Source organism: Lycium barbarum, chromosome 10 (genome assembly GCF_019175385.1).
Source record: "Lycium barbarum isolate Lr01 chromosome 10, ASM1917538v2, whole genome shotgun sequence".
NCBI lineage: Eukaryota > Viridiplantae > Streptophyta > Magnoliopsida > Solanales > Solanaceae > Lycium > Lycium barbarum.
This window is the reverse complement of record NC_083346.1, coordinates 23,976,474-24,120,652: the sequence shown is the minus strand read 5'-3', so window position 1 is coordinate 24,120,652 and position 144,179 is coordinate 23,976,474. Positions and strand designations below refer to the sequence as shown.

Below are 144,179 nucleotides of genomic sequence, written 5' to 3'. Positions count from 1 at the left end.
AAGTAGAATCGCTACTATTTTTGGTCCTAATGGGATAAGTTCCGTTCTTATAACTTTTTATTACTTATATGTAGGGAAAGTAAGTGGAGTATATCTCCTTTATAATAATTATATAGGCATCAAAAGAGTTTATCAAATTTGCAGTTTTTAGTCCATTGAAGCTCATAATCAACTATATTCCACTTTCCAAAACCAACTTATCTCAAATCGGTCCAAATATAATTCCTCTTTTTATCACTTTAAATTTGGGCTTTTGGCGCCAAAAAGCTTTGTTCTTTTTTCTGAAAATTGTCTTATGTCCAAGCAAGTTATAAAAGGGTCCAATTTACTCAGTGAAAGTTCTGATGTCTTATTTTCCATTTTTATCGATCTTAATTCTGCAAATATGTCTTGCGTCCAAATCATTTTAAGGTTCAATTTCTAGTCCAATTCTCGTCACGGCCCAAAGGACAAAAACAGTTTATAAAAAATGGTTCAAAGTGGGCTTACGGCCCAAAACTAATTTAATCCTTTATTCATTCCATTTCCAGATTTCACAAAGGGACGAAAGGCCCAAAAATACAACTTAGTTCCATTTTCATAAATCATTTAGGCTTAACCACATACCCAAACCAGTTTTAGACTTGAAGAAACTTATAGAAAGTTAAGTACCGATTTCATGCATGTGTTAGAGTTTAAGCGAATTTAAAAATCATTTAAGCGACTTCCTAATAATGCTAACGTATTTCCTAAGTTCTAAGCATATAAAGGGTTTCAATATTTATAAGTATCTTTACATATACAAGTGAGTACATCAAATAAAATACATCAAATAAATATGAAAAGTAAAGAGAAGTTTAGGCTGGTGGGCCTACCTAAGCCCACCAGTTGTCTATTTTCAACCATAGGTGGGCTTTCAAAATATTAGCTTCCCTTATTTCTCTTCGGACTCGATTAAGCAAAAATAGTTGGGCCTCAGGCCCAACAGATTTCAAACGGAAGGAAATGGCCCAAGTGGCCTCGGTATTTTTTACATGCAACACAAAGGGGAAAAAGGAAGGTAATGGATTAGAGAGGCACCTAGAACTTAAGCACTTATTTAATATAAACTAATTATACATGTATGGTAATCGTCTAAGTAGACAGGAAAGAAGAAACACACACACATTCAAAAGAGATACTCAGCCCAGATATCAACACAAAAGGAAATCTAACAAGGCAGGCCCAGTTTTGCAGTAATTAACAGAAAATGTGACCCAAAAACCTCAAACCATGAAAGAAGAGCCAACATATCAAACAGAAAAGGAACCAAGCCTAAATTGTATTATTATGATGCACAAGCTATAATTCAGAACAAACATGTCAAACTTGAAGATTATTTCTAATCTTTTACACATGCAGGATTCCCTCAGCAGACTAAAAAGACACAAAGTAAACTATTATGGACAAATTTTTAAGAAATCTCATGTCACGAAGAGTATGAAACCGTTAATGGGTTGACAGATCTAATGCACACTAACACATATCCAACATGGTGTTAGATAGACAAAGGACATACACACAACTTGCAAACTATGTCAAAATAGGCAAACTTCATGGTCAGGCCCCTGCATGCGAATCCAAAATTCACTACCAAAATTCACTACAGCTTTCCAAACACATAACCATCATACTAGTAACATGTGATAATACCATCAGAGTTAAAAGAAACGTTCATAGGCTTAAAACAGACTCAAACAGAAAAGTAATGTTGCACAGGAGTACTCTTTCAGTAAATAAAGATATTTGGTCAAGTGCAGAAAAGATACATTATATTCAATTTAGATAATTGATCTTATCATAGCATATTTTGTCACAGCATGGACATATATCTATATCTATATATATATATATATATATAGAGATATATTAAACTTCAGATCTAGAGTCTTAAAATCCAAGTTGGAACATGCTATCAGACCATCACATAACTACTTAACCATTTTTTTTTTTATCTAAATAATGCATAAAAGCACCTAACATGACATCAAACAAAGTCTAGATTGGTTGGGTCTCTTTTTTAAACTAAACTATTGAGCTTACATAATCTTTCCACAGTTAAACATGCAATATATAACTATCAGCCACTATAAGTTTAAATCAAATCTCAAATCAGACAAGGATTTCCTTTTAATCATGTTGTATTACATCAGGTTAAACTAAACTAGAATAGACCTCTTATTAGTCACTGATGACTCATAGTCCATTTAGCTAATACGAATCCAACTAATCATGGACATATGAACATATCAACTAGCTGATGCACTAATATACTAAACATAAACATTTAAGTAGATTATACAAGCTTATTTAGAGCATAAGACTAAGCTTAAGCCAGAAGGATAGTATCTAAACATGGCTTTAAAACTGAGTTAACACCAAAACAAGATTTAGTCCAACATGATAAGGACTCAACTATCAACTAAAAGCAGAGTAAATCAAAACTAACTAGAGGAACTGAGACAGGAAGCTAACACATATAAATATGGCAAAATAGGATTTAAACATGGACAATATGTCTAAACTAGTAACTAATGACCATAACTAAGCAAGAATAACCATTAACACATATAAACATAACTTAAACTAGCAATTAACACCACTATACTAACAATTTAGCATACATAAGCAGCTAGAAAATAAAATGCAAAAATATCTAAAAAGGAAAGAAGATTACCTTTTATGAGTGCAACCAACGTCGAGATTGGATTTGAAGAATCCTTTCTTCTCCACCCAAACTCAACCACACACAGGGAAAACAATTAAAATTTTAAACTTTAACTAAATCGAATAATTAAAGTTCTCAAAAATAGAAACCCTAGGTAATTCGATTTTTTGAGTATATTTCTGATATTTCAGTATGCTCAAAGCTTATGTAATATTGTAAATTGGATAGAACCCTAAAATCTCAAAACCCTGGCTCATTTTTTATATGGGAGTTTTATAATTTGAGAATTGCATCTCTCAATACCACATCCAATGGCTGAGAATCGATCATACAAGCAAATAAAGGGTCGGATTTGACTAAGAATTGGTCAATCCGTGGGGTTTTTCATGAACCAATAAAAATCGTGGATTCAAACGAATACAACAAAACCCATTAAGGTTTCTTAGTCTTATAACTGTTGAAAATAGCAGAAAAGCAAAGAAAGGCAGGATTAATAAATCGTTTGGTTGTGATATGGTGGAGAGAAGAGGCAAAGCATTAAATGCTTGCCTCAAATGGTTGAACCGCCTCTGTAAGAGGTACTCGTACACTGCAGGTTTGCCAAAAACAGCCGATGATGATGAGAGAGAGTGGGTAGAGCCACAACAGCTAGGGTTACCACTATGGAAACCCTCTTTTTCCCTTTAGGGGTCGTTTGGTGTTGAAGAAAAAAAATGAAAAGGAAAGAGGGTTTAACCCCTTTAACGTTCAGTTTGGCCGAATCAGGTCCTTATTAGACCAGATCGGGCCAATTGTTTAAGGAAAAGAGGGGGTGATATATATATATATGCGCCTTATGTATGCATGATATACATGTATACACTTGTATATCCTAGTATACGTACGTATATATATAGGCAAAGCTTAAAACTATTTAAATAAATGACCATAATTAATGGAAGTTAATTAATTTAAACTCCTTAATTATGACTTAACACAATTAACCAACTACCTCAAACTAAAGACACGGGTAATTATGCAATTTGCAATTATGATCTTAATTGAACTTAAACCATGGATTTGGTTTTTTCAATTATAGCCGTATTTAGTTAAATCAAACAATTAAAGACTAATTTTGCAGTAATGACCTCAATTGACATAAGCCATGAAATCGGCTATTTCAATTAAGGCCAGAATTCACATAATAAGCAATTTATGAATATAGCCACAATTAAACACTTGATTAATTATGATTAACTCCAAAAAATTGCACAAGTACAAATTGGACATGCAAAAATTAAGATTTGAGAAGTAAGATGACTAACTTATCTAATAAATCAGATTCCTTGAATTAAAAGGAGTAAAAATGCTTGCTAAATGAACTTTCAATAATTTTAACAATTAACTAAATAATTGCTTGGATTATTTACTGATTGAATTTTGCAAATGCTTTGTATTAGTTATAAAAAAGTATGTGGATTGTTTTAGAATGATTTATAGTATTATTAAGGTTATTTTTCCAGATGAAAATGGCAAAATATTAGCGAAACAATTATATAAAATCAGTTTGACTTATAAAAAGCGCATATTTAACTCCGTCTAATATCCAAGGACTCCGAATTAAAATAAATTATCAGACGTCAAAAATTAGGTGTCAATAGGTATTCCTTGACTCGCCACTATGACACGATGTGTATTATTTATTTTCTATGTGAACTATGAAGTTTAGAGCTCTCAAGTGTAGTGATTCCATGTCTTGAGCCTACGAATCCCCTAAGAAAAGTTATGTGACTATAATCAGTTGTTACTCGAGTGTATTACTTCTCGAAGTCAAGTCGCAATGAAAATAGAGTTCCCCCATAGGTGGGACTATATTAGTAGTCTATAGAGTACGATTCCAAAACATAATTCGAGAGGTGCTCCAATTTGTGTATTTGACAGTTTCATGTACTTCCTATTTGATGCTGCCCTGATGACACGAGTTTCATATGTCTAATAGCAGTCTCTTGTTCCTTTCAGTAGGTACGAACAGGCCATAATGACACCTCAAAAGAGTTTTCATGGCATGACGATGTTTACTTGACGATCGGATAAGAATCTTATATGTTTGATAGTTGTGGTATGTTCTAACGACCATTAGTAAAAGTGGCATGGAGAGTTATTTATTGGAAAATTTCTAGTTAATAACGAGATAAGAACCTTACTTGTGTGATAGTCTATAAAGTACGACTAAAGGGATTATAGACCAATGGCTAAGATGAATAATGCTTAGGATGAATTGTATGATGATTCTCAAGTGACAATTGGAAGTTATAAATCTATGGCTAAGGTATGGTATTTGATAGTTATGGGCTATAGGCATGGGACTATAGCACATTACTTAAGATAAACGATATCCCACGACTAATGTTTGAGTGACCATTATAGGATGTGGAATATAAAGTTTGATTGGGTTGTAGAGAGCCCTTATAGGACAAGTCATGTGAATATAAATAGGTATGATTCCTCAAGAGAGTACAAAGGCCTTAAGAGGCTAGAGCGCAGATTTGAAGTACCAGTCGAGTATTATAAACGCAAAAGTATGTCCGTTCTTATTGTATCCCTCGACATGAAGTCGAGTCATTTGTCTCCTCTCCTATATGAGTTCCATAAGATAAAGACTGTAAGCCTTTCACTCGTATTTAGTTGTGTCCGTTATGTGATGTCATTTGTATCGTATCAAGTTCCCATTTTCCTATGCACATAACCTTGGTTAGTATGAATGTTAGTTGTCGTCACATAAGTAATCCATGGACCATGAGAGATTTGAGTGCTATTAAACCAATCCGCATTTGAATGAACTTATTATAGTCGTAAGTGACGACTATTTGTCCGTCTTCCTTGGCATGGATCCTTAGTACTTTTCCTCCCTTATAAACCAAGAGCGGTTAAAGGCTGTCACGACCCAATTTCACTAAGTCCCGCGGGCACCTACCTTTTCATCTCGGTAAGCGAATCATTATCCTAACAATCATAAAAACATGAATAAATAAATAAGCGAAAGAAGATAGAATAACGTAAGTCTTATGATAATGATATAAGAAAATGCGGAAGTAATGAAATACATCCTAGTATCTGGTCTAGTCATACAAGAGCATCTAACTAAATACTACAAGTCTGAATAATAGTAATACATCATTGTCTCAAAATCATGTCACGGACGGAAATAAAGACACAATAAAAGAAGAGTCTTCAAGGTGACGAACGTCCTCGTGCTCACCCTCTAAGACTCATAACATCAATCCTCGTCTACTATCAGCCACGAGGAGTAGAGGTCGATCTCACCTGGAACTCTGCAATCATAAATGAATGCAGCAAGGGCAAGTCAATATAAACAATAAGTACTGGTAGGTATCATAGGCCGACTAAGACTAGCTAACGTATATATAAATAACAAAGCAAGATAAACACATAAACCAACAAGTACAAGTTAACACGAATTTGTATCCAAAGTACAAGTCATCACCTATGTTATAGTATCTAAACCCAACTATGCCAAGTCTTAGTATAATCAATCTGAATCAGTCTATCATAATAGTGTCACAACAAGCCATCAGAATCAAAGGTACAATGCCATGCAACAGATGTATATATGATGAATGTAATGCATATGCATAGTACATATGTACTCAGACTATGGAACATCACATCTCGGCGGCACAACCAATGGGGGACCTGCGAAGTCCATGTACCACTCTCACAATCCCGACAAAGACCTCGGGTATCGGACACTCAATTGTTCCCAGCAACTAACCTCGAGCAACGTACACTCAGTCCTCTCAGATAAATGACCTCGGATCATGGACTTTCAGTTTTCTTTTACGCTCTTCGACAGAAACCTCAGAGGCTACACTCCCTCACTTCCATCGTCAATACCGTAACCAGGCAATATCAATGAATCATGGAAATGAGTATGAATACGATGCAATGTAATATCAAAGTATCAATTCAATCCAAACAGTACCACCCAAGGCACATAAGTAGTATCAATAATAACATAATAAGCCACAATGAAATCCCAATCTCGTCTCAATATCGAATCAAGTAAAGTACCGCAATATATTAGTCATGATATAACACTAGTAACAATTTCCCAATGTCTCAACGTGGCAATGAGCCAATAAATAAGTAGAACAAGATAAGTAGGTCAACACAATGAGGTGGCTAGTCCTCAAATGATACAACAAGGCCCAACCTAAGACAATATCCAACACAATTTCATACTCGAAGGTTTACATGCATTCTCCGATAATATCATCTAAACATACGCTTCTCTAATCGAAGTCTCACCATAAGGTAAACCATAACCTACCTGGAGAGTCGAACAGCAAGGTCTCCAAATCAAACCTTAGTCTTCCCCTTCCGTTGAGCCTCAAGATAGTGAAAGTCTAAACATATCCGAATCATGAAATTATAATCAAGAAGAACATCATTCAAGCCTTACTTATATTCAAGACCCAAATCCCAATATATGGAATAGGGTTCATGAACTAGAAAGATAGAAATAAGAATCTGCAGGTCCCAACATGAAATTAAAGTTCTAGATGATCAATTCCCATCAATAATAAGCTAGGAGAACTAACAAAATACTTAAATTTGGATTCTAGGCAAAACCCCCAAATTTGGGTATAAACCCTAACTTTCAATCCCATAAATTAGCCACTAATTAGGAAGGAATCATGAAACAATAAATTCTAATTATCAATTCTATGCTTAATGAAGCTAACCCAAACAATAAATCAAGATTTAAAAGCCTAGAATGAAGAACCCATTGAATCCGCTTTTAATCATCAAACTCTTAAAGAAGTAGCATAATAATGGATTCCTAAGGTGATAATGTAATTATGGAATGGAAAGGAAAGTGAAGGGACTTACCACAATGATTTTCCCCCAAGAATCACCTTGAAATGCTCCCACTAACTCAGTTTTTCGAATAGTAATGAATGGGGAACTTAGGGCTTTTAACACTCATTTAATGAATCTATCTGCCCGACTCGCTTCTGCGACAACGATACCATAGCGGTGATACCGCTTTAGCGCCCCCTCAGACCGTTGTGGTGGTCAACTAGTGACTACACTAGGCCGCTTTTGCAGCGTGGCCACTGCTATAGCGGTGCCGCCATTGCGGTCCTAGTGCCGCCACAGCAGGCATCGGACACCAGAAATCCCCAAGTTTCACAATCTCAACCCGAAATTTTGACTATCATCCGAGGCCATCTGCTCACATACCATATATGCAGACGTACATAAAAACACTCTAGAAACGCACTCGTCGCCTCAGAATTTCCAACGGAGGTCTCGTTGACCGAGTCAAGCCCCGGTACCTCAAATCCAACTTCCCAACCCAAGTACCAAAAGGCGGCGAACGTCCTCGTGCTCACACTGTAAGACTCATAACAACAATCCTCATCTACTATCAGCCACGAGGAGTAGAGTTCGATCCCACCTGGAACCCTGCATTCATAAAAGAATGCAGTAAGGATAGGTCAGTACAAACAACAAGTACTGGTAGGATCATAGGCTGACTAAGACTAGCTAACGTATATAAAGATAACAAAGTAAGATAAACACATAAACCAACAAGTACAAGTTAACACGAATCTATATCCAAAGTACAAGTCATCACCTATGTTATAACATCTAAACCCAACTGTGCCAAGTCTCAGTATAATCAATCTGAATCAGTATATCACAATAGTGTCACAACAAGGCATCAGATTGAAAGGTACAATGCAATGCAACAGATGTATATACGATGAATGCAATGCATATGCACCGTACAAATGTACTCCGACGATGGAACATCACATCTCGGCAGCGCAACCCATAAGGAACCCGTGAAGTCTATGTACCACTCTCACGATCCCTGCAAAGACCTCGGGCATCAGACACTCAATTGTTCCCGACAAGAAATCACGGGCAACGTACACTCAGTCCCTTCGGTAAATGACCTCGGATCACGAACTTTCATCTATCTTTTATGCTTTCCGGCAAAAACCTCAGAGGCTACACTCCCTCACTTCCATCATCAGTACAATAACAAGGAAATATCAATGAATCATGGAAATGAGTATGAATACGATGCAATGTAATATCAAAGTATCAATTTAATCCAAACAGTACCACCCAGGGCACACAAGTAGTATCAATAACAAGGATATATAATAAGCCACAATGAAATCCCAATCTCATCTCAATACCGAATTAATTGAAGTACCGCAACATCATACTCATGATATAATACTAGTCATAATTTTCCAATGTCTCAACGTGGCAATGAGCCAATAAATAAGTAGAACAAGATAAGTAGATCAGCACAAAGGGGTGGCTAGCCCCCAAATCATATAACAAGGCCCAACCTAAGTCAATATCCAACCTAACTTCATACTCGAAGGTTTATATGCATTCTCTAACAATATCATCTAAACATACGCTCTGCTAATCGAAGTCTCACCATAAGGTAAATCATAACCTACCTGGAGAGCCGAACAACAAGGTCTCCAAATCAAACATTAGTCTTCCCCTTCCATTGAGCCTCGAGATAGTGAAAGTCTAAACATATCTGAATCATGAAATTATAATCAAGAAGAACATCATTCAAGCCTTACTTATATTCAAGACTCAAATCCCAATAGATGGAATAGGGTTCATGAACTAGAAAGATGGAAATAGGAATCTATAGGTCTCAACCTGAAATTAAAGTTCTAGATGATCAATTCCCATCAATAATAAGCTAGGAGAAACAACAAAATACTTAAATTTGGATTCTAGGCTGAACCCCCAAATTTGCGTACGAACCCTAACTTCCAATCCCATAAATTAGCCACTAATTAGGAAGGAATCATGCAACAATAGATTCTAATCATCAATTCGATGCTTAATGAAGCTAACCCAAACAATAAATCAAGATTTAAAAGCCTAGAATGAAGAACCCATTGAACCCTCTTTTAATCATCAAACTCTTAAAGAACTAGCACAATAATGGATTCCTAAGGTGATAATGTAATCATGGAATGGAAAGGAATGTGAAGGGACTTGCCACAATGATTTTCCCCCAAGAATTGCCTTGAAATGCTCCCACTAACTCAGTTTTTGGAATAGTAATGAATAAGGAACTTAGGGTTTTTAACACTCATTTAATGAATCTATTTGCTCGATAACCGCTCCTGCGACAATGATAGTGCTGTGGCGGTACGGCTTTAGCGTCCCCTCAGACCGCTGCGGTGGTCAACAAGTGACTACACTGGGCCACTTTTACGGTATGGCTACCGATATAACGGTGCCGCCATTGTGGTGCTGGTGCCGCCACAATGGGCACCAGACACCAGAAATCCCTAAGTTTCAAGATCTCAATCCAAAATCCCACTATCACCCGAGGCCATCTGCTCACATACCATATATGTAAACATACATAAAAAAACACTACGAACACGCTCGTGGCCTCAGAATTTCCAACGGAGGTCTCGTTGACCGAGTCAACCCCCGATACCTCAAATCCAAGTTCCCAATCCAAGTCTCAAAATGCACCCGAGTGCATTGGGAGCCAAACCAAATATGCGTACAAGTTCTAAAAGACCATCCGGACCTCTCGAAATTGATGGATTTTCGAAAAGAAGTGTGTTTGCCCAAAAGTTAACTTTGTGTCAACTCTTTTTCGCTTTAGGCCCAAATTTTCCAAAAGTCGCCCAAATCATATCCAAACACCTCGAGAAGTATATCAACGGTCTCCTCGGGTCAAGTGTGATCTAAACAAGCTTGGTGAAGGGTCAAAAGTACTGAAAGGACTATAACGACCAAATGGGTCATTACATTAGATACTAATTAAACTATCGCTCGTCCTCGATTGACGAAGGGAAAAGAACGGAAAAGTACCTGAATCAGCAAAAAACTGAGGATATTGGCTGCGTACGTCGGACTCAGTCTCCCAAGTGGCCTCCTCAACAGGATGATGCTTCCATTGTACTTTCACAGAAGCTATCTCCTTAGACCTCAACTTTCGAACCTACCTATCTAAAATCGCAATATACTCCTTCTCATAAGTCAAATTCTCATCAGGCAACATCGAGTCCCAACGAACAATATAAGTTCCATCGACATGATATTTCTTCAGCATAGACACATGAAAAACTAGATGAACGCCTGCCAAACCAAGTGGCAAGTCCAACTCATAAACAACATCGACTACGCGATCAAGGATCTCAAATGGCCCAATATACCTCGGACTCAACTTACCTCTCTTCCCAATTCTCACAACACCCTTCATGGGTGAAATATTCAATAAAACTTAATCACCAACGGCGAACTCTAAATCTCAGACATTCCGGTCTGCATACATCTTCTGTCGACCTTGAGCTGCCAAAAGCTTAGCCTGAATGACCCTCACATTCTCCAGAGACTCTCTCAATAGATAAGTACCCTAAGGTCGAACCTCAAATGCATCAAACCAACCAACCGGAGGTCTACATCTCCTACCATACAAAGCCTCAAAAGTTGCCATGTCGATACTCGAGTGATAACTGTGGTTATATACAAACTTTGCCAATGGAAAGTACTGATCCCAATGACTACCAAAGTTTATAACGCAAGCCCTCCACATATCCTCGGACACCTGAATGGTCCGCTCGGACCGTCCATCTGTTTGGGGGTGGAAAGTTGGGCTAAGATCCACTCGGGTACCCAAATCATCATGAAAAGATCTCCAAAACTGGAAAGTGAAGATAGTACCCCGATCAGATATGATAGAAACGGGAATCCCATACAATATCATAATATCACAAATGTACAACTTGGCTAACTTCTTCGCACAATAAGAAACCTGAACCGGAATGAAATGAGCGAACTTAGTCAACCGATCAACTATCACCCAAATCAATTCAAACTTACCTAAGGTCTTCGGAAGACCCACAAAGAAATCCATGGCAATCCTCTCCTACTTCCACTCGGGAATGGGCATCCTCTGAAGTACACCACCTGGTCACTGGTGCTCATACTTAACTTACTAAAAATTCCCACACTTAGCCACAAAATCGGCTATATCCCTCCACAAAATCGGCTATATCCCTCTTGATATAATGTCACTAGTAATGCTGCCTCAAGTCCCGATACATCTTGGTCGCTCTCGGATAAATGGAATAGCGAGAGCTATGGGCCTCAGTCAAAATCAAATGAATCAAGTCACCAACACGAGGAACACACACGCGCCCCTTAATCCTCAAAGTACCCTCAGAATCAATCATGGCCTCCCTAGCCTTACCCCTCAGGACCCTATCTCGAATCTTGCTCAATTGAGCATTTTCAAACTAATGAGTCCTGATCTGATCTAATAAGGATGATCTCGCCTCCACACAAGCTAAAACTTTGTATGTGCTGAAATATCAAGACGAACAAAATTGTTGGCTACAGTCTGAGCCTCCATGGCCAACGGATGCTCGAAAACAACTTAACGGGCTAAACTCCCCATACTCTTGGACTTGCAACTCAAGGCATCAAACACAACATTGGCTTTTCCTGGATGATAAAGAATAGAGATGTCATAGTCCTTCAGGAGCTCCATCCATCAGCGCTGCCTGGAATTAAGATCTCTCTAGGTAAACACATGTTGCAGGCTATGGTAATAGGTGAAAACCTCACAATAGACAGCATACAAGTAATGCCTCTAGATTTTCAAAGGGAAGACCACAGTTAACAACTCCAAATCATAGGTAGGGTAATTCTTCATATGGATCTTCAACTGACGGGAAGCATAGGCTATGACTCTACCCTTCTGCATCAACACAACACTCAAACCCACACGGTATGCATCACAGTAGACTGAGAAGTCCTTACTCTTCATGGGTAATGCTAGAATCGGGGTTGAAGTCAAAACAGTCTTGAGCTTTTGAAAGCTCTCCTCACAATCATTGAACCACCGTCCTTCTGGGTCAATCTGGTAACCGACGAAGTATCATATTTGGCACAAATATCTATGTTTAAGTGTCACTTTACCTCTCATTCTTAAGACTTTAATCACTAATTATATGTTGAAATCATTGTATTTGCGCTTATGTTGGTATATTTTGTGTAATCAGGTGTAACGAGGACAAACGATGGAAAACCGAAAACTTTTGGATTGACTTTAGGACAAAGGAAGATTACATGAGTTTCGAAGTTGATAGAGACAATTTGAGGCACCAAATGTGCTAGCCCAGCGACGCGGGGTTCCATTCATGTGTTGGCCCCGCAACGGAAAAGTCCAGCTTTAGAATATGGATGATTTTGTGCCAAGCCCGCATCAACACAATTTGTAACAAAAACCACTAAAGACCCCATGTTGGACCCGCGACGAGCGACCAACATGGGAACGCCCAGTTTCAGCGGAGTTAAACTAGGATTAGGACCCTTTTATTTTGATTTTAACCTTAAACTATAAATATATGTTTTATTTGTTATTAATGACGTGCTGGGATTATACCAAGACTTGTAAGTAGTCATTTTTACATTTTCTCTTATTCTCTTCAACCCTAGTTTCTTCATGAATTCTTATTCTTCATCTAGAATCATGAGTACCTAAACTTCTTAATTATGGGGTTTTTGCGAAAGATAAGAAGATAGGTAGAAGTGTCAGAAGATCAACTAGATTGTCGAAAGCCATGACCTTGGAACTCTCCATCATCGGATAAACCTCACAATCTTCTTCATAATTGTCTCAGTCATAAAAACACCCACACTCAATTATTTACTTTCAGTTTTAGTTTAGTCACAACAAAACACCTTGATTGTTACTTTCTTGAATAGTTTCATTTGAATTTGAATTAGTTTAACTGTAGAATCTAAGTCTCTGTTGGATCGATATCTGGACTTAAAAGTTCTATATTACTTGTACGACCACGTATACTTGCGTGTGCGTTTGGGAGCAACAATTTTTTGGCGCCGTTGCCGGGGACTTACAAAGATTTACTGTTTTTCTAATTTGAGTTTGTTTCTCTATTCAAGTCTTTACAATTTTCGTTGGCCTACTTATGTCACTTCAGGTTTCTTTGGTTTATGCCAAGCACTAGAAGTTCAAGAAAATCGTTAGTTGAGCTTGATCCCGAAAGCAAAAGAACTTTATACAGACAGAGAAAAACAGCTGAGGAAGAAGCAAGACTTGCTCTTGAAGTGGCAGAAAGGGAAAGAAATAGAAATGGGGATGAACAGGGTGTAAAAGATACTGCGAGGGCATAAGAACAACAAATTCTTTTGTCCAGTTATGCTAGACCTAGTCAAGCAACTATTGCTAAGGCTATTGTCAGGCCTGACATTATTGGAAATTTTGAGCTGAAAGAAGGAACAGTGCGGCTGGTGCAGCATACATGCCAGTATATGGGTAAGTCTAGTGAAAACCCGCATAAGCACTTGATGCAATTCGTGGAGTTAAGCGAGAATTTCTAATGTAGAGATGTTCCTGATGATTATGTGAAACTGTCCTTATTTGTGTTCTCATTGATTGGTGAAGCGAGGGAATGATTGACAAATCTGCCTGCGGGTTCTATCACTTCTTGGAAGGTATTATCGAATAAATTCATCAACAGGTTTTTCTAACCCAAGAAAACAAAGGAGCTACGAGGGAGAATTGCTAACTTCACTTAGAGAGACTTTGAATCTCTGACACACGTTTGAGAAAGGTATAAGGGCTATTTGCGAGATTTCCCACATCACATGCATCCAAAAGAGATCATTGGAAACTATTTTATAGAAAGACTTAAGCATGAATCAAGGGCCTTGTTGAATGCTTCAGCTCAAGGGCAGATCTTAAACAAAACATATGAGGAGATGGAAGCTATCCTTGAGTTAATGTCCGAAGGTGCTTATGAGTATCAAGCGATGAGCCGGGGGTTACCACAGAATGTTGTTGGGGTTCTTCAAGTAGATGATGTTGCAGCTATTCAGGCTGATATAAGTACTATTACTAATGTGATGTTGAGGGCGTTTCCTCAAGCTCAGCAGATCCAGCCAGTTCAACATATTTAGCAAGCAGTGTGCGCAAGTTGTGGTGAGCCTCATCATTATTCTAATTGCCCATTGAATCCAGAATATGTCTATTATGTGGGGCAGCAGAGCCATGGTGTCGGAAATCATGGGAACTATTATGGAAAAAATTATAATCCTCCATTCGGGAAGAAGGACTTCCACAAGCCACACAATTATCAACAACCCCAGGCTCAGCCAGCTAGCAATTTGGAAGAGATGATGAAGCAGCTTATAACTCAAACACAAGTAATGCAACAACAGAATCAGAAAATTCAGAGTGAGATGCAGAAATCTATTCATAAACTTGAGCGTCAAATGGGGCAGATGGATATTGAATGTCAGACCACAGGGTGCTCTTCCTAGTGATACTGACAAGAATCCAAAGGAGTGCAAGGAAGTAACCTTGAGGAATGGCAGAGAACTTAAAGAAGTGCCTCCGAAAAAAAAGAACATAGCAGAAGCAGAACTCATCCCTGCTAAGCGAGCTGCGCCAAAGTAGACAGTCGCAGAGCAACCCATAGAGGAAGTAGTTCAACCACCCCCTCCCTTTCTGCAGCGACTTCAGAAATAGAAAGCAGATTCAGTTTGTAAGAAATTTCTTGAACTTTTAAAACAGGTACACATCAACATTCCTTTGGTGGAGCTTTTGCAAGAAGTTCCAAAATATGCTAAGTATCAAAGATGTGGTTGCAAACAAAAGGCGTTGGACAGAGTTTGAGACTATTGCACTTACTGAGGAGTGCAATTCTAGAGCGAGGAGTAAAATTCCTCCAAAGTTGAAAGATCCGAGTAGCTTCACGATTTCGATTACTATTGGAAACATTGAAGTTGGACTAGCATTGTGTGAATTGGGTACTAGTATTAATCTGATGCCTACTTCCGTGTTACGAACATTGAGTTTGGGTCAGCGTAGGCCAATGACTATTACTTTGTAGCTGGTTGATCGATCTCTTGCGTATCCTGATGGTATTATCGAGGATGTTCTTGTGAAGGTAGGCCCATTTATTCTGCCAGTTGATTTTTTTATACTTGATTATGAGGCAGATAAGAGTGTTGCTCTTATTATGGGAAGAGGATTCTTGGCTACTGTTGATGCTGTGATCCGAGTTAGAGATGGGAAGATGTACATGACAGTTGATAGACAAGAGTTGACTTTTGACATGTTTAAAGCTACCAAACTTCCAGCCCATTATGAGGAGTTGAAAATTATTACCGTGGTGGAGCCTGAGCTCACTAATGCAGAGTTAGAACACTTTCTAGCTTCACGAGATCCCTTGGAGACAGCTTTAGTGTATGGGGAAGACTTGATGATCGATGCAGAATTCGAGGAGTGTCTTAGCATCCTTGACACATCATGTGCTTATTTGCGAGCAAACACTCCATTTGAGGATTTAGACAGACCAGAGTCGAGGAAGAAGCCGAAGCCATCTATCGAAGAAGCTCCAGTTCTTGCGTTGAAGCCATTACCTCCTCATCTTCGCTACACCTTCTTAGGTAGTGGAGATACATTACCTATGATTTTCTTTGCTTATTTGACTGATGTGCAGGTTGAACGTGTATTACAAGTGCTAATAGATCGAATTCGAGCCCTTAGGTGGTCGATAGCTAATATTCGGGGTATTAGTAGTTCATTTTGCATGGAAAAAATATTATTAGAGGAAGACAACAAGCCTAGTATTAAGTGCCAGAGATGACTGAACCCCATTATGAAGGAGGTGGTGAAGAAAGAAGTAATCAAGTGGCTTGACAACTGCATTATTTATCCCATCTCTGACAGCAAATGGGTAAGTCCTGTACAATGTGTCCCGAAGAAAGGGGGCATGACTGTGGTAGAGAACGAGAAAAATAAATTGGTGCCTCAACGAACTGTTACTAGTTCGAGGATATGTATTGACTATCGCAAGTTGAAATACGCCACTAGAAAATATCACTTCCCGTTGCCCTTCATGGATCAAATGCTCGATAGATTGGCTGGGCACAATTATTATTTCTTTCTGGATGGTTATTCAGGCTACAACCAGATCATGATAGCACTAGAGGATCAAGAGAAGACCACATTCACGTGTCCATATGGCACGTTTACATTCCGGAAGATGCCTTTCGGTTTGTGCAATGCTCCAGGTACCTTCCAACACTGCATGATTGCTATTTTCACCGATATGGTGGAAACCTATGTGAAGGTATTTATGGATGACTTCTCTATTTTTGCAGACTCCTTTGAAGATTGCTTGAACTATCTTGATAACGTTTTAGCTCGTTGTGAAGAAACGAACTTGGTACCTAACTGGGAAAAATGCCATTTCATGGTTCGAGAGGGCATTGTTCTTGGGAAAAACATATCGATCAAGGGAATAGAAGTTGAAAAGGCAAAAATTGAAGCGATTAAAAAATTGCCGCCACCCGTTTCAGTTCAGAGGGTGCGCGGTTTTCTTAGGCATGCAAGCTTTTATTGACGATTTATCAAAGATTTCTGTAAAGTTACTAATCCGATGTGCAAGCTGTTAGAAAAAAATGTGAATTTTGTGTTCAATGAAGCTTTCCTGACGGCTTTTGATGATTTGAAGAAGAGGTTATTGTCTGATCCTATTATTATCGCACCCGATTGGTCTCTCCCTTTTATTTTGATGTGCGATGCGGGTGACTTTGCTGTGGGAGATGTCCTTGGACAGAAGAGGGACAAGCAATTTCATCTGATATACTATGCCAGCAAGACTATTGATACAACCCATATGAACTATACTGTCACAGAGAAGGAGTTATTGGCGGTGGTCTACGCCTTTGACAAGTTCTGATCATATTTTGTAGGCACAAAGGTAATTGTCTATACTGATCACACTGCAGTTCGATATTTGTTTGCGAAGAAGGATGCAAAGACAAGACTTATTAATTGCCTGTTGCTGCTGCAAGAGTTTGACAATGAGATTATTGACCGAAATGGCACAGAAAATCAAGTATCAGACCACTTATCAAGATTGGAAGATTGGGAATATGTAGATAAAGCAGTGGTGATTAAGGAGACTTTTCCTGATGAATAACTTTTTGCTCTTCAGTCAGCTGAGGTTTCATGGTATGCATACATTATGAACTTTATAATGAGTCAGATTTACCCCCCCGATTTTGATCCTGAGAAGAAGAAGCAGATTTTGCATGATAGTCATTTCTATGTATGGGATGAGCCTTATCTCTACAGGGTTGGCACAGATCAGCTGATTAGAGGGTGTGTCCAGAGGAAGAGGCCCCCGTGATTCTTGAGAAGTGTCACTCGTCACCCTATGGTAGACATCACGCTAGTGACAGAACAATTGTGAAGGTACTTCAGTCCGGGTTCTATTGGCCTACTTTGTTCAAAGATGCTAATGAATTTGTGAGAGCCTGCGATAGCTACCAAAGAATCAGAAATATCTCCAAGCATCATGAAATGCCTTTGATGGTCATCTTGGAGATTGAACTATTTTACGTGTGGGGTATCGACTTCATGGGTCGCTTCATACTGTCCAAGGGTTACGATGAATAAGTACATATTGATTGTTGTAGACTATGTCTCGAAGTGGGTGAAAGCCATTGCACTTCCCACCAATGATACTAGTGTGGTGGCAAGATTTCTGAATAAGAACATTTTTACAAGGTTTGGAACCCCTCGAGCCATCATCAGCAATCATGGTACGCACTTTTGCAATTGGATTTTTGATAAATTATTGCTCAAGTATAGGGGTGAAACACAAGGTAGCGACAGCTTATCATCCTCAATGAGTGGTCAAGTGGAGGTATCGAATCGAGAAATTAAGAGAATTTTGGAGAAGATTGTGAGCGTGAGTAGGAAAGATTAGTCGCTGAAACTCGATGATGCTCTGTGGGCATACAGAACTGCCTACAAAAATCCTATTGGCACTCTCCTGATAAGGTCATCTTTTGGTAAGGATGTCATCCACCGGTTGAGCTCGAGCATAGAGTGTAATGGGCAATAAAGAAGCTAAATTTTGACATGGTTCAAGCTGGAAAAAAGAGATTGTTGCAGCTGCACTAGTTGGATGAATTTTGCTATCATGCTTATGAGAACACAAAAATGTACAAGGAGCGAACTAAGAGATTGCACGATAAGCTCAACCAACCTCGTGAGTTTGAGCTTGGGCAGTTAGCGCTGCTGTATAATTCTCGTCTGAAGATATTTGGTAGGAAGTTGAAGAGTAAGTGGTTTGGGTCGTTCGAGGTAGTTCGTGTGACTGCACATGGAGCGGTTGAGCTAAAGAAGCCCAACTCGGATGAAACATTCTTGGCGAATGGGCAGAGAGTGAAACATTATTACGGGGAGGCTACTGAATATGCAAGGACCTCCATTTATCTAGAAGTGGCTTGAGTAAAGCCTGTGTCGTGCCCCAATGTTAAATCAAGATCTTTTCGGGAGGCAACCTGTGATTGTAAAAGTAGCATAAATAAAAAGAACAAAAACATGAAAAAATGAGAAAAATACAAAAAGCGTCGTGCCACGACCTTAACTAAGGCACTGGTTGGGAGGCAACCTAACATTTTTACAAGTTATATGTCACTCTTGTTCATGTTGCGGGACAAGGGAAGGAGGAGGACCACAAAATTTACGAGAAAAAAAGTCAAAAAATTATTCCAGGCAAAATGGCTAACACCAAAGGGAAAGGAAAATTGACTGCCTCCTCCACCTCTCGAGGCATGAAGAGGGCTAGAGCTAAAACCTCGAAAGCAAAAAAGTCTATGAAGTCAACTTCAGGGGGAAAGCAGCCAGGTGCACTTATTCCTCGACCTTCACTTGGGAGACCTGCGCCGGATCTAATACCGACGACAGAGGGTTAGTACTCTGAATTCAAACCCGCATTCGAGTACATATATGAGCGGGCTATAAACCCATCCACTCTGGAGCGCAGGTTCCAAAATGTTTACAACAAGCTTGTGGAGATGAGGTGGGTAAAAGTCTTTGAATCACCAGGGTCGTGCAACATTGATCTAGTACTTTAATTTTATGCTAACATCCGGTTCCCCCGAGACGTACATAGCCAAAAAGTGTTTACTTGAGGGGAGAGGGGGTGCCGATCTCAGCAACCACATTGTGTGCACATCTTGGGGTCCCTATTATCCCACCGAGACATTAGAGGAGTTCATCAAACGGCCTGACTACAAGGCCATCCATGAGACATTGTTTGGTACTAATTTAAGAGCTTCGTGGGACCATTATGCGGGAAAGTATAGGCGACACAAGTTCTTAAGGATGAGCAATTTCTGCCAAGAAGCCAGGGTTTGGCTGCGTCTTTTGAACTACCGCATCTTGCCATTGGAGCACTATTCTAAAGTGCAAAAATAGAGAGTGTGCATTGTTTTCTTCTTGATGATAAGACATCCCCCGTCAACATAGGGCACTTGATGATGCAAGAGATGAAAAAAGTGCGTGAGAGTATACCTCCGAGACTGAGTTTCGGAAACACCCTCACACTACACATACTTTGCCTTAATGAGAACTTGCAAAGGCCACATGATAGGGTCTTAGGAGCACCATGTGAGGTACTTGACATTTCAAATGCCAAAGCACCCGAGCTCAGTAAGAAACAGAAGCTCAGTCCATCCGAAGAGAGAGCGGGCTAGTCTACCTTGTTGGCCTTGCTATGCAAGATGGCTATTTGCGCAAGTGAGAAATATGATGTGGATTTTTTGGGGCGTTTTCTGAGGTCCCACACACTTCATACTCTTGGGCTCTTGTTGGTGAGGAGTCTAGGCTGCCGACCGATGAGGATGTGAACTCATTGGACTTGATAGAGGCCGACATCGCCGCTGGTGAGGAGATGGAGTCGCAAATGGCAGAGGAAGAGAATGAGGAATATGTTGAGATGGAAGCCGAGCTTAAGGACGGGGAGGATGATGATTTTGATGATGATGACTGGGCCCTAGTAGGCCCCAGGAAGTATTTCGTACCTTACTTGCTTTTAATTTTCAGCCTATATGAACTGAGGGCATTGCATGATTTTAAGTGTGGGGTGGGAAATATGTCCTTGGTTTCGTAACAACATTTTGAGGTTGCGGATGATGACTAGTAGATGCCTTAGGATTTTAGGATTTTTTTCAATTTAGTTTGAGTCTTAGTATCGAAAAAAAAAATAGAAAACTGGAAAAAGTTGGAAAATTTCAAAAAGATTTTTACTTTCCTTGTTTTTCTTTGATAACTTCTTAAGTCCATCATTAGTTGGCATTCATCATGCACCCCTTTTGGTTTTCTTATGGTCTCGGTTCTTTCCTGAGGGGGGCCTTTGAACTGGGCGTAGTTAGATTTTTCTTCTAAGTCATAGAAAGGGCTTTTCCTGATGACGGGTGGATGACAACCTGCTTGAAGGAAAATTAGTTCTTAGGTTGGGAACATTCAAATGCTAGGTGCGCGGGTTAGGCAACATATTGGCACATGAGTGATTCTTGATTTTAAATTGAAAGCATGCCTTGAAATTGCATCAGTTTTCTCAAAGCACCTGAAAATTGGATTTGTTTGAATCATGCATGACCCACTTGACATTGTTGATGTATTGTTGTTTGATTTGAGGGACAACTGGATCCCTCTTGCATTGATTGTGTGCCATGTGTGTGTAAGGTTTTGCTATTGTATCCATGCTTGGTATTGACATCTAGAACTTGCCTCGAGTGCTCGTGAAGCGAAATGAAGTTTGAGTGAACCTAGGAAGTGATAGAGGCATTTCTTTGATTATTCACTAAAAATGCTAAATTGGTCATCCAACCAATGTGTAAAGATGACCCTAGTTAGCCCTTTTGAGCCTCTAGCCTTTGCTTTGATAACAGTCAATTAACCCGTACCTCTTCGTTCTACTTAGCTTGATTTTTTTATCCAAAATACCCCATGAGCACTTTAATGATCCAAATATGTAATGGGAGTTGGGATGTGAATAAAAAGGGGGATTGGTTGTTGATTTAAATCTAGGAAGTCTATGGGAACACTAAATAAGAAAAACAAACTCACTTGTTAGTTGGGGATGCTTAAAGAAAAGAAAAGATAAGAGCATTTAAAAAACAGTTCCCTTCTAACTTGTGTGATAATAAAGAATGGTGCATAAAATGGAAAAGAAGAAAAAGGATGAATTGGGAGAAGTTGAATGTTGGTTGATGGTTGGTTTTTGGCTAGTGAAGGAATTGTGCAAAATAATAATGTGTATATGTATTAAAGTGCTTAGGGAGGTTAGCCACTATTACTCAAATATTTCCTACCCATCCCTTAGCCTACATTACAACCCTCTAAGTCCTACTTGATTCTAGGTTCATCATACTTAGATTAGTAGAGCGGTTACACTACGGGAAAGCCTATGGTATGTCTTATTGAGCTTGGGATATTCTTTGTGAGAGTGAGCGGATTTGTAGATTCTACGTCCATTAATATAAAGATATATGTGATTCATGTGAGATATGGACAACTCTCTTTCGGTGAGGGCACATAGTTGGCAATAGAGTAGTGATCTCTGGAAATATTTGCTTAATATGTTTAAAGTGGTGTCGATTTAGTCAAGTGTCCTAAAAGTGAGGTGTTTTGAGATAGTGGTGGTATGTACTAAATATGAGAGTTTTTGATCTTTGGGCATGACTTTCTAAAATATTGGCTCATTGTTTGGTTTTGAATTTTTATTTTTTTGTGAATTCGCCATTTTAGCCGAAACCCATTGTAGACATGTTTGATTGACTGGGCATGAATTGTAGTTTGGTGTTAATCAAGGTTTGCTCGAGGGAGAGCAAAGTCTAAGTTGGGGGTGGTGATATTTGGCATAAATATCTATGTTTAAGTGTCACTTTACCTCTCGTTCTCAAGACTTTAATCGCTAATTATATGTTGAAATCATTGTATTTGCGCTTATGTTGGTATATATTGTGTAATTAGGTGTAACGAGGACAAACGATGGAAAACCGGGAAAATTTGGTTTGATTTTGGGACAAAGGAACCTTACATGAGGTTCGGAGTTGATAGAGACAATTTGAAGCAGCGAATGTGCTAGCCCCGCGTCGTGGGGTGCCATTAATGTTTTGGCCCAGCATCTGGGGGACATGATGGAAAAGACCAGCTTCAGAATATGGACGGTTTCGTGCCAAGCTACTGTCATGGGCTCAACACAATTTGGAACCAAAACCACTGAAACCCTGTGCTGGACCCGCGACGCGCGGCCAACACGGGAAGGCCCAGTTTCAGTCGAGTTAAACTAGGATTAACACCCTGATTTTGACCCTAAACTATAAATAGATGTTTTATTTGTTATTAATGACGTGCTGGGATTATTCCGAGACTTGGAAGCCGTCATCTTTACTTTCTCTCTCTAGAATTATTTTATTTTCTTCTTTTCAACCCTAGTTTCTTCATGAATTCTTGTTCTTCATCTAGAATCATGAGTAGCTAAACTTTTTAATTCTAGGGTTGTGGGGAAAGATAAGATTGGTAAAAGTGTTAGAAGATCAACTGGATTGTCGAAAGCCATGACCCTGAAACTCTCCATCATCTGATAAACCTTACAATCTTCGTCATAACTGTCTCAATTACAAAAACACCCACACTCAATTATTTACTTTCAGTTTTAGTTTAGTCACAACAAAACACCTTGATTGTTACTTCCTTGAATAGTTTCATTCAAATTTGAATTAGTTTAACAATAGAATCAAAGTCTCTGTGGGATCGATATTTGGACTTAAAAGTTCTATATTACTTGTACGACCACGTATACTTGCGTGTGCGTTTGGGAGCAACAAAGAAATAGAAGCAAAACCCCTCACAAATCAGCAGTAGTAACTGGCCGGCCCCATAAAACTACGGATCTCGGTCACAGTAGTGGGCCTCGACCAATCCCTCACAGCCTCAATCTTCTGAGGATCAACCATGATGCCGTCCTTAGACACAACGGGGCCCAAGAACACCACAGACTCCAACCAAAACTCGCATTTTGAAAATTTAGCAAACAAACTATTCTTCTTCAACAACCCAACTTCAATGCGAAGATGGCTCTAATGTTCCTTTCTACTCTTGGAATACACCAAGATATCATCAATAAACATACTCACAAAGGAGTCAAGGAATGCCTAAAGATGCCCTTCATCAAATTCATGAATGCATCCGGGGAATTGGTAAGCCCAAATGGCATCACCAGAAATTCATAATGCTATATCTTGTCTAAAAGTTGTCTTCGGAATATCCTCAACCATGATCTTCAGCTGGTGGTAGCCTGAACACAAGTTAATCTTCGAGAACACTGAAACACCCTGTAGCTGGTTAAATAAATCATCAACACGAGGCATAGGACACTTGTTCCGAATAGTAACTTTGTTCAACTGGTGATAATGAATGCACATCCTCATAGATCCATCTTTGATGCATATCCTCTTAGATCCATCTTTCTTCTTCACAAACAACACAGGAGCACCCCAAGGGGAGACACTGGTCTAATGAACCCCTTGCTCAACAAATCCTGTAACTGCTCCTTAAGCTTTCTCACTTCGGCGGGTGCCATCTGATATGGAGGAATATAAATAAGACGGGTGCCCGGATCCAAGTCACTACAAAAATCAATATCGCGATCAGGTGGCATACCCGACAGATCGGACGAGAATACCTCCGTGAACTCGCTCACAATAGGGATGGACTCAAGGGGTGGAGATGCAACAGTAGTGTCACGCACATGAGCTAGATAAGCTAAATACCCCTTGTTGACCAATTTCTTGTCCTGAAGAAAGGAAATAATCTTCTTCGGAGCGGGGCTAGGAGTACCCCTTCACTCAAGTCTAAGAATGCCCGGCATGGCTAAAGTGACTATCTCGGCATGACAGTCTAAGATCGCATGATAAGGAGAAAGCCAGGTCCTACCCAAAATAATATCAAAATCCACCATATCAAGGATCAAGTCTACCCACGCGTCATAACCCATTCAAGTAACCAAGCACGACCGATAGACTCGATCAACCATAACAGAATCTCCGACTGGAGTAAACACATGAATAGGTACTGTAATGCTATCACAAGTCAAGTCCCAACCAATAACATGATATGCAGACACCTACAAATAAGTGGATCCAGGATCAAATAATACAAATGCTGCTCTATGTCGGACAGAAACGGTACCTCCAATGACAGTATCTGAGGCCTCCACCTCGGGTCTGCCTGAGAAAGAATAATACTTAGCCCCACCATGACCAGATTGTGATCCACCTCACAAACTCTGGGACCCACCTCTATCGGCCTGGGACTCACCCCTAATACTGCGGCCTAACTTAGCGCCGCCTCTCGACGAAGCACCACCTCGGCTACCTTAAGCTGCCGAGGTCCTCTGGGGCTGACAACCCTACTTGGATATGGACACTCTCGAGCATAATGAACAAGTGCTCCACACATAAAACAAGCCTAAGAAGGCAGAGACTGATACACCAAAACTGAAGACCCAGCTGGAACAACTCTGTCTGCTGGTCGAGAGAACAAGCTCTTTGCCTAGATGGCTACTAGAGGAAGCCTGCAAAGCTGAATGCATAGGGCGGCTGGAATAGGGCTGATACCGCCTAGAAGACTATCCGGCACCCCTCGAGCTGGAACCACCATAACCCCCAAACTGTCGCTGCCTCTTCTTACTAACCCCTCCAAATTTGCGGGCCTCCGCTGGCCTTAGCGGCCTGGACTAAGAAGCACGCTCAACAATGGACTGGAAGGAAGCACCCATGGCCTCAATATGAAGGCATGGAATCTGAAGAGCATTAGAGAGCCCACCATAAAATCATCTAATCTTGTTGGCTCAATAGGAATCAGGGGTCCTGAATAACATGCTAAATACAAATAGCGAGTCACATAAGCATCCACGGACTCATCTCTACGGGTCCCTCTCAAAGCCCGAGGCACATACTTCTCAAGGAAGGCTCGATAAAATTGTATCCAAGTAAGTGGAGGAGAACCCCCTGGTCTACAAGAAATGTAGTACCTCCACTAGTTCTTTGAGTCTCCGCGAAACTGGTATGATACATAATCGACCCGGTGGGTCTCAACAATCCCCATCCTGTGCAACAACTTATGCATGTCCAATATAAACTCATATGCATCCTCTCCAGAAGTGCCAACAAATCTCAGCGGCTCCATCTTCGTGAATCCCCCTACTAGTTCCTGATCAGTCAAGGTCATAATAGGGCATGCCATGGGTATAAGATCATCTCTCGGAGCGGGCACTGCATCAATAGGTGGAGCTACAACCGCAGCAAGATGCGCTGCACGGGTATGCCTCTGCTCGGGGGTCTGCACGCTACTTCTAGTCTGTGATCCTCCACCCGGAGAATTAACACCAGCGGCAGCCTGCTGGGAGTCCAAGTGAATTAAAACACACACAATAGTATCTTGCATCATTTGCTCTGAAGTGGCCTCGGGTGTGTCCGCGCTGGAGTCACATCATCCTCGACGGCCTAGTCTCGAACCTGCTGAACCTCTGGCTGTGGAGACGGAGATCTCTCACGCTGCTGCCCTACCACAGGAGTCCTGACCCTGATTGGGGCGGCACCGCGTCCTCTAGCTATCACTCGTCCCCTGGTGCCAGTCGTAGCTACAAGCTTTGGCACCTGCTCTCAGGCTATCGTAGCTCGAGTCCTCACCATCTCTGAGATATGAGATAAGAGTCATATACTAATTCGGTCGTTCCAGATACCAATTAGAATAAAGTAGAATGAAAGAATGAAAGCAGGTTAAGTTTTCTAAATGTCCCATAGCCTCTCGCAAATAAGTACGGAGTTTATCGTACCGATCCATGGGACTCTACTAGACACGCTTTGGTAATATAGACCGGGTAACCTAGGGCTCTGTTATCAACTTGTCACGACCCAATATCACTAAGTCGCACTGGCACCTGCCTTTCCCACCTCGACAAGTGAACCCTTATCCCAACAATCATAAAAACATGAATAAATAAATAAATAAGCGAGAGAAGATAGAATAACGTAAGTCTTACCATAATAATATAAAAAAATGCAGAAATAATGAAATACACCCCAATATCTGGTCTGGTCATACAAGAGCGTCTAACTAAATATTATAAGTCTGAATAATAGTAATACATCATTGTCTCAAAATCATGTCTTGGACGGAAATAAAGACACAATAAAAGAAGAGTCTTCAAGGTGACGAACGTCCTCGTGCTCACCCTCTAAGACTCATAACATCAATCCTCGTCTACTATCAGCCACGAGGAGTAGAGGTCGATCTCACCTGGAACTCTGCAATCATAAATGAATGCAGCAAGGGCAAGTCAATATAAACAATAAGTACTGGTAGGTATCATAGGCCGACTAAGACTAGCTAACGTATATATAAATAACAAAGCAAGATAAACACATAAACCAACAAGTACAAGTTAACACGAATTTGTATCCAAAGTACAAGTCATCACCTATGTTATAGTATCTAAACCCAACTGTGCCAAGTCTTAGTATAATCAATCTGAACCAGTCTATCATGATAGTGTCACAACAAGCCATCAGAATCAAAGGTACAATGCCATGCAACAGATGTATATATGATGAATGTAATGCATATGCATAGTACATATGTACTCAGACTATGGAACATCACATCTCGGCGGCACAACCCATGGGGGACCTGCGAAGTCCATGTACCACTCCCACAATCCCGACAAAGACCTCGGGCATCGGACACTCAATTGTTCCCAGCAACTAACCTCGAGCAACGTACACTCAGTCCTCTCAGATAAATGACCTCGGATCATGGACTTTCAGTTTTCTTTTACGCTCTTCGACAGAAACCTCAGAGGCTACACTCCCTCACTTCCATCATCAATACTGTAACCAGGCAATATCAATGAATCATGGAAATGAGTATGAATACGATGCAATGTAATATCAAAGTATCAATTCAATCCAAACAGTACCACCCAAGGCACATAAGTAGTATCAATAATAACATTATAAGCCACAATGAAATCCCAATCTCGTCTCAATATCGAATCAAGTAAAGTATCGCAATATATTAGTCATGATATATGTTATACCCCATTTTAACCGGGTTGAAGCGAAGTACAACATATTGGTGATTCCTATTTGTTTTATTTTTAGGAGTCGCCACCTAATTGATTTTAAGGTGAATTAGGGCACCTAATTACTAACTAAGGTAAAGTTAAAACTAAACCTCCGTTAATAATCTGCTTAACCAATGTGATTCTGGGTAAGGGTTCTATATTAGCCTAAAGGGAAGGGGTTAGGCATCCTCTAGAATCCGTTAACTACGGTTGTCCGGCCAAACTTAGGCTAATTAATTAATGCTAAAGATTTAAGAAAAATAGCTTTGAGAAAAAAATATCAACTTATAACTTACGAAATTCAAAAATATTATTATATGAATGATGCACCCTATATGGTGAAAATAAGTACTAAGTGTTCAGAGCGGTAATTCTAAATGATAAAATCTACCCATTCTAATCCTATGTGAATCATAAGTGACACACGTTCTTTCAAACCATAGACAAATCCAACATACAGATAAATTAGCAATCACAAAAAAAACAAAGGGGCGAAATAAAATGAATGATGAGGAAAGAGGAGAAGAGAAAAACGATAAGGATGTCATAGACAGCCTCAAGCGATTAGAGATTTCACTTGTTTCTCGCCGAGTGTTGTGATTAAAGAGTATGGGACGCATCGAATCCATGCATGGGTATAGCAATAGCGTCGAGTCTCATTTCGAGACTACATTGTGAGAGAGTCCTGAATTAAGACTCCATTTGCTCCCAAAGTGTACATGCAAAAGAAAGAGGAGATAAAGAATGAGTATTAAAAAAAACACAAGAGTTCTAACAAGATGCTTGCTTGCTTAAACATCGTACTTTGGTTTATGTTTTACAAGCAGTTTAAAAATGACTAGTAAAGCCAAGCTTCAAAACAGTCACTAACTCTTTAATTTGAAATCTAGGAATTTATTTCTTGCTCAAAGAACTTGTCGAGTCCCATTGTTTCAAAGATAACATAAACAGCTAAGATCCACACGAAAGGCTTAACAAAACAATAGCTAGCAATCAGGAAAGCCCAGCAATCCTCTTTCTCAGACGCATAACCAATAAACCGAAGATACATGCCAAGTAAGGGACAAGCAAGACATTAAGAGATAGCACAGAACAACTTCTGGAAATCTGATTCCCTTTAAACATACAACATTAGTTTTTTCACTCTTACAAATCATACTTTTACTCATCTCGGATGAAGAAACAATGGTGGGACGAGACCCTTTATAAATAAAGAATTTGTTCATATAGGCTTAAGCTGAAACATGCAATTAAAGGAGGTTTAAACCAGGCAAACATACAATCATGCTTAATTATAAAATAGCTCATCTTATAAGGCTTCCATGGATTAAGCTAACTTAGGCAGGCTAGATGATTCAAATACTGAGCAAAATAGAAAGGGTCTTTCTCTTTCGACCGCGATCACAGTTTCAGCGAACAAATCAAAGTAGGGTATATCATCTTCATTAAAAGAGATCAAGCTAAACATGATACAATTCCTCAACAAATGAAACAAAGAGATTTACACTGGCATAGCAACTAGTCGGCTAACCATACAAAACATCCAGCGATGAATAAGAACCAAGACATTCAAACATACATAGCTAAATAAGATCAATCTATTTAAGAGTCAAATATCAGGGGCTTAGACCATGTTAAACTAAATTAACATGTCAAGCAGACTTAATCATCCTACATAAGAACATTATTAACCTGATTAGCATGTTTAGTGACTAGGTGAATTCTTTCCCATAATCCTATTCCTTTTAACTAAATCGAACTGAACACGATTATGATTCGCACACAGAACCCAACTGTCCTAACACGTATACAAGTACTGAATACACAAATCCATAGAGGCAGTAAAATAAACCAACGCAGGATAAACACACCTAAAATAAAATAAAAAGACGCGAAAGGGAAAGGAGAATCACCTGCTTCGGGTGCAGCGAAATGGGTGCGAGGTCTCCGATTCACACTCGAAACAACTACAACCTCCGAGTTTGCGTATACGGAACTCGAACAGTGACAGGCAAAATAAGAAATGCAAAAATGAAGCCACGCTTCGAAAAACGACTGGTTTTTGACTCGATGTTCAGAAAATAAAGCTGATGAACTTAGTTCTTGGGGGGGGGGGGGGAGGTTTCCAAATCGAAAAAAATCCTCCTCGAAAAAATGGATTTGAAGCAAATATTTATAGGGGGTAGAAACGGCTAGGGTTTCGTTTGTGACGAAGAGAGAGAGGAGCGTGGGGACAAAGGGAAGTGGGGGACAGAAGTGTGGGGAGCAGGGGAAGGTGGAGATGACAGGTGAGGGAGATGGAGGAGAGAAGGAGAAAGAGAAAGAGAGAGGAGGGAGATGAAGGAGGTGCGGCTGTTGGAGAATGAAAGAACCCTAGGGTTCTTTTGTTTCAACTGACCCGGGTCGGTTCAAATAATGTGTTGGGTTGGGCTAAAAATATATGGGCTGGGGTATTTAAAATGTGGGCTAATAGATTTGGTTTAGTGAATTAAAAAGGATGGGCTGATTGAATTAAAATGTGGCTAGGTAAATTAAAAATGTGGGTTGATTTATGAATTGGTCCAAAAATAGTATGGGTTGATTGGATTACTACATTTAAATAAAAGACCTATTTAAATAACTTGTGTTAAAATATTATTTAAAATACAATATGCAATTATTAGTGCTCAGATAAAAAATGGTGTTGTAATAGCCGTGCAATAATATTTCGAAAATCCACAGTAAATAAACATTATTATTTAATTATGCAAAGATAAATGCGATGCGTGTGCGTAAGTTGGTAAAATGCCGAAAATGATAAAAATTGTGAATTATAATAATAATAATAATAATAATAATAATAATAATAATAATAATAATAATAATAATAATAATAATAATAATAATAATGGCTAGTAACTGTAATAGAATAATGAAACGCCGGTTTGATGAGAGGCTAGTAATTATAGTAAAATATAATATATATATTTTTTTATTTTCCAAAAATATTAGAAGCGCAAATAGGTATTTCGGGGAACAGGCGGGACAAAATTGGGTGTCAACAACTTGTCCTTCTTTGCCCGGTAATGATGAAAGAAGTTGTCGGGCAAAGACGTTGACTTAGTAGCCTATTTTGTCCCGGCTAAAGGATTATGGAGGTCTAAGGGTAAAGAAAATTACGGCCGAACTCTGGTCTCTGAATCGCCTACATATCTCGGGCTGCACGAGAATCAGGACGCGTGTAGTTCTGGAATATCTGCGACACTTATGACTGGCAAATCACGATTGGTGCGAATCTTTGCAAAATATTGTCCCAGTGTCGAATTATGATGACACTGGGTATTGTGACAAAAATCTGAAAATTGACTTTGCTGGAACGCGAACGGGATATTTGGGATTGGAGCCGAGTGTTCGAGGTAGATCTTTGATCCTTGTCGGGAAGTCTGCTTATCCTTCCTGACGTATTGCCCCAGTTCGCTGCCGAAGAAATAGTTCCACGTTGCGCTAAAGCTCCTGCGAAACTTTAAGCTAGATAAAGATAGTCCGTAACAAATAAATATTGAACTAAAGCGATGCAAGTACGGTGCAATGCGGCTGCGAGCACACGCAGGGGCATTTGAAAATAATAATAAAACAGGGCAGGTGCGATGCGATGTCTTATGCAGAAATTTTCCAAAGGGCGGTGCGCAGCCTTATGCAGAAACTACAAAGGGCGGTGCGCAGCCCATGCAACATGAGAGGCGGTGCATAGCCTTATGCAGAAAATTTAAAGGGCGGTGCATTGGCCAGGCAGTATATGAAAGAATTGCAAAGGGCGGTGCGCATCCCATGCATTATATGAAAGGCGGTGCCCAGACTTATGCGAAAATTTTAAAGGGCGGTGCATGACCCAAGTAATATATGAAAGCGATGCAAAGGGCGGTGCGCAGCCTTATGCGGAAATTTAAAAGGGCGGTGCATGGCCCAGGCAATATATGAAAGTGATGCAAAGGGCGGTGCGCAGCCCATGCATCATATGAAAGGCGGTGCACAGCCTTATGCAGAAATTTAAAAGGGCGGTGCATGGCCCAGACAATATATGAAAGCGATGCAAAAGGCGGTGCGCAGCCCATGCATCATATGAAAGGCGGTGCACAGCCTTATGCGGAAATTTAAAAAGGGCGGTGCATGGCCCAGGCAATATATGAAAGCGATGCAAAGGGCGATGCGCAGCCTTATGCGGAAATTTAGAAGGGCGGTGCACAGCTTTGTGCGAAAATTTTAAAGGGCGGTGCATGGCCCAAGCAATATATGAAAGCGATGCAAAGGGCAGTGCGCAACCCATGCATCATATGAAAGGCGGTGCACAACCTTATGCAGAAATTACAAAGGGCGGTGCGCAGCCCATGCAACATGAAAGGCGGTGCACAGCCTTATGCAGAAAATTTAAAGGGCGGTGCATGACCCAAGAAATATATGAAAGCGATGCAAAGGGCGGTGCGCAGCCTTATGCATCATATGAAAGGCGGTGCGCAGCCTTATGCGAAAATTTTAAAGGGCGGTGCATGGCCCAAGCAATATATGAAAGCGATGCAAAGGGCGGTGCGCAGCCTTATGCATCATATGAAAGGCGGTGCGCAGCCTTAACTGTCCTATTAAAGGCGGACGAGCCTATAATGTCCAATTAAAGGCGGACAAGCCTAAATGACCAATTAAAGGCGGACTAGCCTATAATGTTCTATTAAAGGCGGACTAGCCTATAATGTCCAATTAAAGGCGGACTAGCCTATAATGTCCTATTAAAGGCGGACTAGCCTATAATGTCCAATTAAAGGCGGACGGACCTAAATGCGGTGCTTTTGCGAACAATGATGTTGTGCCTTTGCAGGGCATTTGAAAGTGATAATGTAATGCAGATGCGGTGCGATGCGGCTGCGCATACATAGGGGCATTTGAAAATAATAAAGCAATGCGAGTGCGGTGCAATGCGGGCAATGATGCAGTGCTTTCGTAGGGTATTTAGTGCATGTGCAGTTCTTTGATTCGCGTTGACTTTGAAGATCTGGCTCTTGACGCTTCATGCTCCCAACTTTGTCCGGACTTGAAAACTCTGCCTATTTCTGAGTCTTGGCTAACTGGGACTGGGACGCACTGTGAAACAAAGCGAGCGTCCTTTTCCCAAGTTTCCTTTTGCCTGATGATTCTGTTGGCCATATACTCCTTCATGTTTCTCGATGTCGCTTGCGATGATGCCCTTAAAAATTTGTCCCAGTTTTGGCATATAAGGATATTGAGCTTTTGCAAACGACGAATCCCACTGAGGGAATCGGATCGAGCGTAGTTCATGTTACAAAGCAGAATAAAATTGAGGTAGAGGACGGTGCTCGGCCTTATGCAAAAGCATCAAGAGGGCGGTGGTAAGCCCATGCGACAGATAGAAGGCGGTGCTCAGCCTTATGCATAAACGTCAAGAGGCACTGCTTGGCCCATGCAACATATAAAAGGCGGCGCTCAGCCTTTTGCAGAAATTCCAAAGGGGCGGTGCACAGCCCATGCAACATATAAAAGGCAGTGCTCAGCCTTAAATGTCCTATTAAAGGCGGACGAGCCTAAATGTCCAATTAAAGGCGGACGAGCCTATAACGTCCTATTAAAGGCGGACGAGCCTAAAGTGTCCTATTAAAGGCGGACTAGCCTAAATGCAGTGCTTGATTTATGATTACTAGAATTAGTGCGGAGCGAAGAGCTTTTGCGATGCTTGATTTATATGCGGTGAGACGAGTTTTGACGCAGTGCGTAATTTACAGCAACAAATATTCATGATGCAATGCTGAAGACTTGGGGACCTTCCACCCTGCCAAAAGTTCCTGCACTCAAAGAAATTTGTGAGTTTCAAATTTAATTAATATTAAGTTGGCTTTGCCCTTTGCTTTATCCGAATCTTGTAATGGTCGTCTTGATACTGTGCGACATCCTTCAAGAATAGCTAAAATATGTCCCTGCGTTACTCAAAGAAAACTTGTCAGTGTAAAATAAAATGGTTGCCTTGCAATGAACACTGGAGCTTTGGCATTGAATCTGCATTTCTCGTGGTGATGGCATTGCAACAATCTGGCGACGCTAATAATTTGCTCGGGATTTACATTCATGCTTTTATCGAATAATGATAGGCCTTTTGCAAAGCTGCCCCAGTGTTGTTTTATGGGAAAACGGTTTTTTTTTCACTATATTAAGACCGTGTCCGAAAATGGACTGCCTACTTATCCCGAAGGAATCAGGTCAAAAGTAGTTCAAACTACAAAGCTTTAGCCAAAATTACAAGAAGGAAAGTTGATCATGAGGCAAGTGGGTGGAGAATGCTAGTCACAGTAGATCCTTTCAATCATCTTACTTAGTTCCACGCTTCCTTTTCAAATGTCTCGGTACCAATTTTGATGGATCACCGGTAACAATAATTGCATTTTCAACTGGAGGGCCATCATTGTTGCACAATTTAATTTGTTGCACGCTTATCTTATCCTTTTCGATCATGTTCTGGATTTTATGCTTAAGTGCTGGGCAATTTTCTGTGTCATGACCTGGAATATTAGAGTGGTAAGCACAACTCTTGGACCAATCAAAATCTGGCGGTAGGCTTTTAGGGATCCATCCTTTCTTTGGCTTCAGGAGTCCCTTAGCTTTCATTCTCTCAAATATGCTGGTTAATGACTCTTCAAACGGGGTAAAAGTGCGAACTTTTACGTGCTCTGACTGTCGTAAGCTAGATTGTGCTTTCTTGGGTTGATATTGAAAGCCTCGTTGATGAAGAGATATATGATCACGCGAAACTTGATAGTTCTGTCGCGATTGCGGTTGATATGTAGACCTGACAGCTGAGTCGTTTCCTCTGTTTTTGTCTTGCAAGTTGTTGAATGTCTCAGCTTGAAAAGTTGCTTGTACTGATGAAGTGTCAACAATTCTCCCTGCTCGAATGCCCGCTTCTACTTGCTTTCCAATTTGAATTAGATCAGAAAAGTCACGTAACCGTGCACATAACAACTTTTCATAATATATGCCCTTTTGCATCTGGATGAAAGTTGAAATCAACTCATTCTCGGGCAATAGAGGGCGTATTTTTGAAACTTCCAATCTCCATCTGATGGCATATTCCTAAAAAGACTCATGTGGCATTCTTTCTACCTCAAGCATATCATAAAGATTTGGACTAACCCCGATGTTAAATTTGAAATGTTCTACAAAGTCGCGGGCCATGTCCTCCCATGTGTACCATTTGCGAAAGTCTTGTTCTGTGTACCAATCTAATGCTAACCCTGATAGGCTCTGAATGAACAATTTCATTCGTATGGATTCATCTTGTCCAATTCCCATTAATCTGCTACAATAGTCCTTCAAGTGCGTAACAGGATTTCCTCTGCCATTGAAGGTGTTGAATTTTGGCACTTTGAATCCTGGCGGCAACTCAACATTTGGAAGCATGCACAAGCTTTCATATCTTAAGCTTTGGACATTTCCTGCCCGCATCTCTTCTTCGACAATTCTCCTTAAATTGTGGAGCTCTATATCCGAGTCATCCCAATTGATTGCATTCGTTTCATTTCTCAATCTCTTGTATGGGCATACCGCTAGCTTATTTTGCTGGTTTTCTGTGAAGGGTGCTGCAAGTGCAGGCTTTTGAACATTAGGCATCAGCGTGACTTGCAAAGCTTCTGGTTCAATAGAGTATCTTGGTGGTATATATGTAGGAGCTGGGTGAGGAGAAATAGTGAAGAAAATGTTTTGGGTTGAGCTGGAAGCTGAACTTGTGTTAGGAAGAAGGCTAAAGGTACTTCCCAAATTGACCAACACGCTTCTTTATACCACATTCTTCTCGTTATCCTCATTTTGCGCTTGCACCAATCCCACACCGACGTTGGATGATTCAAATCTTTTTGCCATTGTATCTTGTCCTTAACGCAGATTCGCAGCCAACGCAATGTTCAATGCTAGGCAACCTCTAAAGAATTAAAACTAAACAAGTAGAAAATAAATTCAAATACTTCTCTTAGCATCAAGTAATCGCAAATAAATTCAAGAGCGAGCATATTACAAATAAATTCCAGTAAATCACTTAGCAAGTAAGCGAGCAAATGACTTACAAAGTTTATAAGACAAACATTAATGGCACGTCCTAATATGCAGGGACCTCTTTATGCCAGAGGTAGGCCTAAACGCCAAATATTCGAGATTATGATAGAGTGATCCAAGCCATTTAATTGAGACACACTTGAGTTTGGGAATAAAAGAGGCCAAATTCTATTGAATAAAAGCGAGTACTTCAAATAAACCAAAATACATCAAAGATAGCATAATATAAAAACAATCAAGAACTTGGCCTAAAATTTGCATTTGATCACTTTGGCAGCTGAGCTGCAGATGTTTGAATTGAGCGCACATCTCGTGAGTGACAACCATGGTCCTTAAGCGAGGATGTCTTATCCAAATTTTCTTCTTATGACGACATCCAAACGTAATAAACACTCTCAATCCAAGCAAAACTTAATTAAATTAGAATCCTAATAGAAAATCTCCATACGTAAACCAAAAGAAGAAAAGATCGTGAAATCAAATCTTATATAAGTTTGTCTCTCTCCTGCTACTACACATACAAATATCAAAGAAAACTAGATGGTTCAAAGCATCATTTGATTCCCCAGTTAGCACCAAACGACTTTATCCTTAAGGAAACCAGTTGGTATCCTTTTCCTCCTTAGTTCTACAAAATACAGCCTTTAGCAGTTGCAACCTAAATTAAACAAAACTTTGCTGAAATAACAAGCCAAGGAATGTTCCCAGGAAAAGAGAAGTGCATTTATTCAACTGTGGGCATATCGCACGATACATTTCACGTTGTTTGGTATTCTTATCATAAACCTATGTCGTCGTGCAAGGACGCGTGCTTGTTTGCCGAGGGTCTATTGATAAAGAAACTTATTTTTAGAAGTGTCAATACTTCAATCACTTTAGCAACCCACAATGCAGTAAGTATTTTTTTTCGGCCGGCAGAAACAAAGGCGAAAGACATCATAAAAAACACTCAGTACATGCCAAAACATAAGGAGTACCAATAAGTTGGTAATTATTATGCCTTTAAGTGTGTGGTAATAATAAATAAAATTATGATGCCAACGCATGCTAAGATTCTATGTTGGAGAAAGTTTAAGAATTTTTTTTTTTTCTTGTGCAATACCATTTGAGAAAACCTATTTAATATGTATTCATTGAACTTCAAAGTACACTAACTTCTGAAAAGTCAAGAACACGACCATGAATGAAGGATCTCTGAGCATATTTTGCAGCATAAAAACTGAAACTTTTGAGCACAGCAATTTCAAGAATCCCATGCCAATATCAATCTAAACCAATCAACACATAAAAACATTGAATCTTTTTTGGGACCCATTACACCAAACAAGATTTCAAACAACCCCACCTTTATCTTCAACTTAAAACTTAACCAGAATAAACACCACCCCACCCCATTAAGTGTAGAAATCTGCTTTTTTAAAGAACATAGCAGCAGCAACTGCTTTGCTTTCGTCAAGTGTAGCAATTTTCAGCAAAGAAACAATCATTAGTTGACCCAATGTGGCACCAGTATCTTAAAGCCATATGTTGCAGCAACCAGCAAACAAGTAGCAGTACTAGTTTAACTAAAATAAAATACGCCTATGATGCAACATCATCTAGAAGTCCCAAAGTGCGGCATCTCAAAAGCAGCGACAACTTTGCCCTAATTATAGTAGACTCATTGCCAATACATCCACCAATAGCAGGGGAAATCCTTCTTAGTGCAGCAACCACTGGATCAAAATACAACAACAGCAAACCAATCTCAGGACCAACCTTAACTTCCCCAAATGCAGCCAACATGTAATAGCAAACAACCCTTAAAATAAAGTAATAACTTAAGCCAAGATGAGTGGCTCAGCAGCAATAAGACAGCTCAAACGACAAAGTCCCATGCAATAGTAGGGATATCAAAACATGCAGTAGAACTTAACTCAAGAGTGCATCATCTGCCTGCCTGAAAATAGATCAGATGCAACACTTATTTACCTTGGCGATGATGCATCAGACTACAACATCTAGCTCAAATTCAGTAGCAAAATATATCTTAAAAAGAAACATCATCAGATTCTGAGAGAAAACAGCAACAAACAGCAGCCTCAACTCAAAGGTGTATTGGCATTTATATGCCTTACCTATTTCTCAGAGAACCATGGCAGCAGGAGTTGCCTCAAGGGATACAAGATTCATTTGAGTTTTGAGATATCCTCTCAAGTCATGCAAAGAATAAGAAGGAGAGTATCAAGAGGTAAAAGGATTCTTTTTTTTTTTTTATGAGATAAATCAAATGAGAACTTCACTAATTGTCACAACCTTGTTTAAACTTGGGAAATAGTTATGGTGACCAAAGAATCAAGTTCAAAGTCATCAAAATAGTTCATAATACAGACCAAAATTCTCCAGAAGTTGTGAACTAGGAGAGGGCAAGGATAAATTCTTTAGAGCATAGACATCTGGGAGTTTTATTGTTACAAGAACTTAATAGCCAATTTATGATGTGATTACCAGAAAGTAGGGATTTCCACTAAAGTCTGAACATAAGGTGCACTAAAATGTATTTAGAGACTGGCCATCCAACATCAATATTAAGCAGTAAACTTGAAAGACAAGACAGCTGAGGGTGGGGGGTTACCACCATCCGTATTTTCGATGTCGTACAAGATCAAAAGTTCTCTAGAACCTTAGGCTTGGCAGGCTATCGGAGGAGGCTAAACCGCACCCAAACCTTGCTTTGACCTTACAGTTCTATTCACACAGTCAACCTATATAATGACAAGTTAACACAGTGTACCAAACATACTGATCCTACTTAACTCAGGGTGAATCACTAAACCACAATCCTTTGAAACCATTCATGCCACCAAAAAAAAGCCTTATATATCAAACTGCAGTTGTTTTGAAAAGTTGAATGCAAAACTTCCTTTGCACAACAATAGTGACTGGTTCTTTTCGAAAAATAAACAAGTGACTTCAATCATTGGCATAAAAAAAGGTTTGGGAAAGGTGGCAGCCTTACACAAGTGCCATTAGTCCTCCTACTTCTTAAGCTCATCAGGAAATGACTTAAAGACAGGTTGAATCATAAAAGAGGGACATAACCAATCTCTACAAATACTTTTAAAAAATTGAATATTTTTAGATATGTCCTATTAGAAAGACTGCTTTTGACTCCCCTTTTAAAATCATTTAACCAAAACTCTGATGTAATTACCAACAAGGGGAAACACCACTTAGGACATTTGATAGGAAATCATACAAGACAAAAACCACTACTTCCCAAAACAGGATGGTGTTTAATAAACCTTGAAGCCTCTACTGTTTTCAGAGGTCAAATTTCAACTGTCCAACCAATACAATTAGCAATGATAATCAATCAAACCATTTACAACCCATGGATAAATAAGCTTAATCACAGTAAAGTTTGAAAAAATTTCCTGGGAACTTGTTTAGACAAGAGAGAGATGCCTTCAAGGGAATAACGACTAAGCTTAACACTTCAGCTATTGACAGAAAACACACAACAAGCACATATCTTGATGTATCTATTGTCACTTTCTAGGATAAACAAGGCAAGGAAGGTGAACTTATTCATCTAAAACTGAGGACCTCATTCTTTATCTCTTTAGAGTAATTGATTAAGCAATAGGAAGAAACTCGAATTGAACACCTGTACTGTATTAACACTTTGCACTTGGGAACTAACAGGAAGAGTTAGTCATGAAGAATACTGAACTAAGAAGATAGCCCCACTGTTTACAACATATTTAGTTTGGCCTATGTTCAGTTCAAAGGTTTAAAAGGAGACTGATTCCAATCGAGGGAAAAGATTTTTATGCTCAACTGTAGTTGCTTGGAAAGAAGAGAACCTTCAACTTCAGGAAATAACTGCTTCATTAACTATCCGGGAAAATATTTTAATTAAGCAGAATCAAAATTATCTACTGAAAACCAACAATCCAACAGTAGGCTGTCAAACATAGTCAACATATATCTCTTCAGAACAACCACCTCTCAAAACAACAGAACAGAATTTCACTATATGAGTTTAGAATCACACATATGCATATTAGGATGGCAAGATTTCCAGATACACTTCACAGAATATTTTAAACCTTTGAAGCCTAAAGCAGCACCTAATAGCACAGGAAAGAATACTTGTATACAAACAATATATGAAGAGGAACCAACTCATAATAGCAGACCTGCTAAAGCCATGTTCAAATAACTATTCCTGAGGTTAAAACATAGACAGATATGTAATTCAAGATTGACTCTACCTTAAACCATTATAGGACCGATCACAAGAAAAAGAATCAAATACCAATCCTATCTAACCTGTTATATTTTAAATGGGAATCCTAACCAAAATTAAGTAACTAATTAGCCCCCTAGGTCCATACTTAGTTGTTATCTTTAGTTAGAAGAGAGTGAGACTGACTATAATTCTACGGCAGAATAGCAAGGGACAGGCTTTAAGGTCATGCAACTCAGCTCAAACAGAAGCAAACCAGGGTAACTTATTCTTTAAAACTTTCATTCCTTACTAACATATGAACTGCCTCATTTTCCTTAACAACACACAAGCAATCAAGTACAGGAAAAGAGATAAATATGACTCATTAAGTAGGAACATGATCATGCAAGGCTCAAATTCAAATCCCTTCTGTTTTTTTTTTTCTCTAAGGAAGACTGAAATCACATTCACCTTCCTTTACCTTTTCCTTTATTAATGAATCAAAGAGGAAACTGTAATCACACTTATTCATAACACAGTGTTGGACTACCTTGAGATATTTGTCAATGCTATGTGTGCAAAGGCTAAGAATAAGGAAACTTAGGGGGTTACTACCTTCATATTTTCGATGCCGCGCAAGATCAAAAAGTTTCTAGAACCCCAAGCATGGCAGGCTATCGAAAAAGGCTTAACCAATCCCATAAGTGTTCCTCGACTATCATTTATGCTCTCAGATATAACACAATAGCAATTCTGAATAGCAACAGAATTCTTAGCAGCAATTTTTCATAATCAGCCAGTAGTTTATCAAACAGTGATCAAGGGTATTGGGATGGAGCAGACTTTAAGAGCATTTGAGCATAACAACCACCATTTTCACTCAGATTCCAGCTAAGCAACAAGTTCATCAAGTATAGCAATAACTCAATTGTGCAGCAATGGTATTGTCCAGAAGGCAACAAAAATGCAACAGTAGAGCAAAACAATGATGGCTTGATTTCACCAGTTTGTCTCAAGTTTAGCATTTCAAATCAGCAGGATGCATTCTGGGCAAAGGCACAAGCATTCATCAAACAAAATCCTATTCATTTTGACTTAATCATGTATACAAGCACACCTCAGACCAATCTGCCCTTTCCATCTTAAACTGATCCTGAGGTTTGTCTTTATTTTCTCCCCTCTTTATAATGTGTAAGCAGTTAGGCAGAGGAAAAACAAATTAAGACAGATCATACATGCCCAAGGTAGAAATAAGGAATCATGAGATTGTGCAAGAAAAGGGGCTACTTGACTGGTGTAGAAGCTAAAGCATAACTCTTGTTTATTTATACCAGCCGGACTTTAATCTCAGAATTCAAAATAGCCCCATAAATGTCGCAGAATGCTAGCAACTAAACTAGGGTCATTTTAGTCAAGAAGTTAGTCCAAACAGAACATCCTTATTCTTTAGCATACACACTAAAGGGAAGAAGAAAGACAGAGGCTTAGATTAGGTGCACATGGGCATATTTCCAAGTTTTGAACTAACATATAGTGACTTTATGGCCTAAGGATCTATGCTTGCCCTCAAAATGGTTTGAGATCAATACTTCAACTATTTTGAAACAAGCTTAACAGATTAAGAAACCCGGATAACTTGTTAACAGATGGAGAAACTGAAGCGTAACCGAGCTTTCTCATGCCTAACTATGAAAGAGAGAAAGGGAAGTATATTCAAAGGGAATCTATGCAGGCAATTTAGGCAATTTATCACTGATTTAAACATATATGGGCAGTTAGGTATCTCAATTCTTAGGGGGATAGTCCTGAAAACATTAATTAATTTCAACTTGCCAAGCTAGCTTCAAAATGCAGGTCTTTAGAATCTCACATCACAACTAGGTGTCCAGCATTTCATAAGACCTTAACATTCAACAAAGGATTTTGGCAAGAAAATTAAACACAGAAATACTCTCAGGTGGGGGAGCTTGAAACAAAACTATCAGTTAACCTACAGTGCATTTGACCAGGAATTATAATTGAACTACTTACCTACAAACCAATATTCAACAAAGTCACTTATAAGATCAAAGCATGAGTGAATCATAAATAACTTATGCTACTTATTGATAAATAAGATCAACATCATATGCCACTGCAAAGTGTAGGATGCATAAACTAACAGATCTGGCAAAAATAAGTTCAACTTTGAAAGGGGTTGTGAAAAACCATCCTACAAAACGAAATGATTCCCAAACTCGACATGTCGTGGATAGGCTTGGATCTTTCTATCATTATCACGTTACACACGATATGCTTGTTCGGTCGTTGGGTTATGAAACCCGTCGACAATTTGGTAAGTTTCCTAATTGTGGAGTCGATACCAAGGACCGACCCACCTGAGGCTTATGCATGCATGACTTAAATAGAATTGGTGGCATAGCTCTATCTTAAGTTTTTCTAGGATTTGGCTTACTAGACGCAAGGTTCCCGAGCGGACTACTCGAGTGAGAAGGCTACGCGGTCCCCGTTACTCGGGCACCCCGCGCATACGCCAACTCTCCTAAAATTTGGATTCTACGAAGAAAAAAAATTTGCGGGTGCGCAAAACACACCTCGCGTGTACGTGTGATAATGTGAGTTTTCCAGAAGCGGAGGAAATATGAACGGAATGCCAATTTAAGGAAAGCGGTAACATATTATTACATAGAAAATTTCACATAATAAAGCAATCACTTAGAAGAACATAAAAGAAAAACAAATGAAGCAACAATAAAAGCAAAAATAAAGAAAAACAACCAAACATCCGACAAATTAATTATTAACCTAAGTTGTTATGGTCAAGAACCTAAAATAGTCCCCAGCAGAGTCGCCAAGCTGTTATACCCCATTTTAACCGGGTTGAAGCGGAGTACAACATATTGGTGATTCCTATTTGTTTTATTTTTAGGAGTCGCCACCTAATTTATTTTAAGGTGAATTAGGGCACCTAATTACTAACTAAGGTAAAGTTAAAACTAAACCTCCGTTAATAATCTGCTTAACCAATGTGATTCTGGGTAAGGGTTCTATATTATCCTAAAGGGAAGGGGTTAGGCATCCTCTAGAATCCGTTAACTACGGTTGTCCGGCCAAACTTAGGCTAATTAATTAATGCTAAAGATTTAAGAAAAATAGCTTTGAGAAAAAAAGATCAACTTATAACTTACGAAATTCAAAAATATTATTATATGAATGATGCACCCTATATGGTGAAAATAAGTACTAAGTGTTCAGAGCGGTAATTCTAAATGATAAAATCTACCCATTCTAATCCTATGTGAATCATAAGTGACACACGTTCTTTCAAACCATAGACAAATCCAACATACAGATAAATTAGCAATCACAAAAAAAAAACAAAGGGGCGAAATAAAATGAATGATGAGGAAAGAGGAGAAGAGAAAAACGATAAGGATGTCATAGACAGCCTCAAGCGATTAGAGATTTCACTTGTTTCTCGCCGAGTGTTGTGATTAAAGAGTATGGGACGCATCGAATCCATGCATGGGTATAGCAATAGCGTCGAGTCTCATTTCGAGACTACATTGTGAGAGAGTCCTGAATTAAGACTCCATTTGCTCCCAAAGTGTACATGCAAAAGAAAGAGGCGATAAAGAATGAGTATTAAAAAAAACACAAGAGTTCTAACAAGATGCTTGCTTGCTTAAACATCGTACTTTGGTTTATGTTTTACAAGCAGTCTAAAAATGACTAGTAAAGCCAAGCTTCAAAACAATCACTAACTCTTTAATTTGAAATCTAGGAATTTATTTCTTGCTCAAAGAACTTGTCGAGTCCCATTGTTTCAAAGATAACATAAGCAGCTAAGAGCCACACGAAAGGCTTAACAAAGCAATAGCTAGCAATCAGGAAAGCCCAGCAATCCTCTTTCTCAGACGCATAACCAATAAACCGAAGATACATGCCAAGTAAGGGACAAGCAAGACATTAAGAGATAGCACAGAACAACTTCTGGAAATCTGATTCCCTTTAAACATACAACATTAGTTTTTTCACTCTTACAAATCATACTTTTACTCATCTCGGATGAAGAAACAATGGTGGGACGAGACCCTTTATAAATAAAGAATTTGTTCATATAGGCTTAAGCTGAAACATGCAATTAAAGGAGGTTTAAACCAGGCAAACATACAATCATGCTTAATTATAAAATAGCTCATCTTATAAGGCTTCCATGGATTAAGCTAACTTAGGCAGGCTAGATGATTCAAATACTGAGCAAAATAGAAAGGGTCTTTCTCTTTCGACCGCGATCACAGTTTCAGCGAACAAATCAAAGTAGGGTATATCATCTTCATTAAAAGAGATCAAGCTAAACATGATACAATTCCTCAACAAATGAAACAAAGAGATTTACACTGGCATAGCAACTAGTCGGCTAACCATACAAAACATCCAGCGATGAATAAGAACCAAGACATTCAAACATGCATAGCTAAATAAGATCAATCTATTTAAGAGTCAAATATCAGGGGCTTAGACCATGTTAAACTAAATTAACATGTCAAGCAGACTTAATCATCCTACATAAGAACATTATTAACCTGATTAGCATGTTTAGTGACTAGGTGAATTCTTTCCCATAATCCTATTCCTTTTAACTAAATCGAACTGAACACGATTATGATTCGCACACAGAACCCAACTGTCCTAACACGTATACAAGTACTGAATACACAAATCCATAGAGGCAGTAAAATAAACCAACGCAGGATAAACACACCTAAAATAAAATAAAAAGACGCGAAAGGGAAAGGAGAATCACCTGCTTCGGGTGCAGCGAAATGGGTGCGAGGTCTCCGATTCACACTCGAAACAACTACAACCTCCGAGTTTGCGTATACGGAACTCGAACAGTGACAGTAAAAATAAGAAATGCAAAAATGAAGCCACGCTTCGAAAAATGACTGGTTTTTGACTCGATGTTCAGAAAATAAAGCTGATGAACTTAGTTCTTGGGGGGGGGGGGGGGGGGAGGTTTCCAAATCGAAAAAAATTCTCCTCCAAAAAATGGATTTGAAGCAAATATTTATAGGGGGTAGAAACGGCTAGGGTTTCGTTTGTGACGAAGAGAGAGAGGAGCGGGGGGACAAAGGGAAGTGGGGGACAGAAGTGTGGGGAGCAGGGGAAGGTGGAGATGACAGGTGAGGGAGATGGAGGAGAGAAGGAGAAAGAGAAAGAGAGAGGAGGGAGATGAAGGAGGTGCGGCTGTTGGAGAATGAAAGAACCCTACGGTTCTTTTGTTTCAACTGACCCGGGTCGGATCATTGGGATGGACCGGGTCGGTTCAAATAATGTGTTGGGTTGGGCTAAAAATATATGGGCTGGGGTATTTAAAATGTGGGCTAATCGATTTGGGCTAGTGAATTAAAAAGGATGGGCTGATTGAATTAAAATGTGGCTAGGTAAATTAAAAATGTGGGTTGATTTATGAATTGGTCCAAAAATAGAATAGGTTGATTGGATTACTACATTTAAATAAAAGACCTATTTAAATAACTTGTGTTAAAATATTATTTAAAATAAAATATGCAATTATTAGTGCTCAGATAAAAAATGGCGCTGTAATAGCCGTGCAATAATATTTCGAAAATCCACAGTAAATAAACATTATTATTTAATTATGCAAAGATAAATGCGATGCGTGTGCGTAAGTTGGTAAAATGCCGAAAATGATAAAAATTGTGAATTATAATAATAATAATAATAATAATAATAATAATAATAATAATAATAATAATAATAATAATAATGGCTAGTAACTGTAATAGAATAATGAAACGCCGGTTTGATGAGAGGCTAGTAATTATAGTAAAATATAATATATATATTTTTTTATTTTCCAAAAATATTAGAAGCGCAAATAGGTATTTCGGGGAACAGGCGGGACAAAATTGGGTGTCAACAATATAACACTAGTAACAATTTCCCAATGTCTCAACGTGGCAATGAGCCAATAAATAAGTAGAACAAGATAAGTAGGTCAACACAATGAGGTGGCTAGTCCTCAAATGATACAACAAGGCCCAACCTAAGACAATATCCAACACAATTTCATACTCGAAGGTTTACATGCATTCTCCGATAATATCATCTAAACATACGCTTCGCTAATCGAAGTCTCACCATAAGGTAAACCATAACCTACCTGGAGAGTCGAACAGCAAGGTCTCCAAATCAAACCTTAGTCTTCCTCTTCCGTTGAGCCTCAAGATAGTGAAAGTCTAAACATATCTGAATCATGAAATTATAATCAAGAAGAACATCATTCAAGCCTTACTTATATTCAAGACCCAAATCCCAATATATGGAATAGGGTTCACGAACTAGAAAGATAGAAATAAGAATCTGTAGGTCTCAACATGAAATTAAAGTTCTAGATGATCAATTCCCATCAATATTAAGCTAGGAGAACTAACAAAATACTTAAATTTGGATTCTAGGCAAAACCCCCAAATTTGGGTATGAACCCTAACTTTCAATCCCATAAATTAGCCACTAATTAGGAAGGAATCATGCAACAATAGATTCTAATCATCAATTCTATGCTTAATGAAGCTAACCCAAACAATAAATCAAGATTTAAATGCCTAGAATGAAGAACCCATTGAATCCGCTTTTAATCATCAAACTCTTAAAGAAGTAGCATAATAATGGATTCCTAAGGTGATAATGTAATTATGGAATGGAAAGGAAAGTGAAGGGACTTACCACAATGATTTTCCCCCAAGAATCACCTTGAAATGCTCCCACTAACTCAGTTTTTGGAATAGTAATGAATGGGGAACTTAGGGCTTTTAATACTCATTTAATGAATCTATCTGCCCGACTCGCTTCTGCGACAACGATTCCATAGCGGTGATACCGCTTTAGCGTCCCCTCAGACCGTTGTGGTGGTCAACTAGTGACTACACTAGGCCGCTTTTGCAGCGTGGCCACTGCTATAGCGGTGCCGCCATTGCGGTCCTAGTGCCGCCACAGCAGGCACCAGACACCAGAAATCCCCAAGTTTCACAATCTCAACCCGAAATTTTGACTATCATCCGAGGCCATCTGCTCACATACCATATATGCAGACATATATAAAAACACGCTAGAAACACACTCGTCGCCTCAGAATTTCCAACGGAGGTCTCGTTGACCGAGTCAAGCCCCGATACCTCAAATCCAACTTCCCAACTCAAGTCCCAAAATGCACCCGAGTGCATTGGGAACCGAACCAAATATACGTACAAGTTCTAAAAGACCATCTGAATATCTCGGAATCGATGGATTTCTGAAAAAGATCCATTTGCCCAAAGGTCAATTGTGAGTCAACTTTTTTTCGCTTTAGACCCAAATTTTCCAAAAGTCGCCCAAATCATATCCAAACACCCCGGGAAGCGTGTCAACGGTCCCCTTGAGTCAAATGTGAGCTAAAAAAGCTCAGGAAGGGTCAAAAGTACTGAAAGGACTATAACGACCAAACGGGTCGTTACAAATGCAAGTTGTCATTAGAGCTCCATTCATGTACTCGATAGTTGTCCAGTTTATGCAGTTGGTCTAAATCACGATTTGCTGGTTGGTATTTAATCGTATATACTTGGGTGATTCTTGAGAGTATTCAGATTCCTTAATTGTATCGTTTGCAAGTTACAATATTGTCTGAATAATTGAATCATTTGTAAGACTTCCCCCAGATTACTATGTGGACTAAGTATGTAGTTGTCGTACAGAGTATGTGGCCTACAGAGGCTTATTTGCTAGCCCACAGCAGCTTATTTGTTGGCCTATCGAGGCTTATTTAATGGCCTATCGAGGCTTATTTGACGGTCCACACCGACTTATTTGCTGGCCTACAGAGGCTTATTTGATGGCCTATCAAGGCTTATTTGACGGCCTACAACGGCTTATTTGCTGGCTATAGCAGGTCGATATTTTTCGATTCGTATTTGCACTTGCGTCATTTAAAAAGGAAAGTGTCCCGGGGAAGTATGGTTGTCAATCGTACCGGAAAAAAGGAAAAAATATACTTCTACGTGGATGGTGCTCTAAATGGACTTTATTTTAGAGTCGCCACCTAATTTTTAGGAAATTAGGAAAACCAGTTCGAAAAGGTTCATTCAAATCGGTTAAATTTTAAAAGAATCTTAATCTAACCAAAGTTCGGGTAAGGGTTCTGGTGATCCCCCAAGGAAGGGTTTAGGCACCCGGTATTAAGGATCCGTAAAATACGATTGACCTACGGGTTCTAATAGTATGCCTTTGTAGATATAAATTGTTTGTGATAAAAAACTGCTTTTGTTTATATTTATGCAAAGCAAGATGTCATTTATGCATAAATACTCACTTTTTGAAGAAATAAAAATGGTAGAGTTTTGCGCAAAATTGGGCGTTTTGGATTTCGGATTAGAACAATTAAGTTAAAACCCGAAGGCGTTAACCTAAGTAGAACACTACGTAAGCCCACCCGAGTTTAGAAAAAAAAAATAGTTTAAAGTTTTATAAAAAAAAAAAAAATCACTTTTTGACATACTATTACTATCCATATTTTAACCATATTTTATATTTTTTTGATTTTTATCCTTTTAGTCCAAGTTAATCCAAAAAATAGTTTAAGTCCAATTTTGTCCAAGATGTCCATATGCACGGTCCACAATCATTTTTGTCTCTAGTTCCGTAAAATTAATCAAGTCCATTATTTTGTCCCAAAAATCATTTTTATATGCTAATAATTGTAAAAATCAGTTTCATATGTAGAAAACAGTTTTTTGGCAACTCTAATACATGACAATCTTTAAGGGTTCCAATAAATCACATTTAATCAATTTTGACAAATAAATAGTAACGAGATAGGGAGTTGGGCCGACCAAACCCAACAGAAAAATGCATAAGTAAATATTTTCGCTCCAAATTATGCTCCAATGCCTTAGTCCTTCCATGATAGGGGTTAACTCAGTCTAGAAATTTTAGTGGGCCTCGAAAGACCCACCAACAAATTTGGGAGGTTACAAAAGATAGGTGTACAAAACATTAGTAATAGGCCTAGGTCAATTATCTAATTTACAAAGCCAGAATGAATTACAATGCTTTTAAGCCTAGCCCATAATTATCATACTTATAAATAAAAGGACAATTTATGCAAAAGGCTCAATAGTTGCTATGAATTAGTAACAAACTCACACGAACTAAGTTTTGTTTTTTTTTTTTTTTTTTTTTTTTTTTTTGGAGTAAGTTTTATAACTAGAAAATGTTAAATTTGACATTACATAATTTTAGCACAGAATTAAACATATCAGTTTTTGCTAAATAATATCTGACCCCCCCCCCCCCCCCCCCCCCCCAAAAAAAAAAAAAAAACATAACCCGTGTCTTGGCAGAATTAATATAACTTAACAGATTTAAGGATTTATTCCATAATTAAAACAAGTTATTGCATTCCATTTAATAAGGACACCAATTAATAATCCCTATAAATAAGCAAAAAGACAAATGCAGAGAGGATAACTTCCTTATATAGTTCATCAAAAAAATTCCAATATATATACACACACAAGTATACAAACAATCTATGTTCAGAAAAAAATGTACGCATCTTTTTAAAAATATAAAAAAATATATTAGATGTATGCTAAATTAGTAACCGTGTATTTTATGTATATATATATAAAAAATATATGACATGTTTTTTATATCCCAGGTATATATATTGCTATAATTAAATTTTAAGGTGGTGAATATATCACAAACAATTTGAAAGGACTAGACTCTATTGTGAATACTATTAATTTTGCGGATACTCACTTAATCATGTAATTATCATACTTACAAATAATATTTAATAAATCATACTAAACCTACCACCGCTATGTCAAAATTCTAACTTAAGCTACTCTTTTTCTTATTTGTTTTATCAATTTAACTAACCTAAAATCACTTAACATTGTCTAAATCAAACTTCTAATTTATTTTCATTTTTCAAATAGTAATAAATCCATGGGATACTCACTTAATCATGTAAATAAAGTTAGGCTAGCAAATAATCCTTTTCAACTACACAAACATCATAAATAACATATAATCATAACTAAATGAAATAAAGGATGGAATAAGAGGTTACCTTTTGATGGGGCAACCTAAAGATCAAAAGGAGGGATTGAGTCCACCAAATTTAAGCACCAACACTTCACAAATCTTTGAAAACCCCTTTGTCTTTTTAATTTTTTTGGATGATATCCGTATTCTTCTATGTATATATATCTATTGTATTTATATTTTGTGTATTTTTAGTAAGAGTGTGTATAGGCTACTAAGTTTTTGCATATATAAATCAAACCTTAGTTTTTTTTTTTTTTTGCTAATTTTCGAACTCCCTTTCTTTGTTTTCTTTTTTCCTCTCTTGTGTGTGGTTTCAATAATGGGTTTTTAGGTGGTGAAAATGGTGAAGGTAAAAAAAAATGGAGTAAAAGAAGGTGGTGATATGTTTTTTTATTGCTATGAGTCCCTCCTTTCTTTTTTCTCATCCGTGACCATTTTCTAGGAAGATGATGATGAATATTTTTTGTTTTCTATTGTGTGGTCCCTATCCCCCAAAATAGAAAGATAAAATTTTCCCCTTTTTTCTCTCTCAAAAAAACGTGACCTCCTCCATTTTTACTGTTCATCCCTTCTATTTGTAGGCAAGCCAATTTAGAATTCTATGGACAAAAATAGGTCATGTGGCCATAGCTTTTCCCCCCAAAATCCTTATTCATATTTTCAAAAATCATCCAACTAAGCATTTAGAATTCTATGGACAAAAATAGGTCACTTGGCCGTACTTTTCCTCCCAAGAAGATCTTATCCAAATAGTACCAACAAAGGTATAAATGAATAAAATCTCCTCCTTATTTTTTATATAAATATAGCATAGTTTTTATATAGTTTTAGGTTAATTAGTCTGCTACGCCCCTTGTAAAATAATATTTTGATGAAATAAAAATCAAAATACGTCGTTTTAAAACACGAGCTTCAAAACGAGCCCAATATTGATATACTTCCGAGTAATATTTAAAAATGTGAAAAATGCAGTAAAAAATGAGCCGTAATTCATACGTCGTTATAATTAACAATTTTCCCCTAGTTAGACGGAGCAGGATATGTATCTTCTTTTTAAATCATGTTTGTGAAAGTAAATAACTCGTATTTTCTTGTAATCGTTAATTTTTATGGAATAATAATTATACGTCAAATTTTGCAATTTTCTCGGGATTTTTAATTTTTTTTTAAGGGCATCCTTATTCCGTCTTGGACTCGGAAAATTTAAAAATTAAAATACGCGTTTTATGAGGTGAAAATTAGGTGTCAACACTGGCCTATAGAGGCTTATTTGATGGCCTACCGAGGCTTATTTGACGGCCCACAACGGCTTATTTTCTGCACAAAGGCTTATTTGATGGTCTACCGAGGCCTATTTGTAGGATAGATATTTGCCGTACTTATACATGATAGATCTCGTTGTGACTCGACAGAATGCTTGTTATGCTCGCATACGATTTATGTATTCTAAAGAAAGGTAAAGAATTAAGTTAAGGAACGGTAATCAAAGTATATGATCCCAAGTGAACAATAAATGGTCCCAGAACGTCGCTCCACATAGCGATCCAAAGATATCATCAGAAAGACAGAAGTACAGTAAGGTTCAGTAAGTGTTCCTATATATGTTTTAGAGCTTTCAGTTATATCTACTTGATTACACTTCAGTTGTCTCCTTTATGAGCTTCAGTTTATAATGTATGTTTCGTGTCTGCCTTATGTACTCGGTACAATCTTTCTGCACTGATACCCCTTAGTCGGGGATGCCGCATTTGTTATGTGTCACATTGCATGTTCAGATATACGGGATGACAGTCATCCTCTCTAGACATTGCAGATACTCAGCGAAGGTATTGTAGGCTCCATTTTCATCTAGTCCTGAGTCAGATCTTGTGATTTCAGTAATATTAGAGACTTTGAGTAACTCGGGGCCCTGTCCCCGGCATTTATATCATTTTTTCAGTAATAAGTATTTGTAGAGGCTTCATAGACAGTTGTATTATTTAGTCTTCTCGGTTATGTCATACAATTGTGCAAGTTCATAATAGTTGCGTATAGAGGATAGTCAATCCCATGCGGGTTTAGGGCGTGACAATAACATTATGCTTATCATGATAGGAACCTCAAAGTAGTCATGACACATAATTAAGCACGTACAACAAGTATTTCAACAAGCACCCTACATTCCGTAGAGCATTAATAACTCCAATACCCGCATATATTTGGAAATATATGCGGGTAATATACACAAAACAAAATTAATTTGGAAACGTTCTCTCATTGAGGTCAAAACCTTAATGTGCCTCGGGCCAAAGAAGTCTTAACCTTTATGAATCACCTTTCTTCGCTCGAAATAACCTTGATCTATTAAGAAAATACTCTACAAGGTTAGACTAATCCACTGATACTAATTTTGCAATTTTATACTAGGTCGGGTCAAAGTTAACTCCAAAAAATAAAATTTGAGCCTCGTGGTCAAACCTTAAATTTTATTATATTTTTGTATTACCCATAACTCCACGAGTCTAAATTTATCATGAGATATCAATTCCGAGTTTAATTCAATGTTCAAATATCTAGTTTATCCTATATTAACTCTCGTGCAATCCCCCAAATTCTATATTCAAATTCATGATTTAGGATTAATCTAACATAGATTCATGTATAATTACTAGAAATCAATCTAGAATTGCTACCTTGGTGTTATATGATGTTTCCTCTTCGGTTCACTTTCCAATCCATAACTTAGTTCTCCCCAAAATTGAGTTAGAATGTTACAAAAATCTTGAAAAGAGCCGCTTTATACCGCAACACCTTTTGCAATTGCAGAGGCCAGCCTCACGATTATGAAGAGCCCTTAATCTGGCTATTTCCGCAATTGCAATAGCCACGTCGCAATTGCAGTGTCGCAATTGCGAGGGTATTATCCTGATCGGCAAACAGAAACTACATGTTTTTAGCTATCTTCCGCCTCATATTTAGATATCTTTTCTTGTGTTTAAATATATTTCGTTCACTTTAAGCTTAATATTTGTGTTTCATTGTGTAGGGAACGAATTAGTTAAAAGATGAGAATTGGAAACTAACAATGATGAAAATGGACTTTGAAGTTTGAGTAAAAGTCCAAGTCATGAAGTGGGATCGAGTCTAGAAGCCGAAAATCAAGTGCACATGCAAAATATATGAAATAGGAAAAATAGGACAAAAGTATGTGGACACGCCACTAGGCCACGCACCACAACAATGCATTGTCAGAAAACCTGTATAGTTAACTCTATAAGTTTTGATTTGGCACCTCGTGCTACACACCGCACTTGGTCTCTGATAAAAGAGTTACCAGTGCAATTTTGGGTATTCGAATTTACTTGGTTTGTTAAGGGTGTTTTTTTCTAAGGGCTTCCCTACTCGGTATAAATGTGACTTAAACACGTTTTTGATGGGGGAATTCACTGGAGAAGGATCGAGAGACGGCTAGAGGATGCGTGTCGTGGAAATTCATTGAGTTTTTCTTTATTTTATCTCATCTTGTAGTTTATGTTATTAATAATTAGAGATTTGTATGCCATGAACATGTGTGGCAAGCTATTATATGTCGACGATCAAATTGAAAATTTGCTTCTCCTGATTGCATAATTTCCATCATGGTGTCCAAAAGTCCTTAGTTTGCTTCTCGTATGAGAATGAACATGTTTATCAATAATCCTCTCAAGAAACTCATCAAACTCCTTTGAAAGATCCTTGAGCTTGCGGCTGAGTCCACTATTAGAAAAATGGCCTATAGCGAAGGGAAACATGGTCCCTAAAAGTGGGTTTTCTGGTCCCTAAAGATCATGAACGACCAGAAAAAGCTGGTCGCCACCTGTCGCTCTCCACCTCTAAAAGTCATCAACGACGAGAAAAATAAGCTGATCCTTAAAGAGTAATAGCGACCATCGACAATCTGGTCAGTAAAACACTTTTAGAGACCTTATTTTCAGTCCCTAATAGATGAAGTTAAGTCTTAGTAACTGGTCCTTAAAGCTTAGCGACCGGCTACCATGTAGTCCCTAAAAGTACTTTAGGGACTAAAATACTGGTCCCTAAAGATACTTATGACCTGGGTCTCTGTCCAACATTATTTCTGCAAATCATATTCAATTTGCAACTAAAAACTAGATCACAAAAGGATAATATAATGATGATCCTGCTTTCATACACATATAATTAATTACAAAAAAAAAAAAAAAGACAAGATTTGCATTAGTTGGCATCTTACAACCACAATATAAGCTATAGTAACAATATTGTGTACATGTTCCCTTAGTAGAAAATGTATGAAGCTAACATTCCTAGCCTATAATATAGAGTTTGTCAACTTGCTTCTTGAAACAAATTGATAGTCAACCAGCTGTATGTCCTCAAAAACTTGCTTCTTGTAAACTCCAGTATTCAAAACCTGTAACAAGTACGTAGTAAAAAAACATCCTTTAGAAAAAACTATAAAATCAACTAGACAATTGGTTAAATAATTTTCTATAACTTTACTCTAGTAATGTTTTGACCATTAGTTAATTCCCCCAAAAGCAATCCAGATGGATCTAGTGTATGAATACAATTCAGAGATAAATAAAACATGAGGCATACTCCATGTTAGATTCCAAATATCACACTGTACAATTATTTTATAAAAAAAAAATCATTTTCATATGTCATACCGAACATACCCTGTTCAAATGCACGAACTAAAACGACGATTCAATTATGTTCTGCACTTGTAAAACATATTAAAAGCTAAAACGACAAGTCAATATGAAAGCAAGAATGAGAAATGGAAATCTATGTAAAAACCTGTATTAACAGTACACTTCTGAAAGTCTTAAGAAAATAATGCAAATAACAGACAAAAAGAAAACAGTGATCTTCATACATGGAGCTTGAAACCCTATAGAGATTTTTATTTTCATAGCAGAAAGCCTAATAAACGAACTAGAGTAATTGACTTTAGTTTGAAATACGGTTACATCCTTCCTTGTTCTATTCTAAATGATTGTAGATAATGTTGCTAAATTCCTTATGTAAGATTGAACTTAAACGGGCTTAAATTGACGATATGGACATGAAAAATTCATTTGATGGACTCTTAACTTGCTTGAGGTTGCCAACTATATAATTTTAAACAGTTTGATGATCAGCAAAGAAAGAAATAGCAAAAGATAAGATTGTGATTAAATGTTTTTCCTATTCCTAAACTTTGCTGATGTGCCAATATATGCTGGGAAGGAAAAACCAGTTTATTGGCAAATGAAAGAAATGGAAGCTACTGTGATCAACCTAGCCAGTAAATATCCTGCTGGTGTTATTTTTAATATCACCCCTCAGGAATATTCTATAACATTAGTTTTTTAAGACCAAAGATTAGTTGCTGTACACATAATTTCATCAACATTGGGATTACAGATAAAAAATCAGACACGCAAAAATATTAAACATTTACAAAGTTGTGAAACATCAGCAGCAACACCCAAATTAAGAAAGAACAAGAAGACAAAAACACCAAAAACCCAGAAATTAAAGCTGAAACTAAGCTCGAAGAACGAAAATTGACAACAACTAATAATGTTGCTGCTCATAACCAGCAAATCAACAATCACCAAAAAGCATAAATTCCCCAAATGATACATATGAACATACACTAACTAGGTATATTATGTCAAACCTGAAAACTTTCGGTGGAAAAAATATTCTTTACCAACCATTCTCATTGTTTCTTGTCTACCCCCATCGTCAAATTCTTAAGAGCGTCTTGGATTGGCTTACCCTTCACATACTTTGCATCAATTTTCCTCTGCTTTTGTTCCAAAATTCTTTCATCCATCCCAAGATATGATCGCGATTAATATCCTTGTCATCACTCTCAAATTTATCCTGCAATAAATAAAACTTAGGTTGAACTCTAGTATGCAATTAAATTCCACAAAAAATGAAACAGTGGCTTCTAGAGTTAGGTTGAACTCCTGTAAGAATGTGGCTTTTAGAGTTAAGCAAAGAAAAGAAGAAAAAGAAAATCAGAGTACTAAAATGAAGCATTACACACAAAAAGAAAAAAATAGAAACAGATAAACTCAACCTTCTGTATAACAGTGACAAGAATCATAACTGGCAATGTATAAGTTGATGAACAAAAATAACACTTTCTGCTAAACCCCCAAATGACGTATTTCTCAATAGCCTGTGCAACTTTAATCAGAAGTAGTATACAGAGCAATATAGCAAGAAGCTGCTACAATATTTTCATACACATCAACAGAGGTTATAATATAGCAATAAACTTTCTCCCAAATTGTTTTTTTCATTAAATGAGTCAGTAGGTTACATTCATGTACTTCTCATTTTGTTTCTTGAGAGTCTAGGAAAAGATTCAGAAGGAATTTTGTACTACAGTGTGATGTTTCTCATATATATATATATATATGTCTCTCACTCCTTGAGATATGTTTACCATTTTCTCAGTAAATGGCACTGTCTTAGATGCTTGTACTAAGCAACTGAATGAGCTGTCACACTGATTATCAAGTTTCATTTTTTAATAACCCTTTTTCTTATTTAACTAAAGCTTTTATTCTGACAATGAATTCATTTTAATGTATCATTCTCAACATTGTTAACTCAAGTAACCATTAAAGACCATCCACATCTTCCAGGGAAACATGCTTCTATTGATAGGAGTTAAACCCAAAATTGACAAGTACACTCTAATTTCTCTTCTAGTATCCTTGTGTGTTCTGTTAAGCAGTATACATAATCATACACAAAATTACAGTAGCAGCAACAGATAAGAGAAGAAGAGAAAAGAAGAATAGAAAGTAAAAAATCTGCAGTAGCAGCACCAGATAAGAAAAGACAAAAGAAAAAAAAACTATAATTATAGTAGCAGTGATTTCAGATCAGAGAAAACAAGAAGAGAAAGTAAAAAAGAAACTGCAACAGTGATAGCGATAGCAGAAAAGAGAAAAGAACAGAACAAGAAAGAAGACATAACTATACCTGAAGAAGATAAATCAGTTGCAACACGCAAAACCTAGACCAAAGAAGAGAGCAATGAAACAGATAAGAAACTTACATCTTTTTCATTTTAAAGTGTACTTTTTTTTGTGAAAATAAATTAAGAGCATGCTTCAGTTGCTTCTTGCTTCATCTACACTTCACGTTTTAAGCGATCGAAGCAACAAGTGCTTTAAATAACACTGGAAATGTGAAGTAGTGCAAAAAGAGAAGTAAATAGGGAGTTTTAGCGATGCAAAAACAACTTTTCAGCTTTCCCCATATAAACAACCTCATGATAGGAGTACATAATTCTTTTTGGCTAGATTTTTTCCTAACAGCAGTAGCTGAAAAACTGAACGATAAGAACTTCAAATACATGAAGAATGTAAATGTGTGTACGGAAAATCTTAATCTTTAACTATTGGTATGTCTTTCAGAAAGAACCTTAAGCTTTAATTTGCATAAACCAGATTTTATTTTCAGCTTTTCTTCAATTTGCTTGAAGAAACAGGTTTACTATGCCCTTAACTAGAAGTTCCACTGAAATTTCAATCAAAGCTAAACATGCTGGCTGCTATCTACGTAAACTATTTTCAACAAGAAAAGCAAAGTTTTAAGAAATTATGTATAACATCCATATTCTCTTTGAATAGTCCAATGAGAATGTACTCTATAATGCTCATACATAAATATCATAAACAAAATAAGAAGAAAAAAGATAGTTTGTTAAGAATATATTCATGAAGTGAAAAGGGGGGGACAGAAATGTTGCCAAATATTACAAACGCACAACAACATATTTATCGTTCTAATTTCACTACAAAATATTATTTCCTTTTAACTTCATGAGAAGTCAATTTGTCTTTGTATTTCTCTAGAAAGAAATAAATCCAACCATCATCCTTCATAAAATCAAGTTTGTAATAATATTTATCAAGCACTTTGTTGCCTACCAAAATACTGCTAAAAAGGTCTAGAAAGACGAAGGACTACCTAAGCAAGAAAAAGCTTAATCTGAAGTTTCTACAGTAAAGGAAATAACCTAATGGGTCAAAAAAAAATTCAATCAATTCATAAGAAAAATCAGAACAGATAAAACCTCACAGTAAATTAGACCCACAATATTTCCTTATTCCTTCAGCCAAGTCTCCAGAAGACTTTTCAATGAAAACCAACAGAAAAACCCCACAATAAACCCTGTAATATGTCCTCAATCGTTGTCGTCCAACCCATTACTCCCACTTTAAGCCCTCACACAACGACAATCAATATTCCAAGCAAACAAAGAAACCCAATCGCAGAACCTTGGGTTAGAAAGAAAGAAGTGAAGGAAGATTCCTTTTTTTCATCCAAAAAAGAAATTTGAGCAAGAAGGGAATCTGGTTTGAGCGAGAATAAATCAGACAAATTAAATGAGCAAGAAGAGAATCTAGGTGTTTAGCCGCAGACCGACGATCACATTCTAAGCAATTTGGGATTTTAGGGTTTTGGCGCTAGAGACAGAGGGAAAGTTTTAGAGCTTATATCAATTAGCGCCTTTAGTCCCTGAAATTTCATTATTAGCGACCGGGCTTTTGGTTTATGCAGTACCACATTAAATCCGATCCCTTCGTTACTTGGAAAATAAAAAATAATCTCATCCCTATAACTATACCATTAGGGACCATATTTCAGACCCGTCGCTAAGTCTTGATCTCTAATAACCTTTTTTCTTGTAGTGGTCCCTAGAGATCAGTAAAACCAAGAAAGGGGGAAAATCTCCTAAGTTGGTGTTGCTGCTAAATGCACAACATCTTGAACTACAACTTTGAATCCCCTCCTGCTTAAGTCCTCATCCATGTACTTCTTTGCAAAAACTATTAAGCAAGTCAAGTTAGCATTCAAGGACGTAAACTTCCACTAAGGTCAACAGCTACACAGTCATGAGCTTCTCTTTTAAGTGATTCAATCACAAGTTCAACTTCTTGCTTTCTCATGGATTGGAATGAATTTGTTTTATGACTATTCAAGAGAGCATAGTGCACAATTTGCCCATGTTACGACGATACGCACCATATTTTGCAAATATCAATTTTTTCCGGCCATAAGCCAAATACTGAGATGCCTCATGATGAGGCCTACTAGCAAATATGTTATCATATATCTTGAGGACCTTTTTGACTGCATCAGCAGACGAGGCAACGATTTCAGGTACTAGCCCCAGTAGCATATATTGTAAAAATGAATGTGATATCTCAAAAAAGAAGTGTGCAAATTTATTCCTACTAAAATAATGTCTACATTCATTTCTTATATATTTAATTTTTTGTTAATGAGATTAATTATAATATTATAATAATATATTTAAAACAATTTCTAAGGTCTCAATATATTTTTGTAGCAGACCATTATTACTCTCAACATTCAGTAGCTTTGGAAAAACGTATTTGACTGAGCCTTAATGACAGCTATATTAAAGCAATTTAAATGGTCATCATGACATTCAATATGGTAAAGTTGTTAATTGCTAGCAGATTTTAACGTTATTTTTGGCTATCAAAGAAGGCTTGAATCATTTTTCTTCATCACTATATATGTACTATCTTGTGTGTTCAAAGAGAAGTTCTTCTTCTAATTTCGTATTGCTAGATTTTCTTTAAGATAAATTTTTGTTAGATTTTGACTCCTAGTTTTATATTAAAAGAGCTTGTTGAATTCTGGGGATACACCCATACTGCGTTAAAATCCTTAAGGACAGTGTCTTTGACATGCTTTAAGCTTTGAAGAATTCCATACAAGTGTTAGATTAAATATTTTCAGTAAGATTTCCAATAATTTTTAGGATATTTATTTCCCAATGATTTTATGGAGAATAAAAATTACAATGTGAATCAAAGGGAAGAGAAGAGAAAACAGTAGTAGCAGACATAGATGGAATGGAACTTTACTTGTTGGACTGTCAGATATAGAGTCCGTGGCACGTGTTGTTATGCCAAAGTTCTATTCGAGCGAGTTGCACAGGAGACACGACTTTGTTTTTTCGTCGTGTGGGAAAAGAGATATGCATGTACAAGGGAAGAGCCATTGGATTCGTGAATGAATCTCGAATCCTTGTTGGAATACAATGGTTGACGAAGTAACACATTTTTACTTATGTTAATGAGGTATGTAACAATATCATAATCTCTATGATTTAATAAAATAATTATTACTCCCTCCGTTTCAATTTATGTGAACTCATTTGACTGGACACCGAGTTTAAGAAAGTAGAGAAGACTTTTAAACTTGTGGTGTTAATAAGTCACATATATTTTGTGTGGCTATAAATCATTGCATAAAGGTAAATTGTTTCCAAATATAGAAAGAGGTCATTCTTTTTTGCAAGGACTAATAAGGAAATAGGTTCATATAAATTGAAACAGAGGGAACATTATTTTGGTATATGGCAAAATATGCCATCGTACTCCGGTGTATGGCAAAATATGCCATCGTACTCCTCAATGTAGAAGAAAATTAGCAGAAATGACAATTCCGCTAAGTAAAGTAAATTTAACTAAGCGGGTGATATAATTATGTTATGCTAATGTTAGATTTTAAAGTTTCATCTGACCAAATGATTGGCTTTCATATAATAGTTACAAAACGTTGGTGTATTGTCTGTTATGATGACTATGAAATTGTCATTTGTCTTAAATGAGTTTTAATCATTTCATTCATTAAAATCATTGAAGTCATGTTAGATGTGAACAATGCCTTTTTTACATGGGGATCTTGATGAGGAAGTGTACATAAAGCTACCTCCTGGTTACTCCCCTCCTGCTTCTTCCTCTGTTCCTTTGGCTTGTCAGTTGCAAAAGTCTCTTTATGGCTTGAGACAGGCTTCTAGACAATGGTATGCCAAGCTATCTCAAGCTCTCTCTTCTAGGGGTTATTCTCACTCTCTGAATGATTACTCATTGTTTACAAGAGGGTTCGAGTCTTCTTTGGTGATTCTAGCTGTTTATGTGGATGATATAATCCTCACTGGCACTGATTTCTCTGAAATATCTGCTCTGAAATCATTTCTCCACAATCAGTTCAAGATTAAGGATCTAGGGTTTCTGAATTATTTCTTGGGTATTGAGGTGTTATATTCTACCTCAGGTGTCCTGCTTCACCAAAAGAAATTCATCCATGATCTTCTTGAGACTTTTGACTGCAGTAATGTTTCCCCTGTTCTGTGTCCACTTGAGCAGAATGTCAAGTTGAAACTTAACGAGGGTGAACCATGTCCCAAGCCTGAAAAGTACAGATCTTTAGTTGGGAAGTTGAGCTTTCTTACACATACCGGACCTTATATTTGTTTGTTGTGCAACACCTTAGTCAGTTTATGCAGTTTCCTTGTTTGCCCCATATGAAAGCTGCTTTGCACTTATTGAGATACTTAAAGGGTACTACTGAACATGGCATTTTCTTCAACTCCAGCCCTGATTTCTCTGTGACTTCCTTTTGTGATAGCGATTGGGCTACCTGTTTTGACACTAGGAGATCAGTTTATGGTTTTTGTGTTATGCTTGGTGGTTGTCTCGTTGCTTGGAAGTCCAAGAAGCAACCCATTGTTTCCTTATCTTCAGCAGAGGCTGAGTACAGGGCTATGAGCAAAGTCGTGGCAGAAGTTACCTGGTTGTCTAGGCCGTTATCTGATTTTGGTATTTCTTGTCCTTCTATTCCAGTTTATTGTGATAATCAGGATGCCATTCATATTGCTCACAATCCAGTGTTCCATTTGCAAATTAAACACATAGAATTGGATTGTCATTTTATACGGACAAAGCTGGTTGATAGGCTTATTCACTTACTCCACACTTCTAGTTCCACTCAATTGGCTGATATTTTTACTAAGGGGCTTGGTGGTACTGCTCATCATGGATTTCTTCCCAAGTCGGGGGTTTTGTCACCCTCCAACTTGAAGGGGGGTGTTGGAATAATACCCTCTCCTCTAGATTGATACTTAGTTTAGGTGCTATTTCATTTATCTATATTGGGCTGGGCCCACTTTGTAATCTATGTGTTAGTAAAGCCCACCATATTTGTATGGGGGTGGATACAACATTAGATCAGATTTTCATTTGTACAAAACAGCCTCAATAATATTTCTCTCTCTTCTCTCGAATTCTCTCTAACACTCAAGTGAGTTCATATACTTTTGTCGAATTTTCCGCTGCTAACAAGTCATTACTATAATGATGTTATTGGAAATCAGATGGGCAACATTATAAGCTATCAAATTAGTCAGCATTCATTTGTGTTTTATATCAATATACTAGTTAAGTAACCCGCGCTTCGCGAGGTGTAACATTTCCTTTATAAATTTAGTTATAAAAAATTATAATATTAAAGTAAAATAAATTATACAATATAAATCATATATCAAATACCTATGCCTTGGTCCCAAGCAACTCGAGAGAAAACACAAAAAATATACTCCCTCCGTTTCAATTTATATGAACTCATTTGACTGGGCACAACATTTAAGAAAGAGAGAAGACTTTTGAAACTTGTGGTTCAAAATAAGTCTTGAAAATTTGCGTGACTGTAAATCATTCATAAAGTGAATTTGTTTCCAAATTAGGAAAGAGGTCATTCATTTTGGCACGGACTAAAAAGAAAATAGGTTCAAACAAATTGAAACAGAGGGAGTAAATAAAATATCCGAGGATTGAAATATATAAGGCAAAAAAAAAATCCTTGTCGTTGAGAACACTAGTAAGCCTTATGACCATGTTTTCCGCACACATAGCAAGCTCCTTTCGCCATCTGGATCTGACTCTTCCGTTTCTTGAAAATTATAGTAACATTTATTAGTGACAGTAAATAAAAAGAATTATACAAATTAAATATACAACAATAATTCTGATATATATGATTATAAAATAAAAATAATAACAATAGTTATTACTGCATTTTCTTCCTTACTTCTAGCTCCATTTTCTTCTTGACTCATTGTTTCAAGTTCCGCCTCTTTATATAATTACTGTCGGAAAAGTATAATAAGAAAATCAAAATCACCGCCGCTACTTCACTAAATAAGCATTATCATTGTCACCACCGCTACTTCAATATTGATAGTTGGATGTATGTATAACGTTGACTCAACTTCACGACTAAAATCTCTTCGCCGCTTATAGTTACATATTATCTGTCTGGGATTTCCATGAAACCATCAGTGTGCATCTGCAATATGTCATGACAATAAAATAAAATCATACATTTGAAATATTTCAGGCAAAATTAAGCGTCACTAAAAACTAATAAGCCTGATTGAAAAACATTTGCATGGATATATAGAAACGACAGATGATGAAGAAATTGTTTAAGAAAAAAATGCAGAGCCTAAAAAGGGAAAAGACAAACCTAATAGAAGAGCGTGTTTGCCTGGATAAAAAAGACGCACAACAAATTTCTTGAAAAATATTGCAACGCATAAAAAGGAAAATATTAGCACCAATAGCAACCAAAATCGATAAATATAAAAAAACTACCAAATAATTTGCTCCATTTTGTACCTAAAAGGGAAGATAACGGAGAAGGTAAAAATTAATGGAGGAAGAGGTTGGGAAAGTTATATTGTAAATAGATTACAACCCGTAAGCGAAGCAGTCGCCGACCCACAGTGTCGAAGACAGGTTTGGCCGAACACACAAGCTTTTGTTAAAACCTTATATTACCTTAAGAAATTTATGTAATATGTATAAATTAGTAATTTAGAACCCAGTAACTTAAAGGGTTTGAATTCGAAACCCACAAACCTCAAATTCAAGCTCCACCTCTGAAGCCAAGTAAAAAGATTTGGTATGGAACAACCTGTGAAACTTTAATCCTGAGAATTTTGAGCCATCAAAGACATTGTTAAGAATAGATTGTTTCATGTTGAGGAGAAAGAGGCTATTAGTTTATATTTGCAGGGGATTAAATGTAACTTTTAAAATCATATTTATGGGTTTAGGTGATGTAATACAATAAATAAGAAGATGGGAAAAACGTTTTGGATGAAGAGTAACAGTCTTTTGATCGTGCATTTGACTAAGATAGAGAAAAGGATGACTAATTACATCCATTAGCTAGTAACATTTTGCACGTAAGGTAGAATATGAATAATTATTGATTAGAAAATGATGGAAAGATAGAGAAAAATCTCAAAAAAAGGAGAAAAAGGATAAATACAATCCTTGGCCATAGAGAGGTGTCACGTCATCTTGTCTATGCCTAGCTTTATAATATATATATAGATACTTATAACTGAAATATTTGGAAGTGTGGAAGTGCCTTGCTAATGTTGTATCACTCAATTTTGAGAAGAAAATAAAATATAAAATATTTGAGATGTACCATAATCATGGTACTTTATACAGTGAACTTTTGTTGTACTATAACGGTACAATGATGCAAAGTGGATCTCAAAATTCATAACTGGTGATGTTTGGTACAAATATCAATATTTAGCATCACTTTACCTCTCGTTCTCAGTACTTTAATCATATTTTCTATGATGGAATCATTGTATTCATGCTTATGTAGGTGTGTTTTGAGTGTTTTGTGTGTTTAGGTTCAAGGAGGACAAATCAGTAAAAAAATCGAGTAGTTTCGATCAAGTTTGGGAATCAAGGACCAAGTGTGCAGGAGAAGAGGTAAAGAAAAGAGACGACAACACACCAGGAAGGTGGCGCATCGGCTGGGGTGACGCCCAGCTCGACGCGCTTGGACAAAGAATGGAAAACCACTAAAAACACGAAGTCCCTGTTAAATCCTCTTGGGGGCGCCGCCCACCAAGCCACTTTTTGTGATATTTTTCCATTTCGATCGAGATTTGGTCTACTTATTTTATTTTTTCCCTAGACTATAAATATACGTTTTATGAGTTGTAAACGTGGTGCTGGGATATTTCTAAGACTTGTAAGCTGCCGTTCTACTTTCTTTTTCTAGGTTTATTTTATTTTCTTCATTGCAACCCAGGTTATTCATGAATTCTTGTTCTTCATCTATAATCATGAGTAGCTAAACTTCTTAATTCTAGGGTTGTGGCGAAAGATATGATAGTTGGTTTGACGATAATTTTTATCAATTAAATTTTCATATTTTGGGTTGCTTTATTTATTCTTATGCTTAATTGTTTAATTACTTGATCATTAATTAGACACTATCTGTGCGTGAGTTGGACTTGAAATAGGGAATTCACGTACGTAATAAGAATAAATAGAGTTTGTTCGATTTAATCGTTTCGCTACTGAGGATATAGATATACCCTTTAACCCTACTTACTTGGTTACGAAGAAATAAATGTGTTCTTGTTACCTCTGGCGATCATAGAGATATAGGCGTTATAGTAGCATCTACCAGCTTGTGAGTAGTTCGTGAGAATATCATAAAATTACAATTAACCCGTCAAAAAATAACCCAGGAAATAAGATAGGTAGAATTGTCAAAAGATCAACTGGATTGTCGAAAGTCATGACCCGAGAACTCTCTCTCATTTGATAAACCTTACAGTCTTCATCACAAGTTTGTTAGTCACAAAAACACTCATACTCTATTGTTTACTTTCAGTTTTATCTTAGTCACAATAAACACTTTGATTGTCACTTTCTTGAATAGTTACAACAAAATTTGAATTAGTTGAATAGTATATTACTTGTACGACCGCGTATACTTGCGTGTGCGTTTGGGAGCAACAAGTTTTTGGTGCAGTTGCCGGGGACTTAGAAAAAATTACTGTTTTTCTAGTTTGGATTTTTTAATTTCTATTCAGGTTTTTACTCTGGTTCTTTGGTTGACTTGTGCTCCTCAGGTGCATTATCTTGTTTATGCCAAACACTCGAAATCAAGGAAAAGCATTAGCTGACTTTGACTCGTAAATTGAATGGACATTACACAAGCAGAAAAAGCTGGTGGATGACGAGCGTAATCTCGAGTTTGTCGAAAATCTTGGCGTTGATAACAAGGAAGTTTTTCGAGTTCCTGCAAGAGTTGCTGAGATGGCACAAGAACAACGAGTTCTTTTGTCTAGGTATGCTAGACCTAGTCTGGCGAACACTGCTATGGCTATCGTCAAGCCTAATATTACTGGAAATTTTGAGCTGAGAGAAGGAACAATGCGGCTGGTGCAGAATACGTGCCAGTATTAGGGTAAACCTCATGAAGACCCATATAGGCACTTGATGACATTCGTGGGGTTGAGCGAAAATTTTCAATATAGAGATGTCTCAGATGATCATGTGAAGCTCATTGTTTCCGTTTTCATTAATTGGTGAAGCAAGGGATTGGTTGACAAATCTTCCTGCTGGGTCTATTACATCGTGGGAGATAATCGGGAAAGTTCATCGATAAATTCTTGTCACCCAAGAAAATGAAAAAGCTAAGAGGAAAATTGCCACCTTTAATTAGAAATACTCTGAATCTCTACCACAGGCATGGGAGAGGTTTAAAGGTTACTTGCGAGATTGTCCACATCACAAGCAGCCGATGGAGATTATTGGGAATTATTTTGTAGAAGGGCTAAGGCATGAACCGAGGGCTTTGTTGAATGCCTCTGTTCAGGGACAGATCTTGAACAAAACATGTGAAGAGACAGAAGCTCTCCTTGAGTTAATGTCTGAAGGTGCTTGCGACTATCAAGAACCGAGTTGAGCAGGGATACCACAGAAAGCCGTTGGGGTTTTTCAAGTAGATGATGTTGTAGCTATTCGAGACGATATTGGGACACTTTGTAATCTTCTTACGAGGGAGCTTCCTCAATGTCAGCAGATCCAACCAGTTCAACATATTCAGCAAGAAGCATGTGAGAGTTGTGGTAGGCCTCATGCTTATATTAATAGTCCTTTGAATCTAGAACCAGTCTATTATGTGGCGCAACACAATCGTGGTGGCGGAAATCAGGGAAATTATTTCGGAAACAACTATAATCAGCAATACGAAAAGTAGGACTTCTATAAGCAGAACAATTATGAGAAGCCCCAAGATCAAATAGCTGGGAGTTTGGTGGAAGAAATGTTGAAGCAATTTCTAGCTCAACAACAAGCGGTTCAGCAACAAAATCAGAAAGTACAGAGCGAGTTACAGAAATCTATTCATGAGATCGAATGTCAAGTCAGGCAGATGGCGATTGCTCAGAATGTCAGACCACAGGGTACTCTTCTGAGTGATACTGAAAAGAATCCGAAATAATGCAAAGCAGTCACCTTGAGGAATGGCAGAGAACTTGAAAAAGTACCATCAAAGAACAAAAATAAGGTAGATGCTGAACTCATTCCTGCTCAAAGAACTGAAGTTGAAAAGAGTCCCGAGAAAGTCATGCAACAGCCTGAACGTGTAGTGACTAGACCACCTCCACCATTCCCACAACGCTTTTAGAAACAAAATATAATTGCAGCCTGTAAGAAATTTCTTGACATATTGAAGTAGGTACATATCAACATTCCTTTAGTAGAGCTCTTACAAGAAGTTCCAAAATATGCTAAGTACATCAAGGATGTTGTTGCAAATAAGAGGCGCTGGACAGAATTCGAGACTGTGGCACTTACTGAGGAGTGCAGTTCTAGAGTGAGGAGCACGATTCCACCAAGCTGAAAGATCCGGGCAGTTTCACTATTTCTATCACTATTAGTAATATCAAGGTTGGGCTGGCATTGTGTGATTTGGGTGCTAGTATTAATCTGATGCCCACCTATGTGTTTCGAACGTTGGGGTTGGGTGAGCCAAGGCCAACAACAGTCACTTTGTAGTTAGCTGATAGATCTCTTACATAAAGATGTTCTCGTGAAGGTGGGTCCTTTTATTCTGCCAGTTGATTTTATTATCCTTAATTACGAGGCAGATAAGAATGTCCCTCTCATCATGGGAAGGGGATTCTTAATGACTGTTGATGCGTCTATTCAAGTCAGAGATGGGAAGATGTCTATGGCAGTTGATGGGAAAGAGACTATTTTTGATGTTTTCAAGGCTACTAAGCTTCTTCCCCATTATGAAGAATTGAAGATGATTACAGCTGTGGAGCCCGAGCTCATGAATGCAGAGTTAGTTAGATCACTTTCTAGCTTCTCGAAATCCTTTCGAGATAGCATTGCTATATGGTAAGGACTTGTTAGAAGATGAGAACATCGATGAGTGTCTTCACATTCTTGACACTTCTTGTGCATAGTTACGAGCCAACACCTCATTTGAGGAGTTAGACAGACCAAAATCATGGAAAAAGCTGAAACCATCTATTGAGGAAGCTGAAGCCATTACCGTCTCATCTTCTCTATGCTTTTGTTACACCTTGGAAAATTCCCCGTTAACGTACAGTGAATAGGCTAGCGAAGAGCACGATGGATACAATGTTTAGATAAGTACAAAATACCATTTGATGATTTTAAATAAGATTTCAGAGACATTTGAGATAGGAGATGAAAGTTGATAAGGAAAGCAAGATATATGTTGCGTACCGAACAGAATTTATGAATATCGAATTAATGATGGCTTAGTAATTTTTTTGGAGAAGAGTTATAATATCCCTTAGATTGTTAACGAGGTGTTAAACAAGTATCAAGAAGGCTTCACAAGGATTTGAGGTCAAACGAAGTGACGAGAACCAAAATCAGAGAAGAGGTAGATTATACGACCGATTATACGGTCCGTATAATATTATACGGTCCGTATAACCTGTCGTATAATGGTCACAGAATGAAGTTGTTGAGGGGGTGATTTCACGGTCACTTATACGGACCGTATAAATTTATACGGACCGTATAATGTGCCGTCAAATTGACACAGAATGGGATGGTTACTGGAGCAGTTTCACGGTCACTTATACGGACCATATAAGTGTCTGTATAATGATGTCGGGACAGCTTTTTCATTTATAAAAGAATATCCCAAGTTCATTTAATTCATTTTATTTTCTCTCTCCATGACCCAATAGCTCTCTAGAACTTTCCAAACTCCTCATATACAAGAATCCAAGTGAAATTGATGATCAACTTCATCAAATCAAGGGAAACAAGTGCAAGAAACTCACTAGGGTTCACCTAAGGCAAGAAAATTTCATGGGAAGTGAACTAGGGTTTGGTGAACGAGAAATATTTCAACTCAAGGATTATTCCTACACTATCTAAGGTGCGTTTTATGGTATTTACATGTTATTTAAGGTATTAAAAAGTTGAAACACTTGGATTGTAGAAAGAGGTAAAAAATGGGTCATGAATGTGTGAATAGTGTCATTGTTGAGTAGTAGTTTGGGGTGAATTATGAATATTGGTATGTTGTGATTGTAAGTATGTTATGAACGACATTTAGAACATGGAATAATTATTATATGTTAGAAAACACAATAATGAACTATGATCATGATTATGGAGAAATTGGAGTGAAACTACGAAATGTGGGTAATGTAGATGAATGATGATTGTTGCTTGTGATATTGTGAATGTTGTTATCGATGTTTGGGAGTTGATATGGAAAATAGGGAAAGTCGTATAAACAAAGGAAATGCTGCCCAATTTTCCCTAGAAATAGTAAGCACGTTTAAGTAATCAATTAGCTAATGTTAATGTGAATTCTCTTGAAGGTAAAAACGTGGGCATCAAAGGAGAATGAGCAAGCGATAGATTAGTTAAACGAAAAAGGTATGTGAGGCTAGTCCCTTCTTTGTATGGCATGAATCCGATGGCATGATTTTTCCTTCTTCTCCATGAATCCTCTATATCCCGGAAAGCTAAGAGTCTATGTTCATGAATAGCTACATGAGATAAGAGTTACATTACGAGCCCAATAATGATGATGATGAGGTTAAGTCTAAAGATTCTAGAGTTTATGATACGATGTTCTTATAGAGTTAATGATGTCGTTTATTGTATACACTCACCTTATATACTATTTCCATCAAGGTGAGGTAGAATACTTATAAATGCTCCATAAGGGAATCGGGGGTTCACAACCTTATGTCACCCCGACATAGCCATAGTTGCCTTCAAGTTATAATGTATGTTTTTAATAATAAATGTATAATGATGTTAAGTTATGATATGTCTATGAGATGATCAATAATGTAAGTTTATAATATGCCTATGCCATGTATGAAAATATTGAGTTACGATGGGTATATGACGATATGATTCCACCGTGCCCAAGAGGTCGGACATGTCACCGCTAAGGCGGGCTGCTTATGATTCCGCCGTGCCTAAATGGCCGGACATGTCACCGCTAAGGCGGGCTGCTTAAGATTCCACCATGCCTAAATGGCCAGGCATGTCACCGCTAAGGCGGGCTGCTTATGATTCCACCGTGCCTAGGAGGCCGGACATGATCACCACTAGTGGGTGGCATATGATGGTTACCCCGACGCGGGTTAACGATGAGGATTATGATGTGATGATATATGCGCTATGATGACACATGTACTATGATTATATAAATATACGATATATGTATGAAATGTATTCACCTATGAAACTCATGCAGGTTATATCTTCCTCCTATGGCTTATGATTCTTCTATTATGTTCATTTCATTCTTGCCTTACATACTCAGTACAATGTTCGTACTGACGTCTGTTTTCTTTGGACGTTGTGTTCATGCCCACATGTAGACAGGGAGGTGAGCTTGATCCAGACTCGTAGGAGCTGTTAGCTAACTTGAGAGCACTCCGTTGTTCCGGAGGTGCCTTTGATCATTCTTTTGTGTATATATGTATATTTTGGGCACGACGGGGTCTTGTCCCATCCTTATGTCTAGCACTCTAGTAGAGGCTTGTAGATACGCAGGTGTGGGTAGTATGGTCTCACAATGTTTCTAATGTATATGTTTATATTATTTCGATAGCCAAAGGGCTTATGTATATATATATATATATATATATATATATAAAGTGATTATTTTTCCCAATGAGAAGATGATTTTTTTATGATATGAATATGATAAGTAAGGGAATGAGTGGTGCTCGGTGGTTAGCCTCGGGTACCCGTCACGACTCCTAGTCGGATCGTGACAGCTTTCTTGGGCAGTGGTGACATATTGCCCATTATCCTCTCTGCTTATTTGTTTGATGTGCAGGTTGAACCTGTATTACGAGTGTTAGCATACAGAATCCAAGCCCTTGGGTGGACTATAGCTGTCATCTGAGGCATCAACAGTTCATTTTGCATGCATAAAATATTATTGAAGGAGGATAGCAAGGAAAGTGTTGAAAGTCAGAGAAGGCTGAACCCGATCATGAAGGAGGTGGTGAAGAAAGAGGTGATCAAGTGGCTTGATAGCTGCATTATTTACCCCATCTCAGACAGAAAATTGGTGAGCCCCGCCAATGTGTCCTGAAGAAAGAGGACATGACTGTGGTGAAGAACGAAAAGATGAGCTGGCACCTCAGAGAACGGTTATTGGTTGGAGGGTTTGCACTGATTATCGAAAGTTGAACACCGCCACCAGAAAGGATCACTTTCCTTTGCCTTTCATGGACTAGATGTTGGATTGATTGACTGGGCACGATTATTATTGCTTTATGGATGGTTATTCAGGTTACAACTAGACTATGATTGCACCAGAAGATCAAGAAAAGACCACTTTCAGATGTCCATATGGCACTTTTGCATTCTGGAGGATGCTCGGTTCATGTAATGCTTCAGGTACATTCCAGAGATGCATGATAGCTATTTTCACCGATATGGTGGAAAACTATATGGAGGTATTCATGGATGATTTCTCGGTCTTCGAGAATTCTTTTGATGATTGTTTGAGCCATCTTGATGTTGCGTTGGCTCGATGTGAAGAAACTAATTTAGTGCTTAACTGGAAAAAATGTCATTTCATGGTTCGAGAAGGCATTGTTCTTGAGCACAAAGTAGAAAGCCAGGGCATTAAGGTTGACAAGGCTAAGATTGAGGCGATTGAAAAATTGTTATCACCCGTTTTTGTTCGGGGAGTGCGCAGTTTTCTTGGGCATGTAGGCTTTTATCGGTGGTTCATCAAGAACTTTTCCAAGGTTATGAATCCGATGTGCAAGCTATTAGAGAAAGATGTGAAGTTATTCAATGAAACCTTTCTGAAGGCTTTTGATGAGCTGAAGGTGCGGTTGGTAACTGTATTCATTATCATTGCACCTAATTAGATCCTGCCAGTCGTGTTGATGTGCGATGCAAAAGATTTTTCTGTGGGGGCTGTTCTTGGTCAGAAAAGGGAAAGTATTTTTAATCCTATTTATTAAGCGGGCAAGACACTTGATGCAGCCCAGATGAACTATACAGTCACAGAGAAGGAGTTATTGGCGGTTGTTTACGCCTTTGATACATTCCAATCTAATCTAGTGGGGACAAAGGTGATTGTCTATACTGATCGCGCTGATGTTTGGTATCTATTTTCTAAGAAGGATGCAAAGCCCAAACTTATTCGGTGGGTGTTGTTGCTACAAGAGTTAGATATTGAGATTCTTGATCGAAAGGGCATAGAGAACCAAGTAGCAGATCACTTATCGAGGCTTGAAGATCGAGAGCATGTTGGTGAAAATGTGTTGATTAAGGAGACTTTCCCAGATGTGCAACTTTTTGCTCTTCTACCAGTCGAGCTGCCTTGGTATACATATATGGTGAACTTTCTAGAGAGTGAGGTGTACCCTCCCGATGATAATCATGAGAAAAAGAAGCGAATTCTGCATGATAGCCGATTCTACATTTGGGATGAGTTGTACCTCTACAGGGTTAGCATAGATCAGTTGATTAGGAGATGCATTCCAAAGGAGGAAGTCCCTGCAATTCTTGAGAGTTGTCACTCGTCACTTTATGGTAGAAATCATGCATTTGACAGAACAACTGCAAAGTGATTCAGTCAGGGTTTTATTGGCCGACGTTGTTCAAAGATGCTTATGAATTCGTGAGGGCATGTGATAACTGTCAAAGAACTGGAAACATTTGAAAGCGGCATGATATGCCATTGAATGGCATTTTGGAGATTGAAGTATTTGATTGTTGGGTTATAGATTTCATGGGGCCTTTTATACCATCCAAGGGGAACGAGTACATTCTTGTGGCAATTGATTACGTGTCAAAGTGTATGGAAGCCATTGCACTCCCCACCAATGATACTAGTGTGGTAGCGAAATTTCTAAAGAAGAATATTTTCACGAGGTTTGGGACCTCGAGGGCTATCATCAGCGATCAAGGTATATATTTTTGTAACCGGCTCTTTGATAAATTATTGTTTAAATATGGGGTGAAACACAAGGTAGAGACTTCTTACCATCCTCAGACGAGTGGCAAGTAGAGGTGTCCAATCGAGAAATCAAGAGGATCCTGGAGAATACGATGAGCGTGAGTAGGAAATATTGGTCGCTGAAGCTTGATGATGCTCTGTGGGCATATAGAACAACCTACAAGACTCCCATTAGCACATCTCCATACAAACTGGTTTTTAGTAAGGCGTGCCATCTACCGGTTGAACTTAAGCATAGATCTTATTGGGCAATAAAGAAGAAGTTGAACTTAGACATGATACAAGCTGGTGAAAAACAATTGTTGCAGCTGAACGAGTTGGATGAGTTTCGCTATCATGCTTATGAGAACGCGAAAATGTACAAGGAGTGAACTAAGAGAATACACGATAAGAGAATCCAACTTGGTGAGTTTGATCCTGGGCAGTTAATGTTGCTGTATAATTCTGAAGATATTTGGTGGGAAGTTGAAGAGTGAGTGGTCTGGGCCATTTGAGATAGTGCGTGTGACAACACATGGAGCGGTTGAGCTGAAACCGCTGGATTCTGACAAGTCATTTTTGGTGAATGGGCAACAAGTAAGGCACTACTTTGGAGAGGTCATTGATGGCGATAGGGCCTCGGTGGAACTGGAAGAAGCTTAAGAGATCCTGCATCGTGCCGCAATGCTAAATCAAGAGCTTTGAAGGCCTACCCAAGACCACCGTACTTTGGAGAAAAGCTGATGCTGATGCATCGGCCTCATCTTCTGAGGGCGAAGCAACTGCAGAGGAGGAAAAACTCGTAAAGAGAAAAAGACGGTCTCTCGACCCTTCCGATGATCCTGCTAAGGGCAAAAAGAAAAAGAGGATGGTGGTCAAGGTCAAAAGGAGAGGATTTCAAAAAACCACCGAGAGCAGGCTCAAAGACGAGGATATTATGTTATCCTCTGTGGTCCAACCACTGAGAATCTCAGAGGGTATCGATCCGAGCCTCCAAGACTTGGAAAACACCAACCAAGAGTTGAAAAGCTCAAAGGACACTGTTCCATCGTCGGTAGTTATACAAACTGCTGACCAAGAAACAGGAGTCCCCGAGGACACTATTATCGTGCTCTCCCCGACTCGGGGCCTCAAAGAAGATTCTGCTGCTGCTGTTCCGAAGGATGCCTTTCATACCCCGGCCTAATCCCCGTATAAGAAAGACTTACTGCATCCGGCTGGGGATGTATCTATATTGGGAGAGGCCACAACACACAAACAGGAGTCATCATCCCGCTAAGCGTCTGCCCGTTCTGAGGATGTCGATGCAGAAGAGAGACTGACGGATCCATCTCGATCTTTCGACCAAACCATCGACCACCTGTTCAGCGGTGGGGAAGCCGGTGCTGTAGAGGACTACTCTGGGTTTCGGCGCCCGACAGTCCCTAGGAAGGCCGCTCTATTCGGGGTCACCTGTGGACCCCCGTTAGACAAGAAATTCTCTGCCCTGAGCGTAGATCCTAACCATATGAAGAATGTTACATTTCTGGTGCCGGCAGATGTGAACATGCTGTCCGGTCCAGTCGGAGTGGCCAGTTATTTACGCGTTTTGGAGTCCGATGAGGACCTGCAGAAGATGAACGAGGTCAGTGAATCGTGCCTCTTTAACGAGGCCCAGTAGGCCATTGATAAGTTGGTATTTTCCAACTTATTTCTTGTTTTATCTTAGACTTTTGATTTGTTTGATTGAGAAAATAGTTCATTTAATATCTTTTACTTCCATTTTATAGGTTTTACATGCTTGAGAAGTGATCGGAAATAAATCAAGTGAAAAACAAGTCAAAAAGAGGTCAAATTGAAGAAAATGAGAAAATTGGCTAAAAGCGCAAAAAGTGGCTGGAAATGCAAATCTGAAAATCTGAAATGTGAAGGTCATTTTCGTCACTTTTTAGTGGGGGAAAGTTGTTGAACTATAAAAACAAGACATGGCAGAAAATATTGTCATCTTTGGCCATTTTACAAGCTTTGGAGCTAGGGTTTTTACACCACACCTTTGGAGGAGAAGATTGGAGCTCTTTAATGATAAATTTCTTAACCCTTTCTTCAATTCCTTGCTTTGTATTGCATATTTAAGTGTGTTGTATTTTATTCCATTACTTGAAACTTGTTTATGAAAATATACATTGTTAAAGTTTTGGATCAAACTCTTGTTTTACTTATGTATTGAATGATTTTTATTTCTAATGAAGCGGGTCTTTGTTGCTTTAATTAATCTTGTTCATTAATGTTTCTTAAGGAATTAGCTAACCCTAGGACTCACCCATTTACTTTGATTGAGCTCGGAAGTGGAAATCTTGTTGGGAAAGATTAATTAACAAGAATTTGAGTCATTAAGCTCATCTAATAACTTGAGCTAGGAATAGGATAGTTACTTGAGGTTAAATTGATTGTCCCTAATATCACACTCTAAGGCTTGAAAAAGCTTAGAGTGAAATTCATTGATTTGGTTGGAAGACTTTCAATGAGATTTTAGAAATCATTATCTATCAACATAAACCTGCTCTTAGTTGTAAAATCATAAAATACATTGAATCGTTGCTTGAAGGTTCCTTGTATCCATGCTTGTGGCCATTGATCATTTTATTTAAAAACTAACAAAGATAAAACTAACTAGAAAGCAAGTAAAATGATCAATGGCCACAAGCATGGATACAAGGAACTCTCAAGTAACGATCCAATGTATTTTATGATTTTACAACTAAGAGCAGGTTTATGTTGATAGATAATGATTTCTAAAATCTCATTGAAAGTCTTCCAACCAAATCAATGAATTTCACTCTAAGCTTTTCCAAGCCTTAGAGTGTGATATTAGGCACAGTCAATTTAACCTCAAGTAACTATCCTATTCCTAGCTCAAGTTATTAGATGGGTTTAATGACCCAAATTCTTGTTAATTAATCTTTCCCAACTAGATTTCCTCTTCCGAGCTCAATCAAATTAAATGGGCGAGTCCTAGGGTTAGCTAACCTCTTAAGAAACATTAATGAACAAGATTAATTAAAGCAACAAAGACCCGCTTCATTAGAAATAAAAATCATTCAATACATAAGTAAAACAAGAGTTTGATCCAAAACTTTAACAATGTATATTTTCATAAACAAGTTTCAAGTAATGGAATAAAATACAACACACTTAAATATGCAATATAAAACAAGGAATTGAAGAAAGGGTTAAGAAATTTATCATTAAAGAGCTCTAATATTCTCCTCCAAAGGTGTGGTGTAAAAACCCTAGCTTCAAAGCTTGTAAAATGGCCAAAGATGACAATAGTTTCTGCCATGTCTTGTTTTTATAGTTCAACAACTTTCCCCCAATAAAAAGTGACGAAAATGGCCTTCACATTTCAGATTTTCAGATTTGCATTTCCAGCTTTTTGCGCTTTTAGCCAATTTTCTCTTTTTCTTCAATTTGACCTCTTTTTGACTTGTTTTTCACTTGATTTCTTTCCGATCACTTCTCAAGCATGTAAAACCTATAAAATGGAAGTAAAAGATATTAAATGCACTATTTTCTCAATCAAACAAATCAAAAGTCTAAGATTAAACAAGAAATAAGTTGGAAAATACCAACTTATTAAGGGCCTACTGGGCCTCGTTAAAGAGGCACGATTCACTGACCTCGTTCATCTTCTGCAGGTCCTCATCGGACACCAAAACGCGTAAATAACTGGCCACTCCGACTAGACCGAACAACATGTTCACATCTACCGGCACCAGAAACGTAACATTCTTCATATGGTTAGGATCTACGCTCGGGGCAAGAAATTGCTTGTCTAACGGGGGTCCATAGGTGACACCGAATAAAGCGGCCTTCCTAGGGACTGCCAGGTGCCGAAACCCAGAGTAGTCCTCTACAGCACTGGCTTCCCCACCGCCGAACAGGTGGTCGATGGTTAGGTCGAAAGATCGGGATGGATCTGTCGGTCTCTCTTCGGCACCGACATCCTCGGAACGGGTAGGTATTTCGGCCAATATCGATACATCTCCTGCAGGATGCAGTAAATCTTCCTTATTCGGGGATTGGGCTGGGGAATGAAAGATATCCTTTGGAACAGCAGCAGCAGAATCTTCTTTGAGGTCCCGAGTCAGGAAAACATGATAACAGTGTCCTCGGGGACTCCTGTTTCTTGGTCAGTAGTTTCCATAACTATCGACGATGGAACAGTGTCTTTCGAACTTTTCAGCTCTTGGTTGGTGTTTTCCAAGTCTTGGAGGCCCGGATCGATACCCTTCGAGATTCTCAGTGGTTGGACCACAGAGGATAACATAATATCCTGGCCTTTGAGCCTGCTTTTAGTGGTTTTTTTAAAGAAGCACCTTTTGACCTTGACCACCATCCTCCTTTTCTTTTTTCCCTCAACAGGATCATCGGAAGGATTGGGAGACCGTTTTTTTCTCTTTATGAGTTTTTCCTCCTCTGCAGTAGCTTTGCCCTCGGAAGATGAGCTCAATGCATCAGCATCGGCTTTTCTCCGAAGTATGGTGGTCTTGGGTAGGCCTGCAAAGAAAAAGAAAAAAGATGCCCGGTTAGTAACGATACATTAAGAAAGAAAATGAGGGAGCTATTGGCCTAATGTACTCACCGTGATGAAGAGCCTCCCATCTATTTTTTGAAACTAGCCGCCACTTGCGCTCGGCATAAGTAAGCTGGCTACATAAGCTCTCGATCCAAAGGTTCCATTTTGGAACCGTATTAAGAACTTGAGGAATGGTTGCAAATAAAGGCAAAATTTACAGTCTTAAAAGCACGGTACCGAAAAGGTTTTCATTTACTTGGAGGAAGATGCACTTATGCTTTGGGTTCCACTTCTCGGAAAATGGAAGCTAATCAGAGGGGATGAGGTCCTCGGACCTCACACAGACGAACCTGCTTTGCTACCCTCGATCCCTATCCTCGTCGATGCACGAAAAAGGGACTGTACAATCAGACAAGATGGTTAATGGTGAAGGCCTGCTTCGCTTCGGCCGTAAAGTAACGGAGAAGTCTCCAAAAGGAAGGGTGAATTTGACCGAGGCAGAGGTCGTACCTCTTGCAAAATTCTACGACCACTGAATCGAGGAGACCAAACGTGAAAGGCTAAATGTAAACACTTAGATACCCTTTCACATACGTCGTGATATCCTTCTCGGGGCCGAGAATGACAATGTCTTTCCCTTTCCAGCCGCAGTCTTCCCTGACCCTTTCGAGTTTGTTCGGGCTAATGGTGCAAAGATATTTCCACACTTCTTCACCACGATCTCCCTGCGAGCAGAGGACTATTTAAAGTATTTGCAGGAAACTTTGAACATATTAAGGAAACACAACATGAAGCTAAACCCAGAAAAATGTGCCTTCAGTGTCAGTTTGGGTAAGTTTCTCGGATTCATGGTATCGAATCGAAGGATCAAGAATCAACCCGGACAAGAGAAAAGAAATAAAAGATATCAAAGGGGTGCAAAGATTGACCGGGATTATAGCTGCACAAGCCGCTTCATCTCCAGGTCCTCGGATAAATGTCATCGGTTTTTCTCAATGCTGAAGAAAAAGACCGACTTCGCCTAGACCCCCGAGTGTTTGAAGGCTTTAGTAGAACTCAAAAGATATTTATCAAGTCCACCTTTGCTACATACACCAAAGGCAAACGAGCAGTTCTACCTCTACTTGGCGGTGTCCGAGATAGCGGTAAGTGGCGTCCTAGTTCAAGAAGAAGAAGGTACGCAGTACCCAGTTTATTATGTGAGTAGGACTTTAGGTGACGCTGAAACCAGGTACCCACACTTGGAAAAATTAGCACTTGCTTTATTGAGTGTATCTAGGAAATTAAAACCTTACTTTCAATGTCATCCCATATGTGTCGTAACATCGTACCCCTTAAGAAATATTATGCATAAGCCCGAACTCTCAGGCCGGTTAGCAAAATGGGCTATAAAAATTAGAGGGTACGATATTGAATATAAACCCCGAACTACTATCAAATCCCAAATGCTAGCGAACTTTGTGGCCGACTTTACACTGGAGATTTTACCCGAGGTCTTATGAGCGTATCGTACAACGATAAGATCCAATACTGAGGAAACCCTGTTCTGCCTAGTGTATGGAGTCGAGGCACTAATAACCGTCGAGGTCGGTGAACCAAGCTTAAGATTTCAACAAGCTACAGAGGCATCGAACCACAAAGCAATGGCCACTGGTCTAAATCTAGTAGATGAAAAAAAAAGAAGCAGCCTATGTCCGATTAGCAGCTCAAAAGCAAAGGATGCAAAGATACTATAACCGGTGGGCCAATCTTAGGAATTTTCAAATTAGGGACTTGGTCCTGCGAAAAGTCACACTCCACACAAAGAACCCCAATAAAGGGAAATTGGGCCCGAATTGGGAAGGGTTGTATAGAGTCACCGGCATAACAAGGAAAGGCTCCTATCAGCTCGAGTCTGAAAATGGAAAACAACTCCCAAACAACTGTAATGTGGTGCACCTAAAATGATACTATTGCTAAGGTATGAACAGTCTTTACCTTTCTAGTCTTTAAAGTCTAGCAATGCAGGCATACGTCGAAGTGGATATTGGAAGTAGCACAATGGGAGTCGAGAAGTCATAAATTTAGGACTGAAAGCACGTGTTGCACTCTTTTTCTCTTCGATCGATTTTGTCCCGAAGTGGGTTTACGACAAGGTTTTTAATGAGGCAGCGCCATACAACGTGCTATTAAAACTAAGAAGACCGGTCAAGAACTGGGGACTGGGGACTGCCCATGTCAGATCAATAGTACTCGAGCCCTCACACTTCGGACTCCAGTGCTAGGGGACTATCATACCCTGGACAAATCGATACCTATTCAAAGCCAAGGCTTGAGTGATAGGATTCTTTTGTAAGGGCCAAATGATCAATTGAATCATGTTCGTTCTTTCCACAACAACTATTGTAGTCTTGTCTCCGGTTCAATCAATAAAGGAAATTTCTCAAAGTATCATTTTAGCTGTTACTATTACTTTTGCATTAGAATTACATTTTATCGGACCCCCGAGAGTCCGATGTATAAAAAACTGAAGGTTAAAGCCCAAATTATTAAAGACTACGGTCTAAAGTCTTAAAGACTACGACTTGAAGTATTAATGACTACAGTCTAAATTATTTGAGACTGCGTTCTAAAATATTAAAGACTACGGTCTAAATTATTAAAGACTAAGGTCAAAATTATTAGCCAAAATTAGTAAAGGATGCGGTGTATGACATCAAAGAATATGGCCGACTAAGATCCGAGGCCTTAGAAACTTCGATCTAAACACATAGTGCAACTCAGAGACGTCTGAGTATGAAAACATGAAAATAAAAGCTCGTACATATTTAACAAACTGCCACCGGTTAGAGCTATGAGACCACCGGTCTCAGAGTTATTTCTAAAAAAATTTGTCGAGGCAACATTACACATCAGTCTGAATCGAAACCGAATACCTGATTATTCTAAATCCTAAGCAGAACAGATAAATGAATATCGAACGAAGAAAGATATCGAATAAAGCCGAACAAAAACTTTTGTATATATATCCAAAATATTTACAAAGGCTCGAAAAATGGCCTCGAGCATAAAATGGCCCAAAAATTACATATAGACAAAAAAATAGCTAAGTCTTTTTAAGCCTGTTCTTACTCTGAGCCACCGGAACCTCCGATCGAGTCAGCATCATTGCCCGACTCCTCGGGCTGATACTTAGCCTTCACCTCTTTCTGGAGCCTTTTGGACTCCTCGACTAAGGCTAATACATCTGCTCCCCCGACTTGGCTCTTGGCCTCCTCGACCAAGGTTGATACATCTGCTCCCCCTGCTGGGACTTCTTCTAGTGTCTCCCTCTGGGATAAGCATCGCATATATTTAGCCCTGACGCTCCTTCGAGCCTCTGTCTATTTAATATCGGCCTTGTACTGAGCCAACATCTCATCAACATCGAATAGTTTCTCAGAGTCCTGGTCGATTTTACACTTCAGCTCGATATTTTCACGGCCAAGAGTGTCATGCTCTATCTCGGCCGAAGCAAGTTGCGACCGGAGTTCTCCAATAAGCCTAGACCATCTATCGGCCTTGTCCTTTACTACCCGAAGACTATCCTTTCTCGATGCCAAGTCCTCCTTAAGGACATCTCTCTCTGAGGCAAGGCCGTCCGTCTTGCTTTTGAAGGCTTCAAGTTCATCCTTGAGTTGGTCAAGCTCGGACCGGAGCTGGTCGATTAGGGTTACTCTCTCCTGGGCCTGAGAAGTAGTGGCATTAGCTTCAACTATTAACTGATTGTTGTAAGCTTCAAAAATCCTTGCCTTCTCAGCCAAAAGGTCACGATCTTCCCGAGCCTTCTCCAATTCAGATTGAAGGGTGGAGGAATTGGGCATACCCCTGATATACTCCTTTCGTTGTTCATAGAGTCGTTTGTACAACTCCGTCTGTTGGGTCTTCTCCCGGAGCCTGATCGCGAGACGGTCTACCTCCACCCTCAATCGAAGGAAGCTTTCTTAATGAAGCACAAAGGCCTAAAGTAAAAGAAGAAGTCAATTATCAGGGTAACAGGGAGAAACAAGAAGTTTGCATAAAAATAAAAATAAGATGAGGCATACTTGGTTAATGGCCTGCTGGGCCTCATTAAAGAGGCACGTTTCCCTGACCTCGTTGATCTTCTACAGGTCCTCATTGGATGCCAAAATGCGCAAATAACTGGCCACTCCGATTGGACCGGATAGCATATTCACATCTGTCGGCACCAAAAATGTAACTTTCTTCATATGGTTAGGATCTATGCTCGGGGCAAGGAATTATTTCTCTAATGGGGGTCTAGAGGTGACCTCGAATGGAGCCACCTTCCTAGGGACTGTCAGGTGCCCCAAACCTGAGTAGTCCTCTACAGCACCGACTTCCCCACTACCGAATAGGTGGTCGATGGTTTGGTCGAAAGATCGGGATGGATCCGTCGGTCTCTCTTCTGCACCGACATCCTCGGAACAGGCAGGCATTTGGCAGGATGATGAATCCAATTTATGTGTTATGGCTCGTCTAATATAGATCCATCCAGGGCCAAATCTTCCTTATATGGGGATTGGGCCGGGGTATGGAAGGCATCCTTCGGAACAGCAGCAGCAGAATCATCTTTGAGGCCCCGAGTCGGGGAGAGCACGATAACAGTGTCCTCGGGGACTCCCATTTCTTGGTCAGTAGTTTCCATAACTACCGACAATGGAACAGTGTACTTCGAGCTTTTTAGCTCTTGGTTGGTGTTTTCCAAGTCTTAGAGGCCCGGATTGATACCCTTCGAGATTCTCAGTGGTTGGACCACAGAGGATAACACAATATCCTCTTCTTTGAGCCTGCTCTCGGTGGTTTTTTGAAAGACACTCATTTTTGCCTTGACCACCATCCTCCTTTTATTTTTTCCCTCAGCAGGATCATTGGAAGGATCGGGAGATCGTCTTTTTCTCTTTACGAGTTTTTCCCTCTCTGCAGTAGCTTCGCCCTTGGAAGATGAGCTCGATGCATCAGCATCGGCTTTTCTCCGAAGTATGGTTGTCTTGGGTAGGCCTGCAAAGCAAAAGAAAAAAGATGTCCAGTTAGTAACGATACATTGAGCAAGGAAATGAGGGAGATATTAGCCTAATGTACTCACCGTGATGAAGAGCCTCCCATTTTTTTTTGAAACTAGCCACCACTTGCGCTCGACATAAGTAAGTTGTCTACATAAGCTCTCGATCCAAAGGTTCATTTTGGAACCGCATTAAGAACTTCAGGAGTGGCTGCAAATAAAGGCAAAATTTACGGTCTTAAAAGCACGGTACCGGAAAGGTTTTCATTTACTTGGAGGAAGATGCACTTATGCTTTGGGTTCCACTTCTCGGGAAATGAAATCTGATCAGAATCCTCACACGGACGAACCTGCTTTGCCACCCTTGATCCCTATCCTCGTCGATGCACGAAAAAGAGGCCTTCTTAGTTCGTCTATTGAGCTTGATTAATCCACCCCGAAATACTCGGGGCCTGTATAATCAGACGAGATGGTTGATGGTGAAGGGTTGCTTCACCTCGGCCGTAAAGTAACGGAGAAGTCTCCAAAAGGAAGGGTGAATCTGACTGAGGCAGAGGTCGTAGGTCTTGTAAAATTCTATGACCACCGAATCGAGGGGGCCAAACGTGAAAGGGTAAGTGTAAACACTTAGATACCCTTTCACATATGTCGTGATATCCTCCTCGGGGCCGGGAATTACAATGTCTTTTCCTTTCCACCCGCAATCTTCCCGGACCCTTTCGAGTTTTTCCGGACTAATGGTGCAAAGATATTTCCACGCTTCTTCACCCCGATCTCCCTGCGTCGAGTATTTTTCAACTTTAAATTCGCTGTCCGATGAGTAGGTGCTGGGAATGAAATCCGACGTGGGTGGCTCCGGTTTAGCAGCCGAGGAAGTTCCCTCGGTACCGGAGGCCGGAGCTACGTCTTGGGGTTTAGTTTTTGAAGTCTTCGCCATTTTTCTAGAAAATAACAAGGATTGGAGATTGGAAGATGAAGATATGAAGATATAGGGAAGACTAAATGAAGATGCGAAGAAAATCTGGGCAAAAGGAATGAATGTATGAAGGTATGAAGATTTGAAGGTTTTAGGAATAGATTGAACAACGATGGTAAATTGGAAGAGCTTGAAAACAATAGTAAAAAGGTGAAAGTGAAAATTTCACACTTTTATACAGTGGAACCGAGACGGTTCACATTCTGTAACCGTCGACGTAGCCTAGCAGGACTTGACGCGTGTCCGATGTCAGAACGATATGACTGATGCGTCGCTTGAACTTATCAACTTGCCTGAAGCTTACAAAGGAAGGAACCGAATCGGATCAATAGTACTCGTGCCCTCATATTTTGGCCTCCACTACTAGGGGACTATCTGTATACGGGCAAAACCGAGGGCAAGGATACCCTCGATTTCCCGACAAGAAATGTAAGATCATGATGGTTGTTGTTGGATAGGACGAATCCCAGTTGGGGTCAAGGTCAACATTGGAGCGTAGCAAGATCGGGCTATTCTGATCTCGGGTCACTGAGTCGGGCTGGAACTGAACATTGAGACAAGACGAGAAGGCGGTTAACAATGATAAATGAGGGTCCGAAATATCCGCCATTAGTCGGATATGGCGGCGCCTATTTCGCTTATCAGTAACTGAAGATTTTATACCTTATTTAGACTTGTACTAGGATTAGGACTCCTCTACTATATAAAGAGGAGGACCCCCTTTTTTCTTGGCCAGTCTTTTATACGCACAAACACACAAAACAATACAATTTGATTCTAAGCGATTATCCATCTCTCTAAGTGCTCTATCATTGTTCATTACTTAACCACTGTAACACGAGCCCGATTCCTAGGGCCTGAGCCAACCGATCAGTCGCTTCCTTGGACTAATCGTTGTTTTACCGTGGTTTGATTGTTTTTTTACTCGCACTTGCATAACTATTTTACTATTTATTGTTTTATAGTCATTCGTATTAAATCAAACCGCATATCCTTTGCACCGCGTACAAATTTAATTGTTATCCATTTTAAGGGTAAACACATTCCAGATCTAGATGAAAGCTGGTGTGGTATGTTTCTTGCCTTCTTGGACAAGAAATGAGAAATCACTTTTGACAATATATAGTTAGACGGGTGTTGTTGCCACCTTTTTGAATAATTCTTTTCGCACTCGGAGATTTTCAGTCAGGGCTCCATATTCATGTCGAGGTCATATTTTAATCGGAGTTCTGACCGTGCATCTAATATCGTTTCTTCTCAATTCGGTGTACAATCTTTCATCTCCCTTTAATTTGTTAACTATGCTATGTGACTTTATTTTGTTGGATAAGAAATTGAATGTTAAGGGATCAAACAAAAAGTAAAGACTTTGATTCTAAATAAAGGATAATAAATAAATGGGGTCTTTTTAAAGGTTTTCTTGTGATTAAGGTCCTTCATTAGTGAATATTTGGAGAACTGTCTCAACCCCTTATCAGGGTCGTTTCAACAAGATTGGGGCCCTAAAGCCAAACTCCATAGCGAGACCCTATTTTTGTTTTTATTTAAAAAATAAATCATCATATATATTTTTATTTAAAGTCTAATTTTCTAACTTTTATAATGCGAATCCATTAATTATTGTTTTAAAATCGTCAAGAACAATGCAAAGTTGTTAACAATTTTTTCAAATCAATATATTTCTAAAAAAATTTCAACTGACAATATAGTTAATCAATCACGTGACTAAAAAAAATTTATTCTCTTTTATTTATAAAAAATTATGTACTCCCTCTGTCTCAATTTATGTGAATCAATTCGAATTTCGAGAGTCAAACTTCGTTATATTTATCGTGAATTCAGACAATACAATCTTTAAGTTTTTTTGAAGAATGATTTACATATTTAGAAAAGTTTCGAAACAAATTTGCCATAAAAACTTCATTAAGAAATTGGCCCCCAAAAGTTTGGGGACCCAAAGCCATTATCTTACTGGCTTGGCCTTGAGCCGGCCCTGCCTCTTGTTTTATCTTTTATTCAATCTCTAAATTTGGAACAAGAGAAGCTTGCATCACGACATTACTTTAGATTTTTTATTTGTGTCGTTAATCTTTTCATGCTGGCGCTTTACAAGCTTGAAGTATCGCTTGCACAAATAAGAATCTCCTCTATTACATGATTTCTTCTTCATATAGATAGATATAAGATATATGTGGCAATGACCTAAGTTGTTGAACGAAGAAGGCCAACCTGAGTGACCTGTCTATTGATATATATCAGCCAACCCCTGTGTAGCGGCTGGCCTATTGATATACAAAAATTCGTATCAACGTTCTTTTTTAACTATTTATTAAAGCAATTATAATATGGAAATTGCTTTAGGTCAAGTGTTTGGATCATTATTATGTTTACCCTTGAGACGTTCAACGAAATATTTTAACCTTATAAAATAATCGGAAAAGGGCCAAATATACCCTTGAACTATTGGAAAGGGGCTAAATATACCTTTCATTATACTTTGGGGTCAAATATACTCCTACTGTTATACTTTAGGCACAAATATACCCTTTATTTTAACGGAGGACACGTACTATCATATTATTGGCCTAATTTAACTATTTTTAAATTAATTAAAAATTGCGGCAAGCTCCATCAATGACGCCGCCGTTGCCACCTTCTGCCACCGTCGCCGGCGCTAGTCAAAAATAGTTATTGATGTGCTAAAGATAGAGTTTCAAGGAGACGATGTGCAAATTGTTTATTTCGTTCATTTAGGGTTGTATCTTTGTTTACATCCGATCAGCGGCAACCAACTTCAACCGTCAACAGGTCAAATAACTGAGAAAGGGTGAGGTGGCAAGGATGAAGAGGTTACGATATGAAGGGAGCCAATACAAATAGGATTAATGCGGATATATTTAGCCCTTTTCCAATAGTTCAGGGGTATATTTGGCTCTTTTTCGTAAAATAATTTTTGAGTTTTGGATTGATATGTTTTAGATTAGAAGGACCGTGAATTCTTCATTTTTTGCTTCCGTGATTAAGGCTAGCAAAATGGTTAAAACAATAAGTAACCATCCAATCTGATTCATTAAATATAGATTGGATAACCGATTTTTTAAATATGCATATTTATATCATTGATCGATTAACTCATTTTTTGTTCGTTTTAAATATGAGCTAATCACATATTTTATTCATTTTTATTTAATCCGTTTTCGACCTATTCATATCCGTTCTGGTCCGCCGTTTACCGCTCCAGATATTCATCGGTTAATAATCACTTCATGGGTCGGCAGAAGTAAAGGATGACGTTTATCCTAGATATGTGCACTCTAATGCTTGAATGTTCATCAACGTCTAAACACATTAAAAACATAACTATTTTTTCTCTTTATTCTATTTGGCGGTTAACCAGCGAGAGGCAGAAAAAGGCGAAGGAAGGAGAGTAAATAAAATCATTTTTCAATTAAGGAGGCCCGGGAAAAGAAAATCCAACCATATAAGCTGACATAGTTTATTATAAATTTTTAAATATGCAGATTTAATACATTAGCTTCGTTGTGACGACAACAACAACGATTACTATCACATGATCCATAGTCAAACCCTCGGCCTTTGCAATCAAATTGGCAATCTTCCGATGTAAAGTCAGGCGTGCATGTCTTAAAGCAAAATGGCCTCTCTACATCATTTGTGGTACCTATCACACACACACACACACACACACACACAAAAAAAAAATAAAAAAAAATTAACAAAAAATAAAGATTAACATGCAAAGTTAAAATATAAGTATGTCAAGGTATCTTATGCGATTTACCAAGAGGATTTGATGCAGTTGAAAATGGAACAACTAAGAGAAGGAAAACAACCAAAAACTTGGGAAACTCCATTTAAAACTTATTCTTTCTGGATATATGCTTAGAGTATATAACTTAGTACCACAATAAGGGAAAACATAGCTATTTATAAGGGGCAAAATTAATAAGTAGATATACATATTTTTTTTTTGTACAAAAGGAAAGAAGCATTTATGTTTGAGGTTGAAGCAATCTTGAGAAAAAAGTCAACAATCCATTAGGGGGGAAATCGCTAGAATCTTTTTTGTTTACAAGAGGAAGGTTATTAATTAAGCATTTTGAGATTAACACTATCTTGAGTTTTTTTTTAGCAATTTATCAGAAAGAAAGCTGCTAAAATCAGTTCTGTTTAAGAGAAAGTGAATTTAAAATTTTGAATTATGAGAAACTATTTCACGGGCCGGTCTTGTAATACTCCAATCCATCGTTTTAACTTTTTTTTGAGTGCTTGACAATTTTTTGAACATGTCATGAAGTTGCTAAAACTATTTGAGACTTAATCTGTTACAACTATTATTGACTTATGTAAGTGATTGGAGTTGAGATTGAACGGATTCGAATACGTTTTGGACTGAAACACTGAACTTTTTTATTATCTGCTCTTGTGGATTGGACCATTAAAAGTTTTGTGGCACCAAATGCACTCGTGGTTACAACACGTGAGAATGTGATGTAGTTTGATTTCATGACAACCAAAGGATGTGGTGCAGTGGATGAGGTTGCTCCTCTCTTAACTAGATGTCTCGGTTTCGAGTCCTAGCTATGAAAAATCTTTGACAGGGAGCGCTTCCACCGAATGGGCCGTCTGGATTTAGTCGGGCTCCAATGCAGGTACATGACACTAGATGAAAAAGCCAAAAAAAAAATTGATTTCATGTGACATATTTAAGCAAAGTTGAGTTACTTTTTGATAAATATTCCGACATAAGCATCCTACAATGTTACGCAAGGCTGTTTTACTTTTCTTGAGACCCCGGGGACATTGGCCTCCGCTACAGTGAACTATTAAGGATCGCATCCCCAACATATTCTACATTATATCTTGCACCTGTGCAATAATAATTTAATAACTTTAGCGCAATAAAATGAAAGTTTTGGGTCACCGTTCATGAATCCCGACAAAGCTAAACAGTGAGGTTAGGCACGTGTTCCTTTTTTAAGTTAGCATAATTAAAACTCTCAACATTTAGAATAGCCCCTTTATGTCGAAGTAATATTTTCAAAAAGAAAGTATTCAATTTCTTATAATTACCCTTTTGTGTTAACAATCGTATAAATTGGCAATTTATTTCCAAATGAATGCTTCTTCGACCAAATACGTTATACTAATAGAACCAACACACGAGCAAGCTGTGCGAAAAACCGCTTGAAATAAACTACCTGAAGGATAGAATACATGGAAATTGAAATTGCTCATTTAGCTTTTTTTATTTTTCTCTCTTTGGCAGGAAGAAGATGTTAGATAGTTTGTAATATAAGAGGTCTTAAGTTGAATAGACACATCTGTTCGTGAAAAGACATGACTATTCTGAAAAGTCATCTCTCAAATTCCATAAATAGAAGGACACTCTTGAAGTAGCATAGAGAAAAATTTGCTGGTATAAACATGGGCTTTGTTGTATCCTGAAGGGAATTGCTTGTATTTTCCCCAATTTATATACGGGCAATATCTCTTTAAGGAAAGTCGATTATTCCATGCCTCAAAGTCATTTCTTCTTCGATTATATTTACCTATTTTTTCTAACAATCTTAAAGAGATATTGAGTTTTTGCGAAGCATTCAAAATAGTGATTGCATGATATCACTATTGCTGCAGATTGAAACTCGAATTCGAGTGTATGAGTGTATCCTTCTGGAGGCAAAGAGCAGATCACATGAAAAGAAAATAAGCCAATGATGATGGCAGACATAGAACTCCTAGGCGTCACAGTCCAACATGTGACTTACTCCCGCTTCTTCTTTTTGTGAAACAACAGATTGGTTTCACCATTTTCTAATTTGGATCTTATCATGTGATTCAATGTAGAAGGTTGTGGGACTAATGATGTAATAACTTAAAGTTAGAGGAGTTAGTTGCAAATAGTTAGTTAGTGACAGCTGTAAATGATTAGTTAGTTAGACCAGTTAGTGGAGTAAGTTTTAAATATATCCTTGTATTGTACATTCAGTTCAAGTTCAATAATGAAGCATTTTCTCTGAACTCTTTTTTGCTCTCTTCCTTGTGATAATTGATTCTTCCATGGCTGAATTCTCTCAACATGGTATCAGAGCAGCTAGGTTACAATAGCTAGGTTAGCTACAAACGAAGGAGATTAAGAGTGCAATTAGAGATTTGTGAGTTCATTTGTGTGAGAATTCAATCTGAATTCGATCGAAGCTAGGGTTTCTAGTGAGAAATTGTTTGTGTGCTTGCATTGCGAACTTCAATTCAAGCAATTTGAGATTGAAATCGAGTAAATTCTACAAAAGCAGCTTACAACTATGGCTGTTCATGAAGAAATTGCTACAGATACTGAAATTCAAAATCAAAACACTCAACAGTCGGAGCAAGTTCATCACAATCATCTGCTATATATTCATTCATCTGATACTCAAGGTTCGGTTCTAATTTTAGTTTTACTTCAAGGATCTGAGAATTATTCCTTATGGAGCAAGTTTATGAAACTAGTGCTGCAAGGCAAAAACAAACTAGGTTTTGTTCTAGGCACCTATAAAAAGGAAATGTATGATTCTAGTCTTCATGAAACGTGGGATAGATGCACTGCTATAGTATTAGGATGGATTATGAACACTGTGTCTAAGGATTTGTATAGCACAACAATATATGGTTCTGATGCTCATAAGGTCTGGGAAGATCTCAAAGAGAGATTTGATAAGGTGGATGCATCGAGGGATTTTTTCCTTCATAAAGAGATTTCTACTTTGACATAAAGAACTGCATCTGTGTCTGCATACTTTTTCGTGACTTAGAGAGTTATGGGATGAATTGCAAGCACTGATTCGTCCTCCTTGTTGTCCTTGCCCTGAATCAAAGAAATATGTTGGACATTTTCAGTTGCAGAGATTATGGCAGTTTCTCATGGGGTTAAATGAAACCTATGATCATGCTAAGAGTCAAGTCCTTATGATCTACCCCCTTCCTACCATAAATCAAGCATATCCTATGATTTTAAATGTGGAGAGTCAAACAAGGATTGGACAGAGTCATGTTACAGGAATGACCAATGATGCAAGTGACACCAATGCTCTTATGACTAATAGAATGCAACTTGCCATGGCTAACAGAGTTCAAACAGTTGATCCCACTGCTTGCCTGTCTAACAAAGGTGTTCATGGTGGTTATAACAACAGTTTCAGGTCTAGGACTAATAGTTCTGATAAGTCTCAAACTTACTGTGCGTTTTGCAAGTTTAAAGGTCATACAAAGGATACTTGTTTCAAATTGCGTGGCTATCTAGCTTATTTCAATTTAAAAAGAAAGGAGGACCTGTAAACTCTTATGCTAATAATGCAATGACCTCTGAAGATCAATACCAGTCAAACTACTCTAATGCACCTGGTTTCACTTATGGTTCAGGATCAAGCGATCCAGTACCAAACACACCTATGTCATTCTTTACTCAGGAGCAGTACTATCAGATCCTGCAAATGCTCAAAGTGAAGGAACATGAACCTATCGCAAATAGTGCTAGGCTGAACTCAGAAGCTAGCACTTCAAGAAACACACTAGGTATATCTGCCACTGCAGGTAAATAGACTTACCTTGCTATTTTGTCTAAGTTAGTTGAATCTAATTGGATAATTGATATTGGTGCCTCTAATCACATGGTACATAACATATATTTACTCAAAAGGCTTAGAGTGCAGGATGTGAAAGATAATAATAAAGTTAACTTACCAAATGGTAAATAGGTAGATATCAGTCACATTAGTGATGCATCTATTTTGTAAGATAAAACCATTCAGAATGTTCTGTACATACCATATTTCAAATATAATTTGTTGTGAGTCTCCAAAATCACCAGGGCACTTGGCTGTGTAGTGGCATTTTTTCCTGACTTTTGTGTCTTTCAGTACATTTCAAGTGAGAAGGTGCTAGGGGTTGGTAGAGAGGATGATGGCCTCTATATCCTATAGGCAGATCAAGAAGTTCTACACAAGAAGAAATATGAGCAGCACAATCTTCCTACTGCAAAGCTATCTGATCAGTTTACTTCTAACACTGTCAATATTAGTAGTTTGATTGCTGAGAATAAAATGTGAGATATTCATTTGTGGCATAAGAGACTAGGTCATGCCCCACTTAAAGTGTGCTAGCTCAAATTACTTTGCTTCATAATGTGAAGCCTAAAGATCATGTTTATACAGTGTGTCCCATTGCAAAGGAATTAAGACTATTATTTCCTACTAGTACATCTCAGTTTACATGTGCCTTTGAATTGCTACATGTTGATGTGTGGGACCCTTACAGGGTGCCAACTTATGATGAGAAAAGATATTTCTTAACTCTTATTGATTGATGATTACTCTAAATTCAATTGGATTTTTTTTATGGTTACTAAAGCAGACAGCATAGTTGTTCTTAAAAGTTTCCTTCTTATGGCCAGAACTCCGTTTAACAAAGTGGTGAAGTGCTTGAGAACTGACAATGCAACTGAGTTCCTCAATGAGTAAGTTACTTCCTTACTCACATATCATGGTATGCTCCATCAGAGCTCTTGTGCGTACACACCCCAGCAGAATGGGGTGATGGAAAGGAGGCATAGAACTATCTTGGACATGGCTAAAGCTTTAAGATTGCTCACATGCCCTTGAAATTTTGGGGTCATTATGTCTCCACTGTTGTCTACTTGCTAAACAGGTTGCCTAGTCAAGCTCTAGGTGGTCAATCTCCTTATGAGAAACTGTTTCAAACCCTTCCATCTCTAGATCACTTAAACGTATTTGGGAGTCTATGCTATGCTTCCAAAGTCAAAAAAAAAATTGAAAAGTTTAGTCCTAGAGCAGTCCCTTCTGTTTTTCTTGGCTACTCTTCTTCAGAAAAAGGTTACATACTCTTTGATCTAAGTTCTAAGGATATCTTTGTCAGTAGAGACACTATCTTCAAGGAAGATATTTTTCCTTTTAAATCCACTCAACCTGATATTTCTCCTATCTTTCTTGTTTTGACTCTTACTTCTGATGATGATGGTGTTACTTCCTCCTCTCAACCTCTTCCAGTATTGTCCTCTCCACCTGACTCTCCTAGCCATGATAGTGATCAAAATATGTCCTCACTAGATCCTATTTCTTCTCCTACTCCACCTAGTCCTGTTCCTCTTCCTACTTTACCTTCTACTTCTTCTGATGATGTGAGAAAGTCTTCAAGATCCATCAAACCTCCTGCCTGGATGACTGATTATGTCATGCCTTCTAAACCTAAAATCTAAACTTCTTTATATCAAGGGATGACGAACCATATTATCCTGCATTCCTTAAACCTATGTTGTGAGTCGTGTAGGTGGCGTGTTTAAATTAGGACCATACATTGGGATTTTTTTCCTTTCATCACTAGCCAGTCGGGATGCTATCTCTCTTCTCCTTTGCAAACATCTGCTCATGCTTTTTCTAGCTTTGTTTCTTATGATCATCTATCACCTCAATACAAAGAAGCTTTGACTGCTTTCTCTAATATTATTGAACTAATATTCTTTGCTAAGGCTAGTAAGGACCCATTGTGGGTAAAGGCTATAGAATCTGAATTTGATGTACTAGAGGACAATCACACTTGGTCCATTGTAGACTTGCCTTCTGATAAACAACCTATTGGTTGTAAATGGGTGTTCAAAGTAAAATATAAATCATCAGGAGAGGTGGAGAGATATAAGGCCAGACTAGCGGCTAAGGGTTATAATTAACAAGAGGCGTTAGATTATTTTGAGACCTTCTCTCCTGTAGCAAAGATGGTCACAATCTGAGCTGTTGTTGCCTTGGCTGCCTCTTCTGCTTGGTATGTGTTTCAGATGGATATGCACAATGCATTTCTCCAAGGTGATCTACTAGAAGATGTTTATATGCGCATTCCTGATGGCTTTGCAAGCCAGGGGGAGTCTCAGAGAAAAGTGTGCAAACTTCACAAATCATTGTATGGTCTAAAACAAGCCCTTAGGCAATAGAATTTGAAGTTGACTGAAGCTCTGACAGATATGGGGCTTGTACAATCTCACTATGATTATTCATTGTTTACTCAACAGAAGGAGGGTGCTATTCGAATTTTATTAGTCTATTTAGATGATCTACTAGTAACTAGTAGTAATCTAAGACAGATTAAACAAGTGAGACAAGATCTCCAAGCCAGGTTCAAGATGAAGGATTTGTGTGAATTGAAGTTCTTTTTAGGAATATAATTTGCCAGTTCTGAAAAAGGGATTCATTTGTGCCAAAGAAAGTATGCACTTGAGTTAGTCTCAGAATTGGGGTTAACTGATTGCAAGCCATATAACACACCTCTTGAATTCAATCACAAAATTACCTCAGTTGAGTATGACACTTTGTTTCAACCTGAAGTAGCAGAACATGATGCATTGTTGTTTGGTAAAGGCAGCTATCAGAGAATTGTTAGTAGACTGCTATACTTAACCATGACAAGACTTGATCTAACTTTTGTAGTTCAAGTTCTAAGTCAACATATGCATGCACCTAAAACCTCTCACGTGGAAGCTGCTAACAGAGTGGTTAGATACATCAAGGGAACTACTGGTCTTGGTCTGTTTATGCCCTTAGATGGTGACAGGAAGTTAACTGCATATTGTGACTCAGATTGGGGCTCATGTGTTGAGACTAGAAAGTCAGTTACAAGATATGTGGTGAAACTTGTAGGTGCACTGCTATCCTGGAAATCTAAGAAACAACAAAAAGTTTCTAAGAGTTCTGCAGAAGCTGAATTTAGAAGTATGGCTTCTCCTATTGATGAAATCACATGGTTGAATAGGTTATTTAAAGAACTGAGCTTGAAGCTGATGTTACCAATAACTCTATTTTGTGACAGCAAGGCTGCTATACAAATTGCTGCTTATCCTATATTCCATGAGAGGACCAAACATATTGACATAGAATGTCACTTTGTAAGGGAAAAGATTCAAGAAGGACTCATACAAACTCAACACATTGGAACAAAAGAACAACTTGCGGATTTGCTCACAAAAGCCTTGTGCAGACCACAACATGAATATCTTGTATGAAAGCTGGGAATGAAAAACTTATTTTCTTCCATCAGATTGAGGGGGAGTGTAGAAGGTTGTGGGACTAATAATGCAATAACTTAAAGTTAGAGGAGTTAGGTGAAAATAGTTAGTTAGTGATAGCTGTAAATGATTAATTAGATAGACTAGTTAGTGGAGTAAGTTTTATATATATCCCTGTACTGTACATTCAGTTCAAGTTCAATAATGAAGCATTTTCTCTGAACTCTTTTCTCCTCCCTTCCTTGTGATAACTGATTCTTCCATGGCTGAATTCTCTCAACACTCAAACACCTGCAAATAATGAATGATGACTACAAGACTTGCAGCTTCGTGTCATAGTTACGTTATTTGCAAGTATATGGCATAATACAGTATACAAAAATCCCTAAGTAGATCGAAAGAAAAAAAAATGCAAACCTTCAATTCTTATACATATGTGAAAGGTTGTCGGAGAAAATTGTACCTTCTCATGACTGGAGACATTTTCATTTCCACAATTGACTTGGAGGATGAAAAAAGTAATCGCATCAAAGCAATGGACAAAGAATTGGCAAAAATGGGGTTCTGTTTTCTTCAACTCTTTTATTATTTATTTATAAATTTCTTCTCTTTGTGGTTTGATAAATACAATTGATATAAATATTAGGGTAGACAAATTGTTTTGTGGTGATCTTTAAATGCATGATAATCTTGGGAATAACATATAAATTTGATATATGTTTATGATAAATTTGTTATTCCATGACAATAGATTAATTATAGATGACTGTGTTGCATGCATTAGATCATATGAAATATATCTTCAAGTTTGTTTATGATATAAAGAATTTCAATTGGTTGGATCATATCTATACTTGAAAAATGTTATAGTGATTTGGAATCTTGAGAATTACTACCAAAAACGCGTGTTTGAGCCACGGTTTCGAAAACCGTGGCAAAACAGACTGAAAATTATAAAGTTATCTACATTAACAAAACCGTGGCTAACGTTTCATGGGCAAAATGGGACGGGTAAAAATTTCACTCCCTCCCTTTTATTTTTCATTTTCCCCCATTTATCTACTTTTTGGGTTTTTATTTTTTCTCTTTTAACAATTAACAATACCCAGCAACCGAACTTCACCCAAATTAATGATACCCTGCTCCCAAATTCAACTGTTCCCAAATCGATTGCTCCCAAAATTCGACCATCGATTCCTGCTTATGTGACGAAATATTTACTCCATTTATGTGATTTAGCTATTTTCTTTTCAATGATTTGATTCTTCCCATGAATGCTTGTGTGTGTATGTGTATGTGTATGTGTATGTATGCATTCTTGAAATACATAAATAGCTGGTGATTGCTACTATTTGTTAATGGAATTTGATGCATAAATGACAATACCCTTTTCATTTGAAGGCCTAATTTAAGCGAATTTATGGTTGACGAGGTTAAGAACCTCCCCTTTTCTTTTCTTTTTCTTTTATTATTTAGTATAAATTATACATGGAATTTGGTGAAGGAAAGATGGTATGGGAGATAAAAAAAATGGTTTGTGGAATTTGAAGTTAAGTGAAGAAAAAGCTAATTTTTTGTTTAATCTTCAATTGGTTCCTTTAGGGTTTCTGTTTGTGCAAAAGTTTAAAAGAAAATTCCCTTTCTTCACCTATGCATGAATGCAAAAGCAAGTTTATGCTTTGTAATCTCTTAAATTTCTATCACTTCTATTGTTTTATTGTTAGAATTTATGGGATTTTGGGATATTTTGACTGGGATTTTGGGTTAAATTGATATGTTGAAAGAGGAGATTGTGCTGAGAGTTTTAAGGAGTTTAGTTCCAATAACATTAGGGATACTTTTAGAGTTATTTTGCAGATGGGTTTTGTACTTATGTTTAGTGGTCAAATGTCTGTCATCAAGGTGATTTTGTGAAAAGTATCCTGCATATTTTAGGAAATGAGAGTGTACCATGATAAATGGATTGAGATTTGCTTGTTTGTGTGATTTTTGAGCACTCTATTTCTTAATATAGGATGATATACTCAAATATAACTAAGATATACAGCCTTGTGGTGCCTTTGGCCACACTAAGACCTGTATATTTAAGGGATACTGAGATATACCACTTCTATGGTGACTTTTGAATTGCATGCATGCTCCTTTTAGCTGATTTATGCCATGATTAAACCTTTTGTAAGCATGTATAGTAGTTAATTTGAGTATAATGATTGTACACAGGGGAGGGGGTATATCTAAAATATACTAAGTATACTCAAAATTCTGTACACCCCAAGGGTATATGAGTTTGTATATATATATATATATATATATATATATATATATATATATATATATATATATATATATATATATATATATATATATCTTAGGGTTGTTTGAATGCTAAGCATATGTTATTCTTGTATTGGGCTTTAATGAGATTGGGCCTATTACGTTTGGTTTGTTTCTTTCTTTTTCTGATAGGTGTATGGACTGTTCTATTCAACCCAGTTGAGTTATCCGATTTTCTGTGTCTTGGGCCAGTCCCTATCCTATTATTTGAGAATTGCATATATATATGTGTGATAAATTATGTGTAGTCCTTATTTCTAGTTATGCATACAAACCTTAAGCATCTACTAATCCTTATCTCTTTGTTGTTCCATGTAAATCCAACTTGAGCCATTCGGGCCATCCTTGCATTAAACCTGTTGGGCCAGAGGCCCAACCCCTTTTCTTAATCGAGTGCGCATAAATCTAAGAAAGGGAAGCTAATATATTGAAGGCCCAACCATGGGTGAAAATGGTGAAGGCCCAACTATGGGTGAAAATAGTAACTGATGAGAGCTTAGGTAGGCCCACCAGCCTAAACTCCCTTTTATTTGATTCATTATATGTAAATGTACTTGTAAAGACATGTGAAATTATTGAAACCCATGTGGATGTAGAACTTAGGAAAAACGCCTAGTATTTTAGAAAAGTCGCCTTAAATATTTTCAAAACTCAACCATTTTCTTAAAGTTTGTAGGAATTGGATAATTAATTGAAATTTTGCTAAGCTTTAAAACTAGATCAGCACTGTAATGAGCCTAAACAATCTCAAAAATGGCTAAATAGAAATTTTGGACTTTTCGTCCTTGGCAGAATCTGTTTTGGGCCTTAAGCCCACAATTAAGGTGGTAAATAGAAAAATGAACTGATTTCAAAGTTATTTTGTGGCTTCAAATGATAAAGGACAACCTCTTAAACCTATGTTAATTGTTAAATGATAAGATATTAAGACTTGGAGATTTTCAGAAATCAAAGGACTATGATTTTGGACTTTGAAACTTGAGAAAGAATTTGAAACCTGATGGGCTGAAAGCCCAGAAACTGCCTGTGGACCGAAAAACAAGGGAAAGATATTAAGACCAAGTTTGAGAAAAGATGGCTTTGGTGAGAATATGGTTGATCTATTCGAGCTCCTAACGGGTAAAATCAGACTTAAACTAAATAATTGTTTTTTTTATATCTATATGTATAAAAAATCGGAGATATACTCCATATATATATAGAGCAGTAGTGACTCTACAAGGGAGAAATCCCGGGTGTGTCCTAGTCCGGCAATAAAGTGAGTTGAGCACTTACGTGGATTTTTGAACCCCAAAACCCCTTTTTCTAAGGAGACTTTTTGCCAAAATTTTTCTTTAGTTTATGATTAAAAAAAATGAATGACATTTTGCAGAAAACCAAACACTTTTACGCAAATAATATATTAGTTACACATTGAAGCTCGTAGGTCAATCGTATTCTACAAATCTTTAATACTAGGGTGCATAAAACCTTCCCTAGGGGATCACCAGAACCTTTACCTCGAACTTTGGTCCAAAAAGGATTTTCTCTTGTTTGATAAACCCTTTTAACCCGATCTTCCTAACTTCCCTTAATAAACTAGGTGGCGACTCTAAAATACTAAAATACAATTAGAGCACCTGCCACCTCCTAGTAATTTTTATGCGCCCGCATAAAAGTGAACCGTAAAACATGGTATGGGGATAACCAACTCATGCCCAAAATAACATCAAAGTTCGCTATATCAAGAATCATCAAATCAACCCAAGTCTCAAAACCCATCATGGTGACTATACAAGATCGGTACACCCGATCCACCACTACAGACCCTCCCACCAGAGTAGAAACATAAACTGGAACATCAAGAGACTCACACATCATATCTAGACTCGATGCAAAATAAGTAGACACATATGAATAAGTAGAACCCGGATCAAATAAGACAATAGCAGACCGATGAAAAGCAAAAATAGTACATGCAATCACAGCATCTGAGGCCTCTCCCTCGGGTCTACCCGAAAATGCATAACACTGGGCTCCACCACCACTAGAGTGGGAACCCCCATGAACACCTCCGCGGCCTGTTGAGTGCCACCTTTACCCGAATAAAAACTCCCTCTAACACTCTGGGAACCACCTCTCGATGGATGACTGCCGGTTTGAGTGCCACCTCTACCCGAATGAGAACTCCCTCTACCACTCTGGGAACCACCTCTCGATGGATGTCTGCCGGTTTGAGTGCCACCTCTACCCGAATGAGAACTCCCTCTACCACTCTGGGAACCACCTCTCAATGGATGACTAGCTGGCCTCGGAGTAAAAACCTGAGAACTGGGGTGTGAACCACCCTGTCGAGCTCTGGGGAAATCTCTGGCAGAGTGCCCACCTGACCACACTCAAAACATCCACCAGAGGCCACTAGCTGAGGACAAAAATAGGAATAACCACCACGACTATCTGGCCGAGAATATCACGACTGAGAGCTCTGCCCTGAACTATATCCACAACTACGACCCGAAATACCACCCTGAGAAGGTTGGATAGCTGCCTTGACTGGCCGACTGAAGTGAGGACGATGGCCTCTACTATGGTGATCACGACCTCTAGAAAAGGAACCTTTAAAACCTCCCGAAGAATGAGGCCTCTTCCCAGACCTATCCCCAAACTCTTAGTACCTAAGGGTATCCATACCCCGAACAGCATCAACAACACCCTGAAAGTCCTTGCTTGAAGAGGCAATAAACATAGCAACAACCTTGAGATGATACGATAAACCTCGAATGAACTTGTGGATCCTCTCTGCCTCATCAGGTAGAATAGTCAAGGCATGACAGGACAAGGCATAAATCTCCATCTCGTACTGAGTAACACTCATAGATACCTGCTCAAAATGGTCAAACCTCTCACGCCTCCCCTCAAGCAAGCTGAAAGGGACCCACTTCTCTAACAAGACTATCGAAAAGTCCTCCGAAGTAAGCGGAGGTGATCCAACGAGCCTAGTCTCCAAGAATACCCTCCACCACTGCTTGGTGGGGCCAATGATCTGCATCTCCACAAACCCCACACCATTAGACTCCACTGGTCCCAGGGTATCTAACCTCTCATGGAAACTAACCAAGAACTCATAAGCATCGGCATCAAGATGTCGATCATAAGTCTGCGGCTTCATCTTGTCAAACTTGTCCCACTTCTTCTGCTCATCAACAGTCATAGTAGGCGGAACCCTTGGCCGTGCAACAATACCCCAAAGATTTATACCCGGAGTAGGAACACCTACAACTAGGGCTCGAAGAGCCTGAGGAGCCACATCGGCGGCTGGCTGCACTCCTGAAGTCCTGAAACATGCGGCTACCTGCTCGAGAGTATGTGCTCCTACCCGAGTCCAGGATCCTTCAGAAAGTGCTGATATCATGCCTGCTTAAGACATCTAATCAAAGTAACTCAAAAGACGGGCTATGGTATTCTAGCGAACGCTGCAGGCGGGTGAAGTGGGTACCTCTACGGGTATCTCACCCTCAACCTGGTCACCGCTGACTGGCTCCTGAGACGCATCACAAACAGGTCATGAGTAGTTGTGGGCGCTCTAGCAACACGGGCTCTAGAAAAGCCTCAACCTATACCACGTGCCCTACCTCCCCTAACGACTCGGGGAGCAGGTATGGGAGCTGGTGCTAGACCCTGACCACCTACCGCTGCTTTCCGTGTTGTCACCATCTGTGAGAGAATGAAACAAAGAAGTCTTACAACACATTAGAAGTAATTACGCACGATAAGGAACAAAAGATGAGAGTTTTCCTACATGTCCTATAGCCTCCTAAGGATAAGTACGGAGCTCTTCGTATCCATCCGCGAGACTCTAATAGACATTGTCCTTGTATTGGTGAGATCGATTTACCTAGGGCTCTACTACCAATTTTTCACGACCCAATTTACCAAGTCGTGATTGCACTAGTCCCACCGTACTAGTAAGCCAACACCAACCGTTAACAGCCCAAAATAAGCAGAAAATATTAAAAGAGGAAGTAAGCATACAAGTCATTTTCATGTCTTAACAATCTTAAATAGAAATACTTAAGTATTATTACATTCTTTGCCCAAAATCTGATGTCACCATAATACAAGGACTACTAGAGTATAAATAGCCTGAATACATAAGGAAACTGTCTGAAATGAAGAAGACAGAAAATAAAGGATAAGGAGAATCCGGACCTATCCCAAATCCAAATAGCTCACCCCTGCCTCTCAAGTAACTCTCTAACGGGGAACCTGGTAGTCGCGTCCTCCACTCGTGCTAGGGATTGAGTATGCACATAAAAAAAGATGTAGCAAGTGTAGCATGATTACAATAAACAATGGGTACTCAGCATGCATCGTTGACCAACCCTTTCCAGAACGGAGATAAGCGTTGGTCTTCGACATCACAACTACACTTGTCCGCGATTAGTCCAAATACGAGACAATCATAATAACAGCTAAACCCACATAACAGATAGATTTTCAAGATAAGGCAAAACAATTACCAATAATCACAACGACAATACAAAGAATGGATGAATGACATGCAAATACAATGCAAGGCCTTTGTTTTCACTTCCCGATAAACACACGTTCGAAAATTAACGAATCTTGACCCATGGGGGGGGGGGGGGGGGGGGGAGGGATCATGAGGCCCATATATCACCGCTTCGTTAATTTTCTCGGATCACGACCTCAATCATATCACATCTCAACAACCTGTCTCTTAGCCAATCGGGCTCAAGTACTAATAGAATGTGCCAAAACATCATCACTCGTCCTGAATAAGATCCCATCGGACTTACAATCATATCCTCAAATCGTATGCATGAATACATGAAAGTATGAATATGGCATGCATCAAGTCAAGAACAAGTATAAAAGCATGAAATTCATTCTTATATTCATAACACCATAAGGGTTTCACCTTTTTACTTATTTTTCATTCAACAAGGATATATGTATGAGTGATATGCACACGAATAGACAAGACAGAAATTAATAATAATGAGAGACATAAGTACAGGCGTCGGACTCTAATCACAGATCCAAAGAATCATACTATTCTATCAGCTAGTGCTCAAAGCATGGCATTCAGACTAATTATACAATTGAAATTGCGCAAATACCCATAACATGATGACCGGTATCCGATGCTAGTGCTCGTCACTTCACAAGTATCGGAACTCCCTTAATTCACCCCAATTCCCTCTTATTAGGTTCATTTTAGCCAACACACACATTCAAGAAAGAGTTCAAGGTCTCAACATCCTTAGAATGCAAAATCTCGAATCACGATGCCCTCTTGCCACTTCGAATAGTCTCCAAACGAACAAAGTCTAGTCAAATAAGGACTATTCGTTAGAATAAGAGTCTATCAATACCCATATTGCTACATAATCCAAAACCCCCAAATTTAGCCCTAAGAACCATATTCTGCTTGGCGATGCAAGCACCTGCGTACTTAGGTTTGCACCGAAAAACTTGGACTAGCGGAAATATCCTCGCCACGACGAACCCCACACAAATATCACCACTTCACAGCGGCGAAGCCAAGCACGCGGCTGCGCACACGCGCCTGCGGGAAATCCTTCGCAGGGGCAGACCAAGGACAACCCCGCAATCCTTTGTTCCTGCGGGCATTCTCTCGCCTGAGCACATCCGCAGGGACGGGACCTCGTTCACGCCTATTCAAACACCAGAACCAGAAAAATTCGATTTTTGACTTCCAACACCCGAAATCTCGGGACTCTCTCAGAACCTCCTCGAGACAAACCAAATATGCAGACAAATGTAAAAACGAGCTATGAGCTCATTCGTGCACTCAGAATTTCCAAAATAGGTCTGTCTAGCTGACCAAGTCAACCCCGAATGGGCAAAAACCAACTTTCTAACCAAATGACCGAAACGCGCCAAGACCCTCGGGAACTGAACCAAACACTCAAACAACCTATATTCGATGTCCCGAAGCTAATGGAACCAATGAAAGATGCAATTACCCCCGAAGATGCCTAGAGTCAATCTAACACTTAAAGGTTACTTAACTTAGCAAATTTCCAAAACAAGAAAGGGGGTAGGTTCACAAGGGAAAAAACAAGAAAGCAACCAAAATGACATAACGTGTCATTATGCATACTTTCTCAACATGGATACATGCAATACTGGGTGTACAACGGCCAACTCTTGTGGCAACTTAAGCTCATAGGCTACTTGATCAACCCTTCGCAGGATTCTGTAAGGTCCAATATATCTGGGACTAAGTTTCCCTTTCTTGAAAAATCCCATCACACCATTCATACGTGAAACTTTTAAGAACACCTAATCTTCAACTTGAAACATTAAGTCTTTTCGTCACACATCTGAATAGGACTTTTGGCAACTCTAAGTCGTTCTCAAACGCTCTTAAATCAACTTGACTTTCACCATAGCCTAATAGACCAAATCTAGTCCCAACAACTTTGTTTCACTAACTTCAAGACAACCAATGGATGACCTGCATCTTTACCCATACAGAGCTTTAAACGGTGCCATCTTGATAATAGCATGGTAATTGTTATTTTAAGCAAACTTAATGAGAGGCAAATGATCATCCCAATTACCTTTAAAATCTATGAAACATGCTCTCAACATGTCCTCAAGATTCTAAATAGTACGCTATGCTGGGTAATTTGTCTGAGGATGAAAAGCTGTGCTGAGGTTTACCTTGGTACCTAATGCTTTCTGAAAGAATTTCCAAAAGTTCACTGTGAACTAAGCACCACGATTTGAAATAATGGACACTAGAGTCCATGCAATCTGACAATTTCATAAATATATAACTTGGTGTAATCTTCTACTGAATCTGTGGTCTTGATTGGTAAAAAGTGTGTTGATTTAGTAGGTCGGTCCACAATCACCCAAATCGAGTCGTTTCTTCGCGATGAGTGAGGTAGACCTGTTATAAAGTCCATATTTATCATCGCCCATTTCCAAACAGGAATATCAATATTCTGAGCTAACCCACCAGGCCTCTAGTGCTCGGCTTTCACTTGCTGACAATTCGGACGCTTGCCCATAAAATCTGCTACATTTTTGTACATATCATTCCACCTGTAAATTTCCTTGAGGTCATGGTACATCTTCGTGGAACCTAGATGGATGGAATACCTAGAATTGTGAGCTTCTGACATAATCCTCTCTCAAAGTCCATCTTCATCTGGAACACATAACCCGCCTCGGTACCTCAAGGTAACATCATGTCCCCATTGTTTGGAAGGCATTTTCTTAGTCTTATGAATCCCTTCCTTCAGCTGCAACATGTAGGGATCACTACACTATTTCTCTTTTACTTCGGCTACTAAGGAGGAATAAGATCTATTTTGAACAACAACCCAACCATCTTCGAAGTCCAACAGTCGAACTCCTAGGTTTGCCAAACGGTGAATTTCTCTTGTCATAATTCTCTTATCTGCCTTTACATGAGCTTAACTCCCCATGGTTCATCGACTAAGAGCATCGGCTACTACATTTGCTTTCCCTAGATGATAGAGAATATCCACATTATAATCTTTAAGCAATTTGAGCCACCTCCTTCGCCTGAGGTTCAACTCTGTTAGCTTGAAAATATACTACAGGCCTTTGTGATCGGTGAAAATATCAACATGCACTCCTTACAAATAATGAGGCCATATCTTAATTGAAAAAACCACAGCTGCCAATTCTAATTCATGAGTCAAATAGTTCTTTTCATGAGCCTTAAGTTGTCTGGATGCATACGCAACAACCTTACCATGCTGCATTAAGACACATCCGAGACCAATTCCCAAAGCATCACAATATACTATTAACCCTTCGACTCCTTCTGGTAGTCTCAAAACTGGAGCAGAAGTCAACCTCTTCTTCAAATCTTCAAAACTTTGCTAACATGCATCTGACCATTGAAATTTGACCTTCTTTTGAGTTAACTTAATCAACAGAGCTGAAATAGAGGAAAATCCCTCTACAAAACATCTATAATAGCTTGCCAGACCCAAGAAACTTCTTATATCATATACTGAGGTAGGTCTAGGACAATTCTTCACGGCATCAATTTTTTTGAGAATCAACCTTCACACCTTCTCCTGAAATCACGTGACCGAGAAACGCCACTGACTTAAGCCAAAATTCACACTTTGAAAATTTTGCAGAAAGATCACGATCCTGAAGTGTCTACAACACTATTCTGAGATGTTATGCATGATCAGTCTCACTACGGGAATATACCAAAGTGTCATCAATAAACACGATGACGAATAAATCAAGATAAGGCTTGAAAACCCTGATCATAAGGTCCATGAAAGCAGCTGGTGCATTTGTCAACCCAAATGATATGACAAGAAATTCAAAATGACCATAACGGGTTCTAAAAGCGGTCTTTGGAATATCAGCTTCCTTAACCTTTAACTGATGGTATCCTGATCTGAGGTCAATCTTGGAGTAACACTGGGCACCCTGAAATTGGTCAAATAAATCATCTATTTTGAGGAGAGGATACTTGTTCTTAATGGTGACTTTGTTCAACTGATGGTAGTCAATACTCATGCATAAGGAACCATCTTTCTTTCGGACGAACAAGACTAGTGCGCCCCAAGGTAAAACACTTAGCCTAATAAATCCCTTATTGAGAAGATCTTTCAGCTGGGTTTTTAACTCTTTGAACACTGCTGGAGCCATTTTGTATGGCAGAATAGATATCGGCTCTATACCGGGAAGTAGATCAATTCCAAAATCTATCTCCCTGTCGGGAGAAACTCCAGGAAGATCCTCTGGAAACTCATTAATGACTGGTACGGATTGGAAAGTCAGGGTCTGGGTATCTATATTCCTGAGTTGGACTAAGTGATAAATATACCCCTTGAAAATCATATTTCTGGCTTTGAGATATGAAATAAACCTACCCCTGGGTACTACTGAATTGCCCTTCCATTTTATGATTGGTTTATTAGGAAACTCAATTCTTACTATTTTGGTTCTACAACCTACTGTGGCATAACATGAAGCCAACCAATCCATACCTATGATTACATCAAAGTCTACCATTTCCAACTCTATTAAGTGAGCTATGGTTCTACAGTGATAAACTAAAATTGGGCAACCTCTATAAATACGTCTAGCTATAACTGAGACTCCAACTAGAATGGACACTTCAAAGGGTTCATGCAACTTTTCTGGTTCTATCCCAAATTTCTCAGCAATAAATGGGGTTACATATGATAAGGTGGATTCTGGGTCAATAAGGACAGAACCGTCGAAAGTGAAAATTGTTCATGTACCTGTGACAACATCTGCACGTGCCTCTATATCTTGATGTCCTGCTAAAGCATACAAGTTGTTTCGACATCTGCCTGCATTGCCAGACTTAGCTGCACAATGCCCTGACTGGGCTTGAGAATTTCAAGGAGCTGCTAAATACGTGGACTGTGCCACATTACCTCCGGTACCTTGTCTCGCTGATGGACAGTCCCTCTTAAAATGTCCCCACTGGCCACACCCATAGAATATATACATGCCCATGCGACACTCCCCTAGATGTCACTTACCACACTTGCTGCAGACCGAATTATCATAAGTCTTCTGACGCACACTATCCTGAGAATAGGAGTATGCTGGTCTGAAATTCTATCTCTTCTGACTAGTCCAGAACTTTGGGATGGGGCACTGGCTCCAAATGGAGCGGGTCCTGATGACCTGTTCTTGAAGAATTTGTAGCCTCCACCTCCCTCATGGCTGAAGTTACCTGCAGACTTAGCTCTTTTGTTGAATTCTTTGTCATTCTCTTTCTGAAGTTCTTCTTCTTCCTTCATTTGGTCCTCATTACCCTGAACAAAAGCAACCATCTTAGTAATGGTCATTTTTCTATTCTGAGCATCAATATTTGCATCACCATACAAGTCAGGTATAAGGCCTAACACAAATCGCCTAACTCTTTCCCTTATATCAGGGACCATGTGCGGAGCATACTTGGCCAAAGAAACATACTTGAGGTAATAGCCATTCATGCTCATATCATTCTGCCTGAGCCTCTCAAATTCATAGGCCTTTGCCTCCCGACCTCAAACGGCTGGAAGTGGTCAATGAAAGCATCTATAAACTCACCCCAAGTTGCAGGAGACACATCTTCCCCACAAGACTACTCCCATGTCTCATACCAATATGAGCAACATCCTGTAACTGATAAGCTCTCAACTCTATTGCCTCCGTCTCTGAAGCATGCATGACATAAAAAACCTTCTGAAGCCCATCAATGAAATGTTTTGGGTTATCCCCCTTAATAGTCCCTGTGAACACTGGAGGAATCATATGCAGAAATTACTTGGTCCTAGAACTATTCCACCCTCCACTAGCACCTGCACTAGAAGTTGTTTCCTGACGTTGTGCTTGCGTAGCAACAATCTGGGTAAGCAGCTGAATAGCTCCCCTAATATCTAGATCTAAGGCACTGCGTTGCGGGGTAACTGTAGGACGGACCTCCGCAAGCCTTTCGGTTGGTACGGGTGCAGAATTTGATGCAGCCATCTTATACATTACCAGGGTACAAGACGTGAACATGACATGAATGGATCCAATAACCCGCAATGGGTAAATATGAAGGAATCATTCTAACTGGGCAGAGCGATCCTTATCCTACGCTGGCACACGTAGTTTCAGGATGTCTGAGCCTTCTCGGTAATCTATGCAACTCCCAAAACATGAACAAGGATATAATCGGCTTAGAACCCATGAATTACATAAACATGATTCGTGAGTGTAATATAACATGAATATAAATATATAGTATAACTTGTATGAAAACATGGAAGCATATAGAATGAAATTAAGCATAATAATTCATATCTTGTATTTAAGATCCCATGGAATGCAAAGCATGGGTGTTCATGGATTACAGACAGATTCCAAATAGCCAAAATGGAATATCAAGAATACAATAACGAATTAGTAATAAAAACATGGTATAGCATGATACTTGTAACTTAGGGTTATCATGAATTAGAATAGAAACTCTAGGTTTATGGAACTTCGTGTTTTCATGGATGAACATGGTGTGGGGAAGAACAATGATGTTCCCACATGTCAATAGAAATCCTACATACCTTAATCGCTCAGAAAACTTGTAATAGAACTTGTATCTTGAATAAGGATCCCAAAAGCTTCAACCTTGAATCCTTGAGATGAGTTTTCTTGAAAACCCTAGGCTTATGAACAATAAATTTCTACTTAGCATACATGGATATTGGTTAGAACTCACTTGGAAGGCTTGGAATAGACTTACCTATATTAGAATGATAAAGGAGAGAACCTTCATGCTAGGGCTTGAAAAAAAATAGAATAAAAACTGAAAATGTATATTTATATTGTTCCCTGCATCGGTAATTGTACGGGCACATTATACTGCCCTTAATAAATGTACGGTCCTATGTACGGCTCATACATAAATGTACGGTCCGTATAAACTAACTGTATTCATAGTGGCGAATTCCAGTAGCTGAGATTTTTCCATGCTTAGATACGGACCAAAAGTACGGTCCGTATTTATTTATATAGTTGGAGGTACAACCCGTATAACTTATACGATGGCAGGTACGACCCGTATAACTTATACGATGGCAAGTACGGCTCGTATTACTTATACGATGCCAGATACGGCCCGTATAATTTTATACGATTCGTATAACCAAGCATAAAATTGGTAGTTCACTGAACTAAAACGAATTTTTTTATTCTAATACTTCCCGTCTGGTTTTCTAAGTCCTGAATCATGAACATAGCTTAGTTTGGACGTACGAGGTGTTACAAGAAGGGAAAGTGTTTGGACAATGCATTATTCAGGTTATCCTTTTCATGTGTGACTATCTTAACTCATTATGAAGACTCAGCAAAGGGAAGATGTAAAATAGACAACTTTATACTCTAAGGCTCATGGTCTATTAAACAAAGTTCACACAATTCCAAACTAAACACTTAATCATTTAGGTGATAACCTCAGATAGAGAAACAAGTAAAGCAAAATTAAAACATACATCAAAGTGTTGAAATCAGCACACGCCAGTGACTAATCAACATGAATTCTTCCTTTAAAAGAAACCTCAGCATATATACATGCTATTTGAGTAAATTTAGTCTTTTTCTTACAATCAAGTAAATGTTGAAGATGATGCTCCAAACAGTCATGAAGTTTAGACAATACACATACTCATAGAGAATTAGGGTTGGAAAGCCAACGCATTATATATAATTGACATTCAGAGAGAGAGAGATCAAACACTTTGGTTTTAGTAATTCAGAATATAAAGAAAAGAAGAGGATGATCTGTTTTAACAAAAAATATACTGACTCCTAGTTAACACACAAACATAACCGAAGTATCCTTATGGTCTCATGATTTGGCAAGGAAGAACCCCAGCAACCCAGAGCAGCTAGGATAACGCTGAGTAGTGACTCAAAGCCTCTTCTTAAGTCCTTAGTCCTAGGACATCACTCCATGTTTAATCATAAGACAGGCGGCATAACCTTTCCATGCAAACAGAAAACATACCAAGTATGTTCATTTTTACTCCTTAAACTTCATCATTTTCACAAATTTAAGTTACCGTTAAACTAAAGGGGAAGGATTGAAGTGGAACAAGTTCTAATTTTTCATCAATGACTTATCATTTAGCATAAAAGACTCACAAGTTCCCAAACCAACATTTTACAGATGTTCAAACCATAATGCAATGAATCTCAATTCTACGTGAATAACCAAACATTCTTTAGGACTTAACAGAGTTGTAGAAGCAATCTTAAGGATGCAAACAGCTTATGTGACTGTCATATGAACATGAGCACAAGCTAAACATCCAATCATTACATCTCAAAATGCACATAAATGGAAGTCATTCTTCAATTATTTAGCATACTGTCTAAGTTCTGAGAACATAATAGATCCAAATAAGAGGAAGGGTACAAAGAGGGTCATGCTTGAAGAAAAGTTAGGTTGGAAAAGCCAACATCCTACACACATAATGCATTTATCATTTACAAGGTATGAGTTGAAAACAACATTGCTTAAGGTTCTAGGTTACACCCTATGCTTTTGGCACATAATTCATTTCATAACAATGACTAACATGCTTTCTAGTTGATATAACCTCATTCAAATCAGGGGAACCTTGTACACTTTCAAACCAACACAAACTCATGTGCTCAAATGAAAGAATAGAACATTATCCTTACTCATTTCAAACATACACCCTACAGTTGTAGAACAGACATATACTAAGCAAATTGGATCAAACTAAGCCCCCATTTTGAATTGAACACATTATCATTAATGTTTGGACAAAGGAAACACGATTCAAGCTATCTGCCTATATATAAACTTTATATTTTAAAGGATAGCAAGATTCAAATAGAACATGTACTATTCACAGTGATCCATTTGACAGAGAGCTAAGCTATATGTAATGGCATGAAAGAAACCCATTATCTTAAATGATCACAGAATTTAACTCCTTTTAGTTACTTAATTTCAAACCCCTCTCACAGTCTCAACATCAAACTCAACCTTTCAGACTTCCATTATTGCTACCAAAACTTTGTGATTCTTCCCTTTTAGTTTATCATGTGTACTTCAGACTCCAATGACTAATGTAAAGTGTTCCTAAACTCAGATAATAGTACAGAAACTACACAGATTTATGCACATCAAGGATTAAACAGTCTCGTAAGCTATCCAGGCACAACTACATGTTCACAATCTAAGTAGTCAAGTGATAAACAAAGAAACATATGCAGGTTGTTTTAAGTTAAGCTATATTTACAATCATATCATGCTAATTAACACTGCTTAGCCAACAAAATAAAGCATAGTTGGACCACATAACTAAAGGCATACTTAACTAGTGTCTATCGTATCACGTTTTAGCTAAAACACAAGATTTCTACATTAATCTAAAAAGAATCTTAACTAAACAAGAAACATAATTTTAAACTAACACATATTAACCTAAACTAACTAAACATAATACATAACAAAGCATACAAGACTTATAAGGAACATAACTAAATTAAAATAGAGAAAGGATAAAAAAATTACCTTTTCTAAGAGCAACCCTTGTCGAGAATGGATTTGGGGATCTCAATCTCTTTCACACTCGTACTCAGCCACAAAAGAAAGAAAAAACTTTAGACTAAGTCCCAAATTAGAGAAAATAGGCAAAGTGTTCTAATTCTAGTAGGATCCTTTCTAAAACTCAAAATTTGGGTTTTTTCGACTGGTTATGATGTGTCTCTGTCTATAAAATAGTAGAAATAGGGTTCGTTATATAGAACCCCAAATTATTTGTCAACAGATGATATAGGACTAAGGTTTTTTTTTTTTTTTTTGAATGATACTTCTTGAATCTTTGTGGAACTTTGAAAACCATTAGAAATCGTGACTTTTAGCAAGCAACAAGACAAAATTCATTAAGGAACTAGTCCTTGTTTGAGCAGAAAACGCAACAGAAGATAGAGGATGAGGGTTTTACCTTTCCTGGTGGCTGTGTGGTGGAGAGAAGGTGAATCATTAATTGCTTTACCAAAATGACCGTGCATGGTCTGTACAAAGCAAAACTCATGAAGAACTTGCCATTTTTGGGTGTTGATGACCGAAGAAAGAGAGGAGATGGGTGAGGCTGCTAGGGTTTCTCTTGAAACCCTTTCAACAAACCCAAATGAGAGGTGTTTGGGTATATATATGTTGAAGATATAACGAAGTTGGGCCAGGTATGGTCCCGTTTTGGACTGAGCCTAGCCTAAATTTGGAGAATTTAGCCCATATCACGAAATGAAGCAATTAAAACTTCACAATTGAAATTTAAATATTGACCAAAATGTTTCAGTTGTGGCCATAATTAATGTATAAATCAATTGGTCATTTCAATTACAACTATAATTACCATAGAAATAAATTTGACATTTCAATTTTAACCAATTTTGAATGTAAGTGCAATTAAAATCAAATGAATTGTAAAATTGAGATAATTGACCAATCATTTATTTAATAAAATTTCTTGATTTAACGGAGTAAAATACTTATCAATTAATAGTTAAACAATTGATTAAATAATTGTTTTCACAATTTTGTATTTAAATTTTCATAAATATGTTTGAAAATCTTAAGAAATATACAAAATACGCAAGATGATTTACAATAATATACTTGATGATGTTTTGCAAAATGTCACCAAAACAGTTTTGTAAAATCATTTTCGACTTGTAACATGTATATTTCAATCCATTTGTGACTCAAACAATTTGAATAATTAATAAAATTATTGGAGGACAAAAATTAGGTGTCAACGAGCGCTAGTACAACCCCATCACCACTGGGAAGTGCTCTGAGTCACCTCACACTGTCCTAACCCTGATCTTGTGTCACGACCCAAGTAGCCGTGAGTGACACCCACACAAATACCCTAGTGGGCGAACCATCTCCTTATCCCTTTTACTTAACATTTTAACAAATATAAATTAATGACCAGAAATAAATCATGAATAAGTCTAAATCATTGCCATAAATAAATAATGGTGGAAGTCCTAACTATTACAACTCCAAAGATCCGAAAGTCATCGTACAAGGACTCTAAAACATAAAGTTGTCTAATGAATGAAATAAGTGTCTAAAATAATCGTAAATGTCTGGAATACAAGTAGAAATCTAATTAAGGAAAGATCTTCAGGCAGCATGGCATGGATATGAGCTCACCCTCGGATCTGATCGGGAACTGGCCTCACGCCAGATATGAGGTCTGGAAGATACCTCCAGCACACAATCAGCACTCAAAAGGGTGCAGCAAGGTAGTATCAACACAAACACTATGTACTGGTAGGCATCATAGGCCGACTAAGATTAGTATCATGCATACGTTCATAAAAGAAACAGAATAGGCAAATAGGCACAACAACACATAAACAAATAATGTCATCAATAGAATTTAGCCAACACAGGCATATGATAAGTCCAGTTATCAATCAGTCGTGGAAATCAGATAAGTTCAGCAATTACAAGTTCAGTCATCAACCAACCACAAAACTAAAGTAAGTCCAATTCAATGCAATGTAAAAATGACAGCATCTCAATCGTGAACAAACATGCTAAATGGTATTGTTTCCCCAAATAGTCATGACCTATAGGGGACCCATGGTGTCCATATACAGTTCGCTCTGAAACTGACCTCCGATCACGAGCCAATAACTGGGCCACATCCTCACCCCCTATTTCTCAACTTATTTCCAGTTAATCAATAAATATAGAATAGGATCAGTCAACAATATCAAGGTCAAGAACACCAGGTACCATGCCACAAATCAATCAAAACTCAACATATCAGCTCATCAATCAAAATGAATACGAAATCATCTCAATCACAAGAAGAGTATATATTAACTCCTTCCTTCTCATATTAGTATATATTAACTCCTTCCTTCTCATATTACAACAATTCCTCCTCAGGTTCAGTACATAAAGTAACGGCGACCAACCCACATAATCAATCAATCAATACCAACCTAGGAATTTCCAACCAGACTTCATGTCCAAAGACCTATACATGATTTCTCCCATCAATTCTATTACATATACATTCAACAAATCAAAGTATAACTCAAGCAAACCATAACCTACCTCAAAGCCGAACTGGAACAATGCAATTATTCTGCAACAGCTTTACTCTTTCGCAAAGCTTCGGAACGTTCAAAGTCTATAATCATAACGCTAAGCAGGTAAGGAATCCTCTACTCAACAACAATAGTTTGGGGAAGAAACCCTACTACTTCTACCCTTTTTCAATGGGTGAACTATCAGTAGGTGTGAATTCATCCTAAAATCAATCCCAACAATCATATTATATCAATTCATGGGTTTTCTAATCAATTCAACCCCTTCCAAATCATTTTTAGGCTAAAACATCCATTTTTATTGGAATCCTAAGTCTTAATCAATCAATTCCACCATTAATAGTCAAATTCTCATTCTAGGAAATGATATTCTATACTCCTAGATGATGAAACAACAATAACTCAATAACCCATTCATTATTTAAGGGTTTCATAAGTTCTAGGGTGCTAACATTTCAATTCACCATTAAAGAACCTTAGCGGATGTAAGTGTAAACGCCTAATTTTTGACCGAAGATAAGTTTTACACCCTATTTAGCTTTTAAATATTTCTTTTAGGTCTAGATTAGACATCTTGATTTTTATGTCAATTTTAGTTAGTTTTACTTTAAAAATTGAAAACTTTAAAAATAGAGTCACATTTTAAAATAAATCTTGTTTTCATTTTTATTTGTAAGAGAAAAGAAATTTGAAAATAATAATAATAATAATAATAATAATAATAATAAATAAATAAAAAATTCTTCTAATTTGGGTTTAATAAATAAGCTAGTGATTTTACTATTCTTTGACTATGAACTAGCTATTTAATTTTTGTTATATTTCATTGGTCTATAAATGATTAGCTAATTTCTTATTTTTGTATACTTTTATCTTTGTTTAAAAAAAAAAAAAAAAAAAAAAAGCTAATTTTAAGTCTTTTAGTTTTTTTTTTTTTTTTTTTTTTTTTTTTTTTTTTTTTGCTTTTGGCCATCTTTATCAAAATAGCTTTAAATCTTGCAATGGAGAGTAAATAAATGTTGTTTTCATAAGAATAACCACTTTGTCGATCTTGTCTCCTATTCGGTCACATTAGAGGTTGATTTTTGCAGAAATGATTACTTTGTGGTCCCGCCTTTGTCCATTCTTTTTTGCTAAGACAATTTTAAAACTCTACTCGAAAGTATAAAAAATATTATTATATCTTGCAAAAATAGTCTCATTAGTTAGTTTTACCTTACGTTTGATCGTTTCCTTAATTAGTCTAAAAACCTCTCATAAAGTCTATCAGAGTTTGTTTCGAAAAATTGATTTAAGGACCTGTGTCTTGGCCAAATCTACTTTATGTTTCTCATTCTTTTAAGTTTATTTTTGTATACTCGAGAAAATCGGGAATTTTGTGTCTTAGTAAGTTTCAATCTTAATTTTATTTATTTTCCCTAAAGGTACAATATGTCGCTACCAACTAGAGGAGTGTGTGATAAAAGGCCCAGGGTTGAAGGGATACCAAAGTTCATGATTGTCGATGAAATACCACTGAAACTATGGCAATGGTGGAGAAACATGGGGGGATATGACCAAAGGCAAGTAAAAGTTCATTTGGGGCATCTGGTGCATATGATGGAAATCAAACCTAGAAGAGATATGCTTGAGGCATTGGTTCAGGTATGGGACCATAAGAACAACGTGTTTCGATTCTCAGACTGTGAAATGACACCGACCCTAGAAGAAATTGCAGGCTTCATGGGGATGGGCTCTAAGCTCCAGGGTTCTGATCTTCGTAATAAAAGACCCATAGTTTCGAAACTGGTGGATGGAACTAAGTTTTTGAAATCAATAAGATGGAGGAAGCAAGTTTGGAAAGCGGTTGGGTTTCTTTGGAGTTTTTATATGAAAGGTACGGGCAAGAAGACGGGTTTGAGAAGTATTTGGGTCAACTTAACAACAAAGGAGAAATCGAGACATGGAAAATACATAGAGGCTTTGCTTTTATGGTTGCATTCCTGGGCTGTATTGTTTTCCCTGAGCGAGATAAACAAATTGATATTCGTCTGGCTGGAGTAGTGCAGGCATTGACTACGATGGATAACCCCACTCTTATACCCATGATTCTTGGGGACATCTTCCGAGCACTGACCAAATGTAAAGAAGGTGCTATATATTTTGAGGGATGCAACATTCTTTTACAAATTTGGTTTCTTGAACACTTCTATCGTCATCATTTTGCACCAAAATTCAATGCGGATTGGGTGAACTACATGACCGAGCATGAAGAAAGGGTCGAGAAGTGTGATTTACCAATTGGTATCAAAGCCTGGGAGGAAAAACTCTCTAAGTTGACTGCTGATAAGATTATTTGGAACTACCACTGGTTCCCCGCACATGAAGTCATTTGTATGTCCTCACACCATCCTTTTCTAGTACTAATTGGGCTCAGGGGTGTCCAACCTTATGCCCCACTTCGGGTTATGCGACAGCTAGGTAGACTTCAAGAAATTCCTCGAGAGGAAAACATGAGCATATTTATGTATGACACTCCTCCAGGCTTTCCTTTTGATAGTGATGGAATATTGAAGATTTGGTATGGAGGCATAATCTCCGAATTGAGAGAAATGGTAAAGGATCGTGACAGGGGGAGAGTAGTTCCTGGGTACCTTTTGTGGTTGTGCAAACCATCCCTATCTGAAAAAGGGCCCGAGCGGTCTAGAAAAAGAAAGTTGGACAGAGAGTCAGAGGTCAGAGCAAGAGTTTGGCAGGCCCGTCTGGAGGTTGAACATGAGTTTCGAGCTAGATTAAATGAGCAACAGGCTGTATACGAAGCGAGTATCATGCAAACCCGTGTAGATGTGGAGAAAAATTATCAGTCCACTCTACACGCTCTCGATAAAGAGCTAACAAATGCCAGAGAGTGTTTGGCCCAGATGGAGGAAGAAGTGGATGCTAGAGTTACGACAGCCCGCAAAACAGCTGTGAGGAAACATCGCTCTACAATTCAGACCTTGTATGAGGACTTAGGCATTGTCACACAAGCTGTGGATCAGTTGCAAAGGAAGCTAGATGAGAAGGAAGACCTGTTGGATGCAGAGAAAGCATGTTTTGAAGATGAGAAAGCTCAATTCTTGACCCTGCAAGCTCGTCAACAAGCTGAATTTGACAGAGAAAGAGTTCGGTTTGGTGTAGAAAGGAACCAATTAATGAATGACCGAGCAAGAATTCGAAACCAGCTTGAATTAGCATTGAATCGTGAGGCAGGTATAAGAGAGATAGCCACTACTCGCCAGCAGCAAGTCCGAGACTTAGAGTAGAACTATCAGGATGTTAGAGAACATGTCTACTATTTAGCTGTTCATGTTGCTCAAAGTTGCCTTGACTGTCAGGTGATGGGTTATGAGCAATTTGCTAGAGAGGTGCCTACCTTCGCACGCCACTTCACAGCAGAACTGAAGCAGATATATCGCATGTTAGGGGGTCAGCCTGGGCCAGAAGCACCGTGAGCAGATATGCATTAGTTCACATGCAAGATTGAGGATTTCTCAAGATTGAAGTTTAGTTATAATTATTAGGAGTTCTAGTTCAGTAGTAGTATTTTGAGACTGACTCTTTTCGAGTCTTTATTTTTAGTTTGTTTTGGATATTCTAGTCCCGATTTAGTATTTTCGAGTCTATGGTGCCTTTCTTTTTGGTTATTTTCCTTTACGTCTTTGTATTGAAAAATACTAATTTGAAAGTCAATAAAAATATTTTTAGTTGATTCAAAAAATCCAAATTTGTTCTTTTTCATGAACTACGTAATGATCTGATTCATATTTAACATGATACGTAGGCACCCCTTAATGGGTTCGATCAAAATACTTCAAAATCGCCGAAAGAGGAATAAATAAATAAATAAATAAAATGAGAAATGAATTCACCTAAAAGCCGGGATGAAACATGAAAGCCTTCTGATGCTCATATTAGATGGAAAATAATTTAGGTGCATGGCATACAACGTGTGATTAATATCTGCAAAATGCTAAACCCTAACTTGTTTGTTCTCATCTTAAAGATAAGGTGATTGGTTTGTGGTTGAACTGGCTCCTCACGAATATAACACAAGGTCCAAAAGCAAGGGGATAATGACCCATAAGGATGGAAATGAGTCAGACGGTGATGAATCTCGAGGTCAGATAGTTCAACATGAATCAGCATCAGCAGAGGAAGTAAGGATGTTGAGACAACAAATGGCTGACATGTACCAGGCTTGGATGAATGGGCAAGCTCCACCATCTTCAATCCCTGGATTCCCGGATGTGACTATGTCAATTACCATTGAAACCCCGACAAGTGATCCACTTTTTCCTCCAGGATTTGGTCCACATGTTAACATATCCAACACTTCTGGAACTTCCACTGTGCGCCCTCCAAATGCACCCTTCAGAAATAACCCACTTTTCATCCCCACTGTACAAATTACTACAATCCCTCAACCAACATTGGTACAGAAGTCTAATAATGAGTCTCCATCTAAAGGTCACCACGATCAATATTATTCTCCGGAATTGACTTTTAAAGTCCCAGACTCGTATAACCCCTTTCAGCAGTATAGTTCCCCCATCGAGATCGAGAAAACTGCTAAGAATGAGGGACAAGAAGAAATGGCTAGAAAAATGAAGAGTCTAGAGCAGAGTGTGAGGAATATGCAAGGATTAGGAGGTCCAAAAAGCATCTCATTCAGAGATTTGTGCATGTTCCCCAATGTTCATTTGCCCCTTGGTTTTAAGACTCCGAAGTTTGAGAAGTACGATGGTCACGGCGACCCCGTAGCAATCTTGAAGAGGTATTGTAATCAACTAAGAGGGGCAGGGAGTAAGGAAGAATTACTCATGGCATATTTTGGAGAAGGTCTAGTGGGAATTGCCTCAGAATGGTTCATCGATCAAGATATTTCTAATTGGGCTACATGGGATGACATGGCAGAAGATTTTGTTCGACAATTTCAGTATAACATTGATATTGTGCCTGATCGCACTTCTCTCGCCAGTATAAGAAAAAAGCCTACCGAGAGTTTTAGAGAATATGCTATCAAGTGGAGGGAACAAGCTGCCAGGGTCAAACCGCCAATGAAAGAGTCGGAAATGATTGATGTTTTCCTCCAGGCACAAGAACCTGATTACTTCCACTACTTGCTTTCCACAGTGGGAAAGACATTCGCAGAAGCAATTAAAGTTGGGGATATGGTTGAAAATTGCATCAAGTCCGGAAAAATTGTGAGTCAGGTAGCACTCAAGGCTACCACCCAAGCAATTCAAAATGGGTCTGGTGGTTTTGGAAATCGAAAAAAGAAAGAGGAAGGATCCATGATGGCATCAGGGTCCAGTGCTGCTCAAAGGGGGACAAACCACCAAACTTACGAGGACAGTCCAACTCACCTCAACATTTTTATCCGCATCAGGATCCCCACTACTCAATTGTTCCACCCCAATATACAGTTTTCAACACCCAGGCATATGCCCGACCTCCTCAACGCCAACAATGGAGGGCGCCTGCTCCACAAGGCTTTCGTCCCCAACAACAAAATTTTCAAGCACCTTATAATCCACGTCCTAAGACTGATTATGTAAGAGAACAAAGACAGAGGGCAAATTTCACCCCAATTGGAGAATCATACACAAGCCTGTTGCGGAAATTGATACAATTGGGTTTGATTGAACCTATCATGTCATATAATGTCAACCCAAATGCAAGAGGTTTTGACCCCACTGTCAGGTGCGAGTATCATTCTAACGCTCAGGGTCATAGCACAGAAAATTGTTTTACTTTGAAGAGAGCCATTGAGAAGCTAATTGATGACAAAGCAATTGTAATACATGACGAAGAGGCTCTGAATGTCACCAACAACCCACTTCCTGCTCACAACAATGCTCATGTTGTTGGGATGATCTGTGTCGATAAGGAATACAAGCAAACATGCAAAACAATAATGGAAATTGACACCTTAAAAGAAGGGTTGGGTATGGTGACAAAGTCTGCACAAGAATCACCGTTGTGTGTAAAAGGTGCAAGTTCTAATGCGAATCTCAAAGGCTCGGGGAAGTTGATATTGTATGTTCCTGGAGCCACAAAGAAAAATGAGACATTAGTAACTGGACAAAAATTATATGTTCCTAGTGGTTTTCCCAAGTTTGGTCAAAACCAGAATGGTTTAGGAAAGATGACAGAACCAATTGTGATAAAGCACACGACACAACTTCCAGTGACAAACATGAGAACTGTCCCATGGAACTACAACAAAACCATTGTGACTTACAAGGGCAAGGAGATTGTTGAAGAAATAGACGAAATCGGTGGCTTAACGCGTTCTGGAAGGTGTTATACTCCAGAAGAATTAAGGAAAGCCAAACAAGCTAGGGATAGCCAATTTCCGGTGGAAAAACCTATCACTGAAGAAGAGGCTGAAGAGTTCATGAAGAAGATGAAAGTTCAGGATTACTCTATTGTTGATCAGTTGAGAAAAACTCCTGCTCAGATTTCATTGCTATCTTTGCTCATACATTCTAAAGAGCACTGTCAAGCATTGATTACAATTCTGAATGAGGCACATTTTTCAGACAAAACAACTGTAAGTCACTTGGAAAAGATGGCCAATAGAATATTTGAGGTGAATAGAATGACTTTCACCGATGATGAGTTGCCTGTGGAAGGAGCTGGACATAATAAGGCTTTGCATTTAACTGTCAAATGTGAAGAACATTATGTGAAAAGAGTCATGATTGATGGAGGTTCGGGTGTGGACATCTTCCCCCTCTCTACTTTGCAAAGTTTAAAAATCAGCACAGATAGAATTCGTACTAACAATGTGTGTGTTCGAGCTTTCGATGGCGCAAAAAGAGACACTATAGGTGAGATTGATCTTACTTTAAAAATTGGACCTGTTGATTTTGGGATCACATTCCAAGTTATAGACATGGACACTTCCTACAACTTGCTTTTAGGAAGGCCATGGATCCATGCAGCCAGAGCGGTGCCATCTACTTTACACCAAGTGGTCAAGTTTGAATATGAGAAACAAGAAATTATTGTTCACGGTGAAGATGATCTTTCAATATATAGAGACCCTTCTGTCCTACGTGTCGAGGCCAAGGAAGGTTGTGAATCCCTCATATTTCAGACCTTTGAAATAGTGGCAGCTGATCAGTTTATGGAAGGGAAGCCTATCCTAGAACCTCGTCTATCCTCTACTTCAGTCATGGTGGCTACACAAATGCTGCAAAACGGTTATGAGCCAGGAAAGGGCTTGAGGGTGTCATTGCAAGGAATTGTTGACCCTATCTCTCCATTTGGTAATCAAGATACTTTTGGTTTGGGTTTTAGGCCAACTAATGCTGACAGAAAATGGGCAAAAGAGCAGAAAAATAAGGTTTGGAAATTGCCAAAGCCCGTTCCACACATTGCCAAGTCTTTTACTACGTCACGTTTTGAAGAGAATAAAGACATGTCTGTCCAAGATGACATGGACGAAATATGTCAAGGTCTCAAAGAAATGTTCTATGGAGTAAACATGGTTCAGATTGGTGAAGGCCCTAGTCATGCAGATGTGCAACGTATTGGCCCAGAAGTCAAGCTCGCCAACTGGGAAGCTACTCCTCTCCCCACAAAGAAGGAGTCTTGGTAGTTTATTTTGTTGTTTTTTCTATATTTGGATTATTCTCTGGGTAGTAATCCAAATAGTTTAGTTGCTATGCTCTAATGTTAACCCTTCTATCCTTTCCAATTCAATAAAATGAAGTTTCAGTTTCTTAGTCAATTCTATCTTCTCCTTTTCCCTAATTTTGTTATTTAATTTTCATTTCAGTTTCATTAACGCCGGCTTTAATAACATGACATGCATACGGAATTCACGTCCAGATCTTAAGGAGTTGTCTAATCTCGAAACAATGAATCAAGAGGTTGATGAATATGATGAAGAAGAGGCTTTTGAAGAAATAAAAAGGGAACTAGATCAATTTGAGAATAAGCCTAAGCCTAATCTAAATGAAACCGAGGCAATTAATTTGGGAACTTCTGAAGAAACTAGAGAAACAAATATAAGCATTCATGCCGAACAAAAGACCAGATATGACATAATCCAGGTTTTGTTTGAATATAAAGATGTGTTCGCTTGGCCTTATGATGACAAGCCGGGTTTGAGCGTTGATCTGGTAGTGCACAAACTTCCTACATACCCTGATTTCCCACCAGTCCAACAAAAGCAAAGAAAATTTAAGAAAGAGGTGAGTGATAAGATTAAAGAGGAAATCATGAAGCAATTGAGTGCAAATGTGATCAGGGTCGTCTGATTTACTACATGGCTAGCAAATGTTGTGCCCGTACCAAAGAAGGATGGGAAAACCAGAGTTTGTGTTGACTATAGAGATTTGAACAAAGCCAGTCCAAAGGACAACTTTCCTTTGCCTAACATCCACATTCTTGTTGACAATTGTGCCAAACACGAGATTCAATCTTTTGTGGATTGTTATGTTGGGTATCACCAAATTTTGATGGATGAAGAGGATGCAGAAAAGACCGCCTTCACCACCCCATGGGGTACTTACTGTTACAGGGTTATGCCATTTGGTTTGAAGAACGCAGGGGAAACTTACATGAGAGCTATGACTACTATCTTGCACGATATGATGCATAAAGAAATCGAAGTGTACGTCGATGATGTGATCATTAAGTCCAAAACTCAAGCTGACCATGTGCGTGATCTGAGAAAGTTCTTTGAAAGATTGCGCAAGTACAACCTCAAGCTCAATCCAGCCAAGTGTGCATTTGGAGTTCCATCTGGGAAACTTCTTGGGTTTATAGTTAGTCGGCGAGGAATTGAATTAGACCCCTCCAAGATAAAGGCAATTCGGGAATTACCGCCCCCGAATAACAGAACTGAAGTCATGAGTCTTCTTGGTAGGTTGAACTACATCAGTAGGTTCATCGCTCAGCTCACCACTACATGTGAGCCCATATTCAAGCTGTTGAAGAAGGATTCCGCTGTCAAGTGGACAGACGAGTGTCAAGAGGCTTTTGATAAGATTAAGGAATATTTATCTAACCCTCCAGTGCTTGTCCCGCCAGAACCGGGTAGGCCTTTGTTTTTGTATCTATCAGTGATGGATAAGTCCTTTGGTTGCGTTCTAAGACAACATGATGCCACAGGAAAGAAGGAACAAGCGATCTATTATTTGAGCAAGAAGTTCACAAGCTATGAGGTAAAATACACATTTTTAGAAAGAACGTGTTGTGCTTTGACTTGGGTAGCCTAGAAACTGAAGCACTATCTTTCATCCTATACGACTCACCTTATATCTCGAATGGATCCTTTGAAGTATATCTTTCAGAAACCTATGCCGAGTGGAAGGTTAGCAAAGTGGCAGATTTTACTTACGGAGTTCGACATTGTCTATGTTACCCGCACTGCTATAAAAGCACAAGCATTGGCCGATCATTTGGCAGAAAACCCAGTTGACGATGAGTATGAGCCTTTGAATACTTATTTTCCTGACGAAGAGATTAATTCAGTTGAGGAGGAAGTTCGCGATGACAGTCACGTCTGGAAATTATACTTTGATGGAGCGATCAACATTAAAGGTGTCGGGATTGGCGCAATTCTCATTTCACCAATGGGGCATCATTATCCCGCCATGGCACGACTTCGTTTCTTCTGTACCAATAATACAGCGGAATATGAAGCTTGTATAATGGGTTTAAACATGGCAATACATCTGGATGCACACGAGTTAATAGTTTTGGGAGATTCTGACTTACTCATTCGGCAGGCTTAGGGTGAATGGGAAACTCGAGACATCAAGCTCATTCCGTACAAACAATGTTTGGAGGACCTTAGCAAAAGGTTTAAGTCAATCGAGTTCAGATATATTCCCAGATTTCACAATGAGTTGGCTGACGCTTTGGCCACTTTAGCCTCAATGCTTCCATACCCAGGCAATGCTTACATTAATCCGTTGGAGATTCAAATTATGGATCAACATGGTTATTGCAATACAATTGAAGTAGAGCCAGATGGTGAGCCATGGTATCACGATATCAAAAGATTCTTAAAAACACAACAATATCCAATACATGCCGATGGAGATCAAAAAAGAACTATCAGGCGACTTTCCAATGGTTTCTTTCTGAGTGGGGAGATCTTACACAAAAGGACCCCGGATTTGAATTTGTTGAGATGTGTGAATACCCAAGAAGCTGAAATGATCATGAATGAAGTGCACTCCGGAGTATGTGGCCCGCACATGAACGGTTATGTTCTAGCAAAGAAGATTCTTCGAGCAGGATACTATTGGCTTACCATGGAGCGAGATTGTTTTCGCTTTGTTCGCAAGTGTCATTAATGCCAAATTCACAGTGACAAAATTCATTCTCCCCCGTCGGAGTTGCACCCTATGTCTGCTTCTTGGCCCTTCGTAGCTTGGGGGATAGATGTTATTGGGCCAATTGAGCCAAAAGCTTCTAATGGGCACAGATTCATTCTAGTTGCCATTGACTACTTCACCAAATGGGTAGAAGCTGTTACGTTCAAATCAGTCACCAAGAAAGAAGTGGTAGACTTTGTTCACTCTAACATCATATGTCGTTTTGGTATACCAAAGACCATTATCACGGACAATGCGGCCAACCTTAATAGTCATCTCATGAAGGAGGTATACGAGCAATTTAAAATTGTGCATCACAACTCTACCCCTTATCGACCCAAAGCCAATGGAGCTGTTGAAGCTGCAAACAAAAACATCAAGAAGATCCTCAGGAAGATGGTACAAGGATCCAGGCAATGGCAAGAGAAATTGCCTTTTGCTATTTTAGGGTACCGCACGACAATCCGCACGTCTGTTGGCGCAACTCCTTACTTATTGGTTTATGGAACTGAGGCAGTCATACCAGCAGAAGTAGAGATCCCCTCTCTTCGAATCATTGTTGAAGCAGAGATTGATGACACTGAATGGGTCAAGTCTAGACTAGAACAATTATCGTTAATCGATGAAAAGCGGTTGACAGCAGTTTGTTTTGGCCAGTTATACCAGCAAAGGATGGCTCGCGCTTACAACAAGAAGGTGCATCCAAGACATTTTGAGGTGGGCCAACTTGTTATGAAACGCATCCTTCCACACCAAGAAGAAGTGAGGGGAAAATTCGCCCCAAATTGGCAGGGCCCTTATGTTATCAAACGGGTGTTGTCAAAGGGAGCTTTGCAGTTGTCTGATATAGAGGGAAAGGTGACTGACATAGCCATTAACACAGACTCAGTCAAAAGATATTATGTTTGATATGTTTTCACTTCGACGCTATGGTACTTCGCATTTTTGGTTCGGGATGACGAAAGGCTATCGTTCTCACAATCCAAACACCGGTCACCCTTTTCTAGCCCCTTTGAGCTTTATGCACATTTTCTTTGTTTTCCCCTCTTTGGAACTAATGTAGCGCAAAAAAAAAAAAAAAAAAAAAAAAAAAAAAAAAACCTCAATCATATGTGTTTATTGAACTACGTTCGACCTGATTCCTAAAAGGATACGTAGGCAGCCCTATTTCGGGGTTCGGTCCCACCAAAAAAAAAGAAATCATATTTCCCAAGTACTCGAAGAAACTGGGACATTTTTTTTATTTTTATTTCATAAAAAGGTTCCAAAGTTGTAATTCAATCTATGATTCTTTTTGCCTTTCCCCTTTTAGACCTTCTAATCGATCTTTGAGAATGCCAAATCAGCGTGCCACGACTTTGGTGTTGTATACAACGCTTTATTTGAATGCAAAAGAGAAAAGAAAAATGAGAGAGTCTTATTGGTGAAAACCCTCACGGGCACTATAAGACGATTGTAAGATAAAAAAAAAATGAGAGAGTCTTATCGGTGAAAACCCTCAAGGGCACTATAAGATGATTGTAATTTGAGAAAGGTTAGTTGGTAAAGACCCGCAAAGGGAACCATTGATCCAATGAGTTTCTTCTATTTCGGCATGAACACGATCTAGGTAGAAAGCTCGGTTTTGGATTGAAGGGTACTATATTTTGAGATTTAGACAGCTCAGACGGATCAAGCGTCCAGTCCAAAATGCATGTCATGATTCGTTGAAGTCGGCATATACATCCAGATAAGTCTCTTCCCTCTTTCCCCGAAAGGGACACCTTTTTGTTTAAACATAACTCCTTTTATTTTTTATTTTTATTTTTTCTTGTCATTTTCTTCTCCTTATCTCTAGTATGTCCTTTGAGTCCCTTTCGGCATAATCTTGCGTCAAATTCAAGAGCAAAGAAAAGGCTGCAAAATTGACTATAGTTTCCCAACGGTACAGAGCAAAGGCTACTGTGCACGCACCGTATCGGCAACGGCATAAAGCCATTCGTGTTCTATCCAGAAAAGTGAATTGCCCGAAAAAGCAAAGCATTATTTCGAGGTACTAGGGGGAAGGATCACCACAACCAAAATTCGCTCTAAGAATAAGATCGGTTACACTACATACGTAAAATGATATGGGGTACAAAATAGTCAAGGTGGCCATTGGAAGATCATGGTCTCTCGCAAGCAAAGATAGTTTCTAAGCAATTTGGTCAATCATTGTTAGCCTCGTTTTTCGTAAAGTGGGATGGGCTCTAAGACAATTTCCACAGCGAGTGAAGGCCACAAACTGACCGCCATTTTAAGACTAACAAATTTTTCTTTGTTGAAAACAGGGGCGAAGAAATTTAGGAAAAAAAAACAGTTATTAAAAAAAAATATATATGATGAACGCTATAAAGTAAAGTTCTCAAATGTTTGTTTTTCCTTTGATATGCATATAATCATGTTATTATTGATTGCATTTTAGGGAACAAAACCCCTACTTTTTATGATGCCTTCACGGGTTACGACATTCCCTGGTTGCATTTTAGGGAACAAAAACCCTTATTTCTTTTCATGTCTTCACAGGGTACGACATTCCTTGGTTGCATTTTAGAGAACAAAAATCCCTGCTTTTCTCATATTTTCAGGTTGACTACCTCAGAATACAGTCACGTTTTTAAATTTTAGGTTGACTACCTCAGAATAAAGTCATATTTTTTAGGTTGACTACCTCAGAATAAAGTCAAATTTTTAGGTTGACTACCTCCAAATAAAGTCATATTTTCAAGTTGACTACCTCAGAATACAGTCATGTTTCAGGTTGACTACCTCAGAATACAGTCGCGTATTTAAATTTCAGGTTGACTACCTCAGAATACAGTCGCATATTTTTCAGGTTGACTACCTCAGAATACAGTCATGTTTCAGGTTGACTACCTCAGAATACAGTCACGTTTTTAAATTTCAGGTTTACTACCTCAGAATGCAGTCACGTTTTTAAATTTCAGGTTTACTACCTCAGAATGCAGTCACGTTTTTAAATTTCAGGTTGACTACCTCCAAATAAAGTCATATTGTCAGGTTGGCAACCTCAGAATACAGTCACGTTTTTAAATTTTAGGTTGACTACCTCAGAATAAAGTCATATTTTTTAGGTTGACTACCTCAGAATAAAGTCATATTTTTAGGTTGACTACCTCCAAATAAAGTCATATTTTCAGGTTGACTACCTCAGAATACAGTCATGTTTCAGGTTGACTACCTCAGAATACAGTCGCGTATTTAAATTTCAAGTTGACTACCTCATAATACAGTCGCATATTTTTCAGGTTGACTACCTCAGAATACAGTCGCATATTTTTCAGGTTGACTACCTCAGAATACAGTCATGTTTCAGGTTGACTACCTCAGAATACAGTCACGTATTTAAATTTCAGGTTGACTACCTCAGAATACAGTCACGTTTTTAAATTTCAGGTTGACTACCTCAGAATGCAGTCACGTTTTTAAATTTTAGGTTGACTACCTCCAAATAAAGTCATATTTTCAGGCTGACTACCTCCGAATACAGTCATGTTTTTAAATTTCAGGTTGACTACCTTAGAATACAGTCGCGTATTTAAATTTCAGGTTGACTACCTCAGAATACAATCACGTATTTAAATTTCAGGTTGACTACCTCAGAATACAGTCACGTATTTAAATTTTAGGTTGACTACCTCCGAATAAAGTCATTTTTTTTTCAGGTCGACTACCTCAAAATAAAGTCATTTTTTTAAAAACAAATTCAGGCTGACTACTTCAGAATGCAGTCCCAAGTGGTTCATGATTTTGCTAACACTCGCAAAATTTTCCTGGTACAAACTGGGACAGAAAAATTATGTTCGTTTTTGTTTGTCTTTGATGGCTTGCAGGTTCTCCCGTGAAGCATAGAATTGATATTCAAGAATGAAGTTCCATCATTGGTCAGAGAAAAGAAGAATGCTCAATTGTAAGGATAGTTAGAGTCGGCTTTGACATATAAAGCAACCTAACATCTCAAGATTCATCTTCTCAGCCTCTAGTCAAGAAACAAGCATCCAAGAATATTCTACGAACTGTTACTTGGAAGATAATCAACAATTTACTCCAAGTTGCAAGTTCAAGTCACACATTCTAACTTCAAAATCATACTTTGAGATCAAGGTACCCACCGAAAGAAGGTGAGGTGATAACTGAAGATCCAAGTGAAGGTCTAAAGGAAGATTCAAGACAAGTAGAGTAAATAGGATCTTGTATTTCCTTTCTTCTTTTGTTGTATTTTTCATTTCTCTAATGTAATAACAGGAGCCACGGACCGGAACCTCGAAGGAACCTCACTCGATTCTCCAACTCATCCTTCCATCCTTCTACCCACTTGAACTACACGTGACCTGATTCCCTTATAACCCGGGATATGTAGGATGCCCAAAACCAGGACTCGGTCACATCCTTTTCTTTTATTTTTTTTCGTCTTTCAAATAATAGTCAGGTCAAAAATTAGTCACAGTGTTCACATCTTTGCTTGAAAACTCTTCATGTTTCCAAGCAAAGAGGGACATTCTGTAAACACCTAATTTTTGACCGAACATAAGTTTTACACCCTATTTAGCTTTTAAATATTTCTTTTAGGTCTAGATTAGACATCTTGATTTTTATGTCAATTTTAGTTAGTTTTATTTTAAAAATTGAAAACTTTTAAAACAGAGTCACATTTTAAAATAAATCTTGTTTTCATTTTTATTTGTAAGAGAAAAGAAATTTGAAAATAATAATAATAATAAATAAATAAATAAATAATTCTTCTAATTTGGGTTTAATAAATAAGCTAGTGATTTTACTATTCTTTGACTATGAACTAGCTATTTAATTTTTGCTATATTTCATTGGTCTATAAATGATTAGCTAATTTCTTATTTTTGTATACTTTTATCTTTGTTAAAAAAAAAAAAAAAAAAAAACAGTAAAATCCTAAACTACCACCTCACGTCCCCATCCTACATTAACTACCCAAGACCCCTTCCCCAACTCCCACTCCCTCACGTCCCATTTTCATGCAACAAACACACACACACACTCCCACGACACAGCACACACACACACACATCCGTATAAATATACCCAGCAAAACAAATCAGAAACAGAAGAAAAAAAGCAACGGAGAGGGTTAGAAAAATCAGAAACAGAAGAAAGAAAAAGCAACAGGAGTAGAAAAAAAAAGCAACGAAGAAGAAAAAAAAAACACAGATCAGAAGCAGTTGAAAAAAAAAACAGTAAGCAAAGAGAGCAAAAGACACAGTAAAAAAAAAATACATTGAGGGCAAACAGAAAAAAAATACCAGCTCCGTAAAGGTTTGGTTTGGAAACTGAGTTTGAGGTTTTGTTCGCTATTTCGAGTTCGTGGACTTGAAAGTCAGCTTTTGTTAGCCTTGGAACTCTGTAGATTGTACGTTGCTTTTGTTGTTGATTGAAAAGAATTTGAAGGTTCGTTTTCGGTATTACTTTTCTATTTCGATACATTAGATGAATCAAAGTTCTGCTGAAGAATCATTTGATATGGGATAATATCTTTTGATTTTTAATAGTTTGGGACTTATATATGTTCGAGTTCTAATTTAAATTGCAGTTGAATATGCCAGAGTCTCCCAAATCCATTTTCTTTGCTTAAGTATGGAGATACATTTTAGATAAATAGTACATTTTTGATAATATTTTAGTCATGTATAATATATATATATATATATATTCAATGGTCTTGTTAGTGCTCTTAAAGATTGTTAAGTATAAAATTATTTATTTTTGTGTGCATGTTTTAATGGTTCTGAAATTTGTTAGTTACACGTTAGGTTATAGCTTTCTTCTAACATCACTAATAGTTTATTCCATTTTGAGTTTAAAAGTTTATGATAACATCAATGGTTATCCTTTGAATGCTCAGTTCCCTTTGTTTAGTATTGAAATTTAATTTCTTCCATGAATTAGAATAAGAATGGTAGAATTCCAAACTTGTAGTGTTAATAAATTAACTATATACACAGTATTATACACGTTGTAGTCGAATATATGCGTAGAATAAATATATAATGATACTATAATAGTGGATATATACATGGTATAATAATGTATATAATACATGTTATATGAGTAAAAAAGAAAAAAAAAATTCTGCATGTAAATATACACTGAAAATATACTAGGAAAATATATGGTATATGCTTATAATTTATATTTTATAATGAAAATATGAGATATTGAAGTATTTATGTGAATAAATGGAGTTTAATAGATGAACGAAGAATCCACATTTAAGTTTTTTTTCTTTATGTTCTTTGTTTTGATTGAAGTAAATTTGTGTATATGGATAATTTTATTTATAAATTAAATGGTGTAGTATTCTAGTTCATGCTATAATGCTGATGACGTTTTGCTATTTTTTTAAATGATTCAAAAATTGATTCTTGGAGGTATTTGGTTGTCTTAGATAGTTTTTTTTCTTTTTGATGTTAGGTAAGCATGCCATTAAAATGTTCATCTTGATTTACGGTCCTTTGATTCAGTAGTATACCGATACAAATAATTTTAAATCGGTATCTTCGCTTTGAGCCGTACATTATGATGGAAATCATGTATGCGAATGTCTTATATATGTGTTTCATTTTTATGATGAAAGATGTACGTATTAGCAATAAGTATCCAATGATAGTTAGTAGCATATTTGATATGGATTTACACTCATAGTTCTATCTTGTTTTAATATTCCCAAGTTATTTGTAAATGTGTTCATTATTCAAGTTTTGCACGTGAATGATTTTATTCTGAGTTGAAGGCATACAAGTGATTTTTATTTTTAAGAAAAATTTAAGATGTAGTCGACAGCCCATTCCTGCTAAGGTATAAAAGTTTATAGTTAATTAGTTTAAGTGGTAATTATGTTAATGGTCTATTTTAAGACCCAATTAAATAAGTGAGAGATGACCGAGATGAGATGTGATTTATTTCAATCTTGTTGTCCCATAAAATAATAAAAGGAAAAGAGCGAAAGGAATACATATGAGGGAGTGAGGCATGACCAAAAATATAAGTCATTATGTTCAAAGCGAATTAATTGGGCAAACTAGAATTAAGGCAAGCATGATTTTATCCAAGATTGGTTTAAGCTCAACATTAGTCGGTAAAAGCGACCGTGCTAGAACCACGAGACTTGAGGAATGCCTAATACCTTCTCCCCGGTCAACAGAATTCCTTACCCGGACTTTTGTTTTCGCAGACCAAAAAAATAAAGAGTCATTTCCTTTTGATTAGGGATTCAATAAGGTGACTTGGAACACCAAAACTCAATTCCAAGTAGCGACTCTGAATAAATAAAATAATCCCTTCTCAAAACGTCACTTTAATTGGAAAAACCCCTTTTTAAACCAACAAATTAAATTAATTAATTAATTTTTTTATAACGGAAAAAAAAGGGGTGTGACAGTAAGAACGTAAGGTGATTATGGAATAAATGAAGATAAAGTTTAAGACTTACCTTGATGAAGAGTGGTGCCCTAGCCTTAGAAAAATCACCTTAATCGTTCTATTCAATATCTATATGGGGGAAAGAAGATCGAAAGCCATTGAGTTTTTTGGTGTATTTGGGGAATGGGTTAAAAATATGGAATATAAAACATAGTTTGTGCCTCCCGTCGACCGCTGTAGCGGTCGATGTTTCGCTACAGCGGTCTCGCTATAGTGGGAATTAACCCTCTATAGCGGACCTTATTAAAACTCGAAACCCCGCAGCGGCGACCAATAAGCCGTAGAGGCGAACTCGCTACAATAATACCACCACTGCAGCTGTTCATATCGACCAGCAAGCTTTGGTTTTTCGCCCAAAATTCCAACACAAATCCGAGGCCCTACAGACGCAAACCAAACATGCACATATGCATAAAAACATATTACGACTCACTCGTGGCCTCGGAATTCCTAGCGGGGGTCTAATTTACCAAGTCACCCCCCAAATGAACATACAACAAGTTTATAACAATGTACAACAACAAACAAATCAAATTTTAGTTTTTTAGACTTCTAACTCTTTGAGTTCCCATTAAGCTCATTTCTATTCTCGAAACCCGGCGGTGGCGACCGATAAGCCGTAGAGGCGAACTCGCTACAATAATACCACCACTGTAGCGGTCCATATCGACCAGTAAGCTTTGGTTTTTCGCCCAAAATCCCAACACAAATCCGAGGCCCTACAGACGCAAACCAAACATGCAAATATGCATAAAAACATATTACGACTCACTCGTGGCCTCGGAATTCCTAGCGGGGGTCTAATTTACCAAGTCACCCCCCAAATGAACATACAACAAGTTTATAACAATGTACAACAACAAACAAATCAAATTTTAGTTTTTAGACTTCTAACTCTTTGAGTTCCCATTAAGCTCATTTCTATTCTCAAGAAGGTACTGGCAAGGGTAAAATTGTCAAAGCCTCCATAACGACCTAGTGGGTCGTTACATCATATACCAATTAAATAACCGTTCGTCCCCTAACGGACAAGGAGGGGAAACAAGGAAAGGGTACCTGATACTATGAAAAGTTGGGGATAATTACTACACATAGCTAATTCAGTATCCCAAGTAGCTTCCTCAACGGGATGATTCTTCCACTGAACTTTCACGGATGCTATCTTGTTCGTCCTCAACTTACGAACCTCCCTATCTAGAATAACAATCGGCTCTTCCTCATAAGACAGATTTTCATGCAACAAGACTAAATCCCAACGAATGATAAAAGAACCATCACTATGATATTTCTTCAACATCGAGACATGAAACATAGGATGAACGCCGGACAAACCTGGAGGCAAAGCCAACTCATAGGCTTCCTCCCCCACTAGATTGAGGATCTCAAACAGACCAATGAATCTGGGACTAAGCCTACCTCTCTTCCCAAACCTCATCACTCCCTTTATGGGTGAGACTTTCAACAAAACTTGTTCTCCAACTATGAATTCAAGATCTCAGACCTTTCGATCCGCATATTCCTTCTATCTACTTTGAGCCGCCAGGAGCTTTTCCTGAATCACCTTAACTTTATCTAAGGATTCTCTCAAAAGGTCAGTACCATATGGCCTTACCTCAAACGCATCAAACCACCTAATAGATCTACATCTCCTCCCATAAAGATCCTCAAACGGAGCCATATCGATGCTCGAGTGGTAACAAGTATTATATGCAAACTCTGCCAATGGTAAGAACTGGTCTCAATGACAACCAAAGTCAATCACACAGGCTCGAAGCATATCTTCTAGAACCTGAATCATATCTTCTAGAACCTGAATCGTCCTCTCAGACTGACCATATGTCTGAGTGTGAAAAGCTGTGCTAAGATCCAACCTAGTGCCCAACTCAGATTGTAAGGTCCTCTAAAATCGGGATATGAATGTCTTGCCACTATCGAATATGATGGAAATAGGAACCCCATGCAAACGAACAATCTCACGGATATAAATCTGGGCCAACTTCCTAGAAGTATAGGTGATCTGGACCGGTATGAAATGGGAAGACTTGGTCAATCTATCAACAATGACCCATATCGAATTAAACTTACCCATAATCTTCGGAGGACCAACAACAAAGTCCATAGCTATCCTTTCCCACCTCCACTCGAGAATGGGCATCCTCTGAAGAGTACCCCCAGGTCTCTGGTGCTAGTACTTAACCTGCTGGCAATTTAGACACTGCGAAACAAACTCAATTATATCACACTTCATCCTAGCCCACCAAATGTTGCCTCAAGTCGCGATACATCTTGGTAGCACCAAGAAGAATAGAGTATCTAGAACTGTGAGCCTCCCCTAAAATCGTCCGAATAAAATCATCAACACGAGGGACACAGACATGCCCCTTAATCCTCAGGACGCCCTCACTGTCAATTATGGACTCCTTGGCCTCACCACTTAAAACCTTATCACGAATCTTGCACAAGCTCGCGTTCTCAAACTGCCTTGCCTTAATCTGCTCTAGAAACGATGATCTCGCCTCCACACAAGCCAACGCTCTGACCGAATCAGACACATCAAGCCTCATGAAACTATTAGCCAAAGTCTGAACCTCCCTGGCTAACGGACGCTCTGACGCAATCAAACGAGCCAAACTACCCATACTAGCTGATTTCCAGCTCAAGGCATCTGCTACCATATTTGCCTTGCCCGGATGATACAAGATAGTAATGTGATAATCCTCCAGCAACTCCATCCAGCTCCGTTGCCTAGAATTAAGATCTCTCTGAGTAAACACATACGGAAGACTGTGATGATTAGTAAATACCTCGCAACGGGCACCATAGAGATAGTGCCTCCAAATCTTCAACGCAAAAACCACAGCTGCTAAATACAAGTCATGAGTAGGATAGTTCTTTTCGTGAACCTTCAACTGTCTGGAAGCATAAGCAATCACCTTTTTTTCCTGCATCAAAACCGCACCCAAACTAGAACGAGAAGCATCACAATAAAGCACAAAGTCCTTTCCCTCCACGAGCAAAGATAGAATAATAGTTGTAGTCAATAACGTCTTGAGCTTTTGGACGCTCTCCCCACACTCATCAAACCATTGAAAGGGACCTCTTTCGGAGTTAAACGGGTCAAGTGCAAAGCAATAGAAGCAAACCCCTTCACGAACCGACAGTAGCAACTAGCCAAACCCATGAAACTGCGGATCTCTATCATGGAAGTAGGTCTGGCCCAATCTCTCACTGCTTTAATTCTCTTCGGATCCACGATATTCCCCTCTTTTGAAACCACATGCCCCACGAAGGACACAGACGCAAGCCAAAACTCACACTTAGAGAACTTAGCATACAACTGCCTGTCTCTCAACAACCCCAGAACAATCCTCAAGTGTTTTTCATGATCCTCCTTACTCTTCGAATAAATCAAGATATCATCGATGAACACAATCACAAAGAAATCTAAGTATATCTTAAAAATATGGTTCATCAAATCCATAAAAGCAGCTGGGGCATTAGTAAGTCCAAAAGACATAACAAGAAATTCATAATGCCCATATCTAGTCCGGAAGACTGTCTTAGGAATATCCTCTGCCCGAATTTTCAACTGATGATAACCCGATCTCAAATCGATTTTTAAAACACAGAAGCCCCTTGCAACTGATTAAACAAATCACCAACATGAGGGATGGGGTATTTATTTCTGATGGTGACTTTATTCAACTAGCGGTAATCAATGCACATTCGCATGGTCCTAGTTTTATTTTTCACGAAAAGCACAGGAGTGCCCCACGGGGAGACACTCGAACGAATAAAACCCTTACTAAAAAGATCCTGAAGTTGTTTTTTCAATTCTCTCAACTCAGCAGGCGCCATCCGATATGGCGGAATATAAATAGAACGGGTCCCTGGATCTAAGTTAATGCAAAACTAACATAACAATCTGGAGGCATACCTGGCAAGTCCGCGGGAAACACCTCCACAAACGCCCACACCACTGGGACTGACTCAATAGATGGATCCTCTGCACTAATATCACGAATATGTGCTAGATAAGCCAAACACCCCTTTTCCACTAGTTTCTTAACACAAATAAAGGAAATAATTTTCCTTGGGAAGGGACTAAGGTTACCCTTCCACTCAAGTCTAGACACCCCGGGCATAGCAAGGGTGACTGTCTTGGCATGACAGTCTAGAATCACATGATAAGGAGCTAGCCAGCTCATACCCAAAATCACATCAAAATCTACCATGTCTAGAATCACTAAGTCAACCCAGGTGCCATACCCCATAAGTGTGACAGTATAAGATCGATAAACTCTATCTACAATTACAGAGTCTCCAACTGGAGTAGATCTACGTATAGGGGCATCAAGTAAATCACAGATCATATCAAGACCCATAGAGAAATATGTAGACACATAAGAAAATATAGTACCTGGGTCAAAAAATACAGAAGCCATTTAGTGACAGACTGAGATGTTACCTGTGATGACGGTATCGGAGCCCTCCGCCTCTGACCTGCCAGGAAAAGCATAACACTGAACTCGTCCGCTAGTAGCCTGAGAACTGCCGCGGTCAACCTGCCCTGCCTGAGCTCCCCTCCCCCCCCCCTGCCCGGCTGATGTCCACTTCTACCTGGCTGAACCCCACCTCTGTTAGGCTGGGTGCCACCTCTATCGGATGTGTGACCGCCACGCCCAGTCTGAGCACGGTTTCCACCACAAGATCTTCTCCCTGTACCTAACGTTGGAGCTCTAGGAGACTGAAACTGAGCACCCTGGCCACCTTGCCTAAGTCTGGGACAATTTCTCTTAAAATGCCCTGTCTCACCCCACTCTAAGCATCAGTGGTCTAGCATCGGACGCTGAACAGAAACTGACGAAGCCGAATAACCACCATAATCTGCAGCTCTGGCTTGCGAACCCCCAGGCTGAATAGAATAGTACTGCCTGGCCCTTGATGGGCCTCCAACTGAAGCCTGCGTGGCTGACTGAACAGGACGTCTCGAATAGACCTGGGAACTCTGGCCCTTAGAGAAAGAGCCACTAAAACTACCACATTTTCGGGCCTTCTTCTCTACATACTTATTATGACCATCCTGCCTAACACCTTCGACGATCTTAACATGATCCACCACTTCCTGAAAGGAAGCACCTGAGGCTGCAAGCTGAAGAGCTGACAACTGAAGAGCAATGTTTAACCCTTTCAAAAATCTCCTAACTCTCTTCTCCTCAGTAGGCACAAGTTAGAGGGCATAGCGAGACAACGAATGGAACCGAGCCTCATAAGCAGCCACCGACAGATTACCCTGTTCAATATTACTGAACTCATCTCGCCTTCGATCCCTTAAGGTACGAGGAACATATTTGTCAAAGAACACCTGATAAAACTGAGTCAATGTCAACAGAGGCAATCCCGCTGGCCTGCACTCCACAAAAGCCCTCCACCATAACTTAGCATCACCCAAGAGCTAGAAGGTCACAAACTCAACACCATGAAGGTCATTAACTCAACACCATACATCTCTACTGCCCCCATCTTATGAAGCCTCTCGTGACAGTCCATGATGAACTCATAAGCATCTTCGGTCTCAGTGCCTTAGAACTCAGGAGACTTCATCTTAGTGAACCTCCAAAACAAATCATGTTCATCACCGGACCTCCCACTGGTCTAGGAAATACCTCCAATCCTGGAGCCTCATCCAAACGAGGAGCCACAGCTGCAGCATACTATAACCCCAGAGCACGAACTCCGTCTGGAGCCGGATCACCCACTCTCACACCCTGAGCACCTGGAACAGCTGGTAACACACCTGCCTCTGTCAACCCGTTCAGTAGGTTCAACACTCAAACCATGACGTTTGACAATATCAGAGGAGCTGTAATATCTGCTAAACTGGTGCTGCGGCAAACTCTGCTACCTCATCTGGAATTACCTGAGGCTCAGGGGACTCAGCGCGAGCCTAACTAGCCGCATGAGCCCCGCCCCTGGCTAGTGCTGCTGATTCCCTACCTCTGCCACAGCCACAGCCCCTGGCCTAGCCTCCACCGCGAACTACGACCCCAGCAGCATACCCTCCACCGCAAGCTGCGGCCCCAGTGGCCAGCCGAGCACCTCATTTGTTATTGTTACTGCTGCCGCACGAGTCCTCACCATCGGTGAGAGAATAGAAAGAAAAGTCATATACCAATTTAAATCATCGAGATACCAATTGGAATCAAATAGCAGGAAAGAAATAAAGAATTTGAATTTTCCTAATGTCCCATGGCCTCTCGAAGATAAGTACAGACGTCTCTGTACCGATCCGTAAGACTCTACTAGACATGTCCTTGCACAACGAGATAAACCAACATAAGACTCTAATACCAACTTTTTCACGACCCAAGTAGTCATGAGTGACACCCACACAAATCCCCTATTGGGAGAACCACCCCCTTATCCCTTTTACTTAATCATTTGAACAATTATAAATCAATGACCAGAAATAAATCATGAATAAGGCTAAATCATAGCCATAAACAAATAATTACGGAAGTCCTAACTATTACAACCCCAAAGATCCGAAAGTCATCGTACAAGGACTCTAAAACATAAAGTTGTCTAATGAATGAAATAAGTGTCTAAAATAATCGTAAATGTCTGGAATGAAAGTAGACATCCAAATAAGGAAAGATCTTCAGGCAGCATGGCATGGATAGGAGCTCACTCTCGGATCTAATCAGGAACTGGCCTCACGCTAGATGTGAGGTCCAGAATATGTCTCTGGCACACAATTTGAACTCAAAAGGGTGTAGCAAGGTAGTATCAGTACAAACACTAAGTATTGGTAGGTATAATAGGACGATTAAGATTAGTATCATGCATACGTTCATAAAATTAACAGAATAGGCAGATTGGCACAACAGCACATAAATAAATAATGTCATCAACAGAATTCAGCAACACAGGTATATGATAAGTCCAGTCATCAGTAATTCACGAAAATCAGATAAGTTCATCCATCACAAGTTCAGTCATCAACCAACCACAAGAATAAAGTAAGACCAATGCAATGCAATGTAATAATGACAGAATCTCAATCATGTACACACACGATAAATGGTATTGTTTCCCAAATAGTCATGACTTGTAGGGGGTCCATGGTGTCCATGCACCACTCGCTCCGGAACTGACCTCAGATCACGAGCACATAACTAGGCCACATCCTCACCCCCCCCCCCTATCAAATGTGCCTTATATACACACACACACACACACAGGCGTATCTAGCCTACAAGGTAGGGGTTCAACTAAAGCCCAAACTTTCAACGCGGAGCCTAAATTTATGTGTGAAAAATTATTAAAATTGCAATAAATAGTAGATATGAACCCCTAACTTTAAAAATATAATGGGTTCAATGCTAAAAATCTTAAGATTGAACCCACAAAATTTAAATCCTAGATCTGCCACTATGTGTGTGTGTGTGTGTGTGTGTGTGTATTCCATTTTTCATCACAATGTGTTTCTCAACGTATTTCCAGTTCATCTGTAAATATGGAATAGGATCAGCCAATAGTATCAAGGTCAAGAACACAAGACGCCATGCCACAAATCAATCAAGACTAAACAAATCAACTCATCAATCAAAATGAATACGAAATCATCTTAATCACAAGAAGAGTATATATTAACTCCTTCCTTCTCATATCACAACAATTCCGCCTCAAGTTCAGTACATAAAGTAACGTCGTCCAGCCTACATAATCAATCAATCAGTACCAACCTAGGAATTTCCAACCAGACTTCATGTCCAAAGACCAATACATGATTTCTCCCATCAATTCTATTACATATACATACAACTAATCAAAGTCTAACTCAAGTAAACCATAACCTACCTCAAAGATGAACTGAAACAATGCAATTATTCTGTAACGGCTTTCCCCTTTCGCAAAGCTTCGGAACATTCAAAATTTAGAAATCATAACGCTAAGTGAGTAAGGAATCATCTACTCAACAACAACAGTTTAGGGAAGAAAACCCCACTATTTTTACCCTTTTTCAATGGGTAAACTATCATTAGGTGTGAATTCATCCTAAAATCAATCCCAAAAATCATATTATATCAATTAATGGGTTTTCTAACCAATTCGACCCCTTTCAAATCATTTTTAGGCTAAAGCTTCCATTTTTATTGGATCCCTAAGTCAATCAATCAATTCCACCATTAACAATCAAAATCTCATTCTAGGAAGTGATATTCTATACTTCTATATGATAAAGCAAAAATAACTCAATAACTCATTCATTATTTAAGGGTTTTATAAGTTCTAGGGTTCTAACCTTTCAATTCACCATTAAAGAACCTTTAGCGGATGTAAGAACTTAAGACAATTATGGAATAAATGAAGATAAAGGTTGAGAGTTACCTTGATGAAGAGTTGTGCCCTAGCCTTAGAAAAATCGCCTTAATATTTCTTGGGAACTGTTTTTGGTGTATTTGGGGAATGGTTTCGAAATATGGAACATAAAACACAATTTCCACCTCCCGTCGACCGCTGCAGCGGTGATGTTCCGCTACAGCGGTCCTGCTAGAGGAAATTGACCTACTATAGCGGACGTCATTAAATATCGAAACCCCGCGGTGGCGCTAGCCACGGTGGTGGACTCGCTACAGCGGTAATACCACCGCTGCAGCGGTTCATATCGACCAGTGAGCTCTGGGTTTTTTACTAGTTTTTCACCAAAAATCCCAATACCAATCCGAGGCCCTACAAACACAAACCAAACATGCACATATGTAAAAACACACGCTACAGATTCACTCGTGAAATCGAAATTCCCAGCGGAGGTCTAATTTACCAAGTCACCCCCCAAATGAACATACAACAAGTTTCTAAAATTGCGCAACAACAAACAAATCAAGTTTTAGTTCTTAGACTTCTAACTCTTTGAGTTCCCATTAAGCTCATTTCTATTCTCGGGAAGGTACTAGCAAGGGTAAAATGGCCAAAGCCTCCATAACGACCTAGTGGGTCATTACATCTTGGCTCCATCATACATGTCCGTGATCGCCCTAGTGTACGCAACCAATACACCTCTAGCCTCCAAGCATCTCCATAGAACCTCCATTGGGACTTTGTCGTATGCCTTTCCTAAATCGATGAATATAGAGGCGGACCCATGTATAGAATTTTGGTGCTCGAGCACCTATTGACCCCAACGCGAACTTTTTCTTTTATATAGAAATTTCTTAGGATGAGTATATAAAATTCAGTAGCACCCATTAAACAGAAGGTCTAGTGGGTACTTTGGTTGAGACCCAGACATTAAGGTGCGTAACTGTATGATGCGCAGCAGTTCGATTCCCCGTGGACGCATCCCTTTTTCAAGATCCAATCATATTTTTTTTCGCTGGTTTTCCCTTCTTCCTCCCATACAGATGTGGCCTCTCTATTGGCTTCTCCTTTTAGTTTGCTTACATTTTTACTTGGTTGACTTTTATTCTTCGTACTTGAATCTTGCGGAGTTTTACCTTTTTTACGCCAATAAGATTTTTCTTCTCCTTTTCTTTAAGAAAAACTTTTTGTTTGGTAACTAAAAAGACTTTCTTTTCTTTTTTTATCTTTTTTCGTTTAGCTTTTAATTTCATTTTTTTTTTACGTTTGCTCACTAACTTTAGTTAAAGGAATTCAGTACCCACTATCACAAAATCCTGCATCCGCCGCTAGATGAATATCATATACAGCTCCCTCTTCCTCTCCCTATACTGCTCCATAAGCCTCCTTACAAGATGAATGGCTTCTGTAGTCGAGCGCCTCAACATAAATCCAAACTGATTCTCAAAGATAGGCATGCCTCTTCTCACCCTTATTTCCACCACTCTTTCCAAACTTTTATAGTGTGACTTAGCAGCTTGATCCCCCTATAGTTGATGCAACTTTGAATGTCACCCTTGTTTTTATACAAAGGAATCACTATGCTCCACCTCCATTCTTCAAGCATTTTCATTGACTTAAAGTGACATTAAACAACTCGGTCATCCACTCCAAACCTGCTCTGCTTGTGCTCTTTCAAAATTCCACCGGAATCTCATCAAGCCCGGTCGTTCTCCCTGTACACATCCTGCGAAGAACAATTTAACTTCCTCCACCTTTATACTCCTACAGTATCAAAAATCGCGACACCTCTCGGAGTGCTCCAAATCCCCCAACACAATGTTTCTATCCCCTTCTTCGTTCAAGAGCTAATGGAAGTGTGACTACCATCTCCGTTTAATGATGGCGTCCTGGTCCAGTACTTTGTTGTCCTCATCTTTGATGCACTTCACTTGATCCAGGTTACGAGGCTTCCTCTCTCTTGTCTTGGCTAGCCTATACAACCTTTTATCCCTGCGTCCTCTGATTTTGCATACAGGCGTTCAAATTCACATAGCTCTGCATGTTATTAGGAACTTAGGAGCAAAAGCAAGCACACCGATGTTAGCTTAGAGTTTTTTGGGTTTTTTCTTTTAATTAAAATTGTATCACCATTTAAAATCGTATTAGCAACAAAATGCGTCGTAGCCATGTACAACCTACTCTATACACGTAGTACAAATCAAAAGTAGCATTGAGTAATAATGGACCAAATTCTACCGAAAGTGATCCTTTCCCGCATACTAGGGGAAGTAATTAAATGGTAGAAGCGACTAGCCTTACATTTACTTTAATTAGCATAGTGTCCTTTTCAGGGGCAGATGCACACTTACATATAGATCAAATTCACCTGAATTTAGTACTTTAATGTGAAACATAAATTTATGTGTAAATATCTATTAAAATGACAACACATTCTGGACAAGAATTTTCACTATGGTGGTTCGAAAAATAAAAATCTAAACGTGCAGATAAGCGAAAAATAAAAAATTTCAGTGTAATTTTTTCCCTAAGAATTAAATGATAAAAAAAAATAGTGTAATTTTGAACACCCTAGACCACAAAAGCTTAACTTAAAAATTATTGTTGTCCAAATCAAGCTTGGGATGGAGTTCATGTTGAACATCCTGGAGCACATGAACTAACCTTTAGCATTTGTTCAAGGTATTCAAAATTTATATGAGTACATAAACACAGAAAATCTATCTTATATGTGCAGTATAATTTTTTGCCCACGCTGTCTGGATGAACATTCTCCCGACCCTAAATCCGCCCTGGATATGAGGTATGAACTACAACTTCAAGAATATAATAAGCTTAAATACTAAAATCTTTAAAGGTTAAACTCATACAATTTAATTCCTGGATCTACCTCTTGATCCACTCTCCTATAAAATATGTATATGGACCACAGAAAAAAAATTCGTATTTATATATATGCCCGTGACTTTGGATTATAGTGTATCTATGTTTATGCAGTTGTGTTTGGATAGTGATAATATATGTATATTTTATATTGCTAATAAACATACACAGGTTTGTACTTTTTTTATGCATATAGATATATATATTATGTTCAAAACACGATTAATATAATATTGTAGTTTGTGCTCTGTATCTAAAACTTTATTATATTAGTGTTTGCTATGAATACAAAGTCGGCAAGAATTTATTAAATTTTTTTAAAAGAGAAGACTTGTTTAAAAGGAAACTATTTTCCTCTCTTTGAGATAAAACAAAAACAATATTTAAGCATCAGTTGATATTTTCAATTTTAATTCGATTAATTTAAAGGTCTAAAATACTTATTATTTTTTATCAAATTTTGATTTGGATAATTCTAATTCAAATTATTAAATCAATTTTACATGTTTAAAACGAAACAAAGTTGAAATTGATTTTCTATTTAAACGAAGAAATACTATTTTTTAATTTTTGGTAAATATTCTCGGTTTAGCTCATTTTACTTGTCATGTTATCTTTTGCATGGTTTTTTAATGAAACGTCAATTAGAATTAGAATTAGAATTTGACTAATTTACCTTATTCATTATTTGATCTCCATTTGATTTATTTTTTTACGACATTAATCTCTTTTCACATTTATTAGAGTAAGAACAAAAATGAAAAAGTAATTAAATTTTATCTTATTTTAAAATATAAATATTTTAAGTATATTTATTTTAGTAAACATAACAAATAAATGACATGGCGGAATAGCAAATACAACAGTTCAATATCTAGATTAGATCTCAGGCTAATTAAAAAAAAAACATTGTATGGTTTGGATACTTAACCTTTTGAAGAAAAGCAATAATATGGAGTCCATGTTTTTTGTTGTACAATAATTCCATTTGCTCCCACTAACGGGTTGATACGCATGTGGCAATGAATCCATCATTATTGTCTTAATGGGATATTTTGGAAATTACATGAATGCTGTTTGATTTTTTAATATGGGGTGCCCTCTTTTTTTTCTGGCATTATTAGTTTGCACTATATATATATATATATATATATAT

The 144,179-nt window shown here is 38.4% G+C and overlaps 3 protein-coding genes, 2 long non-coding RNA genes and 1 pseudogene across 11 annotated transcripts; 3 read left to right on the top strand and 3 right to left on the bottom strand.

Moving 5' to 3' along the window:
* Positions 1-54,280: 54,280 nt before the first annotated feature.
* Positions 54,281-58,244, bottom strand: LOC132615181 (uncharacterized). Its single transcript, XR_009572604.1, has 3 exons — positions 57,152-58,244; positions 55,824-56,032; positions 54,281-54,563 (listed from the first exon to the last, which is right to left on the bottom strand). It is a non-coding gene; the product is annotated as an uncharacterized LOC132615181 (long non-coding RNA).
* Positions 58,245-87,337: 29,093 nt separating this feature from the next.
* Positions 87,338-87,934, bottom strand: LOC132616181 (uncharacterized). Its single transcript, XR_009573039.1, has 2 exons — positions 87,675-87,934; positions 87,338-87,554 (listed from the first exon to the last, which is right to left on the bottom strand). It is a non-coding gene; the product is annotated as an uncharacterized LOC132616181 (long non-coding RNA).
* Positions 87,935-94,955: 7,021 nt separating this feature from the next.
* On the bottom strand, positions 94,956-112,013 carry LOC132615540 (uncharacterized). Of its 7 annotated transcripts, none has more exons than XR_009572737.1 (3): positions 111,358-112,007; positions 108,374-108,475; positions 94,956-95,228 (listed from the first exon to the last, which is right to left on the bottom strand). XR_009572737.1 is itself a non-coding variant. In XM_060330142.1 (2 exons), exon 2 carries the CDS (start codon positions 100,660-100,662, stop codon positions 99,919-99,921), a length of 744 nt encoding a protein of 247 aa, XP_060186125.1. In that variant the 5' UTR covers positions 100,663-100,964; positions 111,358-112,013; the 3' UTR covers positions 98,949-99,918. The 7 variants fall into 7 exon arrangements, 2 of the variants coding, with proteins under 2 accessions (XP_060186125.1, XP_060186126.1); XR_009572736.1 differs by having other exon boundaries at positions 108,374-108,470; positions 111,358-112,006; XR_009572738.1 differs by lacking the exon at positions 108,374-108,475 and having other exon boundaries at positions 111,358-112,013.
* A 6,002-nt stretch (positions 112,014-118,015) lies between these two features.
* On the top strand, positions 118,016-123,178 carry LOC132612850 (uncharacterized). The gene is made up of 4 exons (XM_060326931.1): positions 118,016-119,255; positions 119,369-121,547; positions 121,732-122,149; positions 122,255-123,178. Exons 1-4 carry the CDS (start codon positions 118,016-118,018, stop codon positions 123,176-123,178), a joined length of 4,761 nt encoding a protein of 1,586 aa, XP_060182914.1.
* Positions 123,179-123,548: 370 nt separating this feature from the next.
* On the top strand, positions 123,549-124,276 carry LOC132613979 (uncharacterized; annotated as a pseudogene).
* Positions 124,277-124,315: 39 nt separating this feature from the next.
* LOC132612849 (uncharacterized) lies at positions 124,316-125,194 on the top strand. The gene has a single exon (XM_060326930.1). It carries the CDS (start codon positions 124,316-124,318, stop codon positions 125,192-125,194), a length of 879 nt encoding a protein of 292 aa, XP_060182913.1.
* The last annotated feature ends 18,985 nt before the right edge of the window (positions 125,195-144,179 follow it).

Bases quoted from the DNA above. Each gene is read 5' to 3' on its own strand.
- LOC132612850 (XM_060326931.1), top strand. From the start codon at position 118,016: ATGACCCATAAGGATGGAAATGAGTCAGACGGTGATGAATCTCGAGGT. The intron at 119,256-119,368 runs GTGCTGCTCAAA...CCCAATATACAG, and splicing joins CATGATGGCATCAGGGTCCA to TTTTCAACACCCAGGCATAT. The intron at 122,150-122,254 runs GTGAGTGATAAG...CCCGTACCAAAG, and splicing joins AAAGAAAATTTAAGAAAGAG to AAGGATGGGAAAACCAGAGT.
- LOC132612849 (XM_060326930.1), top strand. From the start codon at position 124,316: ATGTCTGCTTCTTGGCCCTTCGTAGCTTGGGGGATAGATGTTATTGGG.
- LOC132615540 (XM_060330142.1), bottom strand. From the start codon at position 100,662: ATGATATCAGCACTTTCTGAAGGATCCTGGACTCGGGTAGGAGCACAT.